The 135,529-nt window shown below is 36.9% G+C and overlaps 5 protein-coding genes across 8 annotated transcripts; 3 read left to right on the plus strand and 2 right to left on the minus strand.

The window, feature by feature from the left end:
• Nucleotides 1–15,204: 15,204 nt before the first annotated feature.
• Nucleotides 15,205–16,470, minus strand: LOC134840325 (uncharacterized). Its single transcript, XM_063856087.1, has 2 exons — nt 16,277–16,470; nt 15,205–15,864 (listed from the first exon to the last, which is right to left on the minus strand). Exons 1-2 carry the CDS (start codon nt 16,365–16,367, stop codon nt 15,281–15,283), a joined length of 675 nt encoding a protein of 224 aa, XP_063712157.1. The 5' UTR covers nt 16,368–16,470; the 3' UTR covers nt 15,205–15,280.
• Nucleotides 16,471–21,707: 5,237 nt separating this feature from the next.
• Nucleotides 21,708–22,981, minus strand: LOC134840317 (uncharacterized). Its single transcript, XM_063856079.1, has 2 exons — nt 22,780–22,981; nt 21,708–22,367 (listed from the first exon to the last, which is right to left on the minus strand). The coding sequence occupies exons 1-2, from the start codon at nt 22,904–22,906 to the stop codon at nt 21,784–21,786; spliced, it is 711 nt and encodes a 236-aa protein (XP_063712149.1). The 5' UTR covers nt 22,907–22,981; the 3' UTR covers nt 21,708–21,783.
• An 11,246-nt stretch (nt 22,982–34,227) lies between these two features.
• On the plus strand, nt 34,228–53,149 carry LOC134840351 (peroxisomal sarcosine oxidase-like). 4 transcript variants are annotated; one of them, XM_063856117.1, is made up of 8 exons: nt 34,228–34,351; nt 35,076–35,249; nt 37,507–37,664; nt 46,441–46,654; nt 48,838–49,029; nt 49,315–49,440; nt 50,522–50,629; nt 52,828–53,149. In XM_063856117.1, the coding sequence occupies exons 2-8, from the start codon at nt 35,118–35,120 to the stop codon at nt 53,020–53,022; spliced, it is 1,125 nt and encodes a 374-aa protein (XP_063712187.1). In that variant the 5' UTR covers nt 34,228–34,351; nt 35,076–35,117; the 3' UTR covers nt 53,023–53,149. The 4 variants fall into 4 exon arrangements, with proteins under 4 accessions (XP_063712187.1, XP_063712184.1, XP_063712185.1 ...); XM_063856114.1 differs by having other exon boundaries at nt 34,229–34,351; nt 50,522–50,692; XM_063856115.1 differs by having other exon boundaries at nt 34,229–34,351; nt 35,092–35,249; nt 50,522–50,692.
• Nucleotides 53,150–70,372: 17,223 nt separating this feature from the next.
• LOC134840353 (peroxisomal sarcosine oxidase-like) lies at nt 70,373–91,901 on the plus strand. Its single transcript, XM_063856118.1, has 7 exons — nt 70,373–70,563; nt 71,314–71,465; nt 71,649–71,862; nt 72,227–72,418; nt 73,129–73,254; nt 91,007–91,177; nt 91,626–91,901. Exons 1-7 carry the CDS (start codon nt 70,444–70,446, stop codon nt 91,818–91,820), a joined length of 1,170 nt encoding a protein of 389 aa, XP_063712188.1. The 5' UTR covers nt 70,373–70,443; the 3' UTR covers nt 91,821–91,901.
• Nucleotides 91,902–99,870: 7,969 nt separating this feature from the next.
• Nucleotides 99,871–104,328, plus strand: LOC134839656 (uncharacterized). Its single transcript, XM_063855279.1, has 6 exons — nt 99,871–100,642; nt 100,729–100,783; nt 101,314–101,795; nt 102,984–103,254; nt 103,563–103,633; nt 103,914–104,328. The coding sequence occupies exons 1-6, from the start codon at nt 100,592–100,594 to the stop codon at nt 104,187–104,189; spliced, it is 1,206 nt and encodes a 401-aa protein (XP_063711349.1). The 5' UTR covers nt 99,871–100,591; the 3' UTR covers nt 104,190–104,328.
• The last annotated feature ends 31,201 nt before the right edge of the window (nt 104,329–135,529 follow it).

The raw sequence follows: 135,529 nt of genomic DNA on the forward strand, positions 1-135,529 counted from the left end.
AAAAGTCAAAATAAACAACAATTTTTTATGTCAGACTTCGAATTTAAACCTATTCACAAATTTTTCAAAATCACGATCTCATCTATAAAATATTTGAAAAACACGAATTCCGATATTATTTCGTTACACTTATATAACAATACACCATATCAAGTAACATTACCTTTAGGATTTTTAGGATTTTGTAAAACAAATGCTACAATATCACCTATAAATGAAGTAGCCTACCGCATTAATAATATACTCCAAGTATTAGATATTTGCCAATTCACAATTCTTGACAATAATAAAAAAATAAGTAACGAAAAAAGAAAAACAGATTACTTCACAAAAACACCATATTTTATACCAATATTCAATATAACAAATTACACAAAATAACAACAAAAATGTTTAACAATGTTTAATTTTGAACATTCACAAATTAAACAAACCGAATTTGATAAATTAGCAAAGGAACTGTTGAAATATTCAACAGTCTACGCAACATCAAAATTTGACGTTGGAAAAATCAGTTCATCACTGCATCTCCCGTTAAAACCGGACGCAGTTTTCAAAAAACAAAGAGCCAGTAAAGTACCAATTCACTTACACGACAAAGTAAACAGATTACTTGACATTTTAGAACAATATAAAATTACCTCACCAAAAAATAAAGAAGAACAACCAAAAGGTAACACTTTTGTCAACCCTGTTATCATTCTACCAAAAGGCGAATCACTAAAAATAGTTTTAGACAAGATAAATCTAAATTCACTAATTGATGAATCAAAATGTAATTGGCCTATTGAACCAATACAAGTTATCTTGACAAAGATAAATGGAAAATACTTCACAACCGCAGATATGAATAGTGCATACAACCAAATGCCATTAGATGAACAATCACAACGCTTAACACAATTTGTTATTGGAAATTAACAATATGAATTTAATCGCTTATTCTATGGAATATCCATAGGACCAGCAGCTTTTTAGCTTTTATGAGTAAAATTTTTAGACCACTAATACTCAAGAAAAATGCAATCACCTATTTAGACGATGTTTTTATGCAATCACAAACCAAAGAAGAAATGCTTACAGTTTTAGAACAGTATCACAAATTAATTCAGAACGAAAATCTGAAGGCTGCTCCCGATAAATCACACTTCTTTCTAACACGAGTTAAATTTTTAGGGCATAATATTGAACGAAATAATATCACTCCATTAAAATCACGCATTGACGCTATTCAAAACCTTCAGCCACCAACAAATAAAAAGAAAATCCAAGAATTCCTTGGAATGTTAAATTTCCTAAGTAAATTTGTTTATAAAATGCAATTATACTTAAGACTCTTTTATAATATCCTCAGACAACAAAATAACTTTGAATTGCACACTGAACATCAAACACGACTTGAAGAAATTAAAAAACTTTTAACTGAACAAATTTCAAATACAATTCCAGATCCAAATCAACCATTCTATGCATTGTGCGATGCTTCAAATTTTGGCATCGGCGCAGCATTGCTACAATCACATAGTGGTACAAATAAAATGAACCTTATATCAGCAAATTCACGATAATTCACTCAAGCAGAGCTACGAGTCTCAACTCTTATGAGAAAATATACAGCTATAACTTATACACTTACAGAATATGAATTTCTGACACTTGGATCAAAACACCCAACAGTTCTATTCACAGATCATAAACCAATTATTTTTCTCTTTACACAAAAATCAAATCCAAATCATAGATTCTATAGATTTCAATCAATTCTAAAGAAATTTCAAAACTTACATATAGTTTGGACAGCGGGAAAAAATCTTGCGTTACCAGATACATTAAGTCGAAATACGCCACCTGAATTACTCACACGAAAAACTACAGTTGAAATACCCAAAAAAAATAAATTTTATCTCGCAAAAGATGAAACATCACCCCGACTAGAATGCAAATACGCAGTAAAAACTAACATTGATCAATCACAGATAAATAACCTACAACATTTTCCACTTTACTTAGATTGCCAAAATATTCACTACGAAGTTGATTTACTAGGAACATCAACTTTCAAACCAATTCCATACTCACAATGGATAAAAAAACACTCAACAAAAAAAAAATAAAACACAACTCGCATAAAAAAGACCTTTTTCCATTAATCGAAAAAGAAATTTTAACCGATAAAATAAATTTATCAGGACCGCAAACAAATAATTCAAAATACACAAAAATTGAAGTTTTTGACCTACATAACCCACTTGACACAATTCCCTTATCAAAACTAGAAATTGAAAAAAATTTTCTCCCCCCAACAGATAAAACTACACTTGAACTCTTAAAACAATATCAAAACCTCGACCCAGTAATTATTTAATTAAAATCATGGCACAAATACAAAACTAAGCCCGTAAAAGCAGATACCACAATTTTAGGAAATAAAACACTCCTTCGATATTTCCGAAAATTTAATAACACAGCAATTAACGAAAATACAGATCTTTTAGAAAATCAATTAAATGATTCTAAAGTTCCTTGTCTTCCTTTAAGTATAACATTAACAGCTTTTAACATCTCACATACACAAAATACTAAAGGACACTCCGGATCAGAGAAAATATGCTCAAACTTTACACAAAATTTTTATTTCCCAAATGCACCAATTTGGATAAAAGTATTATGCAATGATTGTATAGTATGTCAATTAAATAAACCTTACCCAAATCAAAAACAAATAGCACAAAAACAAGATTTTAAAGGACAAAATTTATATTTTAACCACCGCATTTCATTCGATACAAAAGGACCAATTTCACCATCCTCTGAAGGAAACTCCTACATTATGGTAATTGTTTATGCATTTACACATTATGTAGCACTCAACCCAGTACCACATTGTATAGCGTATTATGTCTACTCGACGCTTTATGAACATTGGATAGCTAAATTCGGATTACCCGAAATCTTAGTTACAGAAAACGGTACAGAATTCATAAATAATGAAATCATCACACTATGTTTTTTATATAACATCAACCATAAGCCACGTACATCTCATGCACCTTGGACAAACGGTTTAGTCGAAGGTATGAACCGTTCACTACAAGATTATCTCAGATGTATCATAAATGGAATTGATACAAAATACACAGAATGGTCAACAGATGTAAAATTATTTCCCTTAGCATATAATTCACAAACCACGACAACTCTAGGAATATCACCATACGAAATGGTTTTTTATCAAAAACCACGTAAACCAATTATGTTTACAGCAAACTCCCATAAAAATGCACAAGGTTATTGCCAACCAAGTAAAGACTCAATTTGTTATAACCTACCTTTACACACACATGATGGAGATCATTTTCATCAGCCACAAATTCTTAAATTAGCCTCCGGCACACACTCCGAATGGTTTTTAAATAGAGATAAAAAACAGAATGAAATTTACCAAAAAGTAACAAAAAAATTGTTACAAAGGCAAAATATTAGCGACCAAAATAATTCACGCTTTACACCAGCCACAGATTTAAAAATTGGAACATTTGTCTTAATACCTAACTTTAATACACAGAAAGGAATTTCTAAAAATTACAAACCCTTCGAAAAGGACCATACCAAACAATTGCCAAACCCACTGACGTAACGTATACTCTCACAGACTCGAATCAAAAGGAAAGTGTTCAACATCGCAACAATCTATTGCCCTACTACCCAAAAGAGTACGCGCTACGCGAATTAACCCAATTATATTCTTTCACAGGTTTAAAAGTTATTCAAAATCTTTCATATACCGAAAAAGAAGAAGGCGAACAACACAACGTTCATCATGAAAAACAAAATCAAAAACAAACCACAACTCAAAACAATACAAAAACAATACAGACACAAAAAATATCTCAAAAAGGAAGAAAAAATAGGAAAACGATAGAAAAAATTCTACCAAAAGAACCAGTAGAAAAATCAGAACATAGAGAATTATCACGACTTAGAAATCAACCACGTAAAAACTACAAAACATTCATCCCACAATCTAAAATATTAAAGAAAGTTGTTGAATTTCAAAAACAACTTTAATTTTAAAATTAATAATCTTTGCACCTCTGGATCATTTTGAATTTTCATTTTTCAAAATAACATGTTGACAAACACGCAAAATTTTTCACAAAACTCAAACACTTGTCAAAAAATCAATAAATAACTCGACCACACTTGAATCTCGCCTCAAACAACAAAAAATATTCGACAAAGAAATCATTTCTTAAATGCTCTTCTCTCGATCAGTCAATATCTTTAAAATTACAATTTTAAATATTTTAATAAACTTTTTCATACTACTCAATTTTTTTTTATATATCTATTTGATACTTTTGAAGCTTTTATAATCATTTAAAAAAAATTTTGCAGTGTTTTTTTTAACTTTCTACTCCCTAATTGAAATATATCTCCAATTTTCCCAAATCATTGATCATATTCACAGGTACGATAATCCAAAGTCTATTTAAATGATACGAACAATTTTTAGTAGAACAGATATTTTTTTACTATTTGTAATTTTCATAACATTTTTATCATCCCTAATATTGACAATGTGCAAATGTATAAAAAAGGCAATAGTCACATTCGCCATAGCAACAATCCTTTTAATTAGTTTCATTGAAGAATACTACAATAAATATAAATTTCTCCACTAGAAAAAATCAGTCAGAACACTTTCAAAAATTGCTAACCAACCATCACAAAATCAGTCTTCACCGACATCATCCCAAGAAAACCCAACAATACCTACAACTACCCAAAACCCCCAAACATCCACACGAATTTCTTTCCAAGATAATCCATACATTTTTGGAGAACGACACGCTCGCTTATCCGAACCATTAGAACCAGTTCAGCGACAGGCACCCTAAGTGAACCAACATGTAACTTGTACCCCCCATTACCACAAGAATTCAGTAGAGTAAGAAACATTAGTCAAAACCAAAATACACTTGAAATAAATAGACAAATTGTACATCCTCCACGAAACAGAAGTTTTCAAAGCCCTAGAGTTCATTTTGATATACCCCAATCACCAACACCAACTTCTTCAGAAAACCCAAATAGCACATTACCAGAAACTCCCCCACTCCTTACACAACGTAGCCCCTCAAGTATACCCTCAGATTACTTAGGTTCAACACCAACATCTGAACAAATACGTGAAAAACCCTTTAACCCCCCAATTCCACAACACGACTACCATATTGGACAACGCACTCATATACACAAGGTGAACCAAACTTAGTAAACGACCCAATAGATTTTTCTACGGATACAACATCATCATCACTACTAGAAACATTATCACTACCGTCAACACCATCATTAAGCCAGATTTCACTGCCGCTTTTCTCTTTCAATTTTCCAAATAACCTCGACGCTAGATATCGAGAACAATCATCAACAAATATCCCTTTACTATTAGATTGGAACACCTTCATAGCACCCCCACCATTATTTGGACAACATCAAGAAAGTAACCGACTCCACAGTTGGGCACTCAATAGACTACAATATAGACAAGATATCCAGGAAGATATTCGTGAACACAATAATCAAATACTCCAACAAAATAGTCTCCAATTAAAATTCGAAATCACGATCAAACTTAATAATTTTGTTCAACATCCTTACCCAAAAAATCCACCAAATATAACAGCTCAATCGCTACCACCACCATTTATAACAACTGAAGTAATATATAAGTACGATAAAAATACCAAAAACACAATTGGTTATATAACATTTTATAACCCATACTCAGGATTATCATACAGATGTATATTCTAAAAATATTAACATTTCAACACGTCTTTTTTCTAATATTTTCCGACCAGAACACAAATCCTTCTCCTCGCACAGGACCCCAGGATTTATTAGTAACACACTACGATTGTGAAGAAAACGAACAAAAAACACTACACAAATATGCAATAAATCAAGTATCACAATGCGAAACAGAATCACAAGCTATAGAAACTACAAATGTAATAGCAACACTGTATTCAAAAGCCCGAGCAACAGCAGTCACAGGATATAAATTTACAGCAACCTTTTCCGAAAAGAAAGTACATTGTTCACAAGTTTCAAACGGAAATAAAAACAGACTCGATCACGAATCATTCTATCAAAGTAATATAGAACGACTCCTACATCTATATCCCGATGATTGTAAAAACAAACTACTCAGACTAAACATCACAAGAAATAAAAACACAGACAGGAAACTAGTAATTGTCCAAGTCTTTGCCGATACTGTACACCAAGCACAGCTTGAAAGATATCAAGGACAAATAAAACTAGACAAAAAAAACCATACTAGACGAAAACAACCCATAAGAAAAAGTAAATCCATCCCGAAAACAAAGTAATGATTTTAGAAATATTCATGATATAGAAAATAAATTAACACGTTTCCAAATATATCAAGAAACAGAAATTGCATGCAAATACAGAAACCCACTTTATAAAACACAATATTCTGAAATACTTGTCGAATACGAAAAAGGTTTTGACATGACTACTGGAAAAATAAAATTTGACCCTTATGCTACAAGTCATCCTCTAAATGAAGGAACATCATTCATACTAGTTAACTTTCAAAAAAGCACAGGTCAACCTGGTGGAAAACAAAAGCCCCATGACAGTAGAAGTACACGTTTACAAGAACTATCACTAATGAATAACACCTACTTCGGTAATATCCATTATGATATTCACTTAGATATGAATTTAGACAACACAATTAGTCGAATTTTTCAAGAAATGTCACTCTCCGAATTAGAAACACTTCACCAATTATGCGAATTGGAAAGGACACAAATCCTACAATCACTCGCACTAGCAGTATTAAAAATACCCTACGCAGGATACTTATTGTCAGGAAATAGATCAAATTTTCTAGACTACGAAGGAAATATTTTATGGTTTTATACTTGTACCAAAAAAGTATCACCACTATATGTTTTTGAAGATAAACGTTGTTATAAAAGAATCCTTTTATTCTATAAAAAAAAGTACATTTTGTCGACACACTTCAAGACGAACATATTTTTGGGATACCGCAGTCCCATGTGGATCAGAAAACAGCCACAATTAGTACAATTGAAGCCTGATGAAGATAAATACTATCTCCTTACTCCATACCCTACGTTAATGCAATCACTCAAAAAATTTTCACCCGAAAGCGTCAGAGCTATTGCTCGTAATCCAAATATTGATTTACAATAAACATAAATTTCTCCACTAGAAAAAATCAATCAGAACACTTTCAAAAATTGCTAACCAACAATCACAAAATCAGTCTTCACCGACATCATCCCAAGAAAACCCAACAATACCTACAACTACCCAAAACCCCCAAACATCCACACGAATTTCTTTCAAAGATAATCCATACACTTTTGGAGAACGACACGCCCGCTTATCCGAACCATTAGAACCAGTTCAGCGACAGGCACCCTAAGTGAACCAACATATAACTTGTACCCCACATTACCACAAGAATTCAGTAGAGTAAGAAACATTAGTCAAAACCAAAATACACTTGAAATAAATAGACAAATTGTACATCCACCACGAAACAGAAGTTTTCAAACCCCTAGAGTTCATTCTGATATACCCCAATCACCAACACCAACTTCTTCAGAAAACCCAAATAGCACATAACCAGAAACTCCCCCACTCCTTACACAACGTAGCCCCTCAAGTATACCCTCAGATTACTTAGGTTCAACACCAACATCTGAACAAATATGTGAAAAACCCTTTAACCCCCCAGTTCCACATCACGACTACCATATTGGACAACGCACTCATATACACAAGGTGAACCAAACTTAGTAAACGACCCAATAAATTTTTCTACGGATACAACATCATCATCACTACCAGAAAAATTATCACCACCGTCAACACCATCATTAAGCCAGATTTCACTGCCGCTTTTCTCTTCCAATTTTCCAAATAACCTCGACGCTAGATATCGAGAACAATCATCAACAAATATCCCTTTACTATTAGATTGGAACACCTTCATAGCATCCCCACCATTATTTGGACAACATCAAGAAAGTAACCGACTCCACAGTTGGGCACTCAATAGACTACAATATAGACAAGATATCCACGAAGATATTCGTGAACACAATATTCAAATACTCCAACAAAATAGTCTCCAATTAAAATTCGAAATCACGATCAAACTTAATAATATTGTTCAACATCCTTACCCATTAAATCCACCAAATATAACAGCTCAATCGCTACCACCACCATTTATAACAACTGAAGTAATATATAAGTACAATAAATATACCAAAAACACAATTGGTTATATAACATTTTATAACCCATACTCAGGATTATCATACACATGTATATTCTAAAAATATTAACATTTCAACACATCTTTTTTCTAATGTTTTCCGACCAGAACACAAATCATTTTCCTCGCACAGGACCCCAGGATTTATTAGTAACACTACGATTGTGAAGAAAACGAACAGCAAACACTACACAAATATGCAATAAATCAAGTATCACAATGCGAAACAGAATCACAAGCTATAGAAACTACAAATGTAATAGCAACACTGTATTCAAAAGCCCGAGCAACAGCAGTCACAGGTTATAAATTTACAGCAACCTTTTCCGAAAAGGAAGTACATTATTCACAAGTTTCAAACGGAAATAAAAACCGACTTGATCACGAATCATTCTATCAAAGTATTATAGAACGACTTCTACATCTAAATCCCGATGATTGTAAAAACGAACTACTCAGACTAAACATCACAAGAAATAAAAACACAGACAGGAAACTAGTAAATTTCCAAGTCTTTGCCGATACTGTACACCAAGCACAGCTTGAAAGATATCAAGGACATATAAAACTAGACGAAAAAAACCAATACCAGATAAAAAATACCCATACAAAAAAGTAAATTTATCCCGAAAACAAACTAATGATTTTATAAATACTCATGATATAGAAAATAAATTAAAACGTTTCCAAACATATCAAGAAACAGAAATTGCATGCAAATACAGAAACCCACTTTATAAAACACAATATTCTGAAATACTTGTCGAATACGAAAAAGGTTTCGACATGACCACTGGAAAAATAAAATTTGACCCTTATGCTACAAATCATCCTCTAAATGAAGGAACATCATTCATACTAGTTAACTTTCAAAAAAGCACAGGTCAACCTGGTGGAAAACAAAAGCCCCATGACAGTAGAAGTACACGTTTACAAGAACCATCACTAATGAATAACACCTACTTCGGTAATATCCATTATGATATTCACTTAGATATGAATTTAGACTACACAATTAGTCGAATTTTTCAAGAAATGTCACTCTCCGAATTAGAAACACTTCACCAATAATGCGAATTGGAAAGGACACAAATCCTACAATCACTCGCACTAGCAGTATTAAAAATACCCTACGCAGGATACTTATTGTCAGGAAATAGATCAAATTTTCTAGACTACTAGGGAAATATTTTAATGTTTTATCCTTGTACCAAAAAGGTATCACCACTATATGTTTTTGAAGATAAACGTTGTTATAAAAGAATCCTTTTATTCTATAAAAAAAAGTACATTTTCTCGACACACTTCAAGACGAACATATTTTTGGGATACCGCAGTCCCATGTGGATTAGAAAATAGCCACAATTAGTACAATTGAAGCCTGATGAAGATAAATACTTTCTCCTTACTCCATACCCTACGTTAATGCAATCACTCAAAAATTTTTCACCCGAAAGCATCAGAGCTATTGCTCGTAATCCAAATATTGATTTACAATCAATTGGAATATAATCTAAATCAGATATCCAACATCACATTAGAACACAACAATTTCAAGAATTATTAATACAAATGGACACTATACGAAGACAGTCAATTGACCAAAAATTTAAGAAAATTTGCCGAAACCGCAGGATTTGCAGATATTTATACACAAGATTATAGCGGATATTTTAAAGACACTAAAGACTATATATATATTTAAACGGTGAAATGTACAGACCACAGGATATTTCCCCTATAAATATTTTCAGTTTTGTCACCCTAAAAAATGAAATTCTAGGATTTCTAAGATGGCCCTATTACATCTTAGAAAAGTTAACTATCTTATACGCAATGTTTAACTTTATAGGATTTCTTTTCTCATTTTTAAAAGGAATCTATAACACATGCGCTATACACACACAAGTAAACAGACAAGCAAGTGTAGCACGCATACTGTTTAAAGGATGTTTTGGAATTTTTTCATCATCAATAAACAAAATACTTCTAGACGCACAAATAAAAGAATATAACACGAAAATATCCACAAGACAGAAAAAGTTCTACGACGAAGAACATATTAATATAGAAATAACAACTACCGCACCACAGTTGCCACCCCTACCACAAAACCATCCATTATCATTAGTCCCATGTAACTTCCGAAGCTTAGCAATCACAAATAATCCAAATTCTAGACCAAATATACCACAAAGTCTCATCCAACATTTAATGACACATCATTCACAAAATGATAATACATACGAACAATTTATAGAACAACCCCACACCGCCACTTTTCAGTCTCAAAATAATCATTTTTTAGCCCACGATGAGCCGACAACTTGGATCCCTACATCTCTCAAATTCCCACCCAGACAACCTCCAAACTCAAATCCCAATAATCCCACTTTTTAACTTCCCACCACCCGAATTTCCGATTATTAATATATCATCAAGCACGAATTCTGATACTAACTCAGATATTTCAGTTTTATACTCTATCTCACAATTTAATAACCCTAATGTAGAAACCCCTGACGAATTTGCAGACTCCGAACCATCTCCATCAAATAATATTCAGACCAACTCCTCAGTTTTTTCAAAACCCCCTTTTCAACCAATTCCATCAAATAGTTCACTCCCATCCGTTTCCACTCCTTCTTATGCCTCGCAAGTGACCCCAACCTACTCTCCACTTCACTCCGACAGATCATATAATAATTCTCCAGATACCCCCCCCCCCCAAATTTCCCAGGAACTCGAGAATTTTATTACCTTACAACAACAGTTAATACACCCTAACACCCTCACAATACATCAAATATCATCCACAATAGAATCCTCAAACCCACCTACTCCTACACCCTCCTCAGCTTACACTGCATCATTAACACAATCATCCACATCCACCGAAACACCTAGTAGCACTCACCGAGCTTATCGAACTTTTAAACGAAAATTCCCGAATCACCCGTTCCCGACTAAACCCGGAACAGCCTGCGAATATATTAATCACCCGCAGCACACCAACACGAAAAACTTTCTAGCAATCACTTTACCCTCATTTCCACAATATACATTAAACACACCTAACAATACTAATGACACACGTAGTTTTGCAGATGAACATGTTTTAATGCCAGCACTTCTTTGGACAGCTTATTATCATTTTACTAACCCCATTTGCCTACCACTAACTAATACTCATGACAACATAGAAAAGAACAAAGACATGTTATATAGACTAACTACAACACTAACAGCTAGACAATTTACTTACGTAGGATATAAAAAGTTACTAAAAACATTCACTGCACCCCGAGCTAACGAATTTACAATAGAATTTTACAACCATAATATCATCCGACCTAATCAAGACCAATTTTTAGATGAAGACCGCTTCACTAACCCGCAATTAACAGAAAAAATTTTCATCAAAACGTCATACGTATTCACACTTAATATTTTTGATAGAAAGTATGATCACATCATTTCCCAATCAGTAGCTGATATTCAAGCTTACGAAAGTTTCCATGACAAATTTCAGTTATTTTCACTAACCTTTCACTTTCTTTCACCACGTGAACGCGATTTGCACTGTTCCCACGATATTATGTTACGCACTAAACAAACCCACACATATACATACTGTCGTTTTATCCAAAATCATTTTGATTTGCAAACCCCATCAAGACAACCTCACCATCATTTTCAGTTTTTTAACTCAAAATTCACGTCACCATTTTTCTTTAATTTTATTGCATCAAACATACTAACCTCCACGGCATCCTTCCCAACAATGACCCAGTAACCCAATTGTATATATTTTGTCCCATCACGAAGACCTTTAACGCCGAAGAATCCAGACCCTTACTAATCCCGCATGAGTTTATCCAGCCTATAGAAATACCAATATTAGACTTCATTCACAATACTAAATATAATCATAAAATATATAACCTCATTTAAAAAACACCTTACGAGTTTGCAGTAGGCACCGAAGAACTAAAAATCATTAAAGCACTTCAATTGCTTTGGCCACTGCTCCAAACTAAAAACATCATTCGCATACTAGCCAAATTACTAACAACATCAGATATGATACACGATATCTTCCCCCACGGCTTTTTCCCAGACGATTAACAGGTAAGTATAATTTAAAACACTGTTCACGAATAAATTTAAATTAGTACTGACCATTTTTTATTAATGTTTCATTTAAATTTCCAGTCTTCACACCACGATCACCTACAAAACAGAAAAGAAAATTAAAATTAAAAACTTGTTAAATTCTCTTAAAATTCATTAATTTCTTGCACTAAATAAAATAATAAAATATACCAAATATAGTAATTTAATCTATAAATTATTTCCCCATGAAGCAGTAAAATTAATTACGATGAAAATTTATATTTTTAAATTTCCCCCAAACGCAGTAAAATTCAAATTCTATGCAATATATTGATAAAATGAGAAAGCAGTACTAACCTTTTGATATTATCATTCAATCGCACAAGAATTCTATCCAAACTCGCACAGCTCGCCCAAGAAGAATTGTTTAAATAATGATTTTAAGTTTCAAGTTTTCACACTCAACAACTCTAACACACGATAACAAGTTTCAAATTTCCCTTTAACCCGGTTGGAAAGGAATTATATACTAAACCAAACTAACCAACCCAGCTTACTAAACACCACAAATCATAAAATAACAGCATGACTAAGAAAAGAAAACTAACGGTACCCAAACCGGATTAACCCAGTTTAAAACTGGATAATTTATTATTTTGAAGACTATTATAAAGTCTAAAAAAGAAATAATAAAACACAAAAAAGTCGCAAGACAAACCCATACCAAAAACAATTTGATTTTTGAAAAAAGGACACAACCAAAGTAACATAAGAAATACTAACATAAACCCAACATAAAACGTTATCACATAACAGGATTTCTCAAAGAAACAGCATGAAATCATACTCCCATTCCTGGCCTAACCCACCAGAGAAGACGTCCTGGGCATGCTCTATAGCCGGCCTAACCCACCGCGCTACATCCACGCTTTGTGACCACACTTCTTTTTTTAATAAGAGGTACTCAAGGGTGAGTAACTCTTCAAAATAACCAAACTAAAACAAAACGCTTTTGTGAAAACGATTAACTAAAATCATGATAAAAAAATTGGATTAACATAACTTTATAAAATGTAAAATGTAAATCATACTTTGCAGTATATAGATCAATACACAACAACAAAGACGAAAATCCAAAGACTAGATGATCCCATCACACTCGAACAAAGGAATGGCTAAGCACAACCGACATGCCGTCCTTAATCACAACTCAAAGGATTTAGAGTACGACTTGACTCCGCAGAAAAAGACTTCATTGAACTAGACCAATGACCACCTCGATGTTCATGTATACGTACAGATCCGAGTTACGAGGCATCCCTTCCACACACGATCTCCACGCCATTCCCAGACGAGGTTGCACACAAAACAAGTTCTCTACATAATACAGAAAAACCCTTCATAGCAAATCATTTTGAAATCAGATTGATTTCATTGGGGATCACAGTCGTTGTCAAAAGACGACGCAACAATTTTATGTCCCTAATTCCAGCGTCGTGGAACTTCTTCTCCAAGAGGAACCGGACAAGAATATGATGTTCGCCAAATACCAACGTTCATCATCCATCCTTCAAATTGCAGAAAGATAACTCTAAAAAACTCTGTAAAACCCGGATGGGTGGAACCTGATCTAAACTACATTTTATAATAGGATAAATTGGATATTTTACCACTGTAAAATATTTAATATTAACCAATCACAATCCATCTAACTAACAACCCACTTACTTGTAAGTGTTGAAATTACTTGTAATTTCAGCACCAGAGAGATTTGAATTTAACTTAGAAATTAGTTGCCTCCTCAAGAGAACTTCAGCTGCCGCAATAAACCAGTATACTCTAGATCTATTGAGCCTAGCAGAGATTAGTTAAACACCCTGAGACTAGTAAGTATAAGAGTAAGATTAGGATCGGTATTAGACTAAGAAGTTGCACGAATCTATCCGGCCGAAAATAAGATAGCGTGACGAGCAGACGGTGTACCCTATCCGAAATTACTCTATGAGTTAACAACCTTCGGTTATAACTCAATTGACACTTTCTCAAAAAAAGCCGATTTCTCAGATAGTAATGTGAGAAAATTTCTGCGCAACTTTGATATTGCATGTGAGTAACTTTGATTTGATTTGAAATAAAAAAAACCTCCAAATTCTGAAAATAGGCTCAAGCTTGTCGGTGATGACTTCTACAAGTCTGGTTTGATTGAAAACGCAACCCGCGATCTTTGATATACATTCCATGAAACAAATAGACTAACAGACATAAAAATAGATGCCGTTAAAGCATATGGAAAAATAAGTTGCCGTTAAAGCATATGGAAAGTTTTGTTTGGTGGTGCCTTCAAGTGACAGGGTCAATGCAACACTCGGAGGAAATTTTTTTGACATGATTCAAAAAACAATTCAACAAGTTTCAGTTAAAATTGAGCGTTTTTAGGTTCCGTTTTGCGTAATTTTATATTGAGACTATACGTGACAATGAACTCGGCGCGAGTGAAGTTTTTTGTTCCGTACATTATCTTTAGCGCGGCTTTTGCAGTCGCAACAGCAATTGTGGACGGCTACCCGAGTGGCATGAATGTCAGAGCCGCGGTGCAAATTTCGAGCAGAAAAAAGAAGGAAAAACAGTTCTACAACTTACAAGACAACATTTGATTGTCTTGTAAGTTATCTCGTAATCAACCTTCAAGGGAATACTAAAAAAACTTGATCAGAAACAATCAGCTTAAATCTTTAACATGATTAACCTCATTATAATAAACCAGATAATAATTTATGACACGATGATAGATTACTAAATATTACTTCAGAAGAAAACTTTGAACGCAATACTGACAAAAACCATCGTCAGACCATGACCGAGTTTACCATCTGAGCCGTTCAGTCCCTCTTCCACATTTCCGAGCAGTTTCTCGAAGTTAGACTCGAACACAGATTCGTTATAGAAGTTGTAGTACTGGCGTCCTGCTAGAACAAACCCCAGCCAGCCTGAGGGAGCGAAATCTTCTTGTACCTTAGCGAATACTTGTTTTTTCTTCATTTGAAGCGAGTAGAGAGCTTCCTGTCGGCAATTCTGGCTATTTTGGTAAGCTTGTGAAAAACAAACCACAATTACAGACGAATCTTCGACTGTTTCGCCCATCGCTTGGGGCAGGTTATTCGCATCAGTCATGTTGTAATAGTCAATCCAGGCATTTATTCCGCTGGCTTTCAGTGCAGCGTAAATGTGTCTGGCAGGTTTTTTTTCGTTCCAGCTGTAGCTTACCATGACCATGTTTGTGGTGTCCGTCACTTGTTTTGTGCCATACTCCAGTTGGGCTTGGCGTAGCTCAACGTGCACTTGGTTAACTAGAGCGGTTAGATCAGGCGTGGGCTCATACTGCAGAGGCTCTGAAAAGCGGGCTGATCATTATGGACAACGAAATGATCTGATTGCCAATGAGGATCTTATAACTACCTTTACACCCATTATGCCTAGTAAAGAATTCCTACCACATAAAGAACAAATTTAACGATCAAACATATACAATTATTGTACCTTGTTACCAATCCCTTTTTTGTAATAATTGTTATGATCCAGCTTCAGCTTTTTAGACACTTTAATCAAACTTCAGCATCTTAATGCTTAGCTTTAAAGTTTTCTCAAATTGGCCATTTTGCTCAAACACTTATTTGAAGCGCAAAAAATTAGTAGTCAAATGTGGGATTTTTCATTTTCCTATGCAAGGCTATGAAAGACATACTCGATAAATTTTTTTTCTCGAATAATGGCTGCGTTTGCAAATATCTCTAATTTGGTTACCTTCGTTTTGCGTTTTATCCACCAGATTTGCACTTTTTCCAGTGACTGAAAGAAAACTTGCGGTGAAAAAGAATATGCTTATGTGTTTCATGGTTGTTTCATGAAACTAATGAAACAAGTGAACCATAAATCAGAAAATTTGCCAAATGAATAACATTTTCTACCAGTATACGATCATAAGTCCAAATTTGAGCAATATAGTCTGATTGTTTTACTATGTTAAGTAGTTTTCGGCCGTTATGGTTTCGCGCATTTTCAGGATGTAGTATTTAATTGGCACAAACTGTGAAAACATAACCGTTATTATCATATTGATGGTGGCATTAGCAAAACAAAAACATCCTCAGAAGTTAACTATTTTGGCAGTACCTTTGAACTTAAGTGACTAAGACTTAATCGAGAGTTCGCAGTTGTGATACGCAATGTTTAACTTTATAGGATTTCTTTTCTCATTTTTAAAAGGAATCTATAACACATGCGCTATACACACACAAGTAAACAGACAAGCAAGTGTAGCACGCAAACTGTTTAAAGGATTTTTTGGAATTTTTTCATCATCAATAAACAAAATACTTCTAGACGCACAAATAAAAGAATATAACACGAAAATATCCACAAGACAGAAAAAGTTCTACGACGAAGAACATATTAATATAGAAATAACAACTACCGCACCACAGTTGCCACCCCTACCACAAAACCATCCATTATCATTAGTCCCATGTAACTTCCGAAGCTTAGCAATCACAAATAATCCAAATTCTAGACCAAATATACCACAAAGTCTCATCCAACATTTAATGACACATCATTCACAAAATGATAATACATACGAACAATTTATAGAACAACCCCACACCGCCACTTTTCAGTCTCAAAATAATCATTTTTTAGCCCACGATGAGCCGACAACTTGGATCCCTACATCTCTCAAATTCCCACCCAGACAACCTCCAAACTCAAAACCCAGTAATCCCACTTTTTAACTTCCCACCACCCGATTTTCCGATTATTAATATATCATCAAGCACGAATTCTGATACTAACTCAGATATTTCAGTTTTATACTCTATCTCACAATTTAATAACCCTAATGTAGAAACCCCTGACGAATTTGCAGACTCCGAACCATCTCCATCAAATAATATTCAGACCAACTCCTCAGTTTTTTCAAAACCCCCTTTTCAACCAATTCCATCAAATAGTTCACTCCCATCCGTTTCCACTCCTTCTTATGCCTCGCAAGTGACCCCAACCTACTCTCCACTTCACTCCGACAGATCATATAATAATTCTCCAGATACCCCCCCCCCCCAAATTTCCCAGGAACTCGAGAATTTTATTACCTTACAACAACAGTTAATACACCCTAACACCCTCACAATACATCAAATATCATCCACAATAGAATCCTCAAACCCACCTACTCCTACACCCTCCTCAGCTTACACTGCATCATTAACACAATCATCCACATCCACCGAAACACCTAGTAGCACTCACCGAGCTTATCGAACTTTTAAACGAAAATTCCCGAATCACCCGTTCCCGACTAAACCCGGAACAGCCTGCGAATATATTAATCACCCGCAGCACACCAACACGAAAAACTTTCTAGCAATCACTTTACCCTCATTTCCACAATATACATTAAACACACCTAACAATACTAATGACACACGTAGTTTTGCAGATGAACATGTTTTAATGCCAGCACTTCTTTGGACAGCTTATTATCATTTTACTAACCCCATTTGCCTTCCACTAACTAATACTCATGACAACATAGAAAAGAACAAAGACATGTTATATAGACTAACTACAACACTAACAGCTAGACAATTTACTTACGTAGGATACAAAAAATTACTAAAAACATTCACTGCACCCCGAGCTAACGAATTTACAATAGAATTTTACAACCATAATATCATCCGACCTAATCAAGACCAATTTTTAGATGAAGACCGCTTCACTAACCCGCAATTAACAGAAAAAATTTTCATCAAAACGTCATACGTATTCACACTTAATATTTTTGATAGAAAGTATGATCACATCATTTCCCAATCAGTAGCTGATATTCAAGCTTACAAAAGTTTCCATGACAAATTTCAGTTATTTTCACTAACCTTTCACTTTCTTTCACCACGTGAACGCGATTTGCACTGTTCCCACGATATTATGTTACGCACTAAACAAACCCACACATATACATACTGTCGTTTTATCCAAAATCATTTTGATTTGCAAACCCCATCAAGACAACCTCACCATCATTTTCAGTTTTTTAACTCAAAATACACGTCACCATTTTTCCTTAATTTTATTGCATCAAAGATACTAACCTCCACGGCATCCTTCCCAACAATGACCCAGTAACCCAATTTTATATATTTTGTCCCATCACGAAGACCTTTAACGCCGAAGAATCCAGACCCTTACTAATCCCGCATGAGTTTATCCAGCCTATAGAAATACCAATATTAGACTTCATTCACAATACTAAATATAATCATAAAATATATAACCTCATTTAAAAAACACCTTACGAGTTTGCAGTAGGCACCGAAGAACTAAAAATCATTAAAGCACTTCAATTGCTTTGGCCACTGCTCCAAACTAAAAACATCATTCGCATACTAGCCAAATTACTAACAACATCAGATATGATACACGATATCTTCCCCCACGGCTTTTTCCCAGACGATTAACAGGTAAGTATAATTTAAAACGCTGTTCACGAATAAATTTAAATTAGTACTGACCATTTTTTATTAATGTTTCATTTAAATTTCCAGTCTTCACACCACGATCACCTACAAAACAGAAAAGAAAATTAAAACTACAAACTTGTTAAATTCTCTTAAAATTCATTAATTTCTTGCACTAAATAAAATAATAAAATATACCAAATATAGTAATTTAATTTATAAATTATTTCCCCATGAAGCAGTAAAATTAATTACGATGAAAATTTATATTTTTAAATTTCCCCCAAACGCAGTAAAATTCAAATTCTATGCAATATATTGATAAAATGAGAAAGCAGTACTAACATTTTGATATTTTCATTCAATCGCACAAGAATTCTATCCAAACTCGCACAGCTCGCCCAAGAAGAATTGTTTAAATAATGATTTTAAGTTTCAAGTTTTCACACTCAACAACTCTAACACACGATAACAAGTTTCAAATTTCCCTTTAACTCGGTTGGAAAGGAATTATATACTAAACCAAACTAACCAACCCAGCTTACTAAACACCACAAATCATAAAATAACAGCATGACTAAGAAAAGAAAACTAACGGTACCCAAACCGGATTAACCCAGTTTAAAACTGGATAATTTATTCTTTTGAAGACTATTATAAAGTCTAAAAAAGAAATAATAAAACACAAAAAAGTCGCAAGACAAACCCATACCAAAAACAATTTGATTTTTGAAAAAAGGACACAACCAAAGTAATATAAGAAATACTAACATAAACCCAACATAAAACGTTATCACATAACAGGATTTCTCAAAGAAACAGCATGAAATCATACTCCCACTCCTGGCCTAACCCACCAGAGAAGACGTCCTGGGCATGCTCTATAGCCGGCCTAACCCACCGCGCTACATCCACGCTTTGTGACCACACTTCTTTTTTTAATAAGAGGTACTCAAGGGTGAGTAACTCTTCAAAATAACCAAACTAAAACAAAACGCTTTTGTGAAAACGATTAACTAAAATCATGATAAAAAAATTGGATTAACATAACTTTATAAAATGTAAAATGTAAATCATACTTTGCAGTATATAGATCAATACACAACAACAAAGACGAAAATCCAAAGACTAGATGATCCCATCACACTCGAACAAAGGAATGGCTAAGCACAACCGACATGCCGTCCACAATCACAACTCAAAGGATTTAGAGTACGACTTGACTCCGCAGAAAAAGACTTCATTGAACTAGACCAATGACCACCTCGATGTTCATGTATACGTACAGATCCGAGTTACGAGGCATCCCTTCCACACACGATCTCCACGCCATTCCCAGACGAGGTTGCACACAAAACAAGTTCTCTACATAATACAGAAAAACCCTTCATAGCAAATCATTTTGAAATCAGATTGATTTCATTGGGGATCACAGTCGTTGTCAAAAGACGACGCAACAATTTTATGTCCCTAATTCCAGCGTCGTGGAACTTCTTCTCCAAGAGGAACCGGACAAGAATATGATGTTCGCCAAATACCAACGTTCATCATCCATCCTTCAAATTGCAGAAAGATAACTCTAAAAAACTCTGTAAAACCCGGATGGGTGGAACCTGATCTAAACTACATTTTATAATAGGATAAATTGGATATTTTACCACTGTAAAATATTTAATATTAACCAACCACAATCCATCTAACTAACAACCCACTTACTTGTAAGTGTTGAAATTATTTGTAATTTCAGCACCAGAGAGATTTGAATTTAACTTAGAAATTAGTTGCCTCCTCAAGAGAACTTCAGCTGCCGCAATAAACCAGTATACTCTAGATCTATTGAGCCTAGCAGAGATTAGTTAAACACCCTGAGACTAGTAAGTATAAGAGTAAGATTAGGATCGGTATTAGACTAAGAAGTTGCACGAATCTATCCGGCCGAAAATAAGATAGCGTGACGAGCAGACGGTGTACCCTATCCGAAATTACTCTATGAGTTAACAACCTTCGGTTATAACTCAATTGACACTTTCTCAAAAAAAGCCGATTTCTCAGATAGTAATGTGAGAAAATTTCTGCGCAACTTTGATATTGCATGTGAGTAACTTTGATTTGATTTGAAATAAAAAAAACCTCCAAATTCTGAAAATAGGCTCAAGCTTGTCGGTGATGACTTCTACAAGTCTGGTTTGATTGAAAACGCAACCCGCGATCTTTGATATACATTCCATGAAACAAATAGACTAACAGACATAAAAATAGATGCCGTTAAAGCATATGGAAAAATAAGTTGCCGTTAAAGCATATGGAAAGTTTTGTTTGGTGGTGCCTTCAAGTGACAGGGTCAATGCAACACTCGGAGGAAATTTTTTTGACATGATTCAAAAAACAATTCAACAAGTTTCAGTTAAAATTGAGCGTTTTTAGGTTCCGTTTTGCGTAATTTTATATTGAGACTATACGTGACAATGAACTCGGCGCGAGTGAAGTTTTTTGTTCCGTACATTATCTTTAGCGCGGCTTTTGCAGTCGCAACAGCAATTGTGGACGGCTACCCGAGTGGCATGAATGTCAGAGCCGCGGTGCAAATTTCGAGCAGAAAAAAGAAGGAAAAACAGTTCTACAACTTACAAGACAACATTTGATTGTCTTGTAAGTTATCTCGTAATCAACCTTCAAGGGAATACTAAAAAAACTTGATCAGAAACAATCAGCTTAAATCTTTAACATGATTAACCTCATTATAATAAACCAGATAATAATTTATGACACGATGATAGATTACTAAATATTACTTCAGAAGAAAACTTTGAACGCAATACTGACAAAAACCATCGTCAGACCATGACCGAGTTTACCATCTGAGCCGTTCAGTCCCTCTTCCACATTTCCGAGCAGTTTCTCGAAGTTAGACTCGAACACAGATTCGTTATAGAAGTTGTAGTACTGGCGTCCTGCTAGAACAAACCCCAGCCAGCCTGAGGGAGCGAAATCTTCTTGTACCTTAGCGAATACTTGTTTTTTCTTCATTTGAAGCGAGTAGAGAGCTTCCTGTCGGCAATTCTGGCTATTTTGGTAAGCTTGTGAAAAACAAACCACAATTACAGACGAATCTTCGACTGTTTCGCCCATCGCTTGGGGCAGGTTATTCGCATCAGTCATGTTGTAATAGTCAATCCAGGCATTTATTCCGCTGGCTTTCAGTGCAGCGTAAATGTGTCTGGCAGGTTTTTTTTCGTTCCAGCTGTAGCTTACCATGACCATGTTTGTGGTGTCCGTCACTTGTTTTGTGCCATACTCCAGTTGGGCTTGGCGTAGCTCAACGTGCACTTGGTTAACTAGAGCGGTTAGATCAGGCGTGGGCTCATACTGCAGAGGCTCTGAAAAGCGGGCTGATCATTATGGACAACGAAATGATCTGATTGCCAATGAGGATCTTATAACTACCCTTACACCCATTATACCTAGTAAAGAATTCCTACCACATAAAGAACAAATTTAACGATTAAACATAAACAATTATTGTACCTTGTTACCAATCCCTTTTTTGTAATAATTGTTATGATCCAGCTTCAGCTTTTTAGACATTTTAATCAAACTTCAGCATCTTAATGCTTAGCTTTAAAGTTTTCTAAAATTGGCCATTTTGCTCAAACACTTATTTGAAGCGCAAAAAATTAGTAGTCAAATGTGGGATTTTTCATTTTCCTATGCAAGGTTATGAAAGACATACTCGATAAATTTTTTTTCTGGAATAATGGCTGCGTTTGCAAATATCTCTAATTTGGTTACCTTCGTTTTGTGTTTTATCCACCAGATTTGCACTTTTTCCAGTGACTGAAAGAAAACTTGCGGTGAAAAAGAAAATGCTTATGTGTTTCATGGTTGTTTCATGAAACAAATGAAACAAGTGAACCATAAATCAGAAAATTTGCCAAATGAATAACATTTTCTATCAGTATACGATCACAAGTCCAAATTTGAGCAATATAGTCTGATTGTTTTACTATTTTAAGTGGTTTTCGGCAGTTATGGTTTCGCGCATTTTCAGGATGTAGTATTTAATTGGCACAAACTGTGAAAACATAACCGTTATTATCATATTGATGGTGGCATTAGCAAAACAAAAACATCCTCAGAAGTTAACTATTTTGGCAGTAGCTTTGAACTTAAGTGACTAAGACTTAATCGAGAGTTTGCAGTTCTGATCTCAATCGACATGACTCTAAAACAAGAGGCTCTGTTCGACTCCTCCACCTCTCAAAACATCAATTTTTTCAGTTGTTTACCGTGTTTTTCGGCCGAATGCGTGATCGATGAAAATAATGAACAAATCTGTTCAGTTCTCATGCGAAGTGTTTTTTTTTGCATTATGACAGATGTTTACGAAACGTTTTCAGAATTGAACCTGAAAGATGGGGGAATGGATGAGAGCCACAAAGAATAATAAAGATTAACAAGACTGCTCGTATCAGGGCAAAGCCCTGAATGTTCCGACTGCCTGATAGGAATTATGGAGCAGCAGTAATAACATAAAAAAATTAAATGAAATAAAATAAAATGAAAACATTTTTTTCTAAAATTTGAAATTTTTAATGAAAATCATCCCCCCACACGCCATATAAAGTACAACAAGACTGCTCGTATCAGGGCGAAGCCCTGAATTTTCCGACTGCCTTTTAAGGCTTATGGAGCAGAAATAACATGAAAAATTCAACGAAATAAAACAAAATGAAAATTTTTTTTCTAAAATTTGAATTGTTTTAAATAAAACCATCCCCCCACACGCCATATAAAGTACAAAAGGATAGATTTCGCTCTTTGTTACCAACCAATTATGGCAAATAAGCTTCTTTCTTACCAAATTGGAATGATTTCTAAGGCGGATTAACTCTCCGCTTACGTGTTAATAGCGCCAAATAGATCGCGCGTTAATTATCCCAAATTGGTCAAAATGGCCAAAATGGCAATCTTTAAACCCTCATAACTTTACTAAAAATGGTCACAGGTGAAATATCTTTTCAAATTTAAGCTCAGGACAACAATAGCTTTCGAATGATATAAAAAAATTCCGTCATAAATGTCTAGTTAAAAAGTCGAAATTTGTCTGAAGAAAAAAAAACCCACCCGAGCACAAATATTCCGTTACTTTCGTATCGAAAGTCGGATTAAAAAGAGAGATTTCGTTCCTTGTAACAAATCAATTATGGCAAATAAGCTTTGTTCAACCAACTTGGAACGATTTATAGGACGGATTAAATCCCCGCTTACGCGTTAATAGCGCGAATTATATCGCTCGTTAATTGTCCCAAATTGGTCAAAATGGCCAAAATGGCAATCTTTAAACCCTCATAACTTTACGAAAAGAGATCACAGGTGAAATTTCTTTTCAAATTTAAGCTCAGGTCAACAATACCTTTTGAATGATATTTAAAAAGTTCTGTCAAAAATGGCTAGTTAAAAAGTCGAAATTTGTCTGAAGAAAAAAAAACCCGCCCCGAGCACAAGTATTCCGTTACTTTCGTATCGAAAGTCGGAACAATAATTTTAAAACATTCTCCTCATGCGGAAATATATTAATTAAAGAAACTGTTTCCGATCTATCTATTGGCACTTAAAGTGGAACAAAAACACTTTTTTATCGCTTGACAATAAATTGGGAGAAAATTATCAGAGCTGAAGGTCCATTTTTAAGCGCCACAGGCTGAAACTAGTAAAACTAGCCTTAGCAAGCGTAGCAAGATATGATTCCGTTCGAAAATTAACATTAGATTTTCATTACTTTTAATAGCCAAAAATTTATCTGAATGCTTCTTTCGCACTAGGTTTTAAACCTTACAGAAGCTTCAAACTACCCTATTATCCAAAATGAAAATTCAAGAAATTTGTCGTTGTAATTGTTGATCTGGTTTTTTTTTGCTGTTCTGACAAACAAAAAAACTTCCCAAACACTTAAAACTAAAACAAACTGAGACTAAACACTATCCAAAGGATCACAGTCTTTGATGATTGCCAGGTTCATTATTTTTCCGACTTTTTGAGTTTTTGTTGGCTCTTTTTTTACTTTTGAAAAACTATTTTATCATTGTCACAATGCAATCAAACTTGGATTGGTGAACAAAACAACAATTGTGATAAGATTTGTTATCCGTAACGTACTTTATGAGTTTAGCCATAATAACATGTATGGTAACGATGAACAGATAAAGTTTGAAAGGTGTGAGCGGAAACGAATTTTTGAAGTTTTGTCGCCGTTTAGGGTAACTTCGCTTTGGCATTGAAGATGGCTCAACAACAAACTTGACATTTTGTTTTTCAAAAATATCCATTAACCACTTCGGCAGCTTCAGTTTTCACAAAAAAAACTCCACGCCCCCAACGATTCACGAAAAAGCTCTCCGAAAAACGCCCCCCCCAACTATCTGTTACAGTCACTTAAAACTCAAGGGCTCTTTTTATTCTTTTTGTTCCGACTTTCGATACGAAAGTAACGGAATATTTGTGATCGGGGTGGGTTTTTTTTTCTTCAGACAAATTTCGACTTTTTAACTAGCCATTTTTCACGGAATTTTTTTATATCATTCAAAAGGTATTGTTGTCCTGAACTCAAATTTGAAAAGATATTTCACCTGTGGTCATTTTTCGTAAAGTTATGAGGGTTTAAAGATTGCCATTGTGGTCATTTTGACCAATTTGGGACAATTAACGCGCGATATAATTCGTGCTATTAACGCGTAAGCGGAGATTTAATCCGTCTTATAAATCGTTCCAAATTGGTTAAAAGAAGCTTATGTGCCATAATTGATTTGTTACAAGGAACGAAATCTATCTTTTTGTACTTTATATGGCGTTTGGGGCATGATTTTCATAAAAAATTTCAAATTTTAGAAAAAAAAATTCATTTCATTTTGTTTCTTTTAATTTTTTTGTTATTACTGCTGCTCCATAAACCTTAATAGGCAGTCTGAACATTCAGGGCTTCGCCCTGATACGAGCGGTCTTGTTTAAGTTAAGAGTAAACGCGCAAATAAATGATGATATATTTGAGGAACAATGGAAACATTTTCAAGGTTGTTAGCGTGCTCCTCATCCAAATTTGATGGGATGAAAAAATAACACAGCTCATGATTATTATCATGATTTTTCTGCGAAATGTCGCCATGCAATATTGCCAGCGCAAGTAGCTTGATAGATCTAAAAAAAGAAAGTCAATCTAAAACAATTGCATCAAAATTCATGTCTCTTTGAATCAATCTGTTTTTATAGAACCCAGTCTATTGCAGAAATTTTTGAGGGCTTTTTGCCTGATCAGGCAGCGTATATATGCAATTTCGGCAGATATTGAAAGAAAGTTCCTTCAAGTTGGGGTAATTCCAGCCGTCCAACCGTCGTTATTTGTAGTAAGAGTAACCCTTCAAGCCAACCTATTGCCTTTTCAACTTACTAGTTATAAAATTGGCGCATTTTGATATCCCTCTTGTGCGCTTTTTTGATCCCAAGTTTAGCGCTGCAGCAAACGGCAAAAGGTTATTACGACAAACTTTTAGCTACGACTCATGCTGTCCTTGATAGTTGGATGGATGATTGTTCAGAGGGATTGCTCTATAGTTTTTATTGTCGATCCGAACGAATTATCTTGTTTGAGCGAAAAAATTGTGAATTTTTAGTCTAAGGAGGATTTTGGTTCAATAGCTTCTGAGCAAAGTCCCAAGTTTGCCGAACAAATTTTATCCAGAGAGCAAAAGGTTGACACTGTGAGGAAAAAATTTGACGTGTTTTTGGTCAGCAGCAGTAAAAACCTTTGTCAGGCGCTTAGAACGGCCCTCTGGTCTATCAATGATTGCTCGTCTGACTTCTCCTCGCTGCTTCTTCGCCGCCCTGGTTTTTTTTTCCGACTTTCGATACGAAAGTTACGGAATATTTGTGCTCGGGGTGGGTTTTTTTTTCTTCAGACAAATTTCGACTTTTTAACTAGCCATTTTTGACGGAATTTTTTTATATCATTCAAAAGGTATTGTTGTCCTGAGCTTAAATTTGAAAAGATATTTCACCTGTGATCTTTCTTCGTAAAGTTATGAGGGTTTAAAGATTGCCATTTTGGCCATTTTGATCAATTTGGGACAATTAACGCGCAATATAATTCGCGCTATTAACGCGTAAGCGGAGATTTAATCCGTCTTATAAATCGTTCCAAATTGGTTGAAAGAAGCTTGTTTGCCATAATTGATTTGTTACAAGGAATGAAAATCTATCTTTTTGTACTTTATATGGCGTGTGGGGGGATGATTTTCATAAAAAACTTCCAATTTTTGAAAAAAAATTTCATTTTATTTTATTTCGTTTAATTTTTTTTTATGTATTACTGCTGCTCAATAAACCTTAAAAGGCAGTCGGAACATTCAGGGCTTCGCCCTGATACGAGCAGTCTTGTCTAATATGAATTTCATTTATCCAGTGATGAAAATGTGCTGTGGTCTATGTACTCTTCAAGATGTATTCTTATCCTTGTAATTTCGAAACCGCGACTAGATTAGAAAAACTCGACGCAAAACAAATGACGTTTTCCGAGCTGTGCATTTTTCATGGAAGGAATCCCCTTAGTTTTTGCAGATGATGCTTTAAAATCTGCATTTATGGGAAAAACCCCGAAAACTTCTCCAGATGAGCTATGAAGATTTTCTTCTTCAAAGCTCTCAAAACGTCTCCGTACAAAGTTCCACTGTATGCAATTTCAACAATTGGATTTTTTGCCCTGCTTGATACAAGTTTTTTGTACTCCACCAATTGCACTCCTCAACTGTATTTGCACTCCACCAATTGCACTCCACCAATTGCACTCCACCAATTGTACTCCACCAATTGCAATTTTGTACTCCACACAAATTGCACTCCAATTGCAACCATTTAGTTTTTTACACATAGGGTAACTGGATAAGAAAAATTTCCACTCGGGTGCAAAAATTTTCTCTTTTAGTGCCAAGACTTCAGTTAGGTCATGATAGGTGATAGGTTTTTTACTTGTAGCAGCGACTGGCAGGGATCAGTCCTTCACGCGCTTTTGATACAAGACCAACGGTTTTGAATAGTTAGCAGTGGGTAAACTGTTGATGTGCCCAACATAAAAAATTGTTCCTGCAGTGGAAAACGGATGCCACATCGATGGTTGCGTGATATAAGGAGTGCAGGAAATCGGATTGAGTTGTTGTTTGAATATGGCTTGCAAAAAATCTTGCTGAGATGACAAAACTTATGTGCTGACGGGCAACAGCATATAGCTTACTTGTAAGTTACTCTGATAGATACCACTCTATTTAAGCAGCATATTGCTGAAAAAAGTAGTCGGAGGTGAATAAACCTGCGGTTCGTATGCAGTATAAATATTTGTACACGGAAAATAGCATTGAAGCTTGCGGAAAAGGGAGCACTCACAGCATGAGATGGGACTTATGTACCTTCAAGCAAAGATGCTTTCGGGAAAACTCTCCAGCGACTATCTAAACGGCGGTGGTTTGATACTTGAAAAGAAATAAAACTCCGAAGCACGTTCAAATTGATCTTTCCAACAGCCGGCAGGGGTTCAGCCAATTCTTCAGGTGCTCACATCTGGTTGCTTACCCATTTTCCAAAATTGTCGTTTTCTGTTTGTGAGTGTCTTGAACTGCCATCGCCGTTTCTGACCTGTTATGTTGAAACCAAATGTTTTTGAATGTTTCCTCCAGATATTCAACATCTTCGATTCAGTTGCTTCGGCTAGCTTTGGACACGGTTTTTTAAACAACAAAAACAAGCACTGGCAAGTTTTTTTATTAACTGAATCTTTCTTCTTCTGCTTCCGTAATCAAAACTTAGCCTCTGTCTGACGCTGAACTTACTTCCTACCGTCCAGTTTTTGCAGGAGCTGTTTTTTTGATGCTCACTCAAACCAATTGATGCAATCTTGGATTGCTCTGAAGGTGATTTTTCAAAACGTACAGAGTCCGTTGCTGTTAAGTATTATTGCTGTTTTGTAATTAAAAACTTTTATTTTCCTTAATCTACAACTTCGTCAGATTTACAGTTATAGCGCAGAGGTAAAACCACAATTGACATAAAAATCAGCAAAAAATTCGCTTTTTTCTTTTTTTTCTGCAAACTTTTGTAAGCAGTTGCTAGATGATTTGATATAGTTTCATTTTTAGCTGGTTTGTCATTAGTACTTATCTATTCTGCATTGCAAGATAAGTTTATTTCATTTTCAAACCGTGGTTAAAAACAATCATGTTGGAAAAATGCGCTGAAAAGGAAAAAGAAAATATTTTTGTTCAGTATATGTAGTTGGGTAAACTTAAGAAGTGGAAAAAAACTATGAGATTTAAGTTGAAAGAAAACCAAGTTTTTCAGTTTCTGACAAACTTTATAATTTCCTCCTAGTTTTGGTAAATCATATTTTAGGAGTGCCCATTTTTGTCTTTATCTTCCTATGTCTTACGTTTTTAAATCCTGGCCGACGGGTTCCTCGACAAAATTTTAAAAAAAACTGGAGTTATAAAGGCGAATTTTAAAGCGTCTTTCTTTTGGAGTGTGAACTGATTTAACGTGAGAAATAAATTTTGTCGTAAGCTGCAACGGCTGATCTCTTTTTTTTTGTTTGAAATAAGTGTCAATAAAAAACGGGGGTCTGTTGCCATTGCAATTAAACAAGGGCTGATTTCTTGCTTTTCCATACTTTTAAAATGCAATTAAATTTTTCTTGATGATTCCGGAGAATTTTTTTTGATAACAATGGGCAATTTTTTCAAGTTTTTTTTGTGTTAATCACTGGAAAGTTTTTTTTTAATTTTGAAGGTTTTTTGAAATTTTTTGCGCTCAATAAAAATTAAGCTCTTTAAATGCCATCATGGCGTTTTCATAGCGTTAGTAAAAAAATTTGTGGATTGATGAAAAGAACTGGCAGCAATATTTAACACAATTGACAGAGTTTGAAAGTAAGGATGTTTATCAACATAGTATGTTTATCAACACTAGACAAACAATTGTGAGCTCCTTGTGAATGAAGAAAAAATGTGATATTATGGCGACTATAACTGTTTGAACCTTTCTCTTAAGGTTTCTATGGTTTCTGTGGTTCCAGTAAAGTGTAATTGTGATAGTTTATAACCTAACGGGTACGGTCTTATATTAAAACAGTACTGTGTTACAGCAAAACCTTGTGTTAACAGTCGCGGTGGGCGGCCGAGCACGTGGTAGAACGAGCAAGTTTTTGTAAGACTATCGAGCCACTGGAAAAACCGAGGTTGGAACTCACCTAAAGAAAACTCTAGACACGATTGACGGTGTTAGTGGTCAAGTCGGCGGAGAAAAAATTGCAATATCTGGCTTTAACGTACAATCAATAAAGGAAAGGGCTGTATAATTTAGTCTTTTGCTCTATTAAAAATTAATTTTGAGGCTTTACTAGGGTCCTAACGTACTGGTTAGATACTTCTATAGATTAATGTGATAAAAAAACATGCAAAATGCAGTTTGGTTTCGCAAGGACTAGGACCAAAAAATCCCCCGTTTCTAAAAACAATTGCTAATTTCATTTTGGTCTAGAAGGTCGGCAACTACAATTGGCTATCAGGATACCAGCTCAACTCGCTACCCGTATATATCACAATAAAAGCTCAAAAGTTGTTGTTGTCAAGACCATTTAAAAATAGAGAGGGAAAGAACAAAAATTTTGTATTTTTTTTTTACTTTTCCCTTCTAAACATTTTTTTCCAAAATTGATAAGGCTACTAGTCTGGTCATTGTTAATCCTGCTTTACTTTTTTAATATGAATGTCGAATATGCCTTAATTACAGTCTTACGTCAGATTACACGCAGAAAAAAATACACTAATTTGAAAAAATAAGTCTTGTAGTTTGTTGAAATATATGGTCGGAATATTCTTTACTACTGGCTCAATAACCCGCTCTTCTTGTTATTTTTGATCCTTTTTCTTTCAAAATGTCATTGAATTGTTTTAATTTCAGAATTTGATTACGAATTGAATCATAATTAGTCGAACTTTTTTCTTTTACATTGTACCGTCATTTTATATTTATTCTTTCATATTTATTATTTATAAATTTTCGGCTGATTGAAAGATTCACTTAGAATTTCAGGTACACGTGTCTTTTCCAGTGAATTTGAGGGACCGGTTTGTTTTCCCAATTTCAGCTCAAAGGTTTCCAAACTGGGTGCTGTTCGGCTCATTTGATTATATGCCAATCTGGTGGTTCGAGAAAGAACCACCTTTATATTTTGACCGTTTCGAGAAAGAATTTGTATGCTTCGACCAACACGACAAAAACTCGGTATTTTTCGACCTGCTCGACCAAAACAAATAATCTCGACCGTGTTGAAACCAAAATTACGACTGTGCTCGGCCAAAAATTAACGTGCTCGACCATGCTCAACCCATGCTAGATATATTTTGATTATGTTCCATCGAATTCGGGTATGTTTAAATTTCAATAACATGAATTATCAAAATTTAAAGGTTAACTTATGCTTTTCTGGTAACATCTTATAATGCAATTTTTATCAAAAAGAAATCACTATGTTATTTGCAGTTCAAATGTTTGTATAGATTAACAAAATTTCAATCTTTTGAATTACTGGCTTGCATTTTGACTCAAAAATTTTGAAATATTCTCGTTGAATTTCTAAGAAACTTTTCTCCCTGACCGGAATTACCGCGGGACAACCGGTTTTTTTCGACCTGTGTTCGAGGTGTGTTTCGACCGCGCTCGAAGTATGTTTTGACCGTGCGCCAGGTATATGTCGAAGTTGTGCTCGAAATAAACCTCGGTCTCAACTAATCTTTTTCGGTCGAGCAATGACATGTGCTCGACCTTGAAAGTCGAAACCTGAAGTGAGCACCTCAACCCGGGATTAAAAAGGATCGGTTAATGGTTTTCGCAAGCCTAATTATCCTTATACATTTTTTCTGTAATCACCCAATAGCGTTGAGGATTGAACTGTCAAGCTAAAGATTGGCAAGTAAAACAATTTAACTTCTTCCCACTCAACGTTAATTTTTTCAGGATTAAAGTAGCTAATAAAAATTTCTTTGATTAAATGCATCAATTTCTTGTTTAAACGAGGGATTTTACAAAGTTAAGTGTTAAGATCAAATCTGTTTGTCATAACCGAGTTGCGTGTAGAGAAAGAACCCGAATCTGATTGGCTGCTGATTCCAACTGACGAGAAAAGTACTGTATTTTCCTCTAATCTGTATGCAAAGGGTATGCAAACTTGCTAGAGAACGTACCTTGGCTTATTTCCTCCACCTCATATTTGCATCAATTTTATGTTTAAATGAGGGGTTTTACAAGGTTAAGTATGAAGGCCAAATGTGTTTGTCATAACCTACGTTAGTCCGCATACCAATTTTTGTAAGAATACGACAATGTGAATAAATTTCTACAAATAAATATTCGTTGGTTTGGGTAAAAGACAAATAGCCCGTATCTTTGAAAATTTTGCTTCTAGTGTACCACCCGAAAAGACAATATTGAGTAAAATCCGATTATCTACAGAAAAAAAAAACCGACTTTAGAAAAATTAAACTTCATTTTTATACAGTAAAATTTTCGATAACAACCATTAGATATTCTATTAGAAATCATTTTGTTTTGCAAAGATTTTATACATTATAGTTTCTTTATATAATGACTATCAAAACAAGACAAATTTGGATTTTCTATGTTAGTTTTTATACAGATTATATACACATTTTTCTACAATATATCTACAGACTATCTACAGAATATCTACAGAATATCTAGAGATTATCTACAGAATATTTACAGATTATATAAAGATTATGTACAAAATTTATACAGACTATATCCAAATCATACGCAGGTTATGTACAATATACAAGTTTTTCGCGTTGGACGCCACCTCTTTAGGGATTCGGCCCCCTGCTGGCCCAAACAGTCCCCTTTTGGTACTCGTTAAGAAATCACTTTTCGGCTGACCGATCCTGAAGTTTTTCTAAAAGCGTCTTGGGCGCCAAAACATACTAATTGAAAGGTGAGGGAGCTCCAAAAGCCCCAATTTTTCAGTCAAAACGTTCAAAGTTTCCTGAAAACGGCTTTTTGGTTTTTTTTCAAAAATTAGCTTGAGGCGCAAAAACTCGGTCTGCTAATGTTATTGATTGAGTCAATTTGGTTGACCTTTAAAAAAGTCGGCAAAATTTTCAATTTTTTTTTCTGAAAATACGACCCCCCACCCCTCGAGAAAATCCTAGAAATAATTTTGTTGACAATTTTTTAGGTCGACCAAATTGAGTTTCTGAGCCCTCCCAGAACAATTTTAAGACTGTAGTTTGATCTTTGATCAAAAATTTTGCATCGCACGCAAAATTTACAAAAAAAAATGGGTCATAAATGCCGTTTTTAGGCTGTTTTTGGAGAAATTTGACCAGAAAACTGCGTTTTTTTGGCGCTCTCTGCCCTTCAAGTTTAGCATATATTGGCACCGTAATTTTATAATTTGTCGCCATAAAGTAATAACAACTCGTATCAGGGTGAAGCCCTGAAAGTTCCGACTGCCTTTTAAGGTTTATAGAGCAGTAAAAATTAAATGTAATAAAATAAAATGAATTTTTCTTAAAAAAAGTTGAAAATTTTTATGAAAATCACCCCCCCCCCCACACGCCATATAAAGTACAAAAGGATAGATTTAGCTCCTAGTAACAAATCAATTATGGCAAATAAACTTCTTCCAACCACCAACTTGGAACGATTTCTAAGACGGTTTAAATCTCCGCTTACGCGTTAATATCGCGAAATAAATCGCGCGTTTATTGTCCCAAATTGGACCAAATGGAAATCTTCAAACCCCCAAAACTTTACAAAAAAAGATCACAGGTAAAGTATCTTTTCAAATTTAAACTCAAGACAACAATGCCTTTCAAATGATATAAAAAAAATTCTGTCAAAAATGGCTAGTTAAAAAGTCGAAATTTGTCTGAAGAAAAAAAAACCACCCCGAGCACAAATATTCCTGTTTTGTATGGGACTGTTTTGTACAGACACGATACTTTTAGCTTTTCTATTAAAAACCAAATATGAATTGGTTTTGCATTATTTGTTTTGAATGTTTGGTATTGAAATTTACTTACATAAAAAACGTTAGTTTGGTTAAAATCAACCAGTTCAAGTTTTAAACTGAACAAACAAGAAGGTCAAGAAATAACCATAGATTTAACTGCGTTTGACGTTATATGTTATCAATTGTTCTTATCTCATTCTCCTCCCTTACAAACAAAGTTTCTGGCTTTAACAGCTACCCAGAGCCAGTTATCTTGCAACCCAAGCTCCTGTTGGATCATTTGAAGCAATTACAGTGCTGATTTAAATTAACCGGACAAAACGCGTTAAACTTGAAATTTAAAACGCATTTTTCTCAAATTGGGTTGAGTTTAGGTAAAAACTTATGAAAACAACACTTGCTTAAAATTTTAGCAGAGTTAATATGGCGTAATTGGTTTTGCAAAATTCGGGCCCAAAATTTTACCCCAAAAATGGGTCATTTTCGCTTCTCTTAGTTAATCAAAAACTATGCCAAAAAATACCCAGTCGATCACAGACATAATTATATCAAAGTGAGCTCCTTACGTAGCCCAACAAATTTTAAGAAGGGTATATTCTCCAAAACATTGTATAAGTTAATTTATTTTTGTTTGATAGACAAAAAAGATCGTTTCTACTATAAAAAAAACCAACTATTTATTTAAAAACAATTTTTAAACAATTTTCAATTTTTTTTTGGAGAATATACCCTGCTTAAAGTTTGTTGGGCTACGTAAGGAGCTCACTTTGAAATAATTATGTCTGTGATCGACTGGGTATTTTTTGGCGTAATTTTTGATTAAACTAAGAAAAGCCAAAATGACCCATTTTTGGGATAAACTTTTGGACCCGAACTTCGCAAAACAAATTACACCATATTAATCCTGCTAAAATTTTAAGCAAGGTTTCATAAGTTTTAACCTAATCTCAACCCTATTAGAGAATAACGCGTTTTAAATTTGAAGTTTTGCTCGTTTTGTCCGGTTAATTTAAATCAGCACTGTATAAATCGAGAGTTTAAGAACCATTTGCAAAAAAATATGGAAAAATTGGAAATTATTGAATCTTCCGAGGCCATGTATGACGTAATCGTGTTGGGCGCTGGAATAGTTGGATCAAGTGCGGCTTACCAGGCTCAGAGGGCGGGTAACAAAACTCTCCTTATAGAGCAGGTTGGAATATAATCAAAATCCGTATAGATAAGGGAGTTTCTCTTGATAGCTTTCTTATAGTTATGCCTATAATAGACTAAATAAAGGGTTAAACTTGTGCCGGGTTGAGCTCCACATACCGAAAATGCTAATCATACAATTTCATAAATCAAGTATGAAAAAACCATACAAACCATAAACATTTTGTGAAAATCGTGTAATCGAACTTATAAATAACTTTTTCTTGTTTTAGAAAAAAAAATCACTGTATCGTCATAAATAATGAACAAAAGTTTTGGGCGAAAAAAGGCTAATCATACAATGTCTATAAGGTGAAAGTGTATAAAAAGCTTTTTTTAAAATGGCGACTCCAAAAACATTATTTGTTTCGAATAAGCCAAAAAAAACAAACCCAAAAAGTTTTTCACTGAAACAAACATTTTTCAGATTTTTTCTTGTATGCATACTTTAATTTTTGTGTGGACAACGTGTGGATACACAAAAAATTGATTACTTTTGCGTTTCTCATGATAAAGATTTCCAAAAACGCTCAAAAAGTTTTTTTCTTTTATATTGCGAGTTCGTGTATTCCTTCGGGAAAATATGACTACTGTAACTTTCAAAATCAAGAAAATAGCATGTCTGAAAACATTTGCCAAACTTTAGAAATTTGCTACTTTCCTTATATTATTTTTGTAACTTATCTATCAGGTCGTTTCCAATGCATAGTACATGCAAGACAGTTAAGCTTTTAGTGAATCTAGCTTTGAGTAACCAGGGTCTTTGTTGCTTGCGTTACCGGGTACGGAACACAACTCAAAAGTTTGGAGAAGAAACTGCTTCAAAATTTTTTTTTGATTTATGGAAAAATGCTAGTTATAAGTTTTCCATATATGGAAAATCACTAACCATAGACCAATGGTTACGTAGCAATAAGTAGACAACCGCGTAAGCAGCCAGGACAGTTAGCAGACAAAACTTTTAATTTCTATATCTAAAACAACTTTTACAAAATAAAAAGCACCAATTTAACTTACGGACAATTCTAAATAAGTTAGCTTTTTATAATGTTATCGCAAACATCAACTTAATTTGAGCAATTTTGGCTTAAAAAACGTAATTTTCATTAACCAGTGTAACAACACTGCTCCTATCAGGGCGAAGCCCTGAATGTTCCGACTGCCTTTTAAGGTCTAAGAAGCAAAAATAACATGAAAAAAATTAACGCAATATAACAAAAGAAAAAACAAAATTTGAGATTTTTTGTTAAAAATCATCCTCCCACACGCCATATAAAGTACAAAGTGATAGATTTCGCTCCTAGTAACGTATCACTTGACAAATAAGCTTCTTTCAACCATTTTGGAACGATTTCTAGGGCGGATTAAATCTCCGCTTACGCGTTGATATCGCGAATTGTATCGCGCGTTAATTATCCAAAATTGGCCAAAATGGCAATCTTTAAACCCCGATAACTTTAAACCCCCATACGAAAAATGATCACAGGTAAAATATCTTTTCAAATTTAAGCTCAGAACATCAATACCTTCCGAATGATATATAAAAAATTTCCGTCAAAATTGGCCTGTTGAAAAGTCAAAGTTTGTCTGAAGAAAAAACGCACCCCGAGCACAAATATTGAACACGAAAGTCGGAACAAAAAACAATTTTGAATAAATATTCAAAATCACTTTTGATATCCTTTTTCAGATTTGAGTATTGTCAATGTTGTCTACTTACTGACTGTTTACGCTGTAGTCTACTTACTGGCCGCACACTTCTCAAAATTGGTTACGAAGATCCGAAAATTCCATACGCAAAGCAAACTGCATTGAGTTTCGCTCAACATAACTTAATATCTGAATGAAATGTGTGAAAACAATTCGAAAAGTGACCATAGATCGGCTGCGAATCGCAGAAACCACATTACGCGCTTGGTAATTCGAAATGACTCTCGAAATTTGAAGTGGATTGCTTGCCAGACTGTTTTAATTGGTTATAACAGCCAAATAACTCAACAAATGAAGTTATCAGTTCTATATGATTTTTTTCGCAAATATCTTCCGACAGAGAAATTAAGGAAAACTTGTATAAATGTAATTCCCCTGAAACGATTCTCGACTCTAATTGGTCATTTTGATTTTCAGCTAGAAAGCTCTATGGTGTTAAGAACCATGCAACTGCTAGAATTGAAAGTCAAGTTTGATAATATCAAAAATGATTTCTAATTTCAAATCTTGCGGGTTTTATATTAAGCCTCACAAAGGTTGTGTTGTAGTTTGCTTTCGGTCACTCGCTTGGCAGTTCTCACGGCGGCAGCCGAGTGATCAGACACCAGTACGGGAATGAGAGGATGCCAGAGTATGCAGAGTGGATGCCGGAAGCTTACGAGGAGTGGGAACACCTGGAGCAAGTCAGTGGGGAGACGCTACTCAAGTTAGTTTTTTATATATTGATTTGGAGTGCATCTCAGAACATTATTTGGTTTACTTTTATTTAGGTAGCCCCCATCACTGAACAATCTCGACGTTCAATGTTCTGATAGTTTTCTTCATTTTTCATATATATAGAAAATTTTCAGAGATTATTTCGAAGAAAACGCTGAAGCAGAGCTTAAGAGGTTTTACTCTACTTTTCGTACGTAAAGTTGCAACTTGTTCCTTGCTCAATACTATAACGTCGTACACTTCTGACTTAAAGTTTACTGGCAAAACATTTACTAGAAATATATGTCAGCTGAAAGACGAGGACGGCTTTTGGAGAGTTCTGATAAAAAAAATAGAAAATAGCAGGGCGGCTTTATCAACATAACAGTGTATTAAGAAATTTTAGTAAAAGGGGAGTCATTTACTAGGAAGTCAACATATGCAGAGGAAGAAATAGCCAGGGGCGGATTTAGTGGGGATGGGCGCACGTTTTCTTTTCCCCTCAGGGGGTTCGACCCCCTGCCGACCCAAAAGGTCCCCCCTTTGTACTTTGAGATATCCATTTTTGGTGACGGACCCTAAAATTTTTCAAAAAGTGCCTTTGGCGCCAATATATACTAATTTTGAGGGAGGAGCGCGCCAAAAAAATGCGATTTTTTGGTCAAAATTTGCGGCACAGAAAACTAGGCCAAAGCAGGTACTTTTTAGTGCTTTGGGAGAGCTCAAAAATTTTGGTCGACCTAAAAAAAGGCCACAAAATTTTTTGAAAATCTGTCCCTCGAAAAAATCCTAGATCCTCCCTATCCTACGCCATTGTTGTTCTTTCCCATCCTTAGAGGGAGTTTTCGAGGAAGAGGGGAGTATTAGGTAAAATAGTAAACAGGGGCAGATCTAGGATTTTCTCGAGGGGGGAGACGATTTTCAAAAAAATTTCGAAAACTTTGTCGGACTTTTTTTATAGTTCGACCAAAATAATTTTCCGAGCTCTCCCATAGCTCTAAAAAGACCTTTTTTTTCGGCGCGCGCTCCCCTCTCAAAATTAGTATATATTGGCTCCAAGGCGCCCTTAGAAAAACTTTAGAGTCACTCAGACAAAAAAGGATATCTCAAAATAGTACAAAGGGGGACCCGTTAGGTCGGCTGGGAGTCGAATCCCAAAGGGGGAAGAAGAACGTCCCCCCTAAATCCACTAGTGATAGTAGATATGTTTTCTTTTTAGTGCAATCAAACTTCAACTCAGTTAAAATTTGATGCAGCACCAATTTAAGAGATCAACAAAATCAACAACATATCATCCGGGGCATCAACCGGTATAACAGTCCAATGTCATATTTGGATTGTATATTCATTTCGAAGTTGTCAGAGGCAAAATCTCGTGTTTTATCTTGTTCTCGTCTTTTAAATCGTTTTAGTTTGACTGGGCTTTTTATCTCTACCAAAAAACAAATATAACAGTTTGGTACATTTGTTAAAATGTTCCTTTGTTACGGTTAATTCTACTTAGTTACAAATAAGATCTGTTTAAAAAGTGAATTAATCTCTAAGTTAAAACATTAAAAAGTGAACAGTCATTCTCTCCGCCGGAGAGAATGAAGATAACAAGGTCAAATTAAGATTAACCAGTTAAGATGCTTTAAAGTAATTAATGAAAATAAAATGAATCACAACATTCCCCTTAGTAGGAAAAAAAATTAGAAATACTAAGCGCCTTGATAACTAGCATGTTAACTAACCCTTTTTCTCCCTCTCGAGAAGTCCAACAAAATCAAAATACTGCACGGTATAGCAAGCGTAATTTCAGTGCTCCGAAGGAATGGCTGAGTTTTCAGAGGTTAAGAGAATCATAAATCCGGCGGATTGTAAATCCGTAATTAAGGCTAAGTAAGTTTATAATTGTGCTAGGAAAATACTAATACAGATTATAAATGGCTACGTGTGAGTTTTTTAAAGTTTGAATTGGGTTTAACTGTCCCCTTCCATGAATTTCTCAAGCTCGGCGTTGAAAATTTCGCTATCTAAATCTATGTAATTTTCAAAGCAGTTCACGGCCTCCCTCAGTGAATCGTCGGTAGAAGTGGTGGAAGATTGGTCAGGAGATTGGGTAAATGCTAGATCAGCTGAACTGTCATCCGGTAGTGTGTTGTAGGCGTGTGATTGAATATCCAAGGGATTCTCGCTGAATGTTTGTGGGGGGTAGTTCAAGTTTTCTTCATCGTCCAGAGGTATAGGGTTGGTAGCAGAGCCCGGTTGGTTTTCTAACTCATCTATAATATCTATGTAATATCGCTTACCATAGAATTTTGGGGGACCAACATTTCGACTTGAACGTCTTAAAATAAGTTCGTTACCGGTGGTAGTGGTTTCCTTAGGTTGTCTGTCCTCGCTGGTTCCAATTTCATCGGAAGAGTCTTCTATCTCGAAAACTGGGAAATCCACCGGTTTTTCTCCGACTGATGGTATTGTCAAATCCGAAGGAATGTTTGGTGTCTCCGTTGTCGTGGTAGAAGGTTTGTCCAATGGTTGTGAGGTAGTTTGGGGTGCTGGTTTTATACTGATTGGGCATTCCGCTGTGCCTGATGGTTGAGGTTGTTCGTCTAAAATCTCAGGTGTTATATTAGATTGATATGTTTTAGGTTCTAAAATTGAGGTAGGCTTATTGATAGAAGTGTCGTTATCCGAAATGAAGCGCTTTCTTATCATTTCTCTACATGGAAAACCTCCCGCAATCCATTCCCAATCGCTAATGTCTGACGTATCCGACGGAATGAACATTGATTCGTCACCTGCGAGATATCCAGTATTCGACGTCGAGGCTTTGTTTCTGTTCTTCTTTGATTTGTTGGATTTTGGGGGCTGGTTCGTTCCTCTAGCTCTGGTGGTGACCGGGGTGAATGACTCAGTGTGTCTTCCTGTCCTAATGTCTGGTTTCCGCGTCTGTTGTGTCTTCGGATTGTAAGACTTTCTTGGACCTACTTGTAAATCACAGTTAGAGAAGAAAGGGAACGAGATATTTCCTTTGAATGAACGAATTGTAGAGGATTTAGACTTTGGGATGGCGATGTCCGACTTTCTAATAATTTTTCCGTCGGATAATTCAACCGTGGATTTTGTTGAGTTTATTATTTTCTGTCCTAGTTGTTTATAGAATGGATTTCCGTTTATACTTCCGTTAGTTTTCCGTAGTAGTTTACCTTTAAACGGGCTGTTTAAGGGCACTCGGGATGACGAAGGTTTTGAAGAAGTAGGGAGATCTGAATCATAGCCTTTCTCCAATGGTGACTGGTTCTTTTTCGGTATGAGGGAGTCTATATATCCGTCCTCTATCCGATCGTCAGCGTTCCAGTCGAGGGCCCTTTCTCTGCTTAAGATCAACTTCCCTTTGTCTAAAATTCCACCGGATAAATTATTAGATGCCAATTGCTTCCAAATCGTGTTCGGTTTTCTATTAAAGTGTATTTCGAACGGTGAGCATTTAATTTTAGATTGGAAGGAAGATCGTAGATTCCAAATGATTTTCGAAATGGCGGTTTGTAATGTAGGTTTTTGGTGATCCAGTGACATTGCTAATAATTTAATTTTTACAGTATGTACAAGTTTTTCTACAAGACCGTTAGAACGATGATCCCCAACTGTACAAAATATTATTTTAATATTAAGAGAATTGCAAAATAATTTAAAATCCTGACTAGTAAAGCAGGATGCGTGGTCGACCCGAATAGATTTTGGAATCCCATGGAGATAAAAATAATCTTGAAGGAATTCGATTACTGTGTTTGATGACGTTGAAGATGTAATTTTAGCTGAAGGGAATTTTGAAAAACGATCTATACACAATAAGATGTATTTATTGTTTCCCCAGTTGTTATCTAGTGGGCCAGCGAAATCAAGATTTATTTCCTCATTAGGTTCGAATAAGGGGGGAAGTTCGCTAATTTGTGTAGTTGGTATGATGCTTTTTATATTCTTACCAGTTTGAGTGCATTGTGTGCAATTGATCCCATGGAAGTAAATTTGTCGATATATGTGTGGCCACCAAATATATTGTGCTAAATACTTCATGCCGAATTGGCCAGGATGAGATTCATGTAAGGTTTTTAAGACAGCGTTTCTAAGTGTAAACGGAATAACCAATTTTCCATCCATATATAATAATCCGTCGGATTCGTGAAGGTCTTTTGTAAATTGGTGTAAGTAACGGGAATTTGCATTAATGTTATCTACTTTATTCTGTAGAGCTTTCACAATCGGGTTTAACATTTCATCATCCTCCGTTAATAAAGCGACCAATTTTGCATTGAATAATGTGTTTAGATCCAAAGGTCTTTCAGGTAATTTGAGGTTTTCACGGAATTTAGTTACTAGCTTCTTGTGTTCTGAAGGAATTTGGAAATCGATAGAGACCTGAATCCCGGAAGTGGAAGGATTAACTACAATTTGGTTATTTGACATATTTACACAATTTATAAGTTTAATATCCGAAGGATTACTAATTAAGCTACTGTTAAGAATTAAAAAATAGATAAAGGCTGAATTTGATAGAGAAATTTTAGTAAAATCAGTGTTTGAGAAATCCGAAGGAATACATTTAGAGTTGCAAAATTCTGTTCTATAATGTTTTTGATTGCAGATTGAAATGGAAGAGTTGATGAAATTCAATGCTGTAATTATTACGTGATTTCGTAATTTCGTGTAGTGAGAATTTTCCGAAATCGAATTAATTGAATTACGTAATGAATTTTCAGTATCCAAAGGATTAAGTGCATAATATATTTTTTTGGTAGTGGCAACTACAAATTCTTCGTCATAATGTGATGGGGGAATTGCTTTATCCGAAGGAGTTCTTGAAATTAAGTCTGTAAAACCCATATCTTTTCCGGCTAAGTGTTTGATAGTAAAATTAAATGGTAGAAGACGATCTACCCATCTTGTCAACCGGCTATGGTATGTTTTGTTTCCGTGGTTTGGAGACAAGGCGGAAAGGAGAGCTTTGTGATCGGTGATGATTTCGAATTCGGAGCCGTAGAGATAATTTTTGTAATGTTCCACCGCCCATACAACTCCTAATAGCTCTAATTCGTTTGTTGAATATTTGGATTCATGCGGATTTAAAAATCTTGAAGCAAATGAAACTGTTTTCCAAACCTTCTCATGAAGTTGTTCAAGGGATGCACCTAACCCATTATGTGAAGCATCTGTTTTTACTCTCGTGGGTTTTTTTACGTCGAAATGAGTGTTTTCAGTAAGATTTACTATCTCAGATTTAATCTTGACAAAAGCTTTTGAGTGATCTTCGTTCCAGCGGAAAATTGATTTCTTGTTTAACAGAGGTCTAAGTGGGCTTCCGAGGGATGCTAGGTTTGGTACAAATTTAATGTACTGATTAGTTGACCCGAAGAATGATCTTAATTCTTTTAGATTCTTTGGGATTGGAATATCTTTGATTGCTTTGGTTTTATCGAATAGTGGGGCGATTCCATATTTCGATATTTTAAAACCGAGCCATTCAATTTCTTTTTGAAAGAATTTGCACTTCGACCATTTAACTGCGAAATTGTAAGAATCTAACGTTGATAAAATTTTATACACGATTTTCTTGTGATCGTTAAAACTTCCTTTGGAAGCGACTAATATGTCGTCGAGATAACAATTTGTAAAAGGAATGTTTCCCAAAGTTGAGTCCATGACTCTCTGAAACTCGTTTGGCATATCGCCCAGTCCGTAAAAACCCGTTAAAAATTGGTAAGTGCCTGTTATATCTCCGCCGACTAGACTAAAATTGCATTGGCTGCTAGTAAAATTGTCCAGCGCGAGTTGACTATAAGCGTTCTTTAGGTCTAGATTTGTAAACCATACTTCTCCGGCGGAATTGTTTGAAATTTGAGCCGCTACGTTATCAACTAATTCGTGTATATTAGGCATCTGGTATTTGTTCTTGTAGATTTGTTTGTTGATAAATTTTGAATCTAGGGCTAACTTTATCGATTTGTCTTTTTTACAAGTAATAACTATTGGGCTGATAAATCTGTCCTCATCACAGTTTTCTAAATTTTTGATGTGTCCTTCGGATTTAAGTCTGTATAGTTCTGTTTTTACTGAACCCAGTAAATGTAAAGGGACCCTCCTGCCTTTTAGTTGAATTGGCTTTAATGGTTCATGAAAGTGTGTTATTTTTGTTTGATTTTTTATTTTTCCAATCCGAAGGAATAGTTGTTTGAAAGTTTTTCCAACCATTTCTATTTCGTTATCTAAGTCAAGTGAAGTAACTGAATTGATAGACTTACAAGTTCTCTTGTTGTTGGAAGTTGTGTATTGTTTTTGTGAAATTTCGATTCCGACTTTTGGCAAGTTGTCGTTTCCTAAGATGTTTCTTTCATGACCTTGAGTTAGGAAGAAGTGGCATTCTTTGTTGGACCAACCATTTGAGAAAATTGGGACGATTACTTTTCCAGTGATATTTATTGCATTGTTCGTAAATCCGCAATAAAGTTCCTTAGTAGCCTTATCCACTGGATATATTTTCACGTAGGGGTCTCTTAGTTTCAACTCGTGTAACACATTCTGTTTGAGGAAGCTTACAGGGCTTGCTGAATCCACCTGTATGTTGAGAATTACTTGGTTTTCGTTTCCTAAGCCGATATTTAGTAGTTTCTTTAGTTCCTTTCCTTCACCGTCGTAGATAGTTGTTACGTTTAATACAGAGTAGTCGTCATTATCGCTTTGTCCAGATTCAGACCATGCGTTGATTACTCCGCAGCATTCTCTATTAGCTTGGTCGATATGTACATCTGATTGTTCCGAAGGATAATGGTGATCTGTATTATTTACAATTTGACTATCCACAATATTTACATTTTTACGGCGTGATTTACAGAGTCTAGTAAAATGTCCTCGATATTTACATGTCGAACATGTTGTATCTTTAGCAGGGCAAACCGCTAGATGTCCTTTTGTAAAGTTTCCGCCGCATTTCATACATGTGTTGTTTCTTTCGATGTTTAGGGTGGGTTCTCTTTTTACATTGAAATGATTAAAAGATTTGTTGGAAGAATATCCGCTGGATTTAAAAGTACTCGTCATCTTGATGTGGTTTGTAATTCCTTTTTCGTCAATCAGGGCTACGTTTAGGGCTTCTAGGGGCGGTAAAGTTTCCGTGAGAAGTTTCCGTTGGATATCTGAATTCTTCATGTTATTAATAAAAATATCTCTAATCCATTCGTCTTCTCCTGTGGGAATGTTACATCGTTTAGCCATTTCTGCCAGTGCCCCCCAGAATTGTTCCAATGATTCTCTGTCCCTCTGTTTTCTGTTTAAGAGTTTGTGTCTTTCGAAGGTTATGTTTGTTTTTCTCACAAAAGCTATGGATAAGTTTTCCCAAAATTCTTTGAAGGAAATTTGTAGAACTTTGACTCTCGTGAACTTTTGGCCGAATATTTTCTTTCCTTCGTTTCCGAGGGCTAAATAAAGTATGGATCTTAATTTTTTGTCCGCCTCTTCCAGTCTCATGCCGTTGAATTTCTTGGTTTCCGACTTTATCGAGGTCATTTCTTCATCATCGAATCTCTTTTGTTCTCGAATATTCCTCTCAATGCGTGATGTTTTTTGTGCGTCGGATTCATTTTCCGGCGGATTTTCCAATGTTGGGGGAGGTGGATGATATCGTTCCGTTGGATTTAAAAGGTTTTCGATATCGATGTTCTCTTTCGCGATAATTGCTAGCTGGAATAGATCGCTCCACTCTTCCCAAGGGATTGGTGGGTCCACTGTGTGGTTCTGCCAAAATGAAGGTATACCTCTCACGTTTGATTCGTTGCTGTTTGACTGCGCCATGTTAAAATGTTCCTTTGTTACGGTTAATTCTACTTAGTTACAAATAAGATCTGTTTAAAAAGTGAATTAATCTCTAAGTTAAAACATTAAAAAGTGAACAGTCATTCTCTCCGCCGGAGAAATGAAGATAACAAGGTCAAATTAAGATTAACCAGTTAAGATGCTTTAAAGTAATTAATGAAAATAAAATGAATCACAACAACATTAAAAAAACTAATTCTGATATAATTTCATGAATAATCAAAAATAACCTTGCTAACTTCGATCGCCCCTGAAGATAAAATAGCAAAAAACAGTATTTACCAATAATATCGTCACATTTTATTTAGTTGGGTAAAAGAAATAAAGTTGCTCGATTTGAATTTTTTCTATAATTGTGTAAATGCTACCCTGCTGAATGAGCTCTAATTCAAGAAAAAAAAACGACGAATGAGCCCAAGTTTCAGAACAACGAAACGAATGAACCCATTTTTTTCTACATGAGCCCAAGAGGTTAATGAGCCTATTTTTGTCGATTTTTTCACAATATTTGGCCCCACTTTTTTGGTATGAATGAGCCCGATTTTTTAAGTGGAAGAATGAGCCAAGCTTTGTCTTCAAAAAGAGCTGAAAATATTAGAACAACGGGCTAATCAAGCCCATCTTTTAATAAAATGCTCCATAATACGAGCTTTTTTGCTTATAATTTTAATGACAAACAAAAAATTTCGAACCGGTTAGGTGGTACTTGTTGTCAAATTAATAATCATAATTATTCGAAAAAAAAACTGTAAAAATCTAGCCGCGGCGAGTGTGCGAAAGAACCTTGTATTAGGGTATGATCTACGCCAAATTAGGTGCCACAAAAATGTCTAAACAGAAAGGGTTATTTATTTCAATCTCTGTGCCATATTCTGTCGTCGAAAATTTCTGAGCAAATTTAACACTCATTTTGCAGTCATTTTTTTTTCTAAATTCAGTTTGACTGGTGGGACTTCTCTCTTCGCCAAAGGGCATTCACCTGAAGCCTGTCTGGAGAACCTGAGAGACAACCAGGTTCCCCACACTCTGCTGACTAATGAGGAGGCCACTGCCAAGTATCCTATGATAAGGTTCGGATCTGAGATCGAGTGGGTTCTGGAAGAAGCTTCAATGGGGGCTGTGTATGCTGATAGATGTTTGAGAGTTACTGTGGTAGGTTTCAATATACTAGTGTTAGGCATGTATTCGATCAATGTAGTGACGCGTCTTGTCATTATTTCAATGAACGCTTCACCCATTATATAGATCCACAAACACCAGAAAATCTCGGGCACTTTTTTTAATTTTTTTTGTAGTATAGTTAGTGATAGATAGTCTTTGGATAGTTGAAAGCTCAGACGCCCCGAGCGAACATGAACAATGAATCATTTTTTTGTCATTTTATAGTCAGTATCTATGAAATTACATTATGATAGGTTTTAATCCATGAAAAATGGATAATCCCAAAATTTATAATCAGCTATAATCGATGATTATGGATTTTTGTTGAGAGTTTTTGAATGAAACTTACAAAATTAATTATTAGTTGTCTCGGCTCTTTTTCCTTTTCACTTTATCCGAAAGTTACAAAAATTGGCATGCGAGCTAATTAGGCCATCACAAACATTTTTGGTCTTCATAATTAACCTTGTAAAACCCCTCGTTACACCGTAAAATTGACGCTTATGTGAGGTGGGGGGAAAAGGAAAAAGAGCCGTTGTCTCATTTGCAGTTAAGTTTAGTTGCAGCTACTTATTAGGTTTCATAACTTTTATCCATTTCACAATAGATTTTTCTACTTTCTATAATTTCTCTCTTTTTTCAAGTTTTTTTTCACATTTTTTTTATCAGCCCCCGCCCGCAAAAAATTTTAACCCTCTCCCCCTTTTTTTGCACAACACAGGAGAAGGGTTGAGGCAGGGTCATAGCTGAATGTAGAGGTTGGCGGTGAGGATGGGCGTTGGGTGATTTGAAGGGAGTTTTATCGCATTTGTTTTTTGTTGAGACATAGAACAGTTTCCTGCGGATTTTCTGCAAAACATTACCACGTTTAGAACTTTAAAAAATAATATAATCAATTGATAGATTATACTGGATTTTAAATTTTCAAAAAAAATCAATAATAATCAGTTATGAATAATTTCAGTATCAAAAATTCTGAATCAAAATTGGCAATCATGGATTATTGTGGCAATATAATCAATTTTGATGTCCTAATTATAATTTTGTAACGGATTTTAATGGAATATTTTTGTCTAGGAAATCCTATAAAACTGATTAAAAAGCATGGGCGCTCGGTGAGCTGTATTTGAGAACAATGTGAACAATAACACCAGATCTGTTTACACTTGCGTGATATCTCAAACTGTTTCCTCGTATTACGATTGCATAACTAACTATAAAGTTCGTATCAAGGCAAAACCCTTAAAATTCCTACTGCCAATAACTGGTCTTAAATAGCTTTTGTCTTAAAATGCTGACAAAATATAAAGTTTGGGCCGATAATATCAAATGGTAAGTGTTAAAATATTAGTCGTGCCTGGAAATAATAAGACCAAATAGCGTGCGGGATAGTTGGCCACGCGTAGTAAATTTTAAAATTTCACCGTCAAATAGTTTGGTTAGACTAATTTCACAGCAACCGTAAAATCAGGAAAGTACAGTTGACAATGCCGCCCTTAGGAGAGCAAAACGATCAATGGATCGTTCCCCGAGGGCTCCAATTTTTTGAAATTTTGTGTGAAAAAAATCAAACCGAGCATATATATTACTACTCTCTTCGAGAGTTGAATTAAAGATAAATAATTTTCGTGGTAATTTTGGCGAGTGTAAGGAATGAAATTAGTTTATTGAAACGGTATATTATCTAAATTAATACTTAAATTACAGAAGAAAAAAATAGAGTTTTCATACAAATCATTATCATCGTTTCATATAAGTTTTGAGTCATTGAGCGTAAAGCACAAGTTTTTCACCAATTTTTCTTGTCCAAGATTTGTCGAGGCCAATTTTCAAAAATTTTAGGACTCACACTCCCAGGCTATAGGGTTTCAACAAGATGCGACATTTGTCAATGTAAGGTTTTCTTGATGTATCTAAAATTGGGCGAAAGAAAACACCAGCTTATCCATAGTTCATTTCGGTCTTTAAACTAACGTGGTTGAAACAAAAAAAATATGTAGATACAAGAACAAGAAAGGTATATCTAATAAAACAAAATTCACGAAAGAGGCAATGAAAACCAGAACCTCGTTATCTCGCAAACCTTAACTGTCGCAATTTAAATGTTGTAAATTAGAGAATATTTCTGCTGTCCTAACTGATTTCTACTCAAAATAACTATCGCGAAATTTTAGGAACAATTCATTGCCCGTGGCGGAGTTTTGAAAGATGGTGATCAAGTTGTTTCGATTGCTGAGAACAGTGAAAATGGAGTAGTAACAGTTAAGACAAAGAAAGAGTCATTTGAAGGAAGGAAGCTGATTATATGTGCCGGGACTTGGATAAATCAGCTTCTTCAACCTCTGGGTGTGAAACTGGATGTAAAGGTAAGAAGTTCGACTTATTTTTTCTCCCAAAGTTTTTTTCTCATATTCAACTATTTTCGTTGGCTTTTGATCTTTAATAAATTTCCTGCAACATAAGTGATTTTACTTGATTTTGTACCATATGCATCTGGCAAGTTGGTAGTGAGTTTATCCCAATAAATTACACGATCATTGCATTTTGATTGACCAACAAGAAAATTTCCTCAATGTCATTGCTTGCGCTTGCATACACGAGATCATATCATCTTTTTTCTCAAAATGATATCTCTTTTAACTCTTTTTCAGATAACAAAGATCACAATCTGTTACTGGAAAGAGACAGATGATTCTATGAAAATGCCAACTACTCAATTCCACTATGATACAAACATGTATCTCATTCCCGAAATGGAACACAAGGGATACGTGAAGGTATGCAATTACAATATATCTCGACTGTTACGCAAGATTGTCTCAAACAGCTTCTGCTCCGATAACTTCCCAGTAGAGTTCTAGCTGAGTTAAATCGATACTGTGAAAAGTTTCCGGCTGCATCCAGAAAAAACTACATCATCTTGTAAGAAGATTCGACCTAATAGATGACACAGCAGATGTGATAAATTAACTTGAGAAACGGAAGAACAATCAGACCAGTTTTTCTTGACACTGAAGATTTTTCGTTGAATGTTATCCCTCCCTAACTCATGTTACGACCGACAGGGTTACTAAATGTTCCTAAGTTTGAACCACTTAAAAGCTTGTAGTAATTGCTCACGAAAACCTCCCCGTCATAGTTCATTTCCGCTTATTTCATTTCCGCTTATTTCATTTCCGCTTATTGTTCCGACTTTCGATAAGAAAGTAACGGAATATTTGTGCTCGGGGTGGGTTTTTTTTTTCTTCAGACAAATTTCGACTTTTTAACTAGCCATTTTTGACGGAATTTTTTTATATCATTCCAAAGGTATTGTTGTCCTGAGCTCAAATTTGAAAAGATATTTCACCTGTGATCATTTTTCGTAAAGTTATAAGGGTTTAGAGATTGCCATTTTGGCCATTTTGACCAATTTGGGACAATTAACGCGCGATATAATTCGCGATATTACCGCGTAAGCGGAGATTTAATCCGTCTTTTAAATCGTTCCAAATTGGTTGAGCGAAGCTAATTTGCCATAATTGGTTTGTTACAAGTAACGAAATCTATCTTTTTGTACTTATATGGCGTATGGGGGGATGATTTTCATAAAAAGTTTCAAATTTTAGAAAAAAAAATTTCATTTTATTTTATTTCATTTAATTTCTTAATGTTATTACTGCTCCATAAACCTTAAAAGGCAGTCGGAACATTCAGGGCTTAGCCCTGATACGAGCAGTCTTGTTTCATTTCCGCTTATTTCATTTCCGCTTATTTCATTCCCGCTTATTTCCGATCAACGTCGGCGAAGATCATTTTAAAAATTTTCTTAAGAAACGACTCCTGGAAGAAAAAGTTTTTTTTTCATTTACTTTTCAGTTTCTGCTGCACGAAGGGCCAGAAATAGAAAACCCAGAAGACAGCAAGAGGACAGACCAAGAGAAAAATGAGTCGGTTAAGCAAGATATGGACTGTCTGAAAGAAGCGGTAAAAAGGAAGTTCCCATTCTTGAACCCAGAACCAGAATTTATTGACCATTGTCGGTATACGGTAACTACTGCTCTACTGCTCAATTACGGTTTTTGATATTTTACGGTTTTAATACGGACATAAATAAGAGTTCGAAATTATGAGGTTACACAGGTAAATGTGTTCGGCTAAGGACACAAACGCACCCGTCAACGATATCACTTCTTGAATTTATTAATTGCGATTCGCCCTCAAAAGTAGTCAAATTGCCATGAGACGTCTTTAAAACATTTTACGACTTTCCAGAAGCAGTGATTTTCTTTTTTTATATCAGCTTGGTAAAATTTAAGGTATTGCATTTCAAGGCATTGACTTGACACTAAATTTTTGTTAAATATGTGTCTATAGTTATTGAGTTATATAAAATTTGAAACGGTTATTGGTCAAGCCTCAAGTCTTTGTTTTACTTTCGAAGTTGACAAGATACGTTTTATGTTTTGTTCCCCATGAAATAATTTATTTTATACATTTCACATACGAAGTTTAATAAATTCATGCTATAAATCCTATAATATATACAAGGGCGGATCTGGGATTTTCTCATACAGACCTTATTTTGACAAAAATTTCAAAAAAAAAACAGATCAAAAATGCCCTCAAACATGTCAAAAATTGTTTAAAAAAAATATAAAGAATCCCTGAGGAAAAGGGGCTTCCGAACCCCACCCTTTATGAAAAAACAGAATACACGTTTCTAAAACAAATTTAAAAAACTTCAATGCTCATTAATAGCCGTTTGTTGAAAAAGTAAACATCAATCGCAGTCGCGCCTACGTGTTGCTAATTCGCCAACAGATAGTAGGAGGGTACGTGTACTAAAATAAGCATGCCCAACTGCGACCCCCAACCTAGGTTTAATATGTGTGAGAAATATTTCTCACAAATTTTTCTTACAAATATTAACCCTCGTCTTAAGGTCGCAGCTGGGCATGCTTAGCGGCGATGGCTGGCTCTTATTTTAGTACCCAGTGTGAACGAATTTTTTTTGTATAAGGGTGTTCAGCTCCGTGTTGCACCATTTTTTGAGTATCTTGTGCTAATGACTTTTTTCTCATACAATTTTCAACTCTTATACATCAGGTTTGGCCAAAGCTTACGTTACAACCTCCAAAATGAACTTTTTTTTGGAGTTTGAACTTACGGCTTGAGTTCAAAAACAAAAGGTTGTTTCACGTGTAACCAGTTTTGTTGAATTCGGTAATTTGATAATTAGTAATTTTCGTGAATGATATACTTTTTTTTGACGAAGCTCAAACAGTAATAGCAGATGATTCAATGATATCTAACTGAGGTGAAACGCCCCAAGCGTAACTTCGAGACAATAAATCTTATTAGATGGGAAACATGGCACTTAAAATGACATGTGAGGTCAAAACTTAACTTACTCCGTAAAAAGTTACTTCAAAAAATAGTAGTACTTCAAAAAAAAAATTGGCTGCAGCAGTAGTACCACGTGAAAATTCTAGACGCAAGAAAAACGGTCTAGAGTCCCAATAAAAGTGTTTCGCTAAAAAAATAACCCGAATTAGAATGTGTCGGAAAATAAGAGAAACTGACTATGCTTAGACAGGTTGGATAGCCTGTCATAGATCCTCTGCGAACAGCAGAAACCACACTTACTAACTTTACTATTAAATTTAAAGGCAATCGTATTATCCAGAGTTTTGGTCTGGTAAAATCTGTGTTCTTCGTTTTTTGTTCCGACGACTTTCGAAGAAATTGAAGAATAAATATGCTTGAGGTGGTTTTTTATTCAGAACACTTTTGCAAAACTCTGGTCCCTCGCTTGTCTCTTGATCTGCCGAGTTTTACACCACTATAGTTTTACACCACTAGAAAATCGAGAAACTTGTTTTCATATTTTCATAATAAAATAGGATAATGACAAACTATTACAAAAATTATCAATCATATGTCAATTAACATATTCTGAAACAGAATTTTCTGGAACCAGGATAAAAACATTCAGTTTTAAGTGTGCAATGTGTATATGTGAAAAGCTGGCAAAAAGTACTAAGAAATTACATTTTTTGTTCTTTCCACCAAGAAAGAAACACTTATAAAAAAAGTACCCTTTGATAAAAAAAACGCATTTGAAAAAGTTTGCTCAATTTCCCAACTTAAGTGAACTAACTTGTCGGAATTTTGTACTTTAGATGTCACCTGATGCTCATTTTGTTCTGGATAAACTTCCTGGTTACAAAAACATTGTTGCCGGAGCAGCTTTTTCGGGTCACGGATTCAAAATGGCTCCAGTTAGTGGAAAGATTCTCAAGCATTTGGCTCTAGACGAATCTGTGAAATATAATATTAGCAAAATGAACATTCAACGTCTTTTAGTACCATTATGAAAGCTTCTTGAAGTATTAGTTTAAAGCTTACAATAATATCTCAACAGGTTTTATTTAAAAACTTTATGCCCTCCAAAAATGATAATAAGAATATTTGAATATGCAGATGATAATATGATTATGTAGTTCAAAGGTTTAATCTTTTGTTTTACCGAATAAAGTTAGCTGCCGAATGAGATATCTAATCAAATAATTTTATCCGTGTTTTTTTTTATATTTTTCAAAAAGGCCAAATGTGTTTTTTATAATAACTGCCTGGGTTTTGAAATGCTTAAATTTAATTTTAAGTTTTCTGTCCATATATTCATAGAAAATTGTGATAGTGTTTCCCATGGCAGATTTTTTTTTGATCAAAAGCTTTTTGTTTGAATGAAAGAGGTTTAAAGAAAAGAACCCATGCTTCAAGATATGAGAACCACTCAATTCCGGTTTGAATTGGACATTTATTGACAATGAGTCCTTGAAACAAAACTTACAACTGTGCTGTGTCGTTTGAAGCAATTTTAACAACTAAAAGAAGCTTAGCATCATGACAAGGAAGCAACACTTCCATCTATTTGACATTTTAGTTTTTTAGTCTAAAGTTGCTTCTTACTTAAGTTTTTTTGGCAAAGAAACTTGAAGTGGATCGTTCAATAATTCAATCAAATTACTTCATCTGCTTCGAAAAGAATTCACTAACCAGCGAAAATTATTATCGGTGTTTTTATTGTTCCGACTTTCGATACGAAAGTAAGGGAATATTTGTGCTCGGGGTGGGGTTTTTTTTCTTCAGACAAATTTCTACTTTTTAACTAGCCATTTTTGACGGAATTTTTTTATATCATTCGAAAGCCATTGTTGTCCTGCGCTTAAATTTGAAAAGATATTTCACCTGTGATCATTTTTCGTAAAGTTATGAGGGTTTAAAGATTGCTATTTTGGCCATTTTGACCAATTTGGGACAATTAACGCGCGATATAATTCGCGCTATTAACGCGTAAGCGGAGATTTAATCCGTCTTAGAAATCGTTCCAAATTGGTTGAAAGAAGCTTATTTGCCATAATTGGTTTGTTTCAAGGAACGAAATCTATCCTTTTGTATTTTACATGGCGTGCGGGTGGATGATTTTCATTTAAAAAATTCAAATTAAAAAAAATATATATTCATTTTATTTTATTTCAATTAATTTTTTAAAGTTATTTTTGCTCCATAAATCTTAAAAAGCAGTCGGAACATTCAGGGCTTCGCCCTGATACGGGCAGTCTTGTTATTTTTGGACTTGTTTTTCTAGACAATGCCAAACTCACAAAAAAATTATTATTAAAAACTTAAGAAGAAAACGAGCTCGAAACTATCCTTTTAATGACAGTTTTTGACCTTGCCGTAGTGAAATAATTGTCATAATAAACAACGAAAAAAAGTACATGAAGAGACCATTTGATTGAAAGATATTGAAAGACCGTTGGCTGATTTTGCTATAAGCTCAAAATTAAAAAAAAACTGAGAAAGTCTTTCAATTAAATTGATTAAATCTACAAATTGTATATCCTTCAAATCACAGTCCTGAGTTCATCAATTTTTGTATTCGTGAAAACGGACTAATTTTCCACTCGAAAAAAAAGCATGAAAAAGCTAAGAAACTCTTTCATATCAAGCGTGTTCTTTGCGTGATTTTTTGTTTTGTTTCAACTGTTTGTGATGAACTCGATGGATGTTAGGTGTTACGGTGGAGCTCAATGTCCAATACAGAAAAACGTGGGTAGTAATTTGAGTCTACAAGTTTCAAATGAAGTGGAAACAATAGGAGCAGTCGCAAATGGGCAAGGCCAACAATGAAGGTAGTTAAGCAAACCCACATTAAGCAAACCCGCAAACCCACGTGTAATCCATTGCGAGCGCAACTGCGCTATACGAGTAAACATTGCGTGGTGGCGATCGATGTATGCATTGGATGAAGCTGGAAGTGTCAAGGCTGTTAGGATAAAATTAATGGAAGTTTTCAAAGCTTATCTGGGATTGAATTTCACCCAAGATTGATATGATTCAGGAAGGTCACGTTTTGCCTGGTTCAACACTTGATGAATTGTTTTAAGTATAGTATCTAAGTTCAAAAGCTGTGCAGATAAAGTTTCTATGCTTGTCATCATTTCAGCAAAAACAAAAAAATCAAAAGTACAAATAAGTGACCGTCTGCATCCACATGAGACAGAATTAAGAGCAGAAACTGGCAAAGGTGAATGATTAATAAAAACGAGCGATAGTGGCATCTTCTCGATGCTACTCGCAAATATTTCAACGGTGAAAATGATTGTTTTAAATGTGTCAGTACCTTAAACTACAGGCGTGACCATTAATTAATAAACTGCTATCAAAATTATCAGTCTAAAACATCGAGGGCGGGTTAAAAAGAAGTTGGTTAGAGATTAAATTCAAAAAGAGATCATATTCAAAAAATTAAAACAAAATTGGGTAGGCACTGCGGTGTTATTTCTAAGATGCGTCATTATGTTCCAAAGTCCATTTTATTAAAGTATTATCAGTCGAATATTAAGCCTGTAATACAGTACGGCATACTAGTCTATGGTGGAACCAGTTTTTCAAATTTAAACCAAATATTAATACTTCAACGGAAAATTGTTCGAATGATTTATTTCAAAAATAAATATGATAGCATAACGGAAACTCTGATAGTCAATAAGATTTTAACGGTTCATGAGCTATACATCTATGATCTGTTAAAGTTTTGCATTCGTTCTTTGAATCAAAAACATTCTACTCTTTTTTTGAATACAATGTTTTCTTTGAAACGTTACAGCTACAACACAAGGAAATCCAAATATACTTCATTTGTTACCCATTGTTGTAAGAATAACACTAAAGCAAATTCACTGACTAATCGAGGTTCGAAATTACTTAATTTGCTCAACGAGAATAATTTACTGCCCCAAAATATTGAAAAGATGACTAAAAATGAGGTAATAATTTTTATCCACAATTTTAGGGATAGCTTTATTCTGGGTAATTGCGATCTAACTAAATATATTTTTAATTAACGTTCCCCTTTTTTTCAATGCAGTGGTTAAATGCTACACGACAACCATATATGAGCAGCGAATATACCCTAAAAATATGAGCCTCCAATTCCTTGTAGTTTTCGAGATATCGCTGTTTTTTTTCTGTTTTTTTGTTTCTGTTTTTGTTTTTGTTTTTTTTTCTGTTTTTTTTTGTTTTTTTTTGTTTTTTTTGTTTTGTTTTTTGTTGTTTTTTTTCCCACAATTATAAATATCCTCTAACAACGGTGACAGTGCTTCAATAGAAGGACTGCCCCCCAATACAATAGTTTTTTTATATCCGAAATATCGCCTTTTTAATGAAAATATCAACAAATCAAAAATATATTTTATTTTTATCATTATTTTGTTTAAATAACCTGAATTGTTGATGTAAACCGGGTAGACTATAAGTGGGCGCTCAATGTGCCTTTTGTCTATCCTCTCCGAATTAATTATTTTGATGCTGTATCTATTTTGATGTTTTATTATAACTTTGGAGAAATAAATTCTTTCTTTCTTTCTTTTAAAGCTTTGGCAACCAAAAAATGCAAAATTCATTAATAAAATGAATCTAAAAATCTATTTAACTGAAATCATTTTTTTTCCATTAATTCGTGATTAAAAAAATAACGGAATTACCTTGAATTGAAATTGTGAGGTAATCACGAGTTTTTTCTTCAATTTACTCATTTTTTTTTTAAATTGTTTTTTTGAGTGTTTATATATTTTTTATATTTAAAGCACCCTTCCTAGGTGTACAATTTTAGGAAAATTGAACCCATCTGGGTTTTTGACTGCCTTTGTTAGTTTGGTAACTCCAGCCCCCACCAAATAATTACAAAAAATTTTCAATTTTTAAAATTTATTGAACAACATTTTCAAAACACATACGTTTCTCAGTCATTTTTTTCAATTCATAAATAAATTACGGTTGTTTTGAGGAACAATTTTAGAATATCTTTGAGCCAAAATTAAAATTCCAAGGAAAAAAAAACAGAACGGATCCTTACACAGAAAGAAATGTAAGATTTTCCTAAGATTTTCTTTTGCGATGCACCTGTATGAAAACATTGAAAATTCTTCTAGAAAACATTTTCACTTTAGTGCAAAACAACCTTAGAAAAGTTCAAACAAACTTGCAAATAATTTTTATCAATGCAACCTGAAATAAACGGCAAATGAACACCTGGAAAGCCGTGGATTGATATTTTTGTCTAAAAGAAGGTGTTCAGACAAACTTACTCGAGAGAGATGAACAACAAAATTAGAGGCAGAGCAAAAAATTGAAGGCAATAAAAAAAGCAAAAAGTTCTGTCAACGGAGACTGAGCAAACAAATTTAGTTGGAAAAATTTGGGTTTCTTCAGAAAAAAATTCAATGAGCTGACTGGAAACAAAAAAAAACAGAATACATTCATATCAAATATAATTAATGTAATTGTTTTCTTTCGACAATAGGCAAAAGAGCAGCTGATTGAGCTAGAAACATGTCCTCACAAAACCTAATCAATTAAAAATTTAACCAATGCTAATTTTACCAACAGAATTAAAAATTTTACCAACAGTAGAAGTAAAAAACTATTTTTTGAGTTGAAACCTAAGTGTTGCACACTTTTTTCTTTGATTTATGTCTGTCTATAATGACTGATGTCTACCATAAGGCCAATAAATAATAAACTTTTTCAAAAATCATCACAGAAGAAAAAGTTTGCATCTGAGCTGACGTCCATATAAGAATAATGGTTGTCATACAATTTCTATGGAAAAAATGCTTGTCATACAATTTTCATACAAAATTTAAAAACTGCATTAAACGTCTGTAGAGAAACACTTATGTTCTATTTCCCTCTTTTGAATCTTTCTGCTCAATAAAAAGTGAATTTTAATTTATGATAAAAAAAATGCCTATCGTACAATTTTCATGTATGAAAAATGTATGATAAGCGTTTTGCGTTAGAAAAAAAAATCCTCACAATCATTAAAAAAAGGTTTCTGGATAATTTGTAGTTAGTTTAAGGATATTTATTGAAAGAAGTCGTGTTGATTCTCAAAAACATGATTTTAATTTTGTTCAAAAAAATGTTCATCATAATTTTTTCAAATATGAAAATCGTATGATAAGCATTTTGCTACAAAAAAAATAAAATCTTCAAAATTAATTTAGCGATATTTCTGGAGGATTTTACATGAGTTTTTTATTTAAGTTTATTCGAAGAATGCATTTTGACTCTCAAAAACATGATTTTAATTTTGGTCGAGAAAATGCCTATCATATTATCTTCATATATGAAATAGTATGATAAGCATTTTTTGTCAACCCGGGCAGATTGTCTTAAAGTTGTCAAAAATTTGTTCTACTTTACAGGGAAGGATGCCAATCTCAACAAAAACTTCATTTCAGTGCTTGCGGATCTAAGAAAAACATGGCACAGTAGATCTTGACTTAAAACTTTGAAAATGTTAGTTGTATAGCTTGATATCTACAGAATATAGAAAATCATACAAAAACAGGTTTTCGAGTGGATCGAGCGATAATTGAAAACAAAAAACTTAAATTTTATAATTGAATTTGATTTGAATTTTGAAAGCCAAATAAAATTAACTTTTCAAAAATTCAACTTCAGCTGCGGCTCGTTCAATTAAATTTGAAGACCTCAAAAAATTTAATTGTTACAAGGCTTAACTTCTTTCTGTTATACAATATGGAGTTCTGATTTTTAAATCAATCAAAACCTCTTTCAAACTATTAGAAAATTGCATCGAAAATTTTTTAAACTATAAAAATATTGAGAATACAAATCATATACTGAGAATATCAAACCTCAATTCTTCACTGGTTTTTATTCATAGTCCATTGAGTTTTTGGAGACAATGAACAAAATTGTTAGAATTGTAAGCTCTGTTGAAGTACTAAGTGACTATTTTCCCACAAAGATGTCATCAAGGACAAAAATAGAAGTCAAGCCGCTAGACAGGTAAGTACAATCTCCCATTAATATAGCCAGGTAAATACAAAGTACAAACCCTCAAATTCAACTCTGAAATTTGTTTACCATCAAATTTAATCGATATAGTCGTATACGTTCTTGCAAAAACTAGAGTTAAAAAGTTTCCTAACTTTTTAAATTCAAAACCATAGTATTAATCCGCAGAGCAATTATTATTTTCATTTTATGGAGCACTTAGACCGTCTTTTTTATAGCTTAATTTCAAAATAAACTTTGCTCAGACACGTTTGAAAACAGATTAGTTGGTCTAATACAAGCCTGAAACTAATTAAAAATTACAAGAATAATCGTTTGCTCAAATTGACAATCATATCAAATTTTTGTTAGCAGCTTCAAAAATGACACTTCAAGGCAAACCAGTCAAAATTCATCTGGTCATTAACCGAAAATTGAAGGCTACAAGACACGTAACCGCGTCCACCTATTCAGTTGAACGTTGAAAACAATGCAAAACCATAACCGCCCCGGTCGAAGTTGTAGTTTTAAGATCAGGCTATCGCAACCAAATTTTGGTATTTCCAGACTGCCGCGGCCAAAAATTTGTGTTTCAACACTTTCCAGACTTTTTTCAACCATGCACTGATAAACTTTTCGACCACTTCGACTAACTTTTGACTGCCCCGACTATTTTTTAACATGCACTGACTAGTTCTTCGACCGCTGCGACTAATTTTTTGATCATTGCGACCGTTATACGCTATTTCCAGACTCAATCCGCGACTAATTTTTCGATCATCGCGACCGAGATACTTCATTTCTAGAATTTGTCCGCGATTTAAAACCTTGTCTAGACTATGGAGTTTTTGGCGCGGAATTAATGTTTCCGCGAACGACCAAATCGAAAAATTAGTCAAAGATTTCGACCCGGGCATATCTCTTCAGACTTTATATAAGCATATTATAGTAAATTGAAGCGCCTTTTTCAGCATTGGTCAAAACTTTTGCTGAAAACATCCACAGAGGTAGAAGAAGAACTTAATTGAGATGGTTTATCTAAAAAAATTGTCCACAAAAATTTTCGTTTCATTTTCTGATCTTTCTCAAAAATTACATGATTGCTTTTTAAACATTGTAATTTGAGTGAGTAATTTCCTTATGCTACATCAGAACTTTTTTTTTGAAATGGAAAAATTACGAGCTCTTTCTATCGTTCAGCTGAAAAAGTTGCAGTTCCAATTGGTACCTTGTTTCATACACATTGGCGTCAAAATTTGACTGTGAAACGAAAAGTTTTGAAATCTTTCTTATCGTTCCATAGGAAAAAGTTGCAAATTCAGTGTTTTAGTTGTCATCGACTAATTACTTTTGGTAGATCAATCATAAATTGTTCTTTAGAGTTTGCTTTCGAAGTTTGTTATATTAGTTTTTTTGCAACCATCGAAGAAATCAAATCCATGGCGGCGGAAGAAGTTTTCTACAATTTGATTGTTTTGGGCGCTAAAATTGGGGGTGTAAGTGCTGCATACCAGGGGCAAAATCGGGACATCGAATATTTCTGCGGGAACAAGTTTTCCGAAAAAATGATGTTCTAGAAAACATATATTATTGAGTCAAACAACAAAATTTGACTCTTGGTTTAAATGAACTTCTTTGTTAGCAACTTTTTCTCAAAACTCTAGCATTAAGAGGCTAAAGTGTGCAGTGGATTGGTGTTTTTTGGTCACTGAAATCCAAAAACAAGCTTTTAAACCTGTTCCAAAAAGTACTTAAATTTCACATACTAAATTTCCGTTGCCAAATACCTGAAACGTAAATTTTGTCGGCACACAGACTTTGTTGCGAGCTCAGCAACAAGAGGATATAGCCAGTTGTTCCAGAATCCCCAAACTTTTCCGGTTTCCGCAATTTAAAAAAAAATTGCAAATTTATGCAGGTTCTGCTGACAATTTGCGTAATCCGCTAAAAATTAGCAAATTTGGCTTGAAGATATTGGGGATACCGCTTAAAGTTGCAGATTCCAAGACATCGTAATTTTACTCTTCACTCATGTTGTTATTTGTTTCCGGATTCCACAAACCGTTCCTGATTCCGCAAACTTTGCGGGAAAAGCTGCTCAAGCTAGTACAATTTCACCAGAGCGTCAAGCTTGCAGCATTAAATCTTTAGTTTAATCGTTCTCGAACTGTGTCAAGGATTTCATCTAAGTTTACCCAACTATATAAACTTCCCAATTAAGAATGTTTTGTAAACAAAAACAATATACTTGGAAACTAGGCATCAAGAGTAAATCTGTATTTTAATATTCATTTGACTTTTTGAAAATCTTTTGCATAACAATACAAGCTCAAGTACTAGGGTATCACAGTTAGTTTTGTTTTTAATCCTTATTTAGTTTATTGAGCAGATTTCGCATAATATTGCAAGCTCAAGCACTAGGGTATCAAATATGGGTAAAAAGGGCGAGTGGGTAAAATTTTTGGTTTAAAAAGTATAGTAGATCACCACATTTGAAATATATTATAAACTGAAACTCAATCGAAGTAACAGGCACGACTTAATGCTCAAAATTCATACCCGTACCCAACGAAGGCTGTTTTAATAGATAGAAATGCTATATAGACTACCTAGCCAATTTTTTTTTGATTTTTTTTACAGAAACGATCTATTTCTTTCTTAGTTTAGAAATAAACAATTTTTGGAAAAAACAACCAGAAATCAGTTCACTGCTCAACCGCAACAAGATAAACATGCTTCGAGTATACACAATAGCCGTAGCAATACAGTGCAAATTAACCCTTGTTATAACAAATGTTGCTTTGATTTGTTTGCTAAAACTATATGCTATTAGAAGGTCATGTGGCCTAGCGGTTAGGACAACCGCCGTGAAATGGCAAGTCGGCAGTTGGAGCCCAAGCAAGTAAGGTTTTGTTCTAGTAAGAAATACTCTAGATTTAGCTTTTTTCTGGTCACAAAGAAGATGATAAATCGAGAGTTTTCGGAAAGTCACTGCTTTATTTAAACATTTCACAAAGAATTTCTGACCGGAAATTTAGATTAGATATTAAGTATTCCTTGTCAGAAATAGAAAAATTTCTCGGTACGGGTAATTCTGCGACAAAATACGGGTAGTTCGGCAAATATCAGAACAAAAAAGAACGTTGTTTTAGCCCAGTTTCATTATGAATTTTAATCAGCACAGATGTTTATTTATCTGTGTTGTACATAGCTTTTGTTTTTTCTAAATTTAATTGATTTTTTAATAGTATGTTTATAATTTATAATTTTCAGTTATAAAAAATATTTCAACATCACAAAGACCGTTGTTTTTAGTTTAACGGGTTGAACTTCTTTCCCAACAAAAACCATGTCGCTCGGAGCGGAGCTAGTGCGTACAGTTTGGAGGACAATGACTTTCCTGACGCTTTTTTGAATAAGTATCCAAAGTACCCTATGATCAAAATCGGGCTTGATGTAGAACATATTCTTGAAGAAGCATCAATGGGGTGAGCTGTTTTTGCTGACAGATTCTTCCAGGTTACTGTTGTAAGTATTGGATTGTAATTCGCAGCTCAATCAGCAATTGCATATACTATGCAACGAAAAGAACGCTTTATTCGTGCTTTCAACCGAGAGCCTAAATAAATTTTTCTGGGGATTGACCCAAAATCATCTGAAAATTTTTTCGGTGTCAACAAAATATTCTGTATGTTTTAATTTTTCACACTACGTTTTTTCAAACACAAACTTTTTTTAAATTGAGGGTTGTAACCCGCTCATAAGTTTTTTGCGAGTAGTTAGTGCCGCATTGAAAAAAATATGAATCGGGGGCAGATTTAGAAGGGGTGGGGTTGCGTCTAACTCAAACTAGCGTCTAACCCAACTGGCTCATAAATTTTGCTAAAAGTGCCGTGCATAAAAAGCGCGCGCCGAAAACCGCTATTTTTTTGGTCATAGCTTTCCCAAAAAACGCCTCCTCGATCTGTTTTTTTTTTCAAAAAAATGCCTGCAAAATAAGGTAATGCATGTCAACATAAGGTCTTTAAATTGTTCTGGGAGCGCTCGCAACATCAATTTGGTCGACCTAAATAAAGGTCAACAAACTAATCGACAGGTCAACAAACTAACCACTTGCGGCTTTTCGTGGCCTGTTTTTGATATTTTCAGCTTTTATCGGCAATTTTTTTGATGTTATTTGGATGAATTTTCGGCATTTGATTAAAATTGCTTATTACAACGACACGTAACAAAAATTTGTTTTTTTTGGCCAATAATCAAAAATTTCATTTTTTAAAATATTTTGTTTGTATAAAATGAGCATACAAAAAAGTAGAAAAAATCAATTCGAATCGATTTAAATCAATTTTTTCGTTACTAAAAGTTGGATGAAAATAAAACAAAAATAGATTGCCAAAAAATGGATTTAAATCGATTTAGAATAGATTGAAATTGATATTTTAGGTCTTTGCTGATTATCTGTAGAAAATCGATTTCGATTCATTTCTTGTCAGTATCGTTACGCAAATTGTGACTACCAAGGTTGCCTAAAGCCGTACTTTTTCAGTTGCCATATAAGGCCCAATTATTCATACTTATAAAAAAAATTGTATTAAAACTCAAAACAAATTAGCATGCTGCCATATATGGGAATTGTAACATTAGTTTTTGGCCATGAATGGGAAATCAGGGGCGTATCTAGCATTTTCTCAAAGGGGATTTCCAAGAAAACTTCCAACATTTTGTCGTACTTTCTTAAACCAACCAAATTGATTTTCCAAGCTTTCCCAAAGCATTAAAATGAACCTATTTTGAGACCACATTTTCTGCAACGCAAGCTATTTTTTTTAAATAGGCTTAAAACATTGTATTTTTCTCCGTGCGCTCCCCCTCAAAATTAATATGTGTTGATGTTGAAGCCGACTTTAGAACAATTTCCAGCCAAAAATGGATATCTTGTGATATTCCTATGCTATGGGTGTTAGTTAGTGATAAAACCGAAGAGTAATAAATTGTAATTTAACTCTTTGTGAAACTTGGTTTTTGTTTAGAGATCATGTTTATCTTTTCATATGTCTCTTTAGATAGCAACCGCCCAAATGACTGTTGCGTTCGGCCTGAATAAATGGCCTTGAATAATAATAACAGTACATAACAGAATATTAATACCACTTATTCTCCAAGGTTACTGTGGCAACAGTACTACACAGTACCACATTCCCCTGAGGAAAACAAAATGTTATATAATACCTTATAAAATTTTATGATCAATATATGAGTTTGTATCTCAGTTTACTAAATTGTTTAGTGTTTGACTCAGTTTCCTTTGTTATTTTTCTTTACTTCCGCTTTGTTTCTCGCAGCATTCCACGACCCAGAACCGTCCAACGATGTCGCGCCAAATTTCCGTTTGAATAGGTGTCTCTCTAATAGGTTGAACGTGTTGTTTTCCGGCGTTGTTTTTTTGTATTGAGATTTCAATTCGCTTATCTCGTTCTGTAGGCCTCTAGTGCTGCCAAATTTATCTCCGTGACGTCGTCCTCACAACTAATAAGTTTGACCGAATGGGATACTGGGCTACCATATCTCTTTGGCCCCTGGTTCTTCGTTTTCCTATTACTCCTCCTAACTGTCGTTTCCTCCTCTTCTTTGTCCGATTCTTCAGAAAACCCCGGTGGGGGACAAGTATCGACTGGTCCTGCTTGTTGAGTTAGTAATTTTTCCGCTTCTTTTTGCACCCCTCTGGTCAAGACCTGATTTGTGAGTGTCTCCCATTCTTTTGCTGTCATGTTATTATTCTGGAATGTGTCCAGAATGTCCTTTTCGTCGGTTTGTCGAGTAATGGGCTTACTCACTGATGCTTCCTTAGGAGCAGACGACTCAATGTAGACTTCTTCATTGCTTGTAGCCCGCTTTTTGGATTCTTTTGTTGCTGTTTTGGCAGCTTTTGATTTCCTCGGTTCTTGCGTTGTGGACTTGCTCTGATAGCTTCTCGGGTTATGTACGAACGGTCCCGCTTGGTTTGGCTTATTCCTTTTCCCTCGTAAGTTAATGCCCCCGCCCGTCTTTGTATCTTTCGACGTTACTATGATAGGCGAATTTTTAAACTTGTCCACCAACCAACTATCTTCTATATCCTGGTCTCTTGGCCCCTGATCTTTTACGTCATGTTCTTCGGCCGACTCACTGTCACCGTCTTCATCCTGTGTTACTGTCTTTTGTTGTTTACTCCTTGGTTCTTCCCCTGTTGGGCTTCTTTTTTTCTCCGAACCTTCTATTCTGGACTCTACAGGCAGTTTTGATCTCGCTATGTCGCTCTTCCGATAAACTGCACCAGCAGCCGTTTTTACTGTCGATGGTGTCTCCGATACAACTTTCTCTTTTAGAAGTATTGTTAGGGCTTTTCCACTTTTTCTCTGTTGGTGTTTGCGAAGGAAGCTACCCGACAAATTTTCAGTTACTGTAGGCTGTTTATCCTCAATAAATCCTCGCTCCCATGAGTCTAATAGCTCTTTTCTCAGTTCGGGATTTATTGTGCTGGTCTCGTCTACGGCTCTTCGTAACTCGCTGTCTGAAATGTCCCTACGCGTGGCATTGCAACGCGCATTGGCCTCTAGTAGCTGCTTCAGTTCTTTTGCTCTGGCCCTTTCTTTAGCTGCCGCAGTATTACGCAAAAATAGTGGGCTGACGTCCCGACTATTTTGACCTTTTCGGATAATTTTGACATTGTACCTCGATTGATCAATGCGTCTCTTCAACTGCGAAGCTGTTATCGCCGATCTTTCCAAATGTTCTTTATCTAAACGGTCAGAATCATTAACAAATTTATCTCCGACAATTTTAAATTTCGTTTTTGGCAATCGACCGAAATGCGCTTCAAATGGTGACAATTTGATCGTTTTTTGTTTATTCCATCTTAAATCCCTAACTATTGTGCTCAGACACGGTTTAATCGACTGTACATTATCCTCGAGAAGCATTACACCCAATCGTCGTTTAATAGTTTGTATTGTTCGTTCGACCAAGTCACATCCTCGATGATCACCGACTGGGCAGAATTTTTGAGAAATATTATTCTCTGTGCAAAACTTTTTCATTGTTTTTCCTTTAAATCCTGAAAACTGATCCGTTTTGATCGATTCTGGTATCCCATGTGTGTCAATGTAGGTACGCAGAAACTTTTTGTTGATTTTCCCCCTGTAGATTTCGTGACCTTAACTGATGGAAATTTAGAGTATCTGTCAATAGCACCCAATAAATATATCTGCTTTCCCCTATGATCTTCGAGCGGGGCTGCATAGTCTAATTGCAGTTCTTGCCCCGGCTGTGTCAACAGTGGAAGTGGTTTTGCCGAATTTTTAGGGATTATTGGGGTAAACAGTCGAGAGCTTTATGAAAACTTTCAATCGATGTGACTACAAATTTTTCATCCAATACTGATTCCGGCCACGGTTCACATTTCGGATCTCTAGACAAAAAATCTACTATCCCCATATCTTTCCCTGGTATATGAATAACCTTAAATTGATAGGGTAATAGTCTGTCTACCCATCAGGTTAGCCTAGATTGGTAGGTTTTATTTGACTTATTTTCATCCAGGGCAGAAACATGTGCTTTACGCTCTGTGGCTATCACAAATTCTTTTCCCAACAAATAGTGTTTAAATCGGTCAACCGACCATACTACTGCGAGCAGTTCCAACTCATTTGTGGAGTTTTTTTTCTTGTGTGTTAAATATCTCGATGCGAATGCGATCGGTATCCACTCCCCCTCCACTTTTTGTTGTTCCAACGATGCACCTAGTCCACTGTGGCTGGCGTCACATTTTACCCTAGTAGCCAACTTAGGATCGTAATAGTGGATGTTGGTTATGTTCGCAACCGCTGCTTTTATCGCTTCGAATAACTCCGAATGTTTTTCCTCCCATTCAAATTTTTTAAACTGAATTTTCACACTTTTGAGTTTTATCTTCTCATTCTCTTCTCGCAGTAGAGGTCTAGATTTATCAGTCAAATTAGCTGCGTTGGGTATGAATTTGGCCAGATGATTTATGCTACCCAGAAATGACCTGAGTTGTTTCAAAGAAGTTGGCGGACTAAGCTTCAATATCGCTTCCGTTTTTGTTATTTTTGGTGAAATACCGTTCAGCAATAACTTATTCCCAGCCAATTTACTTCATTCTGAAAGAATTCACATTTCGATAATTTTAGTGCCAAGTTTTCTTTGTCTAATTTTTCCAGTACGTTAAATTTTCAATTTTTCTTGTTCTTTTTCACTTCCCTTAGACACAATGAGTATGTCATCCAGGAAACAGAATGTATTTTCGGCATGACTTAACGTTCTATCCATAGCCTTTTGAAACTCCGCCGGCATGTCTGCCAGGCCATAGAATCCGGTCAGAAATCTGTATGTTCCAGTAGCCTGTCCTCCTATGACGTTAAAATAACATTGTTTAGCTGTCTCTGCAGTCAGTTTGAGTTGACTGTACGCGTACTTCAAATCTAGTACTGAGAAATACAGCGTGCCGTTTGTATTTGCTGTGACTATTTGGCCTACCCCTTCCAGTAATTCATCAACATTAGGCATTTGATATTTATTTTTGAATAACTGTCTGTTTATGGGTTTTGCATCCAAGTCCAATTTTATGGAATCATCTTTTTTCACTGTTATTACAATAGGCGCTATAACACAATCACTAGTACATTTGTCCAGACGTTTTATATGCCCTTCTTTTAACAGTTTGTCCATTTCCTCATACACCTTCTCCTGTATGTGTATTGGGCTTCGTCTCCCTTTTTCTTGTAATGGACAAAGTGGATACTTGAACTTTGTACTGACAACATGATTCTTCGAACACCCCCAACGATCAAAAAGGTCTTTAAATTTACTATAAAATTTATTTTTCCAACCTTCTGACTGTTCGCACAGTAGTACATCAAACCTCGTCTTGTCTTTAGGTGCCAACTTCTGTGTTGTGTGAATCCAGCCCCATTATACATCTCGTGCGTCTTTCTGTGATCAAGAATGATGCTCGCACTTCTTCCCACCCTGCCGAACGGATGGTGGTGGTGATTGCGCCCAGTATATTAATTGGCTGTTTATTGTATTCCACAAATTGAGTAGTCAAATTTAGATTCTCCCGTGGAGTGAACTTCGTATTTTTCGAAGTCTCTAGGATTTGCTTTGCGGTTGTCCAATTAAGAAACGATACTGGACTTCCGGTATCAATGGTCATATTTATGATTTGATGATCTATTCTCACCAAAGCTTTCAATGACTTTATTTGTTGCGATCGGGTATTCCTGCGAATATCGACCTTCTGTAGGTCCTTCTGTTTTATGTATTCGTCTATCTGTTCCAACGACGACAACTCAGATTCGATAGCCATTATTTCAAACTCATCACACGAGTCAAATGATTGAATCAAATTACACTCTTCATCTGAGCTAGATGATTTTTCCGATATCTCGTTTACTTGTTGCGACTTACACATTTTTGCAAAATGATTTGGTTTAGAACAATTTTTACATTTTTTTCCCATGGCGAGACATTTCTTCAGATGTCCTTCTCCAAATAAACGACCACATCGATTACACGTTTTCAAATCTATAGGATTTCTCCCCTCTCTTTTATCCGAGTATGATTTCTTTTTGTACGTATTGCTCGATTGTCTCCTGTAATTATCATTCTTATTACCAATATTCATGATTGGTTCTTGCTTTATTTTCATTGTTCCGTGAACTTGACCTGCACTTGCAGTCAGTGATTTCGCTTTTAGAAATGCCTGAGTTGTCTGTTTACTCTGTTCAAACTTCAATGCCCTCTTCAATAATTCCTCTGGTGAGAATGTTTCAAATGTTAATGTGTCCTGTAATACCACATTTTTCATTTTCGATATGAAGAAATCACGCACTAGTTCATCTTCGAGTGTTCCTAACTCCGCTCTGGCTGCTTGGGCAGTTAATGCTGCATGAAAGGCCTCTAATGTTTCGCCTGTTTCTTGAGCTCGATTAAACAGTTTGTAACGCTCATACGTAACGCTTTGTGTTTTGTCAAATGCAATCTTTGCCAAAGCAACCATCTCTCGAAATTCTAACTTTCAAAGTTCCACATGCGGATTCTTTTGTACAAATTTCTTTTTCCCTTCTGTTCCCAACGCTAGAAATAATCTAGAGGCTACCCTTTTTTGTACTTCATTATAATATACGTTGTGTCCAACCTTTGGTCCTCTAGCTCTTCTTTCATCGTTTTCCAGAAGAATTCTGTCCCGTGGGAGTTGGTTGCTGGCCTCTCTCTCAGCAATTGCCTGTGCATTCTCATCTTCTCGTGGAGTCTCCGGCCTGGGTAACGGTTCCAACAAAACGTCCTTTGGTTCTTCTAACAATAGTTCCGGATTCAAACTCTCCTTCACTGTAACAGCCAGTAAAAATTGATCTAGCCATATCTTGAAACTCCACGGAGGGTCGGAAAATCAAGGTTGTCCAAAATACAGGAATTCCCATATTCGTTCTATTGTCTTGGGACATAAATCCTGCTGTTTGCGCCATGTGATATTCCTATGCTATGGGTGTTAGTTAGTGATAAAACCAAAGAGTAATAAATTGTAATTTAACTCTTTGTGAAACTTGGTTTTTGTTTAGAGATCATGTTTATCTTTTCATATGTCTCTTTAGATAGCAACCGTCCAAATGACAGTTGCGTTCGGCCTGAATAAATGGCCTTGAATAATAATAACAGTACATAACAGAATATTAATACCACTTATTCTCCAAGGTTACTCTGGCAACAGTACTACACAGTACCACATCTCAAAATAGTGCAACCCCCCCCTTCGCACTCCTGTCATGTTACGCCCAATTCTGGGTCCCTAATTCTGTCCCTCCGGTCAATTTTATTTTTATTTTTACGCGCGAATTTGCTCTTTATATTTGAATTTGGCGTATACTTATATGGAAAGCTGTCAGTGTATGCTTTAAAATGACATCAAAAACTCTGTTTAGGTCGGTCTTAAATCATTTTAACAATGAATCGTGTTTGAGTTTTGATGTCAAAAAGCCTAAAAAACACTGTCTCCTACAACAGCAAAGCGTTTCTAAGCTTAAACTTAGGCTTAGAAACGCTTATAAATGATCTTCTCAAAAAAAATCAATCGGTTAACTTTTTTACAAAATCATTTTCGAAATCTCAGAATCAAATTTTTAAAAAACGGATAAAATTTTCCAAAAATAGACTTTCTATAAAAATTGAAATGAACAGAGCGCTCTACCGAACAAGCTTCGGAATGGGTCTGCGAAAGTCGACTGTTTGCTGATTTGATAAGCTTATTTGAGCTAAGCATGATAAAACCATTGCATGATAAGCGTTTAACCTCTTTTGAATGCAGTTATTTTGATCTGGACCCGTAAAGTGGACCAGTCATTCTGCAGCTAAAGTGTGGAAGCTTAATGTCTATGGCAGAAGTACCTAATATGTATGATGTGATCGTTTTGGGCGCGTGGATTGTGGGCTCAAGTGCAGCTTACCAATCGCAAAAATCAGAACTAAGAACTCTCCTTCTTGAGCAGGTAGAAAAACTGATCTGATCCAGATTTTTGCTCCATATTATTATTTAAGTGATAGCCCATGTAAATACTATTGCCCATTATTGGGTTAAATTGAAATCAGTGAATTGAGATTGTTAAGATATTTCAAATAATTAATCTATTTGGCGCTGACTGTGAACCAAAAACACCATTGGACTATGTTCATATAAAAATAACTTAAAAAGATTGAACGAAATTTGCAAAAACTGCCATTTTAATATATCTACTAAAAATTCTTCTCTTCCATCTATTTCAAGGGTGGATCTAGGATTTTCTCGAGGGGAAGGGGGACATTCCAAAAATTTGTCGAACCTTTTTCTGGGCCGCAGGCAAAATTTTGAAAAAACGGGCCAAAAGGCGTGTTTAGGCAATTTTTGGAAAACTTTGAACAAATAATTGCGTTTTTTTGCCGCGCGCTCCTCCCTCAAATTTAGTATATATTATCGCCAAAGGCGCCTTTAGAATATTTTTAGGGTCCGTCACCAAAAATTTATATCTCAAAATAGTATAAATGGGACCCTTTGGGTCGGCACGGGGTCGAATCCCTAAAGAGTGGCGTCCGCTCCATCCCCGCCCCCTCCTAAATCCGCCCCTGATCTATTTTGTCTTTGAAGAAATGACAATTGCTCTTTGTTAGATTTTTTGAAATTTCAAAAAAGAAAAGGCGATGACCATGTTTGAGATAAGATCGAAATTGTTGGTTGTTTTTTTTTCAAAAAAATGTGATTTTAGTTTGCATTGGGTCATGAAAACGGCAGCTCCCATGGAGGCAGTAGAGTGATCCGACACCAGTACGGAAGTTTGTCAGAGTATGCGGATTGGATGCCGGAAGCCTATCTGGAATGGGAACATCTGGAACAAGCCAGTGGGGAGAAATTACTCAAGTAAGCATATTCAAGTGAGCATTCAAAAAGGCCCTTGGATTAATCGGCTACTTTAGCCTCTGGGTAAAAAACTAGATATCAAGGTCAGAATCATATTTAATAATTTGTCTTTGCTTTTTTCAGTACTTTTTTAACTGACTATTTGAAAATTGAAAATTTTTCATTTTGTGTTTTTTTTTTCAGTCGGACGGGTGGGACATCGCTCTTCTCCAAAGGGCAGTCGATCGAATCTGATCTGAAAAATCTGAGAAGCAATGGAGTGCCACATGCCGTTTTGACAAGAGAGAAAGCCATGATCAAGTACCCAATGATGACTTTTGGACCCGAGATTGAAAATGTGCTCGAGGAGTCTGCAATGGGAGCATTGTATGCAGATAAATGCCTACGGGTTATAGTAGTAAGTTAATTAAAGTCTGCGATTGAAACTTCACTGCTTAGGTGATTTTTCAATGTATTCGAGAGTTGCGAAATAAACTTAGGAGTAACAAAAATATACCACCACAAAGTTGAAGTTAAACGGCTCTGTTTTGGTTTTAAAAAAAATTTCAGCTTAACTCAAGCATTTGAAGTTGATTATCTTAAATGCCAATCATTTGCAGCTTGGAGTTGAGTTTTGAATTCGTGAATTTAGATATTTGAAAGAAAAAAAAGTTTAATACATTTTTCGACAAAGATACATTTTTTGTTTAAATATCTTTGCTAATGGACTGTTTAATTCCAATGGCTTAAATTTCACTCTATTGCGCAGTTTTCACATTCAGGAACAATTCATTGCGCGTGGTGGAGTTTTAAAAGTTGGCAATCCAGTTATTTCGATTGACGAGAACAGAGAGAATGGAGTGATAACCATTGAGACAGAGAAGGAGTCCTTTACGGGCGAAAAGCTGATCATATGTGCTGGCACTTGGATCAATCGGCTACTTGAGCCTCTGGGTAAAACATTGGATGTTAAGGTCAGATTTTTATTTAAATTTTATTACTTTTTTCTTCAGTATTAGTTTTATTACTTTTTCAACATTTAAAGTGAAATTAGTTTCGATTTTTAAAAAGCAACCTTCAAGACACAAGATAATTTACGAAACTGTCAAAACATGTATGTAAGCGCATCAAAATGCGAACTTATTATAAACCTTTTTCTCAAATTTAATAGTTGATTGCTTGAAAAGTCGCAGAGAACAATTATTTTTATCAGATTTTTTCAATGAACTTCACTACTGCCGTGGAGAAGAAACGTAATTCATTCTTCATTCCCTACTAGGCACAATCATAGTTTTGCTTTTTGTGCCTGTATCTCAGAATAAACTGAAGTTTTTAAATTTTTCACCTTTTAAATGTTCACAAAAACTTCTACAAGCAATACTGCTGAACTTTAAAATAAAACCCGTTTCAAGCCTTTTTTTTCACTTGGAGAATGTATCAATTTGAAGCCATTTCAGCTGTTTTTTGACCTGTGAAATCCAACTTCTAGACATTTTTGGGATATATGTACTCAGACAAAATGACGAGCAATGTAACGATTAGCAACCATTCATGAAGTTATCTTTCATTAAGTTGGTGTAAATTTAAATGATTCAGCGGCTTTAAGCTATGAATAACTGTTTTGTGAAAATTGTGATACCACTCAGAAAAAATTTTATGTACCAAATCGAATCAATGTTTCCAGATCACAAAGATAACCATCTGCTACTGGCGGGAGACAGACGAAAGCAGGAAGATACCAACCACGCAGTTCCATTGTGATGCCAACATGTTCCTCATACCGGAAATGGAACATGAAGGATGCGTTAAAGTATTCTCTACAATTTATTTAAGCAAAAACCCCAATCGACTAAAAAAGCAACAAGCATGTTTTGTTCCAATGTTGTTTTTAAATCAGAAATAGTATAATTGTTTTCAAATGCAAGAACAAGTGATAAAAAATAGCAAAAAAAATGCAGAACTTTATATCATTATGAAAAACTTTTCTGTTCATTACTTAAGCAAGCCCACGTTCGGAATTGGTACGTCACAGCCGTTGCAATCTAAAACATAAACATCTCGACGCTTTGAGGAAAAAACTTTTACACAACTTAAAATTCATAAATTTTGCACCGAAAAATTCTGCGCTATTCTACGTGACAGTAAGAGATATGTCGCAATTTTGCGCGACTTGGCGCGTAAAAAAGTAATCATGTTGAGACAAGGCGCGACTCCATCAGAATTCCTTTGCGACTAAATCTTAGCTGTAAAAATTTTTTCACGTGACACTTTTCCGATGAATCACCGGAACCAAACCGTTAGTCACTGGAATCGAAGTTTTTTTAAGTTTACATTTTTTAAGTTTACATAGCCTAACATTGCGTAGATAGTTTAAAAAATCCAAATCCTCGCATAGATATTAAACTAATCATTAATATTTAAAATATTCTGTCAGACTAGTAATTTCTACGGAAGCTTTTAGCTCGAATGGCGGTTTTCTGGAAATTAGTACCATAGAAGCACTGGCGTGCGCAGAGGGCGGCATAGAAGCAGGGGGCGTTTTTCGAAAAAAAAATTGAAGGACCTTTTTTATTAGGTCGACCCATTAGATTTTCTGAGCTCTCCGAAAATATTATAAGAAACCTATTTCATGTAAAATTTTCAGCGCCGCAGGCAAATTTTTGAAAAAACAGGCCGAAAACACGACGTTTTTGGGAACTTTTCGGGAAATTTTGATTAAAAAAATGCGTTTTTTTGGCGCCCTCAAGATTAGTTGTTAAGAAAACCACCTCAATTGAGATTGCAGCGCTCCTTCAAATCACTAAGAGTTGGAAGAAATTTGACTTCGGGTGAAAAGATTTCTTCTTTATTTTGGAACCTGATCTAAACTACATTTTATGATTGGATAAATTAGATATTTTACCAATGTAAAGTATTTAATATTAACCAATCATGATCCATCTAACTAACAACCCACTTATTTGTAAGTGCTGAAATTACTTGTAATTTCAGCACCAGAGAGATTTGAATTTAACTTAGAAATTAGTTGCACTCTCCCGAGTACTTCAGCAGCCGCAATAAACCAGTATACCCTAGATCTATTGAGCCTAGCAGAGACTAGTTAAACAACCTGAGACTAGATAGTATAAGAGTAAGATTAGGATCGGTATTAGACTAAGAAGTTGCACGAATCTATCCGGCCGAAAATAAGATAGCGTGACGAGCAGACGGTGTACCCTATCCGAAATTACTCTATGAGTTATACACTCCAGTCCTAACTCATCTGGTGCGACCATAAGTCTCGAACAAGACCTTAATAGATTAGAATTAACCAAAATAGATTAGAAATTAGACAAAAACATTTCCAAAATGTTATACGACAATAATTTAATCGAAATGTCTCTACGACTCAATAGATCAGAGCCAATATTCCGAACCATAACAGAACTACCCGGAATTGGAAGAAGACCTCGAACCAGAGACGACATACGACAAAGTAGAAACTTGCCATATAGTTATATGATAGTTCGGCAAAAGCCAGAACAAACATTTATATTTCGAATACTACTCGCAATGAATTTAGATTTCCATTTGCAAACATAAAACCTTGAAGTTAATCTTCAAAATCATTTCCGGCGCTAAACAAAATTAATAATATACAATAACGATTGATAAAAAGATCTCAGATCGTTTCCCTAAAACTCTGCAGTAATATATAAAACATGTTTGAAAAATATTTATTGGAAAATAAAAATAAAAATTAGTAGCATGACAATAAATGGTTAGTAATCATAAATCATCCTGTTGTTCCAGCTTCATCACCTAAAACATAACAGCAATCATAAACCCACTAATATCATAAAACACTAAATCTTTCCTTTACACAAATTTAATATTTTATTAAAACTTAAATTCACTTAATTTTAAAATCAGATCATCAAGGCTTATCCTTGGATCTTAAATCATTTTCTATTTAATTAAATTTCAAACTTGATCATCAAGGCCTATCCTTGGATCAAACAGAACAACTTTGTTCTCCCCCACCCACTTAATTAGTGTCTAACGACCTCAAACGTCGATTCACTGTCCAACCCTTTCTAAAGACCTAAGACTAATAGAAATTTTTAAACAAAACTAATCATTCAAATTAGGATAAACAGTGAAGAACTTCGGTTATTCATCCTTCACTTGACCCCCCCTCTTACCAGACACAGGATAAATCTTAGACTTAGTAAGTTTAAAGTAGTATCTAACGAACTACTCGCGTTCTAATTATACCTGAACCTTGTGGATCGATTTACTATTCTCCAACCTTTGAACACAATCACTACCCCTAAGTAAGATTAAGTAAGTTAACACCTTAACTTATACTAGTCACGAGAAAGTAAAAATCATTCTTCGGAATAGATATACTTTTCTCTCCAACCCTGAACAAATAGACCCAGGTTAAGCTAACCAAAAAATCGTAAGGACTAACAGTTTAAGCAATTAGAATTCACCTAATACCCTTTTGCATCCGTCATCCTAAACCTTATGTCATTTAAAAACCTAGGAAATAAACAAACAATCGTTTTACACAATTGTGAAATAGATAACAAAAAATACGACCTTGTAATCACACCTCATACACAAACAGTTGGATACATTCGCACAAAACGACAAACACTAAAGAGAAAAATAATAACGAAACAAAGACAAATAACAAGAAAAAGATTTTCAAAAAATCGAAACGCATTTTCAGAATCAGAAACCAACAGTTTAGACGAACTTTACAAACTAAAAGAATCAATAGATAAAAATTGCCCAATTCACGATCAATTATATTTCTCTGACTCAGAAACAACTTCAAATTCATCACAAAGAGGAAAAAGAAGAATAAAAAAGCAGTATAAACACAAACCAGTACATTTATACAATTGGAATCAACCAATTCGACACATTAATAATTACATATTAACAGTCATCGAACAAAAAAATGAGTTCAACGCACACCCCAGGTGACGAAACTCCAGATGATGATGAAATCTTTCCTTTTATAGTAGATGCAACTACTGATAGAGGACAACATATATTTTGTAAAAATTTACTCTTAAATTTATTTGAACCCGGAATCAGTCCATGTAAAACAGAATTCCCAGATATAAAGATCAAAAGACAAATCATAGACCACTACCTAAAAGATATATGCAACATAACACAACAGTATGGAATCTACTCCATAGAATTCACCTCACCAAACCATAATCATAGGAAATATACAATTCAAACAGACGATCTTGATTTAGAATTTTCAAAAGTTTTTTCAGAATATATAAAAAGCATCCAATACCATAACTCACAAAGAGCAAACTCCATTTTCACTAATGAAGTTTTCGCAATAATATATAGTTATATTTCGATATTAGAAAACGAAATCCCATTAACAAATGTTTCACCGACAGAAACATCTAAACATTTAAGAGTACGACATGAAATCACACTACTCTCTAGTTATTTAAACATTATTAAAGAAAATTTCACGAAAGACGACGTTTCACAACATACCAAACACGATCTACAAAAAATTTTGGCATGGTTCATAATAGATTATTTCACACACAATATTGATTTAATTGCACAAGCAAGAAAAAATTTTAGACCCCAAAATTCGAATGATGATACCGCTATCACAGAACAATCAGATTATGTTTGGGAACCCGAATGGTCTCATCCCGCATTTATAAGCTTTCCACAATCAATCTCAAGTCAAGCAATAAGTACAATATCTTACATAAGAGATTATGTAAGAGTAATACCCTTAACTATTGATGCAACACCATTAAACTATAATACATTTTTACCCGATACACAAAATAATAGTTTAAACTCTACAGTCATACACAACGAAAACCTCAATGGAACTAGGAATCTTACTCAACAAGATATCCAGACACCATCACACTTCATAAATGAAGAAATTGTACACACAACAACTACACAACAAAGTATTTCACCAATACGCCCAAATTTGACAACACCAAGAAATACAAATCCATCACAAACACAAGTAACCTTGCAATCAACCGTTAAACCTTCGGTTGCTCCAAAATATTCACATATGGATTACCAAACATATAGACCCATGACAATACCATCAAAATCACGCAAAACATTCAATAAAAATAACGTCGTAGACCACAATTATAATTATACACATCCATCAAAAACCAATTACCAACCACGAAGAAATTTTAACCAATATACAAGATCTCGAAACTGGGATAACCCAATGGCCCAATATAATTCAATAAATTTCCAAACAAATCCTCCACAGGATCACAGTGAAAATTACCCATTTTTTCAACAAAATAAAAATAAAAAACAAACATCTTATCAAATGGATTACTTATCCTCAGATGATGATTTCTTACAACCAGACATATTTGCACCATATACTCAAGAATATCGTGGACAAGGAATACAGAAAACACGTACAAATCATAGGAATTTTTCTCCACAACCAATAGATGCACAACATCAACAACCAATTCAACAACAAAATCCTAATAATACACAATCTTTTCAACCAATTCAACAACAAAATCCAATGATGGCACACTCGTATCAACCAACACAAATGCAAAATGAAATACCACTCCCATATTATCTCCAACAACATGAAATAACAAGAAACCAACTTTCAAATTTTTCTCAAATGCCAAACGCAGCAGAATCATTACGGGAGGATCATCAATAACATCAAACAAACCTTTAATGGTTTTCACAGGAACAGACCCTGAATACTCTGTAGAAGATTATTTAAATGCAGTAACAGCAAACTTGATTTTAAACATTGGACCTGAACCAATTAATACGCCACTACATCAAAACTGGATACATCGACGCACAGCGTTGATACAAACAACCTTAGATGGCGCAGCCCAAAAATGGTTTTCAGTACTACCTCTAGAAATAAAATCAAACTGGAAAAGGTTTACACAAGAATTTTCAAAAATGTTTGACTCCGAAAGAAACAAACAACAACAAAGAGTTTTATGTAATGAAATTCGCAGATTACCGAACGAAACCATCAAACAATTAGCAGTAAGAATCGAAACACTAGTTCGAAAAGCATATTCACTAAATACACACGACTATAAAAATACAAAGATGACAGAAATCTTAATGATGACCTTAACACCACAATTAAGGAAAATAGCAATAAAAAAGAGAGCATCCCATCCTTCCTCAATTCGAGAACCCGATTTAGATTTTCGAAAACTAGTAGACAAATTAGAACAAGCAGAAATCACAATGAAACTAGAAGAAACGGAAAATCTGAAATTACAATACGTTAACAGAATTGAAACAACTTCCACTAATATTAATAATATACAAGAATCAGACACAGATCTCGTTGAAAAAATCACTGAAATACTCAATATTTATGAAAAGAACCCAAACTTTAAAGGCAAACCATCTTTCAAAAAATGGTGTAACTATTGCCGACGATACGTACATAGTATTTCCGAATGTAGACAAAAACAGCAAGATAGTCAAAATAAACCTCAAAAATACAAAGAACCAAATAAGTCATTTTATCAATATATGAAGAAAGATCAAAATCTACCAAACAAAAATGTATATAGCAACAATAGTTCCGGAAAACCACTTCCGAACAATACAAGCTATACAAGAAATCAATCCCCATATAACTCAAGTTATAGAGGAAGATCGCCAGAACGAAGAAACACACAAAATTCACCACAAAATCACTACAATAGACCAAATAGTAGAAATAACTACTCCAGATCTAATTCAAACACAACACAGTTTGCTTCTAGATCTAATTCCCAATCACGAAATAGATACTATCAAAACAATCAATCACGAAACTCATCATACAATAGAAATAGAAACTATTCCAATAATTGAAATAGAAGTTATTCAAACAATCGAAGTCAATATTATCCAAATAACCGATCAAGAAATAACTCATATAACAGACCAAACAACAATTGTCAAAATAGATCGCGAAATAATTCACAAAACCGACATTCAAGTTATAATAATCGTTATAGAAATTATTCCCAATCACCACACCGGAATAATAATCACTATAATAACTCTAATAATCGTCACAGAAGCAGTACACCTAAACATCAAAGACAAATCAATCAAGTACAGTCTAACCCAGAAACAACATCAGACCCTCCAGGTATTGATGACACAGTAACTGATACGTTACAACTCAATCAAATAAACTGTACATCATCAGATTCAGAAAGCGACACAGAAAACACTCTTTCTATCAATATGATAAAAGTCGAAAATGACTATGAAACTGTCATATATGAACAACCTTTCTCATCACACATATATGAAAATCAATCAGAATTTCTTCAAAATTATTACACTACACCCATAAATTCCACACCAACGACGCAAGAAACGAATGCAATTAACACTACAAAACAACCCAATCAAAATGTCAAAACAAAATGCTTGAATACAAACCACATCTATCAAAATATACAAAAAGAGTAACCCAAAGAAAAAATTTGGACAATACCATTCCTTTTAGAAAGCCCAAGAAACAAAGAATTTCAACCACCAGACCTTGAAATTGATTTTTTAATTGATTCAGGAGCAGAATCAAACATAATAAACATTCCCACATGGAATGAAATAAAAACTTTACACCCAAAGCTAACGCCTCTTGAAACCTCCAGTAAACTAGCAACAGCACAAGGATCAACATTGATAAACTACGGAAAAATCCAATTATTTCTCCTCCCCACCAGAACAATGGAGCAAAGCAAAATTCTAAATAAGCCATTTAAACAAATATTCCATATCACTGATATTAAATATCATATCATTGGAATACCATTTATTTCAAAGTATATACCAACAATTAACATCCTAAATAGTAAAATATTAATCAAAGATAAGTATACAAAAACAAAAGAAACATCCTTAACATTTTTTCAAAGATTGAATAAACAACCACCATTCTTTTCAAAATTCTACCCGATATTTAACCAACAAAGAAAACACTTGAAACCACTATCAGGAAACATCTATAATTTTTCAATTAAACAAGTTCACCAATATGATAAGGAACAAAACAAACAAAAATTTTATATGTCAGATTTTGAATTCAAACCTATTCATAAATTTTTCAAAATCACAATCTCTTCAATAAAATATTTGAAAAATTCAAATTCAGATATTATCTCCTTACATGTCTATAACAACACACCTTACCAAGTAACATTACCTTTAGGACTTTTAGGATATTGTGAAACCAACGCTACAATATCACCAATACACGAAAAAGCCTATCGCGTAAATAATATACTCCAATTATTAGATATTTGCCAATCTACAATTCTTAATGAAGAATTATCGATAAATAATATAATAAATCACGAAAACAGAAATACAGATTACTTCACAAAAACTCCATATTTCAAACCTACATTCAACATCAGTAACTACACAGAAGACCAACAGAAATTTTTAACAATGTTTAATTTCCAACATTCACAAATAACACAAGACGAATTCGAAAAGTTAGCCAAACAGCTAATTAATTATTCATCAGTCTATGCAACATCAAAATTCGATGTTGGCAAAATCAGTTCATCACTACATCTTCCATTAAAACCAGACGCAGTTTTCAAAAAACAGAGAGCAAGTAAAGTACCAATTCACTTACATGATAAAGTAAACAGATTACTCGATATTTTAGAACAATACAACATTATATCACCAGTTAATAAAGAAGAACAACCAAAAGGCAACACATTTATCAACCCCGTTATTATTCTAGCTAAAGGAGAATCATTAAAAATCGTTCTCGATGCTAGATACCTCAATTCACTCATAGATGAATCAAAATGTAATTGGCCCATCGAACCAATACAAGTAATTTTAACTAAAATAAACGGCAAATACTTTACAACCGCCGATATGAATAGTGCATACAATCAAATGCCACTAGATGAACAATCACGACGTTTAACACAATTTGTTATCGGAAACCAACAATATGAATTTAACCGCTTATTCTATGGAATATCCATAGGACCAGCAGCATTTTCAGCTTTTATGAGCAAAATTTTCAGACCACTAATACTCAAGAAAAACGCAATCACCTATCTAGACGATGTTTTTATGCAATCACAAACAAAAGACGAAATGTTCAATGTTTTAGTAAAATATCACCAAATACTTCAGAATGAAAATCTGAAGGCCGCCCCTGATAAATCACACTTCTTTTTAACAAGAGTTAAATTCTTAGGACATAATATAGAAAGAAAAACAATCACTCCATTGAAGTCACGCATTGACGCTATTCAAAAACTTCAACCACCAACAAATAAAAAGAAAATCCAAGAATTCCTTGGAATGTTAAACTTTTTAAGTAAATATGTTTATAAAATGCAATTATATCTACGCCCATTTTACAACATCCTTAGACAACAAAATAATTTTGAATGGAATACAGAACATCAAGCACGATTCGAAGAAATAAAGAAACTTTTAACTGAACAAATTTCAAACACAATTCCAGACCCTGATCAACCATTTTATGCAATGTGCGATGCTTCGAACTTTGGCATCGGCGCAGCACTATTACAATCACATAATGGTAAAAATAAAATGAATCTGATATCAGCAAATTCCCGATTATTCACTCAAGCAGAGCTACGACTCTCAACTCTAATGAGAGAATGTACAGCCATAATATATACACTGACAGAATATGAATTTCTGATACTTGGATCAAAACATCCCACAGTCTTATTCACAGACCATAAACCAATCATCTTTCTCTTCACACAGAAATCTAACCCAAACCACCGTGTTTACAGATTTCAACTAATTCTAATGAAATTTCCAAACTTACATCTAGTTTGGACTGCAGGAAAAAATCTTGCATTACCAAACACCTTAAGTCGAAATACACCACCTGAATTACTTACACGAAAAACAACAGTTGAAATACCCAAAAACATAAAATTCTACCTTGCAGAAAACGAAACATCACCCCGATTAGAATGCAAATATGCAGTAAAAACTGATATTGAACAATCACAAATAAATAGTTTACAACATTTCCCACTTTATTTAGATTGTCAAAATAATCATTATGAAGTTGATCTACTTGGAACATCAACTTTCAAACCAATCCCATATTCTCAATGGATAAAAAAAAACACCCAACAAAAACGAACAAAACAACACCAAACTAAAAAAGACCATTTTCCACTAATAGAAAAAGAAAATTTAACTGATAAAATAAATTTATCAGGACCACAAACAAACGATTCAAAATACACAATAAATCAAGTTTTCGACCTTCATGACCCATTAGATACAATACCCTTATCTAAATTCGAAATTGAAAACATTAGAGCAGAATCAAACATAATAAACATTCCCACATGGAATGAAATAAAAACTTTACACCCAAAGCTAACGCCTCTTGAAACCTCCAGTAAACTAGCAACAGCACAAGGATCAACATTGATAAACTACGGAAAAATCCTCATACATCTACACGAATTTCTTTTCAAGATAATCCATACACCTTTGAAGAACGGCACGCTCGTTTATCTGAACCACTAGAACCAGTTCAACGACAAGCATCTCTAAGTGAACCAACATATAACCTTTATCCAACACTACCACAAGAACTAAGTAGAATACGACACCTAAGTCAAAACCAAAACACAACAGAAATAAATAGACAAATTATACATCCTCGACGAAATAGAAATTTTCAAACTCCTCGAGTTCATTTTGAAATACCTCAATCACCATCACAAAACACTCCGGAAAACCCCACTGGTATCACACCAGAAACTCCTACACTTTTTTCACAACGAAGCACTTCAAGCCTACCCTCAGATTACTTAGGTTCAACACCAACATCTGAACAAACACGAGAAAATCCTTTTAACCCCCCAAACCAAACATCACGACTACCATATTGGACTACACATTCATTCACACAAGGTGAACCAAATTTAGTCAATGAACCCATAGACATTTCTACAGATACAACATCTTCATTACTACCCGAAACATTATCACTTCCATCAACACCATCAATTAGTCAAATTTCACCGACACCCGTTAACTTAACTTTTCCAAACAATCTCGACGCCAGATACCGAGAACAATCATTAACAAATATTCCTTTAAGATTAGATTGGAATACATTTACAGCACCTCCACCATTATTTGGACAACATCAAGAAAGTAACCGCCTTCATAACTGGGCACTTAATAGATTACAATATCGCCAAGATATTCACAACGATATCCGTGATCACAATATTCAAATACTCCAACAAAACAGTTTACAATTAAAATTTGAAATCACAGTTAAGTTAAACAACATTACTCAACATCCCTACCCATTAAACCCACCTAATATAACAGCTCAATCACTACCACCACCGTTTATAACTACTGAAGTAATATATAAATACGACAGATATACCAAAAACACAATTGGTTACATAACATTTTATAACCCATACTCAGGATTATCATACACATGTATATTCTAAAATTATTAATTTTTTTCCAACTCCTTTTTCTAGTAATCTCAAATCAAAACATAAACCCTTCCCCCCGTACAGGACCACAAGATTTATTAGTAACACATTACGATTGTGAAGAAAATGAACAAAAAACACTACACAAATATGCAATAAATCAAGTATCACAATGTGAAACAGAACCACAAGCTATAGAAACCACAAATGTAATAGCAACACTCTATTCAAAAGCCCGAGCAACAACAGTTACAGGTTATAAATTCACAGCAACATTCTCCGAAAAGAAAGTACATTGTTCACAAGTCTCTAACGGAAACAAAAACCGACTTGACCATGAATCATTCTATCAGAGTAATATAGAACGTCTTTTACATCTCAATCCCGACGATTGTAAGAATGAATTACTTAGATTAAACATCACACAAAATAAAAACTCCGAAAGAAAGTTAGTTAACTTTCAAGTTTTGTCAGACTCCGTACATCAATCACAACTTGAAAGACACCAAGGACATATAAAATTAGACGACAAATACCCGTATAACGGCGCACACGGACGATTAACCTATGACCTACACGATAAACATTGGATACCACACATTGGTATAAATAACCCGTCAAACTGCAAAGCAGACACGAAAAATAAAGGATACCAAGAAATAATGTTTTTCGATTGGAAAATACAACTAGAAAAAATACAACTCACACGAGATTTATCTGATAATACAATGATCTATCAAGGAATCCGATTACCTTGTAAAAATGATCAAAGTTATTGCGACCCTACAACGAGAACACAAGCAACAATTGTTTGGTTCCCCGAAGATACATGTACAACATTTCAAGTAGCAAGAGTACACGCTCGTATGATCAAAGTTCACGACAAATATTTCATACAATCAATACCATATGAACAAGTAAATCCATCACGAAAAATAAGTACTGATTTTCGAAACATTCACAAAATAGAAAATAAATTAACACGTTTTCAAAGATATCAAGAAACAGAACTTGCATGTAAATATAGAAATCCACTTCATAAAACACAATACTCTGAAATACTAGTTGAATACAAAAATGGATTCGACATGACCACTGGAAAAATAAAAATCGACCCATACGCCACAAGTAAACGCAAAAATGAAGGAACATCATATATACCAGTTAAATTTCAAAAAAGCATAGGTCAACCTGGTGGACATCTAAAACCCCAAGACGCTCATAGCACACGTTTACAAGAGTTATCACTAATGAATACTACATATTTCGGTAATATCCACTATGATATTCATTTGGATATGAAACTAGACTATACAATTAGCCGCATGTTTCAAGAAATGTCACTCTCCGAATTAGAAACACTACACCAACTATGTGAATTAGAACGAACACAAATATTACAATCACTTGCACTAGCAGTATTAAAAATACCCTATGCAGGATACTTATTATCAGGAAATAGATCAAATTTTTTAGACTATGAAGGAAACATCTTATGGTTTTATACTTGCACTAAAAAAGTATCACCACTATACGTTTTTGAAGATAAACGTTGTTATAAAAGAATCCCTATCTTTTATAAAAATAAAGTACATTTCGTGGATACACTTTCACGAAGAACCTATTTCTGGGATACCGCAGTTCCATGTGGATCAGAAAATAGCCACAATGTAGTACAACTAAATCCTGATGAAAATAAATATTATCTTCTCACTCCATATCCCACATTAATGCAACCACTCAAAAAATTTTCACCAGAAAGCATTCGCGCTATTGCTCGAAACCCAATCATAGACTTACAATCAATAGGAATATACTCAAAATCAGATATTCAACATCACATTAGAACACAACAATTCCAAGAATTATTAACACAAATGGACACTATACAAAGGCAATCAATTGACCAAAATCTACGCAAACTTGCAGAAACCGCAGGATTTGCCGATATCTACACCCAAGACTATAGCGGATATTTTAAAGACATTAAAGATTATATATATCTAAACGGCGAAAAATACCGTCCCCAAGATATATCACCAATCAATATTTTTAGTTTTGTTACACTCAAAAATGAAATCCTTGATTTTCTAGGATGGCCCTACTACATCTTAGAAAAATTGACTATTTTATACGCAATGTGTAACTTTATTGGATTTCTTTTCTCACTTTTAAAAGGAATCTACAACACATGTGCTATACACACACAAGTAAATAGACAAGCAAGCGTAGCACGCATACTCTTTGCAGGATTTTTCGGAATTTTTTCCACATCTATAAACAAAATTCTTTTAGACGCACAAATAAAAGAATACAACACAAAAATAGCAACACGACAAAACACATACGACGAAGAACATAACAATGTAGACACAACGCCAACGGCACCACAATTACCACCCCTACCACATAACCATCCACTATCCCTAGTCCCACGAAATTTTCGAAATTTAGCAATCACACATAATCCAAATTTTCGACTCACCACATCACAAAGTCCCATCCAACATATAATGACACATCAGTCACAAGATGATAATACTTATGAACAAATTATTGAACAACCCCATACCACCGCTTTTCAGTCTCAAAATAATAATTTTTTTAGCCCACGATGAGCCGATAACTTGGATCACTACACCGATCAAATTCCCACCCAACCAATCTCACCTCTCCAATCCCAATAATACCACTTTTTGCTTTTCCGCCACCCGATTTCCCATCTAGTAATGTAACATCAGGCATGAATTCCGACACTAACTCACATATCTCAGTTTTATACTCCATCTCACAACTCAATAACCCGAATATTGAAACCCCCGATGAATTTGCCGACTCAGAACCATCCCCATCCAATAATTTTCATAACTCTTCTAAATTTTCTCAACCCCCATTTCAACCCATATTATCCAATAACCCTGACCCAATCACTTCCACACCCTCTTATGCTTCCCAAGTTACCCCAACCTACTCCTCATACCATTCTGACCAATCATCTCATTCTCCCGACACCCCCCGAATCTCCCCAGAGCTAGATAATTTTATTACCCTCCAACAACAACCCTACCACCTTAATACCCCAACCATAAACCAAATCTCCTCCACTATAAATTCATCCAACCCCCTACCCCTACACTCTCTTCAGATTATAATGAATCATTAACACCGTCATCCACATCCACTATATCTTCACTCAACACTAATAGAGCTTATCGCACTTTTAAAAGAAAGTTCCCCAACCATCCTTTCCCAGCAAAACCAGGAACAGCCCGTGAATACATCAATCACCCCAAACATACTAACACGAAAGAATTTTTAGCCATCACCTTACCCTCATTCCCACAATACACCTTAAACACCCCTCACGACACTAACGAAACACGCAACTTTGTAGATGAATACGTTTTAATGCCCACTCTCTCTTGGACCTCATACTATCATTTCACTAACCCTCTTTGCTTACCTTTATCCAGCACTCCCATCGATATAGAACGAAATAAGGACATGCTATATCGACTAACTACACCACTAACCGCTAGACAATTTACTTACGTTGGATATAAGAAATCACTAAAAATACACACTGCACCTAGAGCTAATGAATATACACTAGAATACTACGATCACAACATCATCAGAGCTAACCAAGATCAATTCCTAGACGACGATCGCTTCGCTAATCCACAAATCACCGAGAAATTTTTCATCAAGACACCATATGTATTTACACTAAACATCTTCGACCGTAAATATGACCACATTATTTCAGAAGCACTAACAGACACACAAGCATACGAAAGTTTTAAAGAACGCTTCCAAATATTTTCACTAACCTTTCATTTCCTTGCACCACACGAAAGAGATTTGCACTGCTCACACGATATTATGTTGCGCACTAAACAAACCCACACATATAGTTATTATCGTTTCATCCAAAATCACTTTGACCTACACACCCTCTAGACAACCACACCATCGTTTTCAATTCATTAATTCAAAATACACTTCACCATATTTCCTAAATTTCACATATTGTATTAAAGACACTAACCTCCATGGTATTCTTCGTAATTATGACCCCATAACCCAAATGTACATCTTCTGTCCCATCATCAAGACCTTCAACGCCGACGAAAACCAACCCTTCCTTATCCCGCACGAGTTTGTACAACCTATAGAAATCCCAATATTAGAATTCATCCACAACACTAAATTTAATCACAAATTATATAACTTAATCCAAAACACACCTTATGAGTTTGCAGTTGGCACTGAAGAATTAACCACCATTAAGGCACTTCAATTGCTTTGGCCACTACTTCAGACTAAAAATATCATCCGCATCTTAGCTAAACTACTAACAACTTCAGATCTAATTCACGACATTTTCCCCCACGGTTTTTTCCCCGACGACTAACAGGTAAGTATGAATTAAATAAATATTACTAACTAATTACAGTATTAAAAACTCACCATTCTTTATCCATGTTTTCTTTAGATTTTTAGCTTTCATCCGACAATCACCTACAAAAACCACAAAAGAAAAATAAAAAATCGCAAATTTCATCAAACAATTTTAAAATTTTATTATTAATCTCTTACACTTATAAATTATAAATTTAATACCAATGCAGTAAATTCATCTATAAAATTTTCCCCCCAAGCAGTAAATCTAATTATAATGATAATTTGTAACTTAAAATTCCCCCATAACTAGCAGTAATTTCCAAATTCTATGTAGTAAATTGATTAAATGCAAATGCAGTACTAACCTTTTGATATTTTCATTCATTCGCACAGAAATTCTATCCACACTCGCACAGCTCGCCCACGAAGAATTGTTTAAAATAATGAATTTCAGTTTCAAGTTTTCACACTCAATAACTCTAACATAAAATAACATGTTTCAAACTTTCCTTTAACCCGGTTGGAAAGGAATCATATACTAAACAAAACTAACCAACGCAGCTTACTAAATACCACAAATCATAGAAAAACAGCATGACTAAGAAAAGGAAACCAACGGTACCCAAACCGGATTAACCCAGTTTAAAACTGGATAATTTATTCTTTTGAAGACTATTATAAAGTCTCAGAAAGAAATAATAAAACACAAAAAAGTCGAAAGACAAACCCATACCACAAACAATTTGATTTTTGGAAAAAGGACATAACCAACAAGACATAAGAAAGACCACAACAAACCCAACATAAAACGTTGTCACATAACAGGACCCCTCACAAAAACCGCATGAAATCATACTTCCACCCCTGGCCTAACCCACCAGGAAGGACGTCCTGAGCATGCTCTATAGCCGGCCTAACCCACCGCGCTACATCCACGCTTTGTGACCACACTCCTATTTTTAATAAGAGCTACTCAAGGGTGAGTAACTCTTCAAAATAACCGAACTAAAACAAAAAGCTTTTGTGAAAACAATTAACTAAAATCATAATTAAAAAATATTAAACTAATAAAAGTTTTATAAAATGTAAATTACATGATGCAATACATAGATCAGAATACAACACCAAGGACGAACATCAAAAGACAAAACGACCCCACCACACTCGAGAGAGAATGACCAACTACAATCAATATGCCGCTCACAATCACAACTCAAAGGATTTAGAGTACGACTTGACCTCGCAGAAAAGGACTTCATTGAACTAGACCAATGACCACCTCGATGTTCAAGTATACGTACAGATCCGAGAAACCAGGCATCCCCTCCACGCACAATCTCCACGCTATTCCCAAGCTAGATCAGATACAAAAGAAGTTCTCCTCGAAGAACAGAAAAACCTGACATAGCCAACCATTCTGAAACCAGAATTGATTTTGTTGCAGAGACTCAGTCGTTGTCACAAAAAGAACACAACGTCTTATGTCCCTAACTCCAGCTTCCTGGAACTTCTTTAACAAAGAAGAAGCGAAAGAAAATTATGATGTTCGCCAAATACCAACGTCCATCATCCATCTTTTGAATTACAGAAGAACTGTTCTAAAAAACTCTGTAAAACCCGGATGGGTGGAACCTGATCTAAACTACATTTTATGATTGGATAAATTAGATATTTTACCAATGTAAAGTATTTAATATTAACCAATCATGATCCATCTAACTAACAACCCACTTATTTGTAAGTGCTGAAATTACTTGTAATTTCAGCACCAGAGAGATTTGAATTTAACTTAGAAATTAGTTGCACTCTCCCGAGTACTTCAGCAGCCGCAATAAACCAGTATACCCTAGATCTATTGAGCCTAGCAGAGACTAGTTAAACAACCTGAGACTAGATAGTATAAGAGTAAGATTAGGATCGGTATTAGACTAAGAAGTTGCACGAATCTATCCGGCCGAAAATAAGATAGCGTGACGAGCAGACGGTGTACCCTATCCGAAATTACTCTATGAGTTATACACTTCAGTCCTAACTCAATTTGGTACAGTTACTCAATATCTTTCAGGCGCAAAACAAAGTCCGTCGAAAATTGTTACTTGATGTGTCGAGAGAAAACAACCCGTAGCATTTTTCTGAAACCATCATTAACTGACTGTTTTCTGCACTGGTTTATTTTTGCTCAAACAAAAACATCTTTTTGTAATCTCTGGCAGATTTTTTCAAAAATTACAATGAAAACAATTTTTGCCCAATATTCTAGCCTCGGTCGCACTTAGAACTTGTCGTTTCAATCGCACTAATGCATAATAGTTTCAAGCATAGCCTGAAACAGTTCACGGACTTTTATGTACACGGACTTTTAGAATTTTTCTATCGGCCGAGTCGGTCGCGGATACTTTTTTAGTCGCTCCGGTCGCCAACCGACCAGCTACTTAGTCTGAAAACTCTTAACTTTGGTAGCGGCTGCCTAATTTGGGCTGCGATAGTCTGGGAATGCCGAAATTCAGTCGTAATGTTCTGGACAAAAGATCGGCCCGGGTGATACGCTAATTTATTTTTTAGTCCTTCTCTTAAATTATAGACAATTTACAAAAAAAACACTATTTTTCCAATTTTCAGTTCCTTTTGCACCATGGCCATGAGATCGAAGATCCCGAAGACAGTAAAAGGACAGACCAAGAGAGAAGGGTTTCGATCAAGCAAGACATAGACTGTTTGCAGGAAGCTGTGAAACAGAAGTTTCCGTTTTTGCATCCAGAGCCAGAATTTATAGATCATTGCTTATACACGGTATGCACTTCATAGTTGTTATATTCATTCTATTTGCAAACACTTAAACTCAGATAATTGAACTGCATAACGTATTGGCAAAAAAATATCAAACTTAAGTAATAAATCAACCATTTAAGATGGAGTAATGCATTTAAGAAAAAACAGAACTCAGGCTTGGATTAAAATTAAATTTCGTTTCGTTAATGAAATCTGCTCAAGATCTACTCACAGAGTAATTTAATGAATTCTATTATTATTTTGATTAATTTTTTTGATTCATTTTAATTGATAATTTTTTTGTGATTATTTTTAGAATATTCCATTTAATTTTCCGATTTTTTGTATTTCGAAAGGCATTTATACCAACTGCTGCACATACATAGGGTATGAAAATTATTCCATGAAGTTCCCTTAGTTAAATTTAAATGGTATTTTCAATTGGCTTGTCTCATTCAAGCATTTTTAGGTATCGCCGGACAACCACTTTGTTCTGGACAAACTGCCTGGCTTTGAGAATATAGTGGTCGGGTCTGCTTTCTCAGGACATGGATTCAAAATGGCCCCTGTCACCGGAAAATTACTAAAACAGCTGGCAATGGGCGAACCTGTGAAATACAATTTGAGCAAAATGAAAATTCAGCGGCTTCTAGTACCAGTCTGACTGACTTATAATCGATTCAAGTATTTCCTCAACTTTTGAATCATTCTAAATCTGAAAACAAAATAATGTTTGCAAACTTTGTTTCTCGATATTGCAAACTGAATTTCGCTTACAAGTTTTTCTCGCCTCAAAACTGATGTTTGAACATTAAAATCGAAGTAGCAGTAAAAAACCAGGTTTTCAACCGTAAAGCTGAAAAACCAGCTAAATCTTAAGTAGCCACCATCAAAAAAGGATTTTTTTTTGTGCATTTTGGTATGTGTCAATTTCTTTTATCCACTCTCCTCTTTGTAGTTTGCAACATCAATTCCCGCTGTTCACCATTATAATAATCATCTGCTGTTCTGGGATTTTGTCGTGGGCGATTTTGAACACGCGGGTTTTTGTTCTGGGTGATTTAATCCCAGCGGGACCCGGGTAGAGGGCCACAAGTCGATCACAAAGAAAAAACACACCCAATTTCGGTCGAGAAAGTTGAAACATAAATCGAGCACAGTCGAAAATTTCTTATTATCAGTCAAGAAAAAAATGAAACCTAGGTTGAGCACAGTTGAAATATTCTTGATTCAAATTTTTTTTTCAAAACTTTGTTTTGAAATTTTTTTTTATATAGAAACTTAGCAAAAAATCTGCTCAGATAACACCTCAACCAAAAACTTACAACCAAAAAATCAGTTGAGGTTATTTGCTTACCAAAAAACTAAAAAATTTAGAGCGAGCTCTATAATTTTTTGAGATCTAAGGGTACTGCGGCAAGAAAAAGTAAATTCTACCAATTATCAGTTTTCGGACGATCAGATCCACTCCAGTTTTGTAAAGAAAACATAAATGAAATTGGAAGACTAAAAGTGACAAAAAGTTTTGATGAAGAAAGTTCGCATTTAACTGATTAATAGCTCAATTTCAGTTCAAGCATCATCACAAAATATCAACTGAAAAGCATGCATAAAAAACTTGACAGTTTATGACAATTTAATCATGTTACATGATAGTCGATCGAGAAAGTCAACACCTAAGTCGAGCACAGTCGAAATACACCCATAAGTCGAACATAGCTTTAGCCTACCCTAAAGTTAGAAAAATTTTTTTATTTTTTCGATCATACAGACGGAATTTTTTGTTTTTGCTATTTCAAAAAATGCGGTAAAGTCCTCGTATGATATGGTTGAAAATACCCAAGTTGGCCGAAAATTATTTGAACTGCGGTTACCGGTTAACTCGGGGCGGACTTGGGAGGGGGGGGGGAGGGGGCGGAGTAAGCCGGTAATCACAATGGGATATACTATTTTGAGATATTCATTTTTGGCTGATGGACTCTGAAAGTTTCCATAGGCTATCCTCAATACATACTAATTTTAGGCAGGAGAGCGCGCGCCAAAAAAACACTTTTTTTGGTCAAAACTTTCCAAAAATTGCTTAAGAAACAGGTATTTGGCCGGTTTTTTCTAAAAACCGCCTGCGGCTCAGAAGATTTGTTCAAAATAGGGTATTATTAGATGAACGCTTGGTACTATTTTGAGAAATCCATTTTTTGCTGACTGACCTTAAAATTTTTCTAGAGGCACCTTTAGTGCCAATCTATGCTAAATTTGAGGGGGAGCGCGCGCCGAAAAAAACGCGATTTTTGGGTCAAAATTTTCCAAAAAATTAACAAAAAGTCTTTTTTTGATCTGTTTTTTTTCCGCAAATTTGCCTGCGGTGCAGAAACTTTTGTCAAATTATGGCGGCTTGTATAGTGATTTTTGAGAGTCAGAAATTCGGGTCTTATGAGTTAAACGGCCCAAAAATCAAAATTGAAACAAAATGAAAACTAAAACTGAAACTGATCCTGATTGGCTAATATTAGCCAATCAAATTCGAGCAACTAGGTCAGCCATTTCGATTGATACTGAGATTAATCCTGATTGACTCGTATAATATGTAATAACTGAAGTAATTGTATGTTGATTATGTGTTTTCATTTTGAAATAAAATTTCTGACTATTTTACTAATTTTGGGCCGTTTAACGCATAAGACCCAGAAATTCAATTTGGTTGACTTAAAAAAAAGACAAAACTTTTCGAATTTTGTTCGAGAAAAGTTAACTGGGTCGAACAAAGTCGAACACTGTTTTTTTTGGATTGAAAAAGTCGAAAATACCTAAAATTGGCCGAGAAAATTGAAACATGGCAAAAACTGATCGGGACGGGAAAAACATACGGATTTTGGTCGAAAACGTCGATACATAATTTGAGCACCTTGAGCCGGGGTTTAATCCGCAAGCGCTTCTGTCCCATGGCAATAGTGTTTGACGGTTTTTGCTTCCACGTCGATCATTCTCATAAGAAGACTTATTGTTCCATTATCTGGTTACATAGCAGTATTTAGACAACCGCGTATTCAGACTCGTCCGTATTTAGACAAATACTGTTTCAACCAATCAGAATCGAGACAAAGAAAAAATTGATAAAAAAACTTTTATGAATTTTTTGGATTGTTTATGTCTTTTCTTGATTCTGATTGGTTCATACAGTATTTGTCTGAATACTGACGAGTATGAATACGCAGTTGTCTAAATACAGGCTGCATTCCAATTATCTGAACAATAGAGTTAATTACTAAACTTTGACTTGAGTTAAGGTTTTTTTGTGCACATTTTGCAAATGATTTAACTCAATCGAAACTGTGTCTAGGACAACAAGCCGACGGGACTTCAAGCCGAAGGGACTTCAGGCCGAAATTTAAACTTTACAAGCACTTCAAATCACTATTTTCATCATCTGTAAAACGTTGCGTTTCAAAATTGTAAGCAAGTTTAGTCCATACGAAGCTTTATTCATGACTATGAATCACTTGGGATTGGCATCCGCTAATAAAATCAACCGGTTTTTGAAATGCATAGCTTATAAACAAGAAAATCGTCTTCGGCCATGTTTTATTTTTCAACTTTCCTTATCATCATTCGGAGGCTTAAAATTTTTGAAAACGCCAATAACAATTGGAGAAAGATCATGAAATTGAGAAATTCTTCAAAAAAGTTTTCAAATTAATCATATTTCATGACTTAATGAGAAAATTTTCGGCTTGAAGTCCCTAATTTTACAATTGGGCTTCAAGTCCCGTCGGCGTGATGTCCGGCACCCATCGAAACTATCTATGAATGAACTAAAGCTTTGATTATTGTGAGCTATCCTCCTTTCGATAATTCGCGATTCGTTAAAAGGTCTTGTTCTTATAAGCCTAACTGTCGCATTAGGATACTTCTTTTAATGTACCATAAGGTAAGGAAAGTTAAAAGATCCGGAACTTTTGTTTAAATGAATAAAATTTTTAGTTTTTTTTCTGCTAAATTCTGCTTTTCAACTCACAAAACAGACAGATGAACTCTTATAAGCTCTCATTGATTGCAAATTTATTGCAGCCATTTTTTCCGTTTTTTTGAAAAAAAGTCACAGATTCTTTGGTCTCGAGTGTTTTTTTTTTCCCCCAGGAACTTCGGACTTTTTATATAACACTTGCTGAAGGAAACTTTTTGGATATCCTGAGCTCGAAGTGTTGTTGTCCTGAGCTCGAATTTAAAAAGATATGTCAACTCAGAGGCGAATTTAGGGGTGGGGCGATCACTCCTCCCCCTCAAGGATTCGACCCCCTGCCGACCCAAAGGTTGCACCTTTGTACTCTTTTGAGACATCCATTTTTGGCAGACGGACCTTAAAAACTTTCTAAAAATGCCTTCGGCTCCAAAATATACTAACACTAAGGGGGAGTGTGTGCCAAAGAACGCTATTTCTGGCCGTTTTTTAAAATCTGCCTGCGGCACAGAAACTTTGGCCAAAACAGGGACTTTGGGAGAGCTCGACAAATCAATTTGGTCGAACTGAAAAAAAAAAGATTGTCAAACCTTTTGAAATTTATTTGAAATTCTGCCCTCCCCCTCGAGAAAATCCTAGATCAGCCCCTTTGTCAAATGTGATCTTTTTTTTGTAATTTTACGGCGGTTTAAAGATAGCCAATTTGGCGAATTTGGGAAAACGGGCAATATATTTTGTGCTATTAAGCTTAAGCGGATAATTAATCTGTCTCAAAAATCGTTCCAAACTAGAACTCTTCAATACTTTCAGAACCTTGCTATTCGCAAATAATATCACCGGGTATTTTACAACATAGCGAGTGGGGCGATGATTTTCAAAAAAATCTTAAATTTTTTTTTTGTAGTTTTTCATTTTTTTCTTCAAATTTTCATCAAGTATGTTAAAGCTCATTTAAACTATTGTGTCAAAACAAAAATTGAACACAAAACTTGCCTAGGGTTTTAGCAGAATTTTGATGTTGTTATTTGCTTTTTTGAGAAACTCGGTTGTAAAATTTCTACCTTAAATTGTAAAAAAAAGAATAAATTTTTTTTTATTTAAAATTTACGCTGAAACCATCGGGTTTATTGCTGACAAAAAGACATCAATTTAAGCCTCTTGTATGCTCAAACAAAGAAGAGTATAATACCAAAAATTAACCCAAAACGTTTGAAACTTGACGTCAAATAAAAAACGGTATTTTCTGGCTTTTCAACGAAAACAAAATTCTTTATACAAAACTGAGACAATTCTAACTTTCGAAATTTTCTTAGAGTACAGAAGAGGCTCACTTTGATATATTTGTTTCGGCAAATGAAACAATAGTTTTGGTGTAATTGTTGATCGACTAAAAAAACGCAAAAACATCATGTGAGTGAATGATCATGGTCATGGATTTTGTGGTTGAAATTTGGACCCGAATTTTGTAAATTAATTTCCCTGAAAATCTAAGCGAGTTTTGTCTCATCATCTTTTTTGTCTACATTCAACCCGATTTTAAGAAAACGCGTTTTAAGTTTCAAGTTCTATTCGTTTTGAATCCGAACTGTACTACATCGAAATTAAAATGCACTCGGAACATTCGAGGCTTTGCCCTGATAAATCAGTCTTATTTTTTCTTCTTTTTAACCCTAAAATTACAAGTGCCAAACTGTTTTGTTGACAAAATATGTTTATCAATTATGAATAATTAGCGATATTAAACTGACTTCCATTATTTGCCGAAAATTTATCTGCTAGGAGTAAAATTGAAAAAATTACATAACATTTTTTGTTAGTTTTTTTGTATGTGTAAGTATTTGAAAAATTTGGAGGAATGGCAAGATAATTAGAGCATAACTTTTAAAACTCATCGATGAGGCGTCTAATTAGAGCACAATTTTGGAAAATGAATCAGAATTTTCCCTCCACACTGTGCGGCATGAGAATAAGAGTTTTTTTCTTTAAAAAACTCATTATAAACCAAAGCTGTAAACTGGAGTTTGGTAGATTAATAGATCAACAAACTTACAGTAATTTTTTTTTGAAGAGCAGGAGTAAGCAAGAGAATCGATGAAATTACAAAAAATGTTTCGTTATCAAATTTTTTATATATTTCCACAGTCTTATATTCAAAGTGAAGATTGTGGGGAAAAATATCGCTCACAGAAGTTTATAAAACCTTAAAACTTCTACTTTAGTCTTGAAATGTTTTTGTGAACTTTTTTTATTTGCTACGCGTTTTCAAGCTATTTTCAATTTGCTTTGCAACCTTGTCTGTCGTTCATTAATGGTCAGCTCTTATAAAATTAAGTTTTCTTTACAAGTGGCGTAATTTGCTGCATGAAGACGTATTTTTAATTCGCCGTATTTAGAAAATTCTCGTCTTAAAACGAATATTCAAAATGATTTTTAAATCTTCATACCTACAGAGTAATTGTATTTAGGTCAGTTACAGCAAGTTTTTACTGCCCAATTTGTTGTTCCGACTTTCGATACGAAAGTAACGGAATATTGGTGCTCGGGGTGGGTTTTTTTTTCTTCAGACAAATTTCGACTTTTTAACTAGCCATTTTTGACGGATTTTTTTTATATCATTCAAAAGGTATTGCTATCCTGAGCTTAAATTTGACCTGTGAACATTTTTCGTAAAGTTGGGGGGGGGGTTTAAAAATTGCCATTTTTGCCAATTTGGGACAATTAACGCGCGATATATTTTGCACTATTAACGCGTAAGCGGAGAGTTAATTCGTCTTAGAAATCGTTCCAAATTGGTTGAAAGAAGCTTATTTGCCATAATTGATTTGTTACAAGGAACGAAATCTATCCTTTTGTACTTTATATGGCGTGTGGGGGGATGATTTTCATAAAAAATCTTCAAATTTTAGAAAAAAAAATTTCATTTTATATTATTTCATTTTATTTTTTTTTGTTATTACTGCTCCATAAACCTTAAAAGGCAGTCGGAACATTCAGGGCTTCGCCCTGATACGAGAAGTCTTGTTTTTTTTCAAACGAGGTTGTCAGAGGATATGAGATTCGGTTAGCTAATGTAGCTACATATTGTAGATGGTGGTTCGCGTGGAGCGTAATTATACCAAAAGGCTGATAGACGATTTGATACTTCCGTCAAGAAGATGCTCAAAAACCACGTAATTATTAGAAAGATTTCGTCTATTTTAGCACTTTGACATATTGTAACGTTTTAAAATATTTTAAGCATACTTAAACTTTTAAGCATACTTTTTTCCTGCTGATACGTTAATTTTTGAATTTTTACAAACTATCAACTGAACATGTTTGACTCCAATGTATTAGAGGAAGAGTTGAGTTCAATTATTTTGTTTTTGAAACGAAGAAAATTGTTTAGTGCTTTAAAATTATTTCTGTTTGCTGTAATGAAAAAAAAATCAGTTTTAGAGAAAGTTTTGAAATATTGTGCCAGAATTTCACAAATATAATCGCCTTGATTTCAATCTGTATATCGATTCTTCTGATTGACAAAATCCATTAGCTTATTAGAATAGAAAACTTCCCATTTAATTTGCTAATTAGTAATTCAGATCATCTATGTATAATAAGATACAATTACTGTTAATTGGAAAATGCGGTGTCGTTAAAAAGCGAATTTTTCAAGCAGCACTTTCAAGGATATCGATTGACCTATTCTAGACCTAAGATCTTTTGGTGCATTTACAAAAAGTCCCATACAAAACAGTCCAATACAAAATAGTAAAAATCATAATAATGTAATGAAGGAAAAAACAGTCCAATACAAAACAGTTCGGTTTAAGGTCGCTGGTATGCGCGCTGCGCGCGCGTCATCGCTTTACGTTGATAACCGGCTCTAAATCTTGTATTAAGTCCTACCCTCTGTTGGCAAGCTCGCATCATGTTGGCGCGACTGCGGCAGTCACTATTTTGTTCTTTATGTTTGTTGAACAAAGGACAATTCTCGGCCTACCGGTTTGTTTAAACTATTTTCACTTGGGACTGTTTTTCGAACTGTTTTGTATCGGACTGTTTTTTCGTTAATTTTCATACTTTTCTGGAGTGTTTTGTATTGGACTGTTTTGTATCGGACTGTTTTGTACAGACACAGTAATCCAACTTAGAAACCGCTCCAATTGGTCAAAGGAAGCCTAATTGCCATATTTGATTTGATACTAGAAGCGAGATCTATCACTCTGTAATTTACATGGCATGTGGGGGAATAAGTTTCTCTAAAAATCTCAAATTAAAAAAAAATGTTTTATTTTACTACATTCATTTTTTTCACGTTATTACTACTCCATAGACCTTAAAAATCAGTCGGAACATTCAGGGCTTCGCCCTGATACGAGCAGTCTTGTTTGATTTGCGTTTGCCGATTCACTATTTTGTTCTTCACGCCGGTTGAAACGAATCTGAGATGGATCAAATAAGTTTTGGAAAACTTTTTATTTGTCGAGAAAGTCGAGACACTATTGGTCGGCTTTTTGCTTAATCACAAGATACGCCACTTGTGTCTCCCAGAGTTATTCATAAAATTCAAGAAACACCCTTGTTCAACAAAGGTAAAGGAGGTTCCAAATCATAAAGACAACGTATCATATCTCTTGACTTGCGTTACGCTTGAAATAATTCATTAAGGTCACATTTGTGACCCTTGTACTTTGGGGTTTTCGAAGTAGTGATGAAAGTGAGTTAGTTAACTTAGTTGACGATAAATCAACCAGTCTGTCAATTCAAGCCCAAATAAGGGTTCGTTCGAACAAAGAAAGCGAACCCAGTTCTAGAGATTAGGCGGCGTGTCCTTTCGATCCTGTAATTTACCGCTCAAATCATCGAAAACTCAGAAAGCTGACCGGCGAAAAGCTTAGCTAACACCCGAGTTATTTCATCAGACAAAGTGGAGCTATCAAAAAATGGAATCAATGAGATGATTGACTTTCAAAGTTTCTGCAAAAGTAACGCAAAGTATTACATAATATCCGTTCTAATTGTCGAATGCTTTGTGTTTTCGACTCAATCAGATCGGCCCATAATGGTGCGAAAATGAACTCAAATAGATCAAATGTCCAAAGAAAAGTTAAGATCACAGAGCTAACCGCTGTTTAGATGGTAAATTTTGAAAATGTATTCGTGTCTGGGGTCAAAATTTGACCATTCATAGCTGTATGGTAAAGTACAACTGAATTGACTGGCCATCCCAAGATAGATTTGTTCTGGTGGTTTACCCTTTGAACCCTACCTGGGTTTTGAAGAATTTGGAAAGTTCACATTTCCGAACCTGAATTAGTTTGCGGCGTGATATTTGTTTATATAGGGCGTTAAAGTCCCGTTATTTGGAGTCATAATAGCCGAAAAACAATAAATCTTTGGAGGTTATTGTTCAATAAATTAGCTATTCGCGTTACCAGAACTCTATTGGTCGTGTTTGAGTTTATTTGACAAACCAGTTTTAAAACCAATAGTCGAACATGGGTCAAACCGGAAGCAAGCAGCACGAAACTTGTGATCGAATGAAAGAGGTACATAATAATTTAACTCTTTTAAAAATAATTTTCAAATTTTGTCATTTCATATAATTTCTTGAATATTTACCTTTCTTATTCAGGTGTTGCAATCGAACGGTTCTGCTTTGCCAGCAAATCAGAATATTTCTTCACCCCGTAAGTTGATTTTTTTAGGAATAGATGATTTAACTAAGTGAATTTGTAGTGAAAAAATAGTGAAAAAAAATTATCCTGTCCCAGACGTAGTGAGGAGACTTGCTGATTTTGGACGTGTTTTATCCATGCAATAATTAAATTCGCATTATAAAAGCATTCCAATGGTGATTCGGGCTTCAAAAAAATCCAAAATCTTCTCACAGCATCGAAAACACGCGGTTTAGGCAGTTCGTTTTAATACCAGTAAGAAAAAAGTTAAATAGGCTTTAAGCTGTATGGAGTATAAGATACACTCTATGGACTATGGATACACAATAACTAAGGACTGTAAGCTCTTCCATGCTTTGTTACAGTTCCATAGACAGAAAATAATGAGGGAACAACAAGGGTTAAAAGACTCGATGCTATAAAATTTGAAACCGAAACCTTAATAGGTTTAACCGCCTCTGTGCATTCAATTCATTTAATAAAAGGGATTACCTTCATATCTAATTTTTTTAATTTTTTTTTTCAATTCAGTGATATTTTAGAGTATACAACAGCATCTGGCAAATGTATTGCTGCAGTAGCTCCTACTATGTCCACTGCACAGCCACAACTACACATCCACTCAACTCAAAATCAACTAGAACAATCTAGAACATTCCAAAACGCTAATTGGTTACTCACGGCACCAACAGCACAGGCAGTAGCCAATCATACCGCTCGCTATATTTCAACCAATCAGAGACCTGTGCTGACGTCAGCGGAGCTTCCTCTTCATGCTTTGCCATTGGAAACTGTGATCGCCATTTTGGACGCGTACAACAGACAAATCAGGAGTGATCATGCCCAAAATGATGCAATCTTTCTCCAGGGCTCCCAACATCAAAGATGCTTTCAGGCACCACAGGTGTTCAGTTCAATTTTCAACCAGCCTGAAAACATTCCAGAAGCTGAAGTTCTTTCACATCTTCCTGAGAGTGCGCAGACAACGCCAGCTTCATCGGCTTCACCGTCACCCAGAATAGCAGTTAGTTTATAATAAGAAAAAATAATAATTGTTAATATTATGTAGAAGAACAAAGAGTTAGAAGAAATTTTTTTAAAAGATGACAGGCCAACGTTAAAAAGTAACAAGGATAGCCAGTTACTGAGCAAGTAGCACAAAATGTTCCGACCCTAGTCTTAAAAAATACAACAAAATTTTTTCAAATTAGTATAGTTTTTTCTGCGATAAAAGGATCTGAACGAAAAACTAGAGCTTGATCATATTCGACAGTCAAAGTATAATAAGGAAATTGAACAACAAGTTGTTTTAGAAAAATGACTAGAAAATCAAAAAAAAATTCAAAAAATTTTCGATTTTTTTTTGTCTTTTGTTTTTCTAGTGATTTTTCTATAAAAATTGCAGCTTTGTGAGTTTTTGAAGTAACTTGACAAGTAAATTTGAAGTTTTTCACGGCTTAAATTAAGCTATTAAGCCAGGGGTGGATTTGGGGGGGGGGGGCGTGGGGGGGGGGGGGTACTGCGGACGCTTCCTTTCCTCAGGGATTCGACACCCTGCCGACACAAAGGGTCCCCCCTTTGTACTATTTTGAGATCTCCGTTTTTGGTGATGGACCTTAAATTTTTCTAAAGGCGTCCTCGGCGCCAATGTATACTAATGTTGATGGGGGAGCGCGCGCCGAAAAAAAGCGATTTTTTGCTAAAATGTTTCCAAAAAGTGCCTAAAAACGCCTTTTTGGCCTGTTTTTCAAAATTTTGCCTGCGGCGCAAAAAATTTGATCTTTTTAGTGCTTTGGGAGAGCTCGGAAAATCAATTTGGTCGACCTAAAAAAAAAGGTTGACAAAATTTTCAAAATTTTTTGAAAATCCGCCCCCCTCCTCGAGAAAATCCTAGATCCGCCCCTGTATTAAGCTATTGTAAGCCTGCTCGCTCACTTTATTCGCCGGAATTAATACTCAAAATCAAAAGTTTTAAACCTATTTTTCTCAATACTGGGTCCACTTTTTGAAATTTTAGTATCACGACTGAAAGGGCTTTAAGGTGATTATTTGTGGCACCTGATTTTGCGCGGAAAAAAAAGAAAAAACTAAAACACACCCGAATACAATGTTCCTAACCATTTTTCGGTTTTTAAATCATAGAAGCGATGCCGAGGTCTTCCTGTGAAAATTCTTAATATAGTTTAACTCAGCTGACATCGTATTTGTTTAGACTCCAAAGTTGACAAACTCGGCTGACATCAAAATCGAAGCTTCAACTTCGGCCGAAGACGACGAGTCTCGACTACCGAAGAAGAAACGAAGGTTGCCTCCAAGTGTGCTAGCTCTGGCCGACTCCCAACAGCCAAAGAGGTCTCGGAGAAACGACGAAGAAGTGTTGCGACCCAGTTCGGAAAACATAGCGAGTAGCAGTGGGACGTCAAATGCGAGCTATCAGCAAAGTTCTTCTGCGGTCGACATTGAAGGCATCTCAAGATTTCAAGGTGCAAATTGGTTTCACTCGTTCGCTTTTTTTTTTAAAATTGCATTACAGATTTTGTCTTTTTCCGGTTTTACCCACAACCCTTCTCCAAAGGTGGCAAGGTTTTCACATTATACTGGACTAAAATTTGTTTTGAGAGGTTCTAATAGTATATAAGCCCAAGTTTTGCTGCTATTGTAAACGTAGTTTGATTCAAATTGAGCATTAAATTAATTATATCTCAAAAAAAAATTGAAAACTTTTTAACTTTTGATCAAGTTTACCACTTTTGAGTTATTTTGAAGTTAATTTTACGTTTTGATTTGTTAGATTCGGAGGTTTTCATGGAGGCTGTGCGTCATCTTAAGCGTTTGGAGGAAGAACACCAAATTCAAAGAAGGGTGAGATATTTGCTGCACATTTTTTATGGCATATTCTCTGTTAGTATCTAAGTCTTATTAGCAATTCATCTAGCCTGTAAATATCATATTTGCAGGCTGAAAAATTAAAATAAACAAAATCCAGGTATAGTTTCTCAGCTCTTTCGTTCAGAATTTAAAGATAAAATTTATTTGAAAAAAATTACATTCACCACCTTCATTAAAACATGGTTCTTCATTCAAACCTTTAAGTTTTAAAAGCATTAATTTTATCTGGAATCTTAATTTGTTTCTACTCCAGGAATTGATCGAATGTGAGGCCAGACTGAAAGTGCACTCTGAGTTGATTGAACTACAAAAGCTTCACCTGATGAAGATCATCCAGGCACTCACCGGTCCCAAAGCTCCTCCTACAACGACAACAACATCAACATCCACAACAGCTCCAGACAACCCTTACCACCATCTTCACCACGTGACAACCATGCCATGGCACCACGTGACTGTACCCAGAGACAACACGGTTGATGAGTCATTGATCACCAGACACTACCAGAGTAGATCTTGCCACCAGTAGTAACTAACTCTCAAGACACCGTGCTTCTTAACAACTGTTCGCCCAATTGAGCTTGACGTTTGGCAAAAGTCAATCTTTAAAAAACTGAATATGATGCTGCTCAACTGTGAAAAACAATTTATTGTTATGCAATAAAATCTCCGAGATTCCTACATTTTTTTCGAACGTTTTCACCAAAATTTAACCCAAAGTTCTGAGGTTTTTAAACTCCCATGTCCCCTTCAAACATTGTATATACAGGAGTGATCATGCCCAAAAGATTCGCAAAAGTAATTTATAAGTTGGCCTCCAAGATTTTCAAAAATTGCCAGACAAAAACATTTGTCAAACAAAGCACTGTGGCGAAGCACTGTGCTGTGGTACAGTGTAAAAACGGATGTTGACTTTTTCAAAGTTTTTTTCAATTTTTTACTTGGAAAAGCTGAAAATTAATTTGAACAATAATTTTCCGAACTAAAAATATATGCCATCTAAAATTAAACCAAATTAAATTTGGGACAGTAACCATAGAGTTCAGCCCCCCCCCCCCCCCTCTGCTCAAACATCCAGCCTTCAACGCCTAAAACAAAAGTTTCCCAGGTTTATCTACTTAACGCAGATTTTTGACCCATCTATTCACCAAATTTAAGGACGCCGTGAAAAAAACTTATTGAACAGCCATGCTGCAGATGTATTGGCTTCCTTGTTACAGACTCAGAAACCAAAACATTTTTGTTATTTCTTCACAATGTATCTAACAAAAGATAGTCATTCTTAACTTTCAATGGCTACTAAGGGCAAAGTCGTATTTTTCGACCAATTTTGGCTGCATATAACTTTTGATTACCACTTCTTGTTACATGTAGCAAGCATTTCCAGTTTTTCCCTCTGACACTACGCGTCGAGCATTTCTGTTACGACACACTACGCGTCGTACATGAACTATCCGTCTCTGACACACAATGCGTCGTGCATATACTATGCGTCGTGCATACACTATCCGTCTCTGACAAAAATATGTGTCCTGCATACACAAAGCGTCGTGCAATCTTGTAACGACAAACTACGCGTCGTGCATACACTATCCGTCTCTGACAAATTATGAGTCCTATATACGCTATGCGTCGTGAATTCTTGTAACGACACACTACGCGTCGTGCATACACTATCCGACTCTGACAAATTATGAGTCCTACATACACAAAGCGTCGTGCACTCTTGTTAAGACACACTATGCGTTGAGCATACACTATCTGTCTTTAGAACTTAATGCGTAGTGCAAACACTATGCGTTGTGCATACTCTATCCGTCTCTGACACAAAAGACGTCGTGCATACAATCTCCGTCTCTCAAAATTGTGCGTCCTGCATACACTATGCGTCGTGAATTTTCTTGTTACGATGCAAAATGCATCGTTCGTACAATATCCGTCTCTTGTCTAAAAGGGTCGTGCGTACACTTTGCATCGTGCATACAATATCCGTCTCTGACACACAATGCGTCGTGCATACACTATGCATCGTGCTTACACTATCCGTCTCTGACAAAGTATGCGTCCTGCATATTGCATACACTATGCGTCGTGCATTCTTGATATGATTCACTTTCCTTCGAGCACTCACTAACCGTCTAAGGCAGAAAATGTGTCGCGCATACACTGTGCGTCGTGCTAACACTATCTGTCTCTGACACACAATGCGTCGTGCATACGCTATCCGCACAAGGCGTCGTGGATACAATGTCCCTCTCTGACAGTTTGTACGTGCTGCATAAACTATGCGTCGTGCGTTCCTATTACGACACAGAGTGCATCGTACATACACTATCTGTATCTGACAAAAAATGCGTCCTGCATAGACTATTCGACGAGCATTCTTGTTACGACACACTATGCGTCGAGCATTCAATAACCGTTTCTGCCGGAAAAAGTGTCGTGCATACACTATGCATCGTGCATACAGTATCCGTCTCTGACACGGAAGGCTAGTCGTGTATACGCTATCTGTCTCTGAAAAAATTATGGGTTAAGCGTACATTATACGACGTGCATTGTTCTTACGAAAAACTATGTATCGTCGAGCTTACACTATCCATCTATGGCACATATTGCGTCGTCGTGCATAAACAATGAGTCGTGCATACACTATCAGTCTCTGGCACACAATGAGTCGTGCACAAGTTATGCGTCGTGCATACACTATCCATCTGTGACACTCAAGGTGTCGTGGATACAATATCCCTCTCTGACAGTTTGTGCAGCCTACATACACTATTCGTCGTGCGTTACTGTTACGACACAAAATGCATCGTACATACACTATCCGTATCTGGACAAATTTTGCGTTCTGCATACACTATACGTCGTGCATTCTTGTTACGACACATTATGCGTCGTGCATATCCGTCTCTGACAAATTTCGAGTCCTACATACACTACGCCTCGTGCAATCTTGTTACGACACACTAAGTGTCGTGCGTACACTCTCCGTCTCTGACTCTAAGGTGTCGTTCATGCACTATGAATAGTGCATACACTATTCATTGTGCATTCTCGTTACGATACACTTTGCGTCTATCATTCCCATCACATACTGTCTCTGGCAGAAAATGTGTCGTGCATACACTATGCGTCGTGCATACACTATCCGTCTCTAACACACAATGCGTCATGCATATACTATGCATCATGCATACACAATCCGTCTCTGATACACAATGCGTCGTGCAAACACTATGCATTGAGCATACACTATCCGTCTCTGACACGGAAGGCTCGTCGTGCATAAACTATCAGTCTCTGACAAATTTTGCGTTCTGCATACACTATACGTCGTGCATTCTTGTTACGACACACTATTCGTCGTGCATATACGTCTCTGAGAAATTTCGAGTCCTACATATACTACGCCTCGTGCAATCTTATTACGACACACTACGTGTCGTTCATACACTCTCCGTCTCTGACTCACAAGGCGTAGTTCATGCACTATCCGTCTCTGGTAAAATATGCGTCCTGCATATACTAAGTGTCCTGCACATACTTTCCGTTTCTGACACGCAATGCGTCGTGCAAACACTAAGCATCGTGCATACACTATCCATCTCTCACACACAATGTGTCGCGCAAACACTGGACATTGAGCATACACTATCTGTCTCTGACACAGAAGGCTCGTCGTGCATACACTATCACTCTCTGACAAATTATGCATACTGCATACACTAAGCGTCGTGCATTCTTGTTACGATACGTTTTTCTTCGAGCACTCACTAACCTTCTCAGGCAGAAAATATGTCGTGCATACACTATCCGTCTCTGACACACAATGCGTCGTGCATATACTATGCATCATGCATACACAATCCGTCTCTGATACACAATGCGTCGTGCAAACACTATGCATTGAGCATACACTATCCGTCTCTGACACGGAAGGCTCGTCGTGCATACACTATCAGTCTCTGACAAATTTTGCGTTCTGCATACACTATACGTCGTGCATTCTTGTTACGACACACTATTCGTCGTGCATATACGTCTCTGAGAAATTTCGAGTCCTACATACACTACGCCTCGTGCAATCTTATTACGACACACTACGTGTCGTTCATACACTCTCCGTCTCTGACTCACAAGGCGTAGTTCATGCGCTATCCGTCTCTGGTAAAATATGCGTCCTGCATATACTAAGTGTCCTGCACATACTTTCCGTTTCTGACACGCAATGCGTCGTGCAAACACTAAGCATCGTGCATACACTATCCATCTCTCACACACAATGTGTCGCGCAAACACTGGGCATTGAGCATACACTATCTGTCTCTGACACAGAAGGCTCGTCGTGCATACACTATCACTCTCTGACAAATTATGCATACTGCATACACTAAGCGTCGTGCATTCTTGTTACGATACGTTTTTCTTCGAGCACTCACTAACCTTCTCAGGCAGAAAATATGTCGTGCATACACTGTGCGTCGTGCATACACTATCCGTCTCTGACACACAATGCGTCGTGCATACACTATGCATCGTGCATACACTATCCACACAAGGCGTCGTGGATACAATATACCTCTCTGACAGTTTGTGCGTCCTGCATACACTATGCGTCGTGCGTTCTTGTTACGACACACTTTGCGTCGAGCCTTCAATAACCGTCTCTGCCCGAAAATGTGTCATGCATACACTATCCGTCTCTGACACGGAAGGCGCGTCGTGCATACACTATCCGTATCTGACAAAATATGCGTTCTGCATACACTATTCATCGAGCATTCTTGTTACGACACACTTTGCGTCGAGCATTCAGTAACCGTCTCTGCCGGAAAATGTGTCGTGCATACACTATGCATCGTGCAACACTATCCGTCTCTGACACGGTAGGCGCGTCGTGCATACACTATCCGTCTCTGACAGATTATGGGTTAAGCGTACATTATACGATTGTAACGACAAGCTATGCGTCGTCGAGCATACACTATCATTCTATGGCACATAATGCGTCGTCGTGCATACACTATGTGTCGCGCATACACTATGCGTCTCTGGCACACATTGAGTCGTGCACAAGTTCTGCGTCGTGCATACACTATCCGTCATTTACACTCAAGGCGTCGTGGATACAATATCCCTCTCTGATAGTTTGTGCAGCCTGCATACACTATGCGTCGTGCGTTCCTGTTACGACACAAAATGCATCGTACATACACTATCCGTCTCTGACAAATTATGGGTTAAGTGTACATTATACGACGTGCATTATTGTTACGACAAACTATGCGTCGTCGAGCATACACTATCCGTCTATGATACATAATGCGTCTTCTTGCATATACTATGCGTCGTGCATACACTATCCGTCTTTGACACTCAAGGCGTCGTGGATACAATATCCCTCTCTGACAGTTTGTGCAGCCTGCACACACTATACTTCGTTCTTTCTTGTTACGACACACTATGCGTCGTGCATACACTATACGTATCTGACAAATTATGAGTCCCACATAAAGTACGCCTCGTGCAATCTTCTTACGACACACTATGTACCGTGCATACACTCTCCGTCTCTGACTCAGAAGGCGTCGTTCATGTACTATCCGTCTCTGGCAAATTATGCATCCTGCATATACTATGCGTCCTGCACATACTATCTGTTTCTGACACGGAAAGCGCTTCGTGCATACACTATCCGTCTCTGACAAATTATGCGTTCTGCATACGCTAAACATCGTGCATTCTTGTTACGATACACTTTGCGTCTATCATTCACTAACTGTCTCTGGCAGAAAATGTGTCGTGCATACACTATGCGTCGTGCATACACTATCCGTCTCTGATACACAATGCGTCGTGCATATACAAGCATCATGCATACACAATCCGTCTCTGATACACAATGCGTCGTGCAAACACTATGCATTGAGCATACACTATCAGTCTCTGACAAATTTTGCGTTCTGCATACACTTTACGTCGTGCATTCTTGTTACGACACACTATTCGTCGTGCATATACGTCTCTGACAAATTTCGAGTCCTACATACACTACGCCTCTTGCAATCTTATTACGACACACTAGGTGTCGTTCATACACTCTCCGTCTCTGACTCACAAGGCGTAGTTCATGCACTATCCGTCTCTGGCAAAATATGCGTCCTGCATATACTATGTGTCCTGCACATACTTTCCGTTTCTGACACGCAATGCGTCGTGCAAACACTAAGCATCGTGCATACACTATCCATCTCTCACACACAATGTGTCACGCAAACACTGGGCATTGAGCATACACTATCTGTCTCTGACACAGAAGGCTCGTCGTGCATACACTATCACTCTCTGACAAATTATGCATACTGCATACACTAAGCGTCGTGCTTTCTTGTTACGATACGTTTTTCTTCGAGCACTCACTAACCTTCTCAGGCAGAAAATATGTCGTGCATACACTGTGCGTCGTGCATACACTATCCGTCTCTGACACACAATGCGTCGTGCATACACTATGCATCGTGCATACACTATCCACACAAGGCGTCGTGGATACAATATACCTCTCTGACAGTTTGTACGTCCTGCATACACTATGCGTCGTGCGTTCCTGTTACGACACACTTTGCGTCGAGCCTTCAATAACCGTCTCTGCCCGAAAATGTGTCATGCATACACTATCCGTCTCTGACACGGAAGGCGCGTCGTGCATACACTATCCGTATCTGACAAAAAATGCGTTATGCATACACTATTCATCGAGCATTCTTGTTACGACACACTTTGCGTCGAGCATTCAGTAACCGTCTCTGCCGGAAAATGTGTCGTGCATACACTATGCATCGTGCAACACTATCCGTCTCTGACACGGTAGGCGCGTCGTGCATACACTATCCGTCTCAGACAGATTATGGGTTAAGTGTACATTATACGACGTGCATTATTGTTACGACAAACTATGCGTCGTCGAGCATACACTATCCGTCTATGATACATAATGCGTCGTCGTGTATATACTATGCGTCGTGCATACACTATCCGTCTTTGACACTCAAGGCGTCGTGGATACAATATCCCTCTCTGACAGTTTGTGCAGCCTGCATACACTATACTTCGTTCTTTCTTGTTACGACACACTATGCGTCGTGCATACACTATCCGTATCTGACAAATTGTGAGTCCCACATAAAGTACGCTTCGTGCAATCTTCTTACGACACACTATGTACCGTGCATTCACTCTCCGTCTCTGACTCAGAAGGTGTCGTTCATGCACTATCCGTCTCTGGCAAATTATGCATCCTGCATATACTATGCGTCCTGCACATACTATCCGTTTCTGACACGGAAAGCGCTTCGTGCATACACTATCAGTCTCTGACAAATTATGCGTTCTGCATACACTAAACATCGTGCATTCTTGTTACGATACACTTTGCGTCTGTCATTCACTAACTGTCTCTGGCAGAAAATGTGTCGTGCATGCATTTTGCGTCGTGCATACACTATCCGTCTCTGATACACAATGCGTCGTGCATGCACGATGCATTGTGCATACACTATCCGTCTCTGACACAAAATTTGTCCTGCATACGCTTTGCATCGTGCATACACTATCAACACAAGGCGTCGTGGATACAATAATCCTCTCTAACAGTTTGTACGACCTGCATACACTCTGCGTCGTGTGTTCCTGTTACGACACAGACTGTATCGTGCATACACTATCCGTATCTGACAAAATATGCGTCCTGCATACACTAATTGTCGAGCATTCTTGTTACGACACACTTTGCGTCGATTATTCAATAACCGCCTCTGCCGGAAAATGTGTCGTGCATACACTATGCATCGTGCATACGCTTTCCGTCTCTGGTACACATTGAGTCGTGCACAAGTTCTGCATCGTGCAAAATCTATCCGTCTGTGACACTCAAGGCGTCGTGGATACAATAACCCTCTCTGACAGTTTGTGCAGCCTGCATACACTATGCGTCGTAGGTTCCTGTTATCTGTTATCCGTATCTGACAAGTTTTGCGTTCTGCTTCTAGTATACGTCGAGCATTCTTGTTATGACACACTATGCGTCGTGCATACACTATCCGTCTGTGTCTCACAGGGCATCGTTCATGCACTATCCGTCTTTGGCAAACTATGCGTCCTGCATGTACTATGCGTCCTGCACATACTATCCGTTTCTGAGACGGCAGGCGCGTCGTGCATACACTATCCGTCTCTGGCAAACTATGCGTTTTGCATACACTAAACATCGTGCATGCTTGTTACGATACACTTTGCGTCTATCATTCACTAACTGTCTCTGGCAGAAAATGTGTCGTTCATACACTATGCGTCGTGCATACATTATCCGTCTCTGACACACAATGCATCGTGCAAACACTTAGCATCGTGCATACACTATCCGTCTCTGACAATTTATGCGTCCTGCATACTGCATACTCTAAGCGTCGTGGATTATTGTTATGATACACTTTCCTTCGAGCACTCACTAACCGTCTCAGGCAGAAAATGTGTCGTGCATAAACTGTGCGTCGTGCATACACTATGCGTCTCTGACACACAATGCATCGGGCATACACTATGCATTGTGCATACACTATCCGTCTCTGACACACAATTTGTCGTGCATACGCTATGCATCGTGCATACACTATCCACACAAGGCGTCGTGGATACAATATCCCTCTCTGACAGTTTGTACGTCCTGCATACACTATGCCTCGTGCGTTCTTATTACGACACAGAGTGCATCGTACATACACTATCCGTATCTGACAAATTTTGCGTTCTGCATACACTATACGTCGTGCATTCTTGTTACGACACACTATGCGTCGTGCATACACTATCCGTCTCTGACAAATTATGAGTCCTACATACACTATGCCTCGTGCGTTCTTGTTACGACACAGAGTGCATCGTACATACACTATCCGTATCCGACAAATTTTGCGTTCTGCATACACTATACGTCGTGCATTCTTGTTAAGACACACTATGCGTCGTGCATACACTCTCCGTCAATGACAATTTATGAGTCCTACATACACTACGCCTCGTGCAATCTTGTTACGACACACTATCCAGCGTCCTGCACATACTATCCATTTCCGACACGGAAGGCGCGTCATGCATACACTATCCGTCTCTGACAAGTTATGAGTCCTACATACACTACGCCTCGTGCAATCTTGTTACGACACACTACGTGTCGTGCATACACTCTCCGTCTCTGACTTACAAGGCGTCGTTCATACACTATCCTTCTCTGACAAATTATGCGTTCTGCATACACTAAACATCGTGCAGTTTTGATACGATACACTTTGCGTCTATCGTTCACTAACTGTCTCTGGCAGAAAATGTGTCGTGCATACACTATGCATCGTGCATACACAATCCGTCTCTGATACACAATGCGTCGTGCAAACACTATGGATTGAGCATACACTATCCGTCTCTGACACGGAAGGCTCGCCGTGCATACACTATCAATCTCTGACAAATTATGCGTTCTGGATACACTAAACGTCGTGCATCCTTGTTACGACACACTATGCATCGTGCATACACTATTCGTCTCTGGCAAATTGTGAGTCCTAGATACACTACGCGTAGTGCTTTCTTGTTACGACACACTGTGAGTACTACATACACTCTCCGTCTCTGACTCACAAGGCGTCATTCATGCACTATCCGACTCTGGCAATTTATGCGTCCTGCATATACTATCCGTCTCTGACACACAATGCGTCGTGCCTACATTATGCGTAGTGCATACACTATCCGTCTCCTACACAGAATGCGTCGTGCAAACACTAAGCATCGTGCTTACACTATTCATCTCTCACACACAATGCGTCGCGCAAACACTATGCATTGAACATACACTATCCGTCTCTGACACGGAAGGGTCGTCGTGCATACACTATTAGTCTTTGACAAATTATGCGTTCTGCATACACTATACTTCGTGATTTCTTGTTACAACACACTTTTGCGTCAAGCATAAACTAACCGTCTCTGGCAGAAAATGTGTCGTGCATACACTATGCGTCGTGCATACATTATCCGTGTCTGACACACAATGCATCGTGCATACACTTTGCGTCGTGCATACACTATCCGTTTCTGACACACATTGCGTCCTGCATACACTATGAGTAGTGCATACACTATCCGTCTCTGACACACATGGCGTCGTGCATACACTATGCGTCGTGCATACACTATCCTTCTCTGACACACAAGGCGTCAAGCATACACTATGCTTCGTGCATACTCTATCCGTCTCTGACACACATGGCTTCATGCATACACTATGCTTCGTGCGTAAACTATCCGTCTCAAAGACAATGCGTCGTGCATACACTATGCGTTTCTGATACAATATACGTCGTGCATACACCAAGCGTCTCTGACACACAATTTGTCGTGCATACGCTATGCATCGTGCATACACTATCCACACAAGGCGTCGTGGATACAATATCCCTCTCTGACAGTTTGTACGTCCTGCCTACACTATGCCTCGTGCGTTCTTGTTACGACACAGAGTGCATAGTACATACACTATCCGTATCTGACAAATTTTGCGTTCTGCATACACTATACGTCGTGCATTCTTGTTACGACACACTATGTGTCGTGCATACACTCTCCGTCTCTGACTCACAAGGCGTCCTTCATGCACTATCCTTCTCTGGCAAATTATGCGTCCTGCACATACTATGCGTTTCTGACACGGAAGGCGCGTCGTGCATACACTATCCGTCTCTGACAAGTTATGAGTCCTACATACACTACGCCTCGTGCAATCTTGTTACGACACACTACGTGTCGTGCATACACTCTCCGTCTCTGACTTACAAGGCGTCGTTCATACACTATCCTTCTCTGACAAATTATGCGTTCTGCATACACTAAACATCGTGCAGTTTTGATACGATACACTTTGCGTCTATCGTTCACTAACTGTCTCTGGCAGAAAATGTGTCGTGCATACACTATGCATCGTGCATACACAATCCGTCTCTGATACACAATGCGTCGTGCAAACACTATGGATTGAGCATACACTATCCGTCTCTGACACGGAAGGCTCGCCGTGCATACACTATCAATCTCTGACAAATTATGCGTTCTGGATACACTAAACGTCGTGCATCCTTGTTACGACACACTATGCATCGTGCATACACTATTCGTCTCTGGCAAATTGTGAGTCCTAGATACACTACGCGTAGTGCTTTCTTGTTACGACACACTGTGAGTACTACATACACTCTCCGTCTCTGACTCACAAGGCGTCATTCATGCACTATCCGACTCTGGCAATTTATGCGTCCTGCATATACTATCCGTCTCTGACACACAATGCGTCGTGCCTACATTATGCGTAGTGCATACACTATCCGTCTCCTACACAGAATGCGTCGTGCAAACACTAAGCATCGTGCTTACACTATTCATCTCTCACACACAATGCGTCGCGCAAACACTATGCATTGAACATACACTATCCGTCTCTGACACGGAAGGGTCGTCGTGCATACACTATTAGTCTTTGACAAATTATGCGTTCTGCATACACTATACTTCGTGATTTCTTGTTACAACACACTTTTGCGTCAAGCATAAACTAACCGTCTCTGGCAGAAAATGTGTCGTGCATACACTATGCGTCGTGCATACATTATCCGTGTCTGACACACAATGCATCGTGCATACACTTTGCGTCGTGCATACACTATCCGTTTCTGACACACATTGCGTCCTGCATACACTATGAGTAGTGCATACACTATCCGTCTCTGACACACATGGCGTCGTGCATACACTATGCGTCGTGCATACACTATCCTTCTCTGACACACAAGGCGTCAAGCATACACTATGCTTCGTGCATACTCTATCCGTCTCTGACACACATGGCTTCATGCATACACTATGCTTCGTGCGTAAACTATCCGTCTCAAAGACAATGCGTCGTGCATACACTATGCGTTTCTGATACAATATACGTCGTGCATACACCAAGCGTCTCTGACACACAATTTGTCGTGCATACGCTATGCATCGTGCATACACTATCCACACAAGTCGTCGTGGATACAATATCCCTCTCTGACAGTTTGTACGTCCTGCCTACACTATGCCTCGTGCGTTCTTGTTACGACACAGAGTGCATAGTACATACACTATCCGTATCTGACAAATTTTGCGTTCTGCATACACTATACGTCGTGCATTCTTGTTACGACACACTATGTGTCGTGCATACACTCTCCGTCTCTGACTCACAAGGCGTCCTTCATGCACTATCCTTCTCTGGCAAATTATGCGTCCTGCACATACTATGCGTTTCTGACACGGAAGGCGCGTCGTGCATACACTATCCGTCTCTGACAAGTTATGAGTCCTACATACACTACGCCTTGTGCAATCTTGTTACGACACACTTTGTGTCGTGCATATACTCTCCGTCTTCACAAGGCGTCGTTCATGCACTATCCGTCTCTGGCAAGTTATGCGTCCTGCATATGCTATGCGTCCTGCACACACTATCCATTTCTGACACGGAAGGCGCGTCGTGCATACACTATACTTCTCTGACAAATTATGCGTTCTGCATACACTAAACATCGTGCAGTCTTGATACGATACACTTTGCGTCTATCGTTCACTAGCTGTCTCTGGCAGAAAATATGTCGTGCATACACTATGCATCGTGGATACACAATCCGTCTCTGATACACAATGCGTCGTGCAAACACTATGCATTGAGCATACACTATCCGTCTCGGACACGGAAGGCTCGCCGTGCATACACTATCAGTCTCTGACAAATTATGCGTTCTGCATACACTAAACGTCGCGCATCCTTGTTACGCCACACTATGCATCGTGCATACACTATTCGTCTCTGGCAAATTATGAGTCCTACATACACTACGCGTAGTGCATTCTTGTTAAGACACACTGTGAGTACTACATACACTCTCCGTCTCTGACTCACAAAGCGTCCTTCAATCATGCACTATCCGACTCTGGCAATTTATGCGTCCTGCATATACTATGCGTCCTGCACATACTATCCGTCTCTGACACACGATGCGTCGTGCATACACTATGCGTAGTGCATACACTATCCGTCTCTGACACGGAAGGATCGCCGTGCATACACTATCAGTCTCTGACAAAATATGAGTCCTACATACACTACCCTTCGTGCAATCTTGTTACGACACACTGTGAGTACTACATACACTCTCCGTCTATGACTCAAAAGGCATCATTCATGCACTATCCGACTCTGGCAATTTATGCGTCCTGCATATACTATGCGTCCTGCACATACTATCCGTTTCTGACACGGAAGGGCCGTCGTGCATACACTATCAGTCTTTGACAAATTATGCGTTCTGCATACACTATACTTCGTGATTTCTTGTTACAACACACTTTGCGTCAAGCATTCACTAAAGGTCTCTGGCAGAAAATGTGTCGTGCATACACTGTGCGTCGTGCATACACTATCCGTGTCTGACACACAATGCATCGTGCATACACTATCCTTCTGTGACACACAAGGCGTCAAGCATACACTATGCTTCGTGCATACTCTATCCGTCTCTGACACACATGGCTTCATGCATACACTATGCTTCATGCGTAAACTATCCGTCTCAAAGACAATGCGTCGTGCATACACTAATCGTTTCTGATACAATATAGGTCGTGCATACACCATGCGTCTCTGACACACAGTTTTCCGTGCATACGCTATGCATCGTGCTTACACTATCCACACAAGGCGTCGTGGATACAATATCCCTCTCTGACAGTTTGTACGTCCTGCATACACTATGCCTCGTGCGTTCTCCTTACGACACAGGGTGCATCGTACATACACTATCCGTATCTGACAAATTTTGCGCTCTGCATACACTATACGTCGTGCATTCTTGTTACGACACACTATGTGTCGTGCATACACTCTCCGTCTCTGACTCACAAGGCGTCCTTCATACACTATCCTTCTCTGGCAAATTATGCGTCCTGCATATACTATGCGTCCTGCACATACTATCCGTTTCTGACACGGAAGGCGCGTCGTGCATACACTATCCGTCTCTGACAAGTTATGAGTCCTACATACACTACGCCTTGTGCAATCTTGTTACGACACAATTTGTGTCGTGCATATACTCTCCGTCTGCACAAGGCGTCGTTCATGCACTATCCGTCTCTGGCAAGTTATGCGTCCTGCATATGCTATGCGTCCTGCACATACTATCCATTTCTGACACGGAAGGCGCGTCGTGCATACACAATCATTCTCTGACAAATTATGCGTTCTGCATACACTAAACATCGTGCAGTCTTGATACGATACACTTTGCGTCTATCGTTCACTAACTGTCTCTGGCAGAAAATGTGTCGTGCATACACTATGCATCGTGCATACACAATCCGTCTCTGATACACAATGCGTCGTGCAAACACTATGCATTGAGCATACACTATCCGTCTCTGACACGGAAGGCTCGCCGTGCATACACTATCAGTCTCTGACAAATTATGCGTTCTGCATATACTAAACGTCGTGCATCCTTGTTACGACACACTATGCATCGTGCATACACTATTCGTCTCTGGCAAATTATGAGTCCTACATACACTACGCGTAGTGCATTCTTGTTACGACACACTGTGAGTACTACATACACTCTCCGTCTCTGACTCACAAAGCGTCCTTCAATCATGCACTATCCGACTCTGGCAATTTATGCGTCCTGCATATACTATGCGTCCTGCACATACTATCCGTCTCTGACACACGATGCGTCGTGCATACACTATGCGTAGTGCATACACTATCCGTCTCTGACACGGAAGGATCGCCGTGCATACACTATCAGTCTCTGACAAATTATGCGTTCTGCATATACTAAACGTCGTGCATCCTTGTTACGACACACTATGCATCGTGCATACACTATTCGTCTCTGGCAAATTATGAGTCCTACATACACTACGCGTAGTGCATTCTTGTTACGACACACTGTGAGTACTACATACACTCTCCGTCTCTGACTCACAAAGCGTCCTTCAATCATGCACTATCCGACTCTGGCAATTTATGCGTCCTGCATATACTATGCGTCCTGCACATACTATCCGTTTCTGACACGGAAGGCGCGTCGTGCATACACTATCCGTCTCTGACAAGTTATGAGTCCTACATACACTACGCCTTGTGCAATCTTGTTACGACACAATTTGTGTCGTGCATATACTCTCCGTCTGCACAAGGCGTCGTTCATGCACTATCCGTCTCTGGCAAGTTATGCGTCCTGCATATGCTATGCGTCCTGCACATACTATCCATTTCTGACACGGAAGGCGCGTCGTGCATACACAATCATTCTCTGACAAATTATGCGTTCTGCATACACTAAACATCGTGCAGTCTTGATACGATACACTTTGCGTCTATCGTTCACTAACTGTCTCTGGCAGAAAATGTGTCGTGCATACACTATGCATCGTGCATACACAATCCGTCTCTGATACACAATGCGTCGTGCAAACACTATGCATTGAGCATACACTATCCGTCTCTGACACGGAAGGCTCGCCGTGCATACACTATCAGTCTCTGACAAATTATGCGTTCTGCATATACTAAACGTCGTGCATCCTTGTTACGACACACTATGCATCGTGCATACACTATTCGTCTCTGGCAAATTATGAGTCCTACATACACTACGCGTAGTGCATTCTTGTTACGACACACTGTGAGTACTACATACACTCTCCGTCTCTGACTCACAAAGCGTCCTTCAATCATGCACTATCCGACTCTGGCAATTTATGCGTCCTGCATATACTATGCGTCCTGCACATACTATCCGTCTCTGACACACGATGCGTCGTGCATACACTATGCGTAGTGCATACACTATCCGTCTCTGACACGGAAGGATCGCCGTGCATACACTATCAGTCTCTGACAAATTATGCGTTCTGCATATACTAAACGTCGTGCATCCTTGTTACGACACACTATGCATCGTGCATACACTATTCGTCTCTGGCAAATTATGAGTCCTACATACACTACGCGTAGTGCATTCTTGTTACGACACACTGTGAGTACTACATACACTCTCCGTCTCTGACTCACAAAGCGTCCTTCAATCATGCACTATCCGACTCTGGCAATTTATGCGTCCTGCATATACTATGCGTCCTGCACATACTATCCGTTTCTGACACGGAAGGCGCGTCGTGCATACACTATCCGTCTCTGACAAGTTATGAGTCCTACATACACTACGCCTTGTGCAATCTTGTTACGACACAATTTGTGTCGTGCATATACTCTCCGTCTGCACAAGGCGTCGTTCATGCACTATCCGTCTCTGGCAAGTTATGCGTCCTGCATATGCTATGCGTCCTGCACATACTATCCATTTCTGACACGGAAGGCGCGTCGTGCATACACAATCATTCTCTGACAAATTATGCGTTCTGCATACACTAAACATCGTGCAGTCTTGATACGATACACTTTGCGTCTATCGTTCACTAACTGTCTCTGGCAGAAAATGTGTCGTGCATACACTATGCATCGTGCATACACAATCCGTCTCTGATACACAATGCGTCGTGCAAACACTATGCATTGAGCATACACTATCCGTCTCTGACACGGAAGGCTCGCCGTGCATACACTATCAGTCTCTGACAAATTATGCGTTCTGCATATACTAAACGTCGTGCATCCTTGTTACGACACACTATGCATCGTGCATACACTATTCGTCTCTGGCAAATTATGAGTCCTACATACACTACGCGTAGTGCATTCTTGTTACGACACACTGTGAGTACTACATACACTCTCCGTCTCTGACTCACAAAGCGTCCTTCAATCAAGCACTATCCGACTCTGGCAATTTATGCGTCCTGCATATACTATGCGTCCTGCACATACTATCCGTCTCTGACACACGATGCGTCGTGCATACACTATGCGTAGTGCATACACTATCCGTCTCTGACACGGAAGGATCGCCGTGCATACACTATCAGTCTCTGACAAATTATGCGTTCTGCATATACTAAACGTCGTGCATCCTTGTTACGACACACTATGCATCGTGCATACACTATTCGTCTCTGGCAAATTATGAGTCCTACATACACTACGCGTAGTGCATTCTTGTTACGACACACTGTGAGTACTACATACACTCTCCGTCTCTGACTCACAAAGCGTCCTTCAATCATGCACTATCCGACTCTGGCAATTTATGCGTCCTGCATATACTATGCGTCCTGCACATACTATCCGTTTCTGACACGGAAGGCGCGTCGTGCATACACTATCCGTCTCTGACAAGTTATGAGTCCTACATACACTACGCCTTGTGCAATCTTGTTACGACACAATTTGTGTCGTGCATATACTCTCCGTCTGCACAAGGCGTCGTTCATGCACTATCCGTCTCTGGCAAGTTCTGCGTCCTGCATATGCTATGCGTCCTGCACATACTATCCATTTCTGACACGGAAGGCGCGTCGTGCATACACAATCATTCTCTGACAAATTATGCGTTCTGCATACACTAAACATCGTGCAGTCTTGATACGATACACTTTGCGTCTATCGTTCACTAACTGTCTCTGGCAGAAAATGTGTCGTGCATACACTATGCATCGTGCATACACAATCCGTCTCTGATACACAATGCGTCGTGCAAACACTATGCATTGAGCATACACTATCCGTCTCTGACACGGAAGGCTCGCCGTGCATACACTATCAGTCTCTGACAAATTATGCGTTCTGCATATACTAAACGTCGTGCATCCTTGTTACGACACACTATGCATCGTGCATACACTATTCGTCTCTGGCAAATTATGAGTCCTACATACACTACGCGTAGTGCATTCTTGTTACGACACACTGTGAGTACTACATACACTCTCCGTCTCTGACTCACAAAGCGTCCTTCAATCATGCACTATCCGACTCTGGCAATTTATGCGTCCTGCATATACTATGCGTCCTGCACATACTATCCGTCTCTGACACACGATGCGTCGTGCATACACTATGCGTAGTGCATACACTATCCGTCTCTGACACGGAAGGATCGCCGTGCATACACTATCAGTCTCTGACAAATTATGCGTTCTGCATATACTAAACGTCGTGCATCCTTGTTACGACACACTATGCATCGTGCATACACTATTCGTCTCTGGCAAATTATGAGTCCTACATACACTACGCGTAGTGCATTCTTGTTACGACACACTGTGAGTACTACATACACTCTCCGTCTCTGACTCACAAAGCGTCCTTCAATCATGCACTATCCGACTCTGGCAATTTATGCGTCCTGCATATACTATGCGTCCTGCACATACTATCCGTTTCTGACACGGAAGGCGCGTCGTGCATACACTATCCGTCTCTGACAAGTTATGAGTCCTACATACACTACGCCTTGTGCAATCTTGTTACGACACAATTTGTGTCGTGCATATACTCTCCGTCTGCACAAGGCGTCGTTCATGCACTATCCGTCTCTGGCAAGTTATGCGTCCTGCATATGCTATGCGTCCTGCACATACTATCCATTTCTGACACGGAAGGCGCGTCGTGCATACACAATCATTCTCTGACAAATTATGCGTTCTGCATACACTAAACATCGTGCAGTCTTGATACGATACACTTTGCGTCTATCGTTCACTAACTGTCTCTGGCAGAAAATGTGTCGTGCATACACTATGCATCGTGCATACACAATCCGTCTCTGATACACAATGCGTCGTGCAAACACTATGCATTGAGCATACACTATCCGTCTCTGACACGGAAGGCTCGCCGTGCATACACTATCAGTCTCTGACAAATTATGCGTTCTGCATATACTAAACGTCGTGCATCCTTGTTACGACACACTATGCATCGTGCATACACTATTCGTCTCTGGCAAATTATGAGTCCTACATACACTACGCGTAGTGCATTCTTGTTACGACACACTGTGAGTACTACATACACTCTCCGTCTCTGACTCACAAAGCGTCCTTCAATCATGCACTATCCGACTCTGGCAATTTATGCGTCCTGCATATACTATGCGTCCTGCACATACTATCCGTCTCTGACACACGATGCGTCGTGCATACACTATGCGTAGTGCATACACTATCCGTCTCTGACACGGAAGGATCGCCGTGCATACACTATCAGTCTCTGACAAATTATGCGTTCTGCATATACTAAACGTCGTGCATCCTTGTTACGACACACTATGCATCGTGCATACACTATTCGTCTCTGGCAAATTATGAGTCCTACATACACTACGCGTAGTGCATTCTTGTTACGACACACTGTGAGTACTACATACACTCTCCGTCTCTGACTCACAAAGCGTCCTTCAATCATGCACTATCCGACTCTGGCAATTTATGCGTCCTGCATATACTATGCGTCCTGCACATACTATCCGTTTCTGACACGGAAGGCGCGTCGTGCATACACTATCCGTCTCTGACAAGTTATGAGTCCTACATACACTACGCCTTGTGCAATCTTGTTACGACACAATTTGTGTCGTGCATATACTCTCCGTCTGCACAAGGCGTCGTTCATGCACTATCCGTCTCTGGCAAGTTATGCGTCCTGCATATGCTATGCGTCCTGCACATACTATCCATTTCTGACACGGAAGGCGCGTCGTGCATACACAATCATTCTCTGACAAATTATGCGTTCTGCATACACTAAACATCGTGCAGTCTTGATACGATACACTTTGCGTCTATCGTTCACTAACTGTCTCTGGCAGAAAATGTGTCGTGCATACACTATGCATCGTGCATACACAATCCGTCTCTGATACACAATGCGTCGTGCAAACACTATGCATTGAGCATACACTATCCGTCTCTGACACGGAAGGCTCGCCGTGCATACACTATCAGTCTCTGACAAATTATGCGTTCTGCATATACTAAACGTCGTGCATCCTTGTTACGACACACTATGCATCGTGCATACACTATTCGTCTCTGGCAAATTATGAGTCCTACATACACTACGCGTAGTGCATTCTTGTTACGACACACTGTGAGTACTACATACACTCTCCGTCTCTGACTCACAAAGCGTCCTTCAATCATGCACTATCCGACTCTGGCAATTTATGCGTCCTGCATATACTATGCGTCCTGCACATACTATCCGTCTCTGACACACGATGCGTCGTGCATACACTATGCGTAGTGCATACACTATCCGTCTCTGACACGGAAGGATCGCCGTGCATACACTATCAGTCTCTGACAAATTATGCGTTCTGCATATACTAAACGTCGTGCATCCTTGTTACGACACACTATGCATCGTGCATACACTATTCGTCTCTGGCAAATTATGAGTCCTACATACACTACGCGTAGTGCATTCTTGTTACGACACACTGTGAGTACTACATACACTCTCCGTCTCTGACTCACAAAGCGTCCTTCAATCATGCACTATCCGACTCTGGCAATTTATGCGTCCTGCATATACTATGCGTCCTGCACATACTATCCGTTTCTGACACGGAAGGCGCGTCGTGCATACACTATCCGTCTCTGACAAGTTATGAGTCCTACATACACTACGCCTTGTGCAATCTTGTTACGACACAATTTGTGTCGTGCATATACTCTCCGTCTGCACAAGGCGTCGTTCATGCACTATCCGTCTCTGGCAAGTTATGCGTCCTGCATATGCTATGCGTCCTGCACATACTATCCATTTCTGACACGGAAGGCGCGTCGTGCATACACAATCATTCTCTGACAAATTATGCGTTCTGCATACACTAAACATCGTGCAGTCTTGATACGATACACTTTGCGTCTATCGTTCACTAACTGTCTCTGGCAGAAAATGTGTCGTGCATACACTATGCATCGTGCATACACAATCCGTCTCTGATACACAATGCGTCGTGCAAACACTATGCATTGAGCATACACTATCCGTCTCTGACACGGAAGGCTCGCCGTGCATACACTATCAGTCTCTGACAAATTATGCGTTCTGCATATACTAAACGTCGTGCATCCTTGTTACGACACACTATGCATCGTGCATACACTATTCGTCTCTGGCAAATTATGAGTCCTACATACACTACGCGTAGTGCATTCTTGTTACGACACACTGTGAGTACTACATACACTCTCCGTCTCTGACTCACAAAGCGTCCTTCAATCATGCACTATCCGACTCTGGCAATTTATGCGTCCTGCATATACTATGCGTCCTGCACATACTATCCGTCTCTGACACACGATGCGTCGTGCATACACTATGCGTAGTGCATACACTATCCGTCTCTGACACGGAAGGATCGCCGTGCATACACTATCAGTCTCTGACAAATTATGCGTTCTGCATATACTAAACGTCGTGCAATCTTGTTACGACACACTGTGAGTACTACATACACTCTCCGTCTCTGACACAAAAGGCATCATTCATGCACTATCCGACTCTGGCAATTTATGCGTCCTGCATATACTATGCGTCCTGCACATACTATCCGTTCTGACACACAATGCGTCGCGCAAACACTGCATTGAACATACACTATCCGTCTCTGACACGGAAGGGTCGTCGTGCATACACTATCAGTCTTTGACAAATTATGCGTTCTGCATACACTATACTTCGTGATTTCTTGTTACAACACACTTTGCGTCAAGCATTCACTAAAGGTCTCTGGCAGAAAATGTGTCGTGCATACACTATGCGTCGTTCATACACTATCCGTGTCTGACACACAATGCATCGTGCATACACTATCCTTCTGTGACACACAAGGCGTCAAGCATACTCAATGCTTCGTGCATACTCTATCCGTCTCTGACACACATGGCTTCATGCATACACTATGCTTCGTGCGTAAACTATCCGTCTCAAAGACAATGCGTCGTGCATACACTAAGCGTTTCTGATACAATATAGGTCGTGCATACACCATGCGTCTCTGACACACAATTTTCCGTGCATACGCTATGCATCGTGCATACACTATCCACACAAGGCGTCGTGGATACAATATCCCTCTCTGACAGTTTGTACGTCCTGCATACACTGTGCCTCTCGTGCGTTCTCCTTACGACACAGGGTGCATCGTCCATACACTATCCGTATCTGACAACTTTTGCGCTCTGCATACACTATACGTCGTGCATTCTTGTTACGACACACTATGCGTCGTGCATACACTATCCGTCTCTGACAAATTATGAGTCCTACATACACTACGCCTCGTGCAATATTGTTACGACACACTATGTGTCGTGCATACACTCTCCGTCTCTGACTCACAAGGCGTCCTTCATGCTTTATCAGTCTCTGGCAAATTATGCGTCCTGCATATACTATCCGTTTCTGACACGGAAAGCGCGTCGTGCATACATTATCCTTCTCTGACAATTTATGAGTCCTACATACACTACGCCTCGTGCAATCTTGGTACGACACACTAGGTGTCGTGCATATACTCTCCGTCTTCACAAGGCGTCGTTCATGCACTATCCGTCTATGGCAAGTTATGCGTCCTGCATATGCTATGCGTCCTGCACATACTATCCGTTCCTGACACGGAAGGCGCGTCGTGCATACACTATTCTTCTCTGACAAAATATGGGTTCTGTATACACTAAACATCGTGCAGTCTTGTTACGATACACTTTGCGTCTATCGCTCACTAACTGTCTCTGGCAGAAAATGTGTCGTGCATACACTATGCATCGTGCATACACAATCCGTCTCTGATACACAATGCGTCGTGCAAACACTATGCATTGAGCATACACTATCCGTCTCTGACACGGAAGGCTCGCCCTGCATACACTATCAGTCTCTGACAAATTATGCGTTCTGCATACACTATACTTCGTGATATCTTGTTACAACACACTTTGCGTCAAGCATTCACTAACTGTGTCTGGCAGAAAATGTGTCGTGCATACACTATGCGTCGTGCATACACTATCCGTGTCTTACACACAATGCATCGTGCATACACTATCCTTCTCTGACACACAAGGCGTCAAGCATACACTATGCTTCGTACATACTCTATCCGTCTCTGAAACACATGGCTTCATGCATACACTATGCTTTGGGCGTAAACTATCCGTCTCAGAGACAATGCGTCGTGCATACACTATGCGTTTCTGATACAATATACGTCATGCATACACCATGCGTCTCTGACACACAATTTGTCGTGCATACGCTATGCATCGTGCATAAACTATCCACACAAGGCGTCGTGGATACAATATCCCTCTCTGACATTTTGTACGTCCTGCATACACTATGCCTCGTGCGTTCTTGTTACGACACAGAGTGCATCGTACATACACTATCCGTATCTGACAAATTTTGCGTTCTGCATACACTATACATCGTGCATTCTTGTTACGACGCACTATGCGTCGTGCATACACTATCCGTCTCCGACAAATTATGAGTCCTACATACACTACGCCTCGTAATATCTTGTTACGACACACTATGTGTCGTGCATACACTCTCCGTCTCTGACTCACAAGGCGTCCTTCATGCACTATCCGTCCCTGACAAATCATGCGTCCTGCATAAACTATGCCTCCTGCACATACTATCGGTTTCTGACACGGAAGGCGCGTCGTGCATACACTATCCGTCTCTGACAAGTATGAGTCCAACATACACTACGCCTCGTGCAATCTTGTTACGACACACTATGTGTCGTGCATATACTCTCCAACTTCACAAGGCGTCGTTCATGCACTATCCGTCTCTGGCAAATTATGCGTCCTGCATATGCTCTGCGTCCTGCACATACTATCCGTTTCTGACACGGAAGGCGCGTCGTGTATACACTATCCTTCTCTGACAAATTATGCGTTCTGCATACACTAAACATAGTGCAGTCTTGTTACGATACACTTTGCGTCTATCGTTCACTAACTGTCTCTGGCAGAAAATGTGTCGTGCATACACTATGCATCGTGCATATACAATCCGTCTCTGATACACAATGCGTCGTGCAAACACTATGCATTGAGCATACACTATCCGTCTCTGACACGGAAGGCTCGCCGTGCAAACACTATCAGTCTCTGACAAATTATGCATTCTGCATACACTAAACGTCGTGCATCCTTGTTACGACACACTATGCATCGTGCATACACTATTCGTCTCTGGCAAATTATGGGTCCTACGTACATTACGCGTAGTGCATTCTTGTTACGACACACTATGCGTCGTCGGGCGTACACTATCCGTCTATGAAAAATTATGAGTCCTACATACACTACGCGTAGTGCATTCTTGTTACGACACACTGTGAGTACTACATACACTCTCCGTCTCTGACTCACAAGGCGTCATTCATGCACTATCCGACTCTGGCAATTTATGCGTCCTGCATATACTATGCGTCCTGCACATACTATCCGTCTCTGACACCCAATGCGTCGTACATACACTATGCGTAGTGCATACACTATCCGTCTCCTACACAGAATGCGTCGTGCAAACACTAAGCATCGTGCTTACACTATTCATCTCTCACACACAATGCGTCGCGCAAACACTATGCATTGAACATACACTATCCGTCTCTGACACGGAAGGGTCGTCGTGCATACACTATTAGTCTTTGACAAATTATTGGTTCTGCATACACTATGCTTCGTGATTTCTTGTTACAACACACTTTGCGTCAAGCATTCACTAAACGTCTCTGGCAGAAAATGTGTCGTGCATACACTATGCGTCGTGCATAAACTATCCGTGTCTGACACACAATGCATCGTGCATACACTATCCTTCACTGACACACAAGCCGTCAAGCATACACTATGCTTCGTGCATACTCTATCCGTCTCTGACACATATGGCTTCATGCATACACTATGCTTCGTGCGTAAACTATTCGTCTCAAATACAACGCGTCGTGCATACACTATGCGTTTCTGATACAATATACGTCGTGCATACACCATGCGTCTCTGACACACAATGCGTCGTGCATACACTTTGCGTAGTGCATACACTATGCGTAGTGCATACACTATCCGTCTCATACGCAGAATGAGTCGTGCAAACACTAAGCATCGTGCTTAAACTATTCATCTCTCACAAACAATGCGTCGCGCAAACACTATGCATTGAACATACACTATCCGTCTCTGACACCGAAGGATCGTCGTGCGTACACTATCGGTCTTTGACAAATTATGCGTTCTGCATACACTATACTTCGTGATTTCTTGTTACAACACACTTTGCGTCGAGCATTCACTAACCGTCTCTGGCAGGAAACGTGTCGTGCATACACTATGCGTCGTGCATACACTATCCGTGTCTGGCACACAATGCATCGTGCATACACTATGCGTCGTGCATACACTATCCGTTTCTGACACACATTGCGTCGTGCATACACTGTGAGTCGTGCATACACTATCCGTCTCTGACACACGTGGCGTCGTGCATACACTATGCGTCGTGCATACGCTATCCTTCTCTGACACACAAGTCGTCAAGCATACACTATGCTTCGTGCATACTCTATCCGTCTCTGACACACATGGCTTCATGCATACACTATATTTCGTGCGTAAACTATCCGTCTCAAAGACAATGCGTCGTGCATACACTATGCGTTTCTGATACAATATACTTCGTGCATACACCATGCGTCTCTGATACCTTATGCGTCGTGCAGTCTTATTACGATGCGTCGTGCTTTTCCAGTTGTTTCCTCTGACACACTATCTTTAGACCTTGTCGCCGATTTTGTCTAGAGCCTAGCATAATGGATTGATCTTAATCTCGAATACAACTGTCTTCGCTCATACCAATCGGTTTCCGCAACGCCTTGTTATCTTAGATCTTTAACTTTCAACTTAAATTAAGGTTCTGTTTCAACTTAAATTAAGGTTCTATTTCATTTAAATTATTTGATCATCAAGGCTTCCCTTGGATCAATCAGAACAACTTTGCTCTCCGCACCCTATAATTGGAAGTGTCTAACGACTTCAAACGTCGATTCACTCTTCAGCCCTCATTCAAGACCCAAAACATATAGAAATAATTGAAAAATTAACCAGTATAGTTAGGATAAACAGTAAAAAACTTCGGTTACTCGTCTTTCACTTGAGCCCTTCCACTTAACTGACCCAGGCTGAAACACTGTACAAAAACTTAGTAAGTTTTAAAATAGTATCTAACGATCTACTTGGGTTCTAATTTTACCTGAACCTTGTGGACTGATATACTGTGGATTCTCCAACTTTCGATCACAAATCAAAACCCTAAGTAGGATTAGGTAATTCTTCTTTAAATAAATTTTAGCCACCGAGAAAGTAAACATCTTTCTAACGAATTGATATACTATCTCTCCAACCCGTCAACCTCGACAATCTATGCCCAGGATTATTTTATTCAACAAAAAAAGAACTAACAGTTTAGGAAATAAAATTGTATCCCCTTGATTTTGCAACCATCATCTAAACCTCAAATCAAGAGATAATTTAAGCAATAAACAAATAAAAACACCTCACAATTGTTGAATTCAAAACGAAAGATACAACCTTGTAATTCTATTACACTCACAAACAATAGGATATATTAGATCGAAAAGACAAACAAGGAAAAAGACAATAATAGCAAAACAAAAATAATTTTTTTTAGCGAAGGTTGTCAATAACACGAAACGCAGTCTCGGAATCTGATACAACTACAATACAAAAACTTCAGCACCTATAAGACTCAATAGACAAAAATAACACTCAACATTCAAACTGACAAAGTCAAAACTACAGAAGAAGTACACCAAAACACCAAGGACAAATCAATCAAGAACAATCAACAGATGAAACCCATCCAGATCCTCCTGGTATTGGCAATACAGAAAAAATTCGGAATTACCGTTAAATCATATACAGTGTGATACCACAGATGACGAGAGTGACACAGAAAATACACTTTTAATATACATGCTTCACATCGAAAATGAATATGAAACACCTATCGATTCGAATTCTTACCAAAGTAATACATCCAATTCTAATCCTGAAGAACCAAGTAACAACCAAAATACCATATAACATACTCCACACCTTGCTAAAAACAATTCAAACTTGAAAAACAGATATCAAAATATCACAAATTAAATACAACCACCGAAAGGTTCTGACACGGAAGGCGCGTCGTGCATACACTATCCGTATCTGACAAATTATGCGTTCTGCATACACTAAACGTCGTGCATCCTTGTTACGACACACTATGCATCGTGCATACACTATTCGTCTCTGGCAAATTATGGGTCCTACGTACATTACGCGTAGTGCATTCTTGTTACGATACACTATGCGTCGTCGGGCGTACACTATCCGTCTATGAAAAATTTTGAGTCCTACATACACTACGCGTCCTGCATTCTTGTTACGACACACTATGTGTCGTGCATTTACTCTCTGTCTCTGACTCACAAGGCATCATTCATGCGATATCCGTCCCTGGCAAATTATTCGTTCTGCATACACTCTGCATAGTGCATACACTTTCCGTCTCTGACACACAATGCATCGTGCAAACACTTAGCATCGTGCATACACTATCCTTCTCTGACAATTTATGCGTCCTGCATACTGCATACTCTAAGCGTCGTGCATTCTTGTTACGATACACTTTCCTTCGAGCACTCATTAACCGTCTCAGGCAGAAAATGTGTCGTGCATAAACTGTGCTTCGTTCAATTCATTTCTACTTCTAACGAATTTTATGAAAAAAAAAACATATGATTCTCTGATACACTATACGTCGTGCATACACTATGCGTCTCTGGTTCACTATGCGTCGTGCAGTCCTGTTACGATGCGTCGTGCTTTTCCAGTTGTTCCCTCTGTTACCCTATCTTAAGACCTTGTCGCCGATTTTGTCTAGAGCCTAGCGTAACGGAATGATTTTATTCTCGAATGCATCTGTCGTCGCTCATACCAATCGGTTTGGCAACGCCTTGTTACCACGCGTTTGTCACATAGACAAACTCTTTATCCTATTCAAAAAGAATTTGGCGCCCCATCAAATCGGTTCTTGTCCGATCACGCCACTTGCTCAGTTGTGCGCATCTTGGGATTCATATCAAAAATTCATTTGACACTTTGGTCCTCGGAACTGATAGAATGTTTGTGCTGTTCCGGTCCGCTCGCATCACTTTTTGGGAAACAGATCTACATCCCGCATTAACTACGCTTTCTAGTCCCTCCTTTTTCCTTACATGGATACTGTCCCCCCTTCCATCGTGACCAATTTCAGCCCTTCGCCTCCAGCGCAAAGTTTCAGCGCGTTCATACTGCGCTTCCACAAAATCATGAGAAATCACATTTTCCTTGGATATTTAAATTTTACCTTAAAATAGGGTTTTGTTTCAATTAAATTATTTGATCATCAAGGCTTCCCTTGGATCAATCAGAACAACTTTGTTCTTCCCACCCCATAATTAAAATTGTCGAAGAACCTCAAACGTCGATTCACTCTCTAATCTTTATTCAAGGCCCAACACCTATAGAATCAATTGACAAATTATCCGTTGTAATTAGGATAAACAGAGAAAAACTTCGGTTACTCAGCCTTCACTTGAGCCCTTCTTCCCAACTGATCAAAGCTAAAATTCCTTATAAAAAACAGTAAGTTTTGAAACAGTATCTAACAGTCTGCTTGTGTTCTAATTATACCTGAACCTTGTGGATTGATTTGTTATTCTCCAACCTTTGATTACAAATCAAAACCCTAAGTAGAATTATATAAGTTCTCTCAAAATAAATCTTAGTCGAGATAGTAAACATCATTCTAACGAATTGATATACTATCTCTCCAACCCGTCCACCTCGACATTCTATGCCCCAAGTTTATATTAACCAACAAAAAGTAAGAACCAACAGTTTAAGAAATAATATCTATCCCCTGGACTTTGCAACCATCATCCCACACCTTAACTCAAGAGATAATTTAGGCAATAAACAAACAAAAATACCTCACAATTGATTATTTCAAAACAAAAGATACGACCGTGTAATTTTACCACACTCGCAAACAAAACGATATATCAGATCGAAGAGACGAACAAGGAAAAAGACAATCATAGCCAAACAAAAACAAATTATAAAGCGAAGACTTTCAAAAACACGAAATGCAGTCTCGGAATCAGATAAAACTACAATACAAGAAACTCATCGCCTATAAGACTCAATAGACAAAAATAACACAAAAAGAAACGGTCAAAAAAATTGTCCGAATCAAAATCCATTCATCAAGAAAATCTAAACGCAGAATAAAAAAATCATACATTTGTAAACCAGTACGACTCTTATTGGAACCATCGAATAACACATATTGAAAGCTGCACATTAACAGTAATAAATACAAAAAATGATTCAATACGACAAAAATTTTGATGATGACTCTATACTTCCCTTTGCCATCCATCCACAAACTGATTCCGCTCGTGGACAAAAACAATTTTCTCATAATTTAATTGCAAACGCTTATATAATTACGGAATATTCATTATTGAAAAATTGCAATCACAGACAATTCAAACACCGCATCAAATACAAACAAATGAAATAGATCTAGACTTCTCAAAACTTTAAACAGAATATCCAACATCAAAGTTCACAAAGAGAAAATTCAACATTTACAATTGTTTATATTTATATATATTCATATTAGAACTGAAAGAACTTTTATCGTGTATATTTATATATTCATATTAGAACCGAAAGAACTTTTAAATGAATCACCACCTCAAACATCTCGACAGGCAATTGTAAGACAAGAAATCAATCTTTTCTCGCAATTTTTAGCTCTAGTTTGTGAAACACTCACAAAGATGGAATATCACCAAATTGTAAAACATGATCTACAACGAATCCTAGCACGGTTAGTGAAATAAGTTCTTGAATAAACATAGTTATGTTTTAGGTGATGAAGCAAGGGTGAAGAATTGCAAAACGAATTCTTGACAAACTAGAAACTCTTTATAAATTTAATAAAACTAACTTTTAGTTGATTATTAACTAATTTTTGTATTTTCTATTCAATAACTTTTTACTTTACAAAAGTTTTTAAAATTTATTTGCAGCGGATTTGATAAAAGGAACGACTTGTGTATCTTTTTTTTATTAGTCGTTCTTTTGTTATATAGTATAGCTATAAAGCATAAAGAAGTTTATTGCTTGAATATTAGATATAAGTAAATTTATTTTCATGTCAGAGAATGAAAATCTACTGCATAGAGGATTCTGAAGACATATACTCTTTGCGGTTTGCGTATGGTCCCGACGTAGTAGCTTGGTCTGTTGTTCAGTTTTTGACTTGGTATTTTTCGTATCGCGTCTCGTTTGAAATATCGGAGTTGATTATTTGAGACGTAGAGACATATCTATTAAATTGTCTATGCCTTCAAACATTTTGCAACTTTGCAATTTTTATTTTGATCTTGTTTCTATTCTAATTTTTTAAGTTTAAGTTTGTTAGTAGGTCTTGTTCGAGACATTTGGTCGCATCAGATGAATTAAAGCTCGAGGTAGCTTACTAAAAGAGTAATTTCAGGTAAGTCACACTGTCTGTTCGTCACGCTATTTTATTTATTTTCTGCCGGGTAGATTCGTGCAACTTCTTAGTCTAAAACCAATCATAATCTTACTCTTATATCTTCTAGCCTCAATGGATCTAGTGTATACTGGTATTCGCGAGTTAGGTGTATGGTACTTGTTCCAAAGGAGAACAACTGTCTTCTAAGATTTATTCAAATTTTTCTGGAACTAAAACTAAAAATAATTGTTAGTGTTAGGTATGGATCATGATTGGTTTTTAAGGAATATTTTGTAGGGATAGTTTTATCAAGATTATAATTGGTTATAAATACTGGTTTTAAGCTGGTTCTATTAAGGTAAACAAAATTAGGAAATTGTAGAAACTAGGTGCAAAATCTTATCAGGGCTTTTCCAGCACTTAAAGAACAAGATGATTTTTTAAAAAAATAAATTTCGTTCAATCTGCAAAACACACTGAAAAAATATTGTTCTTTTTGAATATAGTATAAATTTCACATTCAGGAAACGAGAAAACATCGAGTCAGTCGAGGAAACAAGAGAAGGAACGGAAAAACATCCGACGGGTTATTGGGGAGCTGAAAGCTGGGTAAAAGACAACGACTTCTAGTTTCAACGTCGACGTGATTTTTCATGATTTTGTAGAAGCGCAATAAGAACGCGCTGAAACTTTCCGCTGGAGGCGAAGGGCCGAAATTGGTCACAATGGAAGGGGGACAGTATCCATATTATGAAACGGGAGGGACTAGAAAGCGTAGTTAATGCGGGATGTAGATCTGTTTACCTAAGAGATGCGAGCGGACCGGAACGACGCAAACATTCTATCAGTTCTGAGGACCAAAGTATCAAATAGTTTTTTGATATGAATCCGAAGATGCGCACAACTGAGCAAATGACGTGATCGGACAAGAACCGATTTCAAGGTGCGCCGAATTCTTTTTGAATATGATCAAGAGTTTATCTATGTGACACACGTGTGGTAACAAGGTGTTGCGGAAACCGATTGGTATGAGCGACGACAGATGCATTCGAGATTAAAATCAATCCGTTACGCTAGGCTCTAGACAAAATCGGCGACAGGGTCTTAAGATAGTGTGTCAGAGGGAACAACTG

This window comes from Symsagittifera roscoffensis, chromosome 2 (genome assembly GCF_963678635.1).
Source record: "Symsagittifera roscoffensis chromosome 2, txSymRosc1.1, whole genome shotgun sequence".
In the NCBI taxonomy this organism is placed as follows: domain Eukaryota; kingdom Metazoa; phylum Xenacoelomorpha; order Acoela; family Convolutidae; genus Symsagittifera; species Symsagittifera roscoffensis.

Bases quoted from the DNA above. Each gene is read 5' to 3' on its own strand.
- LOC134840325 (XM_063856087.1), bottom strand. From the start codon at position 16,367: ATGAAACACATAAGCATATTCTTTTTCACCGCAAGTTTTCTTTCAGTC. The intron at 15,865-16,276 runs GTAACCAAATTA...CCCGCTTTTCAG, and splicing joins GGATAAAACGCAAAACGAAG to AGCCTCTGCAGTATGAGCCC.
- LOC134840317 (XM_063856079.1), bottom strand. From the start codon at position 22,906: ATGGTTCACTTGTTTCATTTGTTTCATGAAACAACCATGAAACACATA. The intron at 22,368-22,779 runs GTAACCAAATTA...CCCGCTTTTCAG, and splicing joins GGATAAAACACAAAACGAAG to AGCCTCTGCAGTATGAGCCC.
- LOC134840351 (XM_063856114.1), top strand. From the start codon at position 35,118: ATGGAAAAATTGGAAATTATTGAATCTTCCGAGGCCATGTATGACGTA. The intron at 35,250-37,506 runs GTTGGAATATAA...GTTGTGTTGTAG, and splicing joins AAACTCTCCTTATAGAGCAG to TTTGCTTTCGGTCACTCGCT. The intron at 49,441-50,521 runs GTATGCAATTAC...TTTACTTTTCAG, and splicing joins AACACAAGGGATACGTGAAG to TTTCTGCTGCACGAAGGGCC.
- LOC134840353 (XM_063856118.1), top strand. From the start codon at position 70,444: ATGTCTATGGCAGAAGTACCTAATATGTATGATGTGATCGTTTTGGGC. The intron at 72,419-73,128 runs GTCAGATTTTTA...CAATGTTTCCAG, and splicing joins GTAAAACATTGGATGTTAAG to ATCACAAAGATAACCATCTG. The intron at 91,178-91,625 runs GTATGCACTTCA...AAGCATTTTTAG, and splicing joins TAGATCATTGCTTATACACG to GTATCGCCGGACAACCACTT.
- LOC134839656 (XM_063855279.1), top strand. From the start codon at position 100,592: ATGGGTCAAACCGGAAGCAAGCAGCACGAAACTTGTGATCGAATGAAA. The intron at 103,255-103,562 runs GTGCAAATTGGT...TTGATTTGTTAG, and splicing joins AGGCATCTCAAGATTTCAAG to ATTCGGAGGTTTTCATGGAG. The intron at 103,634-103,913 runs GTGAGATATTTG...TTTCTACTCCAG, and splicing joins AACACCAAATTCAAAGAAGG to GAATTGATCGAATGTGAGGC.